At 33.8% G+C, this 144,179-nt stretch overlaps 2 protein-coding genes, 1 long non-coding RNA gene and 1 other non-coding gene across 5 annotated transcripts; 2 read left to right on the top strand and 2 right to left on the bottom strand.

The window, feature by feature from the left end:
- Nucleotides 1-69,682: 69,682 nt before the first annotated feature.
- LOC113186531 (uncharacterized) lies at nucleotides 69,683-83,157 on the bottom strand. Its single transcript, XR_003301301.2, has 4 exons — nucleotides 83,030-83,157; nucleotides 71,692-71,836; nucleotides 71,418-71,582; nucleotides 69,683-69,745 (listed from the first exon to the last, which is right to left on the bottom strand). It is a non-coding gene; the product is annotated as an uncharacterized LOC113186531 (long non-coding RNA).
- LOC113186538 (small nucleolar RNA SNORD43) lies at nucleotides 76,917-76,977 on the top strand. The gene has a single exon (XR_003301304.1). It is a non-coding gene; the product is annotated as a small nucleolar RNA SNORD43 (small nucleolar RNA).
- A 3-nt stretch (nucleotides 83,158-83,160) lies between the features above and the next one.
- Chmp2b (charged multivesicular body protein 2B) lies at nucleotides 83,161-113,916 on the top strand. The gene is made up of 6 exons (XM_026394003.2): nucleotides 83,161-83,435; nucleotides 99,368-99,459; nucleotides 103,602-103,796; nucleotides 108,414-108,516; nucleotides 112,029-112,135; nucleotides 112,328-113,916. The coding sequence occupies exons 1-6, from the start codon at nucleotides 83,402-83,404 to the stop codon at nucleotides 112,436-112,438; spliced, it is 642 nt and encodes a 213-aa protein (XP_026249788.1). The 5' UTR covers nucleotides 83,161-83,401; the 3' UTR covers nucleotides 112,439-113,916.
- Nucleotides 113,917-117,533: 3,617 nt separating this feature from the next.
- Pou1f1 (POU class 1 homeobox 1) lies at nucleotides 117,534-133,552 on the bottom strand. 2 transcript variants are annotated; one of them, XM_026394000.2, is made up of 6 exons: nucleotides 133,411-133,552; nucleotides 130,119-130,268; nucleotides 121,861-122,085; nucleotides 119,432-119,596; nucleotides 118,599-118,659; nucleotides 117,534-117,744 (listed from the first exon to the last, which is right to left on the bottom strand). In XM_026394000.2, exons 1-6 carry the CDS (start codon nucleotides 133,550-133,552, stop codon nucleotides 117,534-117,536), a joined length of 954 nt encoding a protein of 317 aa, XP_026249785.1. The 2 variants fall into 2 exon arrangements, with proteins under 2 accessions (XP_026249785.1, XP_026249787.1); XM_026394002.2 differs by having other exon boundaries at nucleotides 130,119-130,190.
- Between the last annotated feature and the right edge of the window lie 10,627 nt (nucleotides 133,553-144,179).

Genomic DNA, 144,179 nt, shown 5'->3' with positions numbered 1-144,179 from the left:
ATTTCTGTTTCTTTGGTATTGTGTTTTCCCATAATTTCAAACAAATGATCATATGAAATATAACCTTTAGTTGAACTTCTTTCCTCTAGTATAATGGTTTCAATGATTCATCCATATTGTTTCATGTATCAATAGCTTGTTCTTGGCTGCTGAGAATAGAATATTGTATTGATGTACCACAATATATTTATCCATTTACCTTTGATGTACTTTCAGTTATTTCTAGGTTTGGGTGATTGTGAGTAAAGCATCTATACAGGTCTTTGTGGTGACAAATGTTTTCATTTCTTTGAGATACATAGGAAATTAGTAAAAAGTTTTCCTCAAATATATTTGTGTTTATCTTCTGAACAAACTTCGGAAGAATTTTGTTTTCTCTACAGTACAGATAAGAAAAATGAGGCCTGGAGAGAAGAAGTGACTTATTTGGGACTGCATATTCAGTAAATTATAAAATCAGGATTTGAACCAACATTTTAGTTCATGCTTAGAAAACATGGTTTTATTTATCATCTGTTATATACCAGTCATCGCTTTAGGCAAAACTGACAAAATATCTGCCCTCAGTGATATTGCACAGAGTTCTTGGACCCAGTATAGAGTTAGGTGTCAAATTCCTTGGCTAAAACGATGTCATCTTAGAGAAATACACAGATTTAAAATCTGGCACTGAACTGTTAGGAGCCTGGCTGGGAGCAGCATTTGGGAGTCAGACTGCCTGTTTCTAAATCCAGGGTCTGCTGCTTGACAACAGCAGTTTATAAAACTCAGGTTATAAAATGGTCAGGTTATAAAATCCCAATAGGTCATAGTTTCTTCATTTATAAAATAGGGATGGTGTGGTGATGTGTGTGCGTGCGAGCGCGTGCACGCAGTACTTAGGTTAACATGATGTGGCATTTAGAGCAGTGTCTGGCACATAATAAGAACACAATAAATGTTAGTTATTACCATTATCAGGGACATATTGTCAATTTCCATCCAAATCCCAAATTGGCCTCTTGTCTGAAATTCTTTCAGTTCAGTAGGATCTGTGTCTGTGGATGTGTTTATTTATTTTCTTCTTTTTTTCCAGCAGAGTTTGAGAAGACATGTCTTTATATTCAGAAGCCAAAGTTTACCTGAAGGCAATGTCGTTTGGATTTTTTTTTTTTATCTTTAGAATTTGAAGATTCAGCTTCATAATGTAGAATACTTAATATATACTGATACATAATACTATAGTCTTTAAAATGCTCTATGCCCATATAAAATGCTCTATGCCCATATAAAATTAATGTTTTCCCGTTGCATCATTCCATTTCTTTACTTCTAGTTCACAAAATAAGAAACTAAGGCATGAGGAATTAAAACATATCTATAGAAAGATCAATATCATAGACATTTAGAATTCAATATTGCAAAAATATTTGTCTCTTTTTTATTTTCCAAACCACACTAACTTTACATTTATGTGTGTATATATACATTTTAAATAACTACCTCTGCATTTGACTAATTTTATCTTTAATCTTAGAATTTTGAACACTTAATGACTCTCAGGATACTACAAAAAGAACTACACTGTATTTTCTTAGTCTTCCTCTAGCTTGACAAGTGATTCATATAGCAATCATGAAAGGAGGGGAAAAATTTAAAAAACCTCTAAATTCATTCAAAAAAGATAAAAATTAAAGAACAACATCCACAAGTTATAAATTCTATATTCTCCTATCACTTTGCCATATAATTCTAGAAATTTATTTGTTTATTTAAAACCATGTAGGATAGTTTATCCAGAATATTAATTTAGTGTAAAATAAACCCATTTTTCTCAGAGCACACACAGACACACAAATCCTAATATATTTCAAATAATTCAGTAAGCCACCTGTATGCAACCACCACAAATGTGAATTATGCATGTGAAATTGGCTCAAATTCCTTTCTGTGAATTTCCCATCTTTCAGATTCACCTTATGCTTGAGTCCATAGGGTCCTGAAGAAAATCCATCTTGGAGTGAAATTTAGAAGAGCAGAACACACCAGGCAGAGCCAAGTGATGAAAGCTGTCAGTAGATGTACCATGGGATAAAATTGGCAGATTCTGCTAAGCTCTGGTCACAGGTGGATCATCATTTTGATGGTTCTATCTGAAATACTCCTAAGCATTTTTTCCCACTTTGTAGCAGTCTGGTTCAACTGAGTCTGACAGATGGACATTCAATTTATAGACATGTGGAGTCCTTGCAACTAAAGACTAATATGAATGTGACTGCTAATCTTCTTGGGAACAGAGATATAATGTCAATAAGTTGTGATATAAGGACAACTGTTGCTGGGTTTCCTCTTCCTGCCTCCAGACATGCAGTATTCAAACCAAAATATAGGCACAGCCCCTGTGGACAATCCCACTATGTCAGTTCAACTTAAATATAGAAGGAAGAACCAACCAGATGAGTTGTGTAAATGCTGGGTTTACTTAATTGCATTTTAAATCATTTTCTGTAACAAACCCACTGTGACTTAGCTCTGCAGGTTCAGTGTCACTGAGATATATTTGTGGCCCTGACTCTATTCTCCAGGAATCAACTAAAAGGGTTTGGTGCTCATTAAAAAATAATTTAATGCTGTCTCAGATATATGTGCATTTTCTATTCAGAATTCAAGAAAACTGGGGATGTTCATTCATGATTATCATCAAATGCTGTAGTTTTTCTCCTTTCCCATTGCCCCTTCTCCCCATAAATTATATTTTCCCTTTATATATGTGGGAATGCAAGACCCAAAAATCTGATTAGAGAGATATAATGATATCTAGGGTAATGAATCACCTTTCATAAAAATTCATTATTTTAACAAAATGTGGCTTTATTTTTCAGGTTGACAATCTATGTAAATAATGTGTAAAAACTAGGTTTCTCATGGTTTCTCTTATCACTTGCACATCTATACATGAATCTTCAAGAGAAAAACAACTCTGTATTCAGCTTTTTCTACAGGGATGGCAGTTGGCTATCCTGCAATCGTGTGCACAATGCTTGGAATAATTTTTTTTTCACATTTCCCAAGGGTTTGAGTTTCTTTTTAAATTCAAGTTTCCATTAAAAAGTCATCTTATCAGAGGACAGTTTTTTGTTTCACCCTCCTATCTCACTTTTGAGGCCTACCTTTTACTTTAATGGTCTTCAAAACACATAACTCTTGACATTATATTTATTTGTGGATTTTGTGGGTCCCCTACTGAAAGATAAACTACACCAAAGAGGGTATTTTATCAGTTGTCCTGCATTCCTTGTTGTAAGCTTGTGCCTAAAACAGTGCATAGTGTGTCGTGCTTGCTCATTGGCAATTTGTTGAACTAATAAAGATGAATTGGCTCCAGGGAAAACATGAAATCTGACATCCTGCCAGAGTTACTTGTACATTAACTTTCTCCTGCGACTTCTTTTTTCTTACCTCTTGTTACCATATTTTCAATAAAAACGAGGAGAGTTTAACTCTTGCCTTTGCTTTAGATTTTCCCTTTAATAACTATACCTTTATCTGGGAAAAGATAAATTAAAGACAGAAATGGATATGTATTTATTGCTGGATATTGCAATGAGGATTTTCTCATAATCCACACTCCTTGGCCCTAGAATCCACCCTGAGAAATCTCTGAGCAGGTTCCATCTCTCTGATTATCAGTCATATTTCTCCTAGTTTTTAGGCTTGGACGCTTTTGCAGAGAGTGGAATGGAGAGAGTGGATGGTAAAAGAGAGCTCCTTTTAAACTGTTTTTATCTAGATTACTTCCTTTTTCATGACTGCAGAAACCCTCAGATTTTTCTGCACTTCTGGCTTCATTCTATCTAGTGTTTGGAGATATTTCTTATATATTTAATGTAAATTTACATTCATGCTGTACTTTCTGTACTTTTATTTTCTAACTCTATCCCTAGTTCTTTGACATTTTCTGATTTTTAATTGTTGACTCCACATTAAAAATGGATCTGCTTGGGAGTGCAAGTGTCAAGTTCCTGCCTTAGATCTCATAGGAGAAACTAAATAACTTTTCTAGCAACTGACTACCTGCTTCTTAACAAAACTGGGAACACCTGTACATGCTTTATGAATATCCTAAAGTATGCTATAAGGCAAAAGTGAATGTTTTGGGAATTATATTTTTCTTTTCCTTTCCTGTCTTTCTTTTTTTTTCTTTTTAAATACTTTATCAACCTAGTTTTTTTCAGTCCTCAAATAACTCTGCCATTATCTCTTTTACCATTAAGTGAAATTTTTCTTTTTGCTGAACTATGTTTACCTAAATTTCATGTTATTAACTTAATGTGCTGTGGGAAAATTCACCTAATAGATCTTACTGCATTATCTACCTCTTTCTTATTAAGCCACAGACTTTATAAGCCTAGAACTCTTTTTCTTACTCAAGACATTAGTCAAATTCATGTCTTTTAGGTGAATTTAGACTATGCAGCTTAATCAATCAAAGATATATTCTCTTGCATTGATAGCACTTAAATATAAAGTGAGGAGGGAACAGAGAAGCATTAATTTTATTCACTAACTCTTTCACAGGTGAATGCTTATGAAATCAAAGAGATCTCTAATCAAAGCAAAGAAATATTTTACTTCTGAAAGAAGCACAATTACATTTGAGTAACCAGAAGGCAACAAAATCTGCTCCAAAAATGCAAGTAAGATGGGAAGCTAACAAAAAGAAACCCATGATGAAAAGGAATCTGGGACCAGGAGTAGGCAAAATGGAAAAGAAATGATGTCAATGAATAAACAGAAATGCATGTGGACCTGGCCTTTTCTGCATAGGAAAACCTGACCTTTCCTGCAGGTAGGATGCTAGGATCCCGCTAGATATCAATAAAAATGTTCATTGTTCATTCCATCTCTTGCCAACCTTGCTTCCAAAAAAGAATTAGAGTGCTTAGTAATTTTATAAAAATAGAGAAAATCAGAATAAAAGGGGAGGGGAGGGAAAAACAAAAAACTAAATCAGGGGGTGAGGTCAGGACATGAAATGCATGAATAGAGCTACTGAATTTGATCTAGATGGACCACAATGTGGCCTCTAAAAGCTCTGTAGAAGCCAAAGAAAAGTGGGAAACACAATAAATTATGTGACTCAGTTGTCTACAATATAAAAATCAGTATTTTCCTGGTATTGGGTGCTGAGAAAAATAGTTCCCATAAATAGAACTTTATGTAAAGTCAGATGCAAAAGTCTCTCAAAAATAGACTTATTAGTAAATAAAAGATACTTTACGGGACCATGTCATATGCTAATGATATAATGAATCATTAAAAGGAAATCTATAAACATCCTAAATAATTATCTTTCCTGGCTGACTGAACACAAGGAGCTGAATGTACTATATATTTTCTTCCCCATGAAGCCCTTGGTCATATTGAACAGTTCAACTTCAAAGAACACCCCTTTTAGATATTTCAGAAATGCATATATTGTATGCTGTTTGTTATTTCTCTCTCTTTCTCTCTCTCTCTCTTTCTCTCTCTCTCTCACACACCTCTCTCTCTCTCTCTCTCTCTCTCTCTCTCTCTCTCTCTCTCTCTCTCTATATATATATATATATATATATATATATATATATAGTTTGTTTGTTTGTTTGTTCTTTCATATGTGTGGTCCTGAGGATTGAACTCAGGGGTGTTCTAACACTAAGCTTCATTCCCAGACTCTTAAAAATTTTGAGACCGGGTTTTACTGAACTGCTGAGACTCGTCTTAAACTTGTGATCTTCTTGGCTCAGTCTCCTGAGTCACTGAAATTACAGCTGTGTACTGAGATACACCAGTATATTTTAACATACTGTTATACTTTGGGCAAGTTTAGCAGTTTTTTTTTTTTTTTAATGTCAAGTGTACTAATGTGAAGACATTTCTCAACAGATATAGTTTTGTATAGTAATTAACTTAAACTTGTGAAATAAATGGGATTTTTAAAAAGAGACATAATTATATACTAAGGACAGATTCTGAACTGACTTCACTGATGAGTTACATTGAACCCCATTCATAATTATAAATTTATTAGACTAATGTGAGTTTACCTTTGAATACCAATCCTGCTTCACAGAGTTTGTAAATATTGTCATTCATGGATAACTAGGTCAGCTTGCCATTCCTTCTCTTGAAAAATGGTTCTCTTCTCTCCTTTTCTATTGAATGTGAGTATGTGTTCCCAGAGGATGGAGAATCTAGTGTATTTACTTGGTGTGCATTGGGATGTTACCAGGGTCCTGTCATTTTGACGTTGAATAGAGATCAGTCTTCAATTCTGCTCCATTGTGGAGGAGTCTGCTTCTCACTTTTGAGCTTCCCTTCCGATGGGTTTGGCCATCACGCTGTGGTTTTCCTGCCCACCTGGTGCCCGGCTCCCAGCCTTTATGCCTCCCTGTCAAGGCAGTACTTTGGTCCTCTTCCATTCTGGGAACTGACTGTCCCAGCAATTCTCCAGTAACCCTGTTCAGACTTTCCTCATACTTTAATCTTGCAAGAGGTTCTCAACTTGAGAAACTTAGTTCATAGGAAGAAGCTTAGTGAATTCTTAGTGAATTCACCAAGAAGACAATTCTCTCTCCCTCAGAACCCAAGCAACTCTCTACCTATGGTACTTTCCTTTTCTATCTGTTTGAAGTGCTCATCTGACAGCTATGAGATAAAATCACAGTGGCTGTCTGTTCCTGGGGCTGAACAGACATCACATAGACTTTGATACTTGACATTGACTCAGTGTATTTTTTTTTTTTTTAGTTTCGAGAAGAAAATGCTTAAAAACACACAGAGGGAAGAAATGTTCTCTGTGGAATCGTCTCAGGGCAGTGGATTTATGCCCATCTGCCTGAAGAAATAATTCGCATCAGCATCAGTATACTCAGGAAAAAAAAAATCACACTTCTGAGAAACTATTTTATCCCAAATGGCCCTGAGAACAAATTTCATGATCTCAGAAGCTTTCCTTTCCATCAGTCTAGTTATGAGATTTTGTTAAGAAGAATGCAGTCTTTGAACGTATTTACTTCATTAAAAAACCCGGAAAAGGATGACTATAAAACCTTCTCGAATATATAGAGAAGCATTGTTCTATTTTTACTATTATCATTAATCACATATATTGGCCATCCACACTGCACAGAACATTCTATTCTTAAAATCTGTCAGTGAGGGGGAAAATTAAATCACTCTCTCCTGTTATTTCAATTCTGAGTGAAGTTTTCACAAGGAATGTTACTCTTTGAGAGCCAGTCAGACACATGTTCCCCTCACATCTGTACTAATTAGATTTCTGAGAGCAGAGTAATTCCATGGATGGAGCTCTCCTCTCTTGACTGGGATAATTAATTGCAGCTCCCTGAAGTGTCTGGCACCCCAATGAGTAGCTCACATCCTCGAAAGAGCTGGGTCATGTAATCAGGGGAAGGTCTGCAAAACTATTCAGATAAATATAGTAACACCATCCCATCACCAAGCTGAAATCTACCCAGAAAGATAATTCAACCCTTATTTTCTTTAGAAAAGAACATCCAAGATTGGGAGATCAGGTAAAATAAAGAGGTAAAAGATAGACTTCTTCAAAAAGGAACTGCAATAAAAAATAACTAACACATATGGTGCTTTTCTTTGTAATTGCTTTTTCAATACTAACTTGATCTTTAAAAATTCCCAGTGGGTTGGTGCATCATTATTATCCCCATTTTACAAATGAGGAGAATGAGGCAGAGAGAGGTTAAGTAAATTGTCTATTAAATCACCCAAGGATACCACACTGGCAAATCTGGTTTTGAGGGACTGTAATTATAGCTCAGTAGTAGAGTATAGAGTGCTTTCCTGGCATGGGCAAGACCCAGAGTTCAATACTCATCACACACACACACACACACACACACACACACACACACACACAATAGATTTGGAGTTGGCTGATCTATAATCTGTACTCCAGATTATTATACTATAATTCTTACTCTGAAACTAAAAGTCAGAAATAAGCCTAATAGATATAAGCAGCCCCTGATTCCAAACAAATTCTGTTTCTAATGTGTTTTGATGTCTATAGTTAGGTAGTATCAGTGATTAATAGCAATGACACTTAAGTTTACTGAATACTTACTATGGTTTGAGCATTTTGCATGCATCATTTATAATCTAACAATAATTCCTCAAAGTACTTAGATAAGCTACATACACATACATAAAGCACTTTGGATAAGTTCACTCACCTGCTTAAGGTTCATTGTCAGTAAGTAGCATCATCTATATTTAAAGCAAAGTCTCTTTGGGATCAAGTATGGTATGTGTATACTCGAAGCTAGAACCTCTCTCACATAAGACTATTTTTGTAAAATAAAACTAGAAGTCCATAGCCCATATAAGTCTTAATAGAAGGCCTCCAATACATGTTTATTAAACATATGTGGTGATAAACATGATGTAACAAGAAAGAAGAGAAAAATAGGATGAAGATTCTAGCTTAAGTCACATTAACCTTTAGTCAGCATGGACCAATGAATGAATAAATACAAACTGACCCACCACTCTAATTTCAGCTAATGCCATATTTCTTTAAGAATAACTTCCAGATGCTAGCCTGGGTGTCCATTTTGTTATTTCTGGCAAAGAAAGCTCTTTTACATTTGCCAGCCTAAGAGAGCAGAATCTGTTAATCAGTGCCAGCCATAATTTGTTCTTCCAACATAAAAGCTCAGGCCTTTTCCTTGGAATGCTTTGTTATAATCATCTTTTTCTCTATTTCTGTCTACAGGGACACATATTTCTATTTATACAATGAACAGTGTCAGAGTTTAGTGTTATTCTGTTAACTTTGTGAATTAATTATTATCAGTAAATGCTATCTCTTTGGGAACACAGTCCTTTTAAGGTAGTGGCTCTCAAACTTTGATAGATAGCTAGAGCTTTAATGAAGAGAGACCAACTTATTGAAATAAAATAGGGCCTGAGATTTTGTATATTTATCATGTTACCAAGTGGTTCTGATACCAAGAAATTCCCCTGCCTGAATCCTGAAACATATTCACCAAAATCCATTTCCATATACAATGTATATGTATATGTGTATATGTATATATATATATATATATACACATATATGTGTATTGTGTGTATGTGTGTACATATATACATATATGTATATATGTGTGTGTGTATATATATACACACACAGATATACATATATATATATATATATATATCTGAAGAGATCTACCCCACTCAATTGATTCTCAAATACCATTTAGCTGACAAAGTCTTCTTAAACTTTGGATGATAGGGTTGACAGGCTTGAAAATGGTCTCAATGATTCCCTTTTAGAATTTATGCCTTGTATAATTCCTTCACGTCAAGTATAGACTAGGCATATAAAGTCATTTCTAATGAATACAAAATGGGAGAAATGAAGAAACATTGTTTTTGAAACGAAGCTATGAAAAGAGGGTGGTTTCCATCTTGGTAACTCTTCTTTTCCACTCCCTTCATGGATTACTCACTCTAGACACACACAGCTACAATGTTACAAGAAAGGTTCAAAAAGCATCTACTCTGTGAGGGACCAAGAACAACAAAACAAGTTGTTTGTAAGACTTAAGTGAGGATAAAAATTCCACTGGATTCCATAACCAAGAATGAGGGCTAATGGGCTCAATGATGTGTACTCACCTTTTGTTCTCATTTCAAGAAAGGAGATGTACAAAAGAACAAACCATAAAATAAAATGGCTACCCACAAAACAAAGTGTTGGAAGAAAAAAAGATAAAACTTTTGTGAGCAGAAAAACATGTTATATGCATCTGCTGAGACCTCTTTTGGCTTGCTTTAAAATATATATTGCCAACTTCCTGATTTTATATGAGGGGATTCATTATTTAAGGGCCAAGGACAGAGAATAAGAATAGTGGAACACTGTCTTCTAAGAAGTTATGGAAGTTTTGGCATTCATGTGCCTTGGAACAAAAGAACATTATTAAAACCATGACCACACAGAGCTATAGAATAAAAATAAAGTATAGCATATTAAGAATTATTTTAATTGAGTCACACATTTACCAGAACAAGAAATTCCAATATTGTAATGATATTGCACAGAACCCAGTCTGGTTATTTCTAGGAAAAATACTCTAAAATTTTTCATGTGTAAGTAACTTTTTAATCAAGTAATCTCTAAATCCAAAACAACTTTGTAATTTTTAGACAAACATATGTTGAATAATTTAATTTTACTTTGTTACAGGTTTATTTCTAAAATTTTGTTTCCTAGCTTTCTGTATTTAACAATTGAGCAAACTTTTCTTTTTTAGTCAAAGTTACAGGAAGCCATCTGTGAAATACAGGAGGATCTTCTCTCCACAGAGAGAGATAGGTCTGGCATTAGGAACTTTCCCTGACTCTACCAGTATAATAGATTGCCCAATGCATGTTACCTATCCCGCCCCTCTGCTAGGAAGGTTCCTCATAGTAGCTCTGGAGATGGGCGTAATCCATTAGGAACTAAACAAACTACCTTTAACCTTTTTTGGAGAAGAACATTCTATAGAATCTCTTTGATGTTTCCCAGTATAAATAAAGGAGGCTTGAGCTCCATTTTGTCTAGAAGCTCCATCTGTCTCATCAGCTTGCCATTCTGCCCCCTCTTCCTGCCCCCTGCACCCCTAACTTTTGAAACTACTTTCTGTGTTCTGTGGTTTTTGGTCGTTTTATTTCTCTTAGCTTTTATTTCTCAGCCAGCCCATTCCACCGAGGCGAACTCCTTTCCCACTGTCCCATGTGTGGGACGTGGGCAGGACAAATTTGCATTATTATTTCTTCTATATGGAAAAATCTAAAGTTTATTAAATATAAAATTCCCCATTTCCTGGTTGACTTGCATGTGTTTTCTTGAGAGCAGAACAGAGTAAAATTTCCTCCCAGGTCCTTCCTATTTCCAAATATCAAGATATCTCAAGAATTCATTTAACCTGATGCCATTAATTTATCAAGCTTGTCATTGACTTTTTAGAGTCAAAGAATAACTTTAAGAAGGCAAATCAAATGCTTCTGCAATATGTTTAACTTATTTAATCTTCAAGAGCCCTCTGTGGCTCCTGCAATCTCAGCACTTTGGTCTCCAAGTTCACACTCTTTTCTACTCTTGCAGATTAGTTTTAAATATAGGCCAATGAAGGGATGCTGTTCACACTACTTCATGATCTACTTTTTTTTCCTTTTTAAAATATGCATCTCATATATTTCTGTCATTAACTATACATCTTTTTATTACCTAAATGTCTTATTTATTAATCTATTTCTTACTAATGAATATCAATCATTTACAATTTTTCCAGTAAACATTCTCATGTATATGTGTGTGTGTGTGTGTGTGTGTGTGTGTGTGTGTTTGCATTTCAAGTTTATTTTTTTGGTAAGTTTCTTGATGTAGAATTGGCAGACTAAAGGCAGGAACACAGCTAATGCACTGATGTTTGCCAGCAACCTTCCAGGACCTTTTTTAACAGTTCACACATGCTGGCAATGTAGAAGAAAGTCTTTTTCCTCATGCACACACAATGGCACTTTGCAGTTGTTTGTTTTAAATAATTTTGTCTGATTTATTAGTAGGAAATGTAATCCAATAGCTAGTTTTTAGTATCTTTTAGATTATTGGTGATACTAAAGACAAAAGCTTCATTTTCAGTAACTTCATAATAACCCATCTAGGAATGCACCAACATTTCATAATCATCCCCCAGTTTCTACTGTAAATTCATTCTAAATAATTCCTTTAATGATTCAGCAAATGTTTGTATGTAACTAAAATTTACATTTCTATTAATCCTTAGGGTGGATTCCTATAAGAGAAATTAGAAGAAAGAATATTGCTAAGTCACTTTTCAGAAAGGTGTTCCTGATTTATCAGCAATAGATACTCTCACTTGTGGATTAAATTGTGTCTCCAAAAAGTTGAAGTCCTAGCCCCTGGGACCTGTGAATGTGATCTTATTTGGTAAAGGGGTTTTTGAAAAATGCTACTAAATTAAAATTCTAACACATTATGACATATGTCTTTAAAAGAAGAGAAGAGACAGACATTGAGGGAAGATGGGCACTCAAAGATGGAGACAGAAAATGAGCTGTGCTTCCACAAGCCAAGGAAAATCTGAGGCATCCTGAAACTGGAAGAGGCAGAGAGAGATTTTCCTTCTGATCTTCAGAGGAAGCATGTTCCATTTAAACATTGGCTTTGGATTTCTAGCCTCTACAACTGTGAGACAATAAATTTGTTGTTTTAAGCCACCTAGTTTGTGATACTTTGTTATGGCAGCCCAGGAAAATAATATAATATTATTTCAAAAGTATCTTCAAATTTAAAATATAAGACCCATATCAACCTGTTCTGTTTTTAAAAATATCTCCTTACTTAAACTGTCAGGATGCTACTTAAGTGTCATGAATTTCACTGAAATTAAGATTTTTGGTAAGTATTCATATTTGTTTCCTCTTCTTTGAGTTATCTCAGTGCTTTTTGTTTTACCTTTTGTCATTTGTTGTAGTGTAATTCTTAGTATTCTTTTTTAATCAACATATTAAGAATGCCACTCACTTGCTCTTGATCACATTGATTATACTGTCTATAGTGTTTGCTGTGCTATACAATTCACTGCCTGAATGCATATCATAACAGGAATTATTTTATAATGTTTATAAAATATTTTATTTAATAAAAATAGATTGCCAAATATGCAACAAAAAGTTATTTCCTAGTTTCCCTTTTTTGCTATTTTAACTTAAGATTCTCTTGAGAATGTATCTAAATTATATATCAAAAGTCTGAAAAAAGAGAATATGAAAAGACTGCATATGTAATTTTATTCTTATGAAAGGCAAGTTATAGAGAGAGGATGTTTTTCTTTATCATAAACAATCACATCTATAGAAAAAATATTTATTACTCTCAACCAAGTAATGTGGGAGCAAAATTCCACTAAATTCAGGAGAATGCAAAGTTGTATAATTGAAAATCCAGTCAAGATAAACTAATATTTAGTTTCAAAAAACAAAAAGATATAAAAGAGGGAGGGAGAGAAGGAAGGGAGGAAAGAAGGGAGAGGGAGGAATGGAGAGAAAGAACAAAAGCACTGGAAAACACTGATGAAACAAAAGCAATCAGAATATTTTTCTATAACTCAATAACGGCATCTTGTGATGGAGAAATGCAGCTGAAGGTGAAGCAGATGAGACCTATAGGAATTATAGTGCTGTCAAAATCCCCTATCCATGATAAAAGCAAGAGGCCATGATGATAATCATGGTGGGAACCTCTGAGATAAGGATTTATCTCCAAGAATAGCTATAAAAAGCTGACAAGTACAATTTAATTATGACAGAGTAGGTCTTGAATGACCATAAATCTACTACTAGAGTCTGTATAAAAATTAAGATGCAGGAGTATATGTTTTAATTTATAGGTTTCTTCTTTGGACTGCTTATAAATCAAAAGAATAGCAAAAATTTCAAGGACAAAACACACATGCTGCTCATTTTCTAAGGCCTCCTTGGATGGGTCACTTTTTTTCTTCGATTCCACAAAAATCAGCAAGTCAGAATCCCGATGCTTCCTTTTTCTATTCCTTATGATGCTCACATGCGTAAAACCTAACAAATACACTAAGGGCAGTGGTATGTTATGGACTACCAAGATTTAATTGCAAAATCTGTGAATTGGAAATCAAGTAGTATATTTTAGTTCTAGTTCATAAATACAACCCAGTACATAAAATATTAAGTAAACAATATATGAGATTGTTTGCTTGGTTACAGATAGCTATATAGATATACACTCTTTGATACATTACAAAATTTGTTTATTTCATCTTCAAATTACAAAAAGTAGGCTTCATTGTGTCCCCTTTTTAACTAATGGATAATTAATTTTTTTGAAGTAAGAAAAATAGTAGGATTATGAACAATTTGTTTTCGATCATGTCAAAGAAAAATGTTAATCTATAAATACAAATATGGCAATTATCCTTCTTATGTTACATTTGAGTTACATTGCTTAAATGTGCATGTTATCGTGTTTTGATTTAGGTGAATACTGAGAAAATAAAAGCCCCTTCCTAATTCTTAAAAAAATTCATCATGTTTTATCCTAATTATCTTCATGATAAGACGAAATGACTGTGTGACAACACACATAAAATTTGCTTGTGCAGAAACTTTCAGAGAGCCTACATCACAAGAACAAGGCTGAAGCTTTGAGATATGCTGAAGACTCAAATCCAGGATCTGCCAGTTCACAAGAAATCCAGGATTTGATCTTCCTTCCTGATCTACCTCACCACACTGCACTGACATAATGTGATTCTTTATTTTTTACCACAGTGATAATTAAATTCAAGACAATCCTGGGAGCAAGACTTCACATCTCAGTTTTCTCCACCAGGGGACATTTGGCAATTTCTAGAGACATATGTACAACATTGAATGTGTGTGTGTGGGGGGGGGGGGACACTACTTACATGTAGTGACTAGAGGCCAGCAATGATGTCAAACCTAAGTACATAGGCCACCTGTGACACACAATTACCTAGCTCAGCATATCCAGGGTCCTGAGGTCTAAGGACAAATTAAGGAAAGGGAATTAGAGTATTTTTAAGACTTCTTATGTTTCAGTTAGGCATGGTGGTGCATGCCTTTAATCCCAGAGGCTCAGGAGGCTAACGTAGGAGGATCACAAGTTCAAAGCCAGCCTCAACAACTCTTTTAGTCAGCTTTTTTTTTTTTGCTGATGTGACTAAAAGATATGACCAGAAAAATTTTAGTGGAGGAAAAGTTTATTAGACAGCTCATAGTTTCAGAGGTCTCAGTCCGTGGACAGCAGGTTCCATTCCTCAGGGTTCAAGATAAGGTAGGACATCATGGTGGAAGAATGTGGCAGAGGAAAGCAGCTAACATGATGGTCAGTAGGCAGAGAGAGAAACTTTCTCGCCAGATACAAAATATATACCCCAAAGGCACATCCCCAGTGACCCTCCTCCTCCAGCCACCCTACCCACCTTCAATTACCACTCAGTTATTCCCATCAGGAATTCATTCACTGATTGGGTTAAGGCTCTCATAACCCTATCATCTCACCTTCAAACCTTCTTGCATTATCTCATACATGAGTTTTTTGGGGAAACCTCACATCCAAACTGTGACAGCAATTTAGAAAGACCCTAAGCAATATAATTAATTAATTAATTAACATTAATTAGTTAGTTAATAATAAATAAAATAAAGGGCTGGGTGTGCCTTGGTTGTAAAGTACCTCTGGGTTCAATTCCTGTTACTACTACTACTACTACTAATAATAATAATAATAATAATAGTACTACTAATAATAATGACTTCCTATGTTTCCTTGTTGTTTTTGTTTATTTTGTTTTTTTTTTTTAATTTTAACAAAGGGAGGAGAAAGTTCTGTTTCTCTGCATAATGAAGATTAGAAAATGGATTCTCTTCCTATAGCCTGAAGGATACAGCCAGGTGCAATGCTGAAGTCAGAAGAAGCAAAGCTGGATGACATGCCAGAGTCCTGGTATCTTTCAATCCCATCTCTGCTTTCTCTGTCCCCAGTTCCAACCCAACTTTTCTCAAATATAAATCAGAACTGATTGTGGATTCCATGACCCAGTCATGGTAGTAATGTCCACATAAATGGACATTGGTATTTGCCTAAATACAAAATTGTATTCAAAACATCACTCTTCATTACAACCTATTCCTAAGGAACAGAGATGGTACTGAGAGACACTTGTCCCTTGCTAGCACTATCTAGCATGAACCTGTCTGCTTAGGTAGTTTTCTCTGAGAGGAGAGCTCTCCAGCTGATTGGCCAGGGAGTCAGCTATTCTCATTCCACTGCCTACACCTGCATTGTCAGGCAGGAAGTTATTAAAGAAGTTAACTTGTGTGAGTTATGCTCTGCCAAGCTGGTTCAGATCCTCAGAGTGAAAAACCACATTTTTGTGACTTGTAACAATAAATGGTTTTGGTTCCTGCCCTGCCATTTCTGGGGTATACACTGATCCAAGAAGGGTGGTGTCTGAAGGCTGCATCCACCCGCCCCCCACTTCTTTCTCTTCTTCTGACTTGATTTGAGGTCTGCACAGGTCGCATCATTTTTATCTTTCCTGAGGAATGTATGTATCTATGCAGAAGGTGAAATAGGTTTAAGCAATATTTGCCTTTCTATCCTTGAGGATATATCCCAGGTTCATCACACAAATTAAATGACCTCATCTCAGGGCTTTGAATACTGTGATTCCAGGCTTTTTTGCTAAGGCAAACAACAAAACCCTTTTAAACAGTTATGTTAGGGCAAATTTGCCAGTCTAGATGGACATAATTAATAAAGGCCACAGCAATCTGCTCAAAGGTAAAGGATCTGGACTTATGCTGAAAGTGGCTTCTTTCCCTAAACAAGAGAAAAGCAATTACTTTCTGATGGGACTCCTTTTTGATAGAATGCTCCCACAGTTAAAGTCCCTATTGTAACTCAGCCCCTTTAAAATGAAAAGCCACAAGTTGATTATTTTTTCTTCCATTTCCCAGACAAAGTTATTATTATGTTTTTAAATCTTAGTTTCCCCTTCTGGTAATCGAAAATGAGGAACTAGTCCCAAAGCTATAGCAAGGCACCAGCAAGGGTGAAAAAGTGGATTCTAACAGTCTCTGGCTCGCACTGCCTTAGCAAAATCTGCATAAGGATATTTTCTGTCTTTTGTCCCACTGTACCCCTTCCCTCTTAATAAAAGCTGTTTGTGCCCTTGGGTTCCTTGCAGATGAAGATTTGAGACAGAAAAAGTGTCCTCAGTCTTCCTCAGGGCCAGCTTGAAAAAGCCTGTTTTCTTCCACCAACCTCAGTCTCCTGAGCTTTGGTTGAGCCTGGAGTAGCAGAAATTCTTATAAGATTATCTCACTGGATTTTGTTAATTTTGTGATACAAAGAGAATCTTTTCAATAGTGGGTTAAAACAATGTAACATTGCATTGCTGGTCCTGCAGATTCATACCCCAGGGCAAATAGCACCCTAATAGCACTCCAGGGAGGGCTGGCACACTAGCCTACCAACCCACCAGGCCCTCTCCTTTCCTCCTCCTTCCCTCCCCCCCTCCCTCCCATCCTTCTTCAGTTCCTTCTTTCCTTCCTAAAGGATAGTGCTAAAATACTACATCATTCCAGGGCATTTGCTCTCCTGAAATCACTTAGTTTTACCATTCCTTCAAACAAATTAAATGAAAATCCTCTTAATATTTCCAGATTAATTAGGCTTATGTATAATTAGAATAAAAGCACCTATTATCTGCCAGAATAAGGAGTTTAATTTTTTTCTTGTCTACTTTCCAGCATTTTCCTATCCCAATATGAAAAAAAGAAAAAAATGACAGGAGAAGATGTAATTTTACTTCAGCTAATCACTTTTCCATGTTGCTTTTTTTCTTATAATCATCCTCAATTTTATTTTTTTCCAACCATTATAGCTGTTAAGTTGACATTATAAGCTAAATTCTCACATCTTCAATAAAATGCACTACACTTGGAAATTTTGGTGAAGCAGAAACCTTCAAATTCAAGTTCATTCATAGCAGGAAAACTTGTATATGCTATAACTCCCACTTCTTTTAAAAAGTGTTTTTTATAATCTTGTTCATTAAGTTAATAAGTCTGGTGTTTTTATTCAGCAGATATAAAGGGAATGCTAATGTGAAAACTCAAAGTGGTTTCTGAGGCCAGGCAAATTTTACAGTTCACAAAGCTATTTCAAACATCTTTGACAAATGGAAATTTTATATGAAAAAAGCGTCGCTTTTCCCTTTCTCAATCCTTATCCGTGAAGATTTACTACCTGTGGAAATTAAACTATATAGCAAATATGCTTAAGAACTGGAAACCCTTAGTGGCCCTGAGTGATGCTATTCTTAAATTGATAATGTCAGTAGCAACCATGGATACAGTGCCTTGTCTCAGTTTTCTTTTGCATAAAAAGATAGAACTTGGTATGGTTTTAAAACATAGCAATTAAAGATGGAACAGCATCCCTTCTTTTGGCTTCTGTATAAACTTAAAAACTATAAGACAATCTGCATATAGGTACATAGATTTTTCACATAATACTCATCCCTAAATGTCTTCTACAGCATCCCTTCTCTCAGCAAAATTCATTTTAACTTTTGTATCTGGATTGTAAATATCCTTTCCTTTTATCTGTTGATTCTTTTTCCAATGATTAAATATAATATTACATAAAACTCCCAAAATAGTTAATATTAAATCATGACAGTTTAGAATGAAGTGAACAAGGTCAATTCCATTTGAAATTGAAGGTCACTCCTGGTTCTTTTAAGTAGGCTTTCCTTCTTTTTCTCTTAGGTTTATCCTTCTGTGCTACTTCCTGGATTCCTGGGGAAGAAGTCTCAAGCTATTCAACCTCTTTACATTGAAAAGACTTTTGAGAACTGCTTACCCTATATACTCTCATAGGGAAAGAATAAAACTCTATTATAAACTTACCCCCAAAGAATTTATTTCAATGTTTTATTGGTTTATTTACCTAATAATTATTTAATTTTCAAGGGATGCATTTAGGATACCTTATTTTGTGAAACAAGTTCCTATGTAAACTTTGAAAATTACTTAAGATTCTTATCTTAGTTCTCTTTATAGTATGTTTTAGGTGACACAAATTTGTAAAGATAAGGGGAAAAGAAATGAAATACATATTTGCCTTAACAGTATATATACGATTAACTCATAATTTAATCACAATGTATATAAACCTTACATTTTAATTATTATATGGTCAAAAATATGCAGATACCCCTGTATTGTTAATCAGACAACAATTCACAATAAACTGAACTGATGAGGAAAAAGCTAAGTTGCTAAGTTCGCTATAAACTACACATACACACACACACACTCACACACACACACACACACACACACACACACGGCTATAAAGAATTAAAAATCATAGTGAACTAAAGATCACAGGGAAAAACAAACAAATAACAACAAAAAAAAAAACCTGTCCTTTCTGAAAACAGATACTTCCAATGACTGTAAGTGACTGCAGTTGAAGAAGAAGCCAGACCTTGTAATTCAGCAACCCTACCTTGAACACTACTAATTCCTCTCAGTTGACCTGATCGTCCTTAACTACCCTTTAAGTATGCCATCCCTAGTGGTAAAAACAAATCTGACCTTCCATGGAATTTCTTTTCTTTGGCCCATATGAATCAAGTAAAAGAAAGACTCAAAAGAATAGTTTGAGACTCAAATATCTGAAGTACTTACCCTAGTCCAACCCACTTCTACCTACCTGTCTAAACCATTTTGTTTATGACAGGTTTGGCTCCTCTGGATCCAAATTGTCCTATGGCTCATTTCTTTAATGCCTTACTCTTCCTATATAAAAATGTAAATTATCTGAGAATACTAATTAATACTTTTACACTTCCCAGGTGATAGATACATGATAGAAAAAGTAGGATTTATAAGAACTTTACTTTTTTGAAGAAGATTTCAGTGCTATAATAAAAAATAAAAAATTGTAGAATTTTATAAATAAGGATAGTATCATAGAAAGATACATTGGTGAAGGAAATTTTTCCTTCCTTAAATTAGCTTATATAGACTCAAAATTAGTTTATACTTATTTATTTTCTTGGTTACAATATCAAATATCAATATCAATAGATATCGGATATTATTTTAAAATATCTTAAGGCAGTTATACGGCTTAAAGGAAAATTGTCACAATTAAAATATATATATTTTACATATATTTATATATGTTAAATATATAAATATTACATATATATATATATATATATATATATATATATGTTGTAGGTGGACAGAATATCTTTATTTGTTTATTTTTATGTGGTGCTGAGGATCTAAGCCAGTGCTTCAGTGCCCTATCATTGAGCCACAACCTCAGCCGCCTCACACTTAAGCTTATTTAGCAAATTATACCATAAAATCCAATTTAGTATTAATATCTTAAGACAACAAAATTTTATGTGCTATTTCAATGAAAAAAATCCTATAACTATTAGAGTTCTTGTAAAGATTAAAATGAGATTTTGTACAGTGACTATACTTATAAGCAATACACCATGAAAGTCATTATTTTTATTATTTCATTCAAGGGTTCAGTGTTATGCCAAACATATCACTAATCTGTTTTTTGTTTGTTTGTTTTGTTTTTGTTGTTGTTTTTGTGATTATTCTTTATTAAGAAAAAAAAGGTCTTCCCTGTTGGAGTCCTTTCCTTTTTCTTTTTCTGCCATTTTTAATTAGACTTTTTAAGACACTTGTGAGTTACATGGAGTTATAAAAAATAACACAGAGATAATTATACAATTAACTGGATACTATTTATACAGTTCCCTTACATGTTAACATCTTGAAATACTATAGTACAAAATTATAACCAGATTATTGATTTGATACCATATGCCAATCTTACTCAGATCTCCCCAGTTTTATTTTACTACCTGTGTGTGTGCATGTAGTTCTATACAATTTTATCACATCTGTAGATCTTATTCTCTACCACTTTCAAGATGTGGAATAGTTCAATGGCCACAGGAATTTCTCTTATGGCCACATTATAGCCACATCCACCTGCTGCCTGTTTCTCTGTATTCCCTTCTCCAGGTCTTAACGTCTGGTAACAATCTGTTTGCCATTTCTAAAATTTTGCCTTTTCAAGAATTATTATATAAATGAAACCAAACAATGTAATGTCTTGAAATTTGACATTTGAACACAATATTATTTCAAGTTTTTGTGTCAGCACTTTTTTATGACTGAAAAACTTTTTATGATATGAATATCTTCTAGTTTATTTAACCATTCACTCAATAAAGAAAATCTGATAGCTTCCAATTTGAGGTTATTATGAATAAAGTTGTCATGAAGGTTTGCATACAGCATTAGTGTGAATGTAAGTTTTCATCTTTCTGGGATAAATGCCTAAGAGTTTGTGGTCTTCATTTTTTGGTAATTGCATCTTTAATGTTATGAAAAAAAAGGGCCAACCTCTTTTGCAGACTTTACATTCTATTTACATTCTACTTTACATTCTCATATGTGATGGAAATATTTGTTTGACATCCCCACTAGCGTTTGGTATTGACATTTTAATTTTACTTCTGCATGCGCATGCACACATACACACACACAGAGCCATAAACACATTTTTTCATGTATATGTTTATAATATATATGTACCAATATTACATTGCATTTCTTTTAATTATTCTAATAGTTATGCAGTGATATGTAGTTGTGGTTTTTTAGTTTCCATTTGTTTGATGGTTAATGATGTTAACAAAATTTTTGTGTGTTTGTTGGTCATCAGTATATCCCATTCAGTGAAATGTCATTCCTGGATGTTGATAGTTTCCAAATGGTTTGTTTATGTTTTTGCTGCTAAGTTTTGAGAGGTTTTTACATATTTCACATACTTGTCCTTTTTTAAATATATGACTTACAATTTATTTCGGTCTATTCTTTGATCATCCTCTTAATAGTGTCTTTTGCAGAGCAAGAGTTTTAGGTTTTCATGTACTTACTAATCTTTTCTTTTATGGCTCATGTTTGGATATCAAGAATTCATTTTATTGCTTCATTTTATAGACAAGCTTCAGTTTCCAAAGTTCTTTGTGTACTTTTTCCTAAAAAAATTATAGTTTTCAATTTTATTATGAAGTTCATGGTCCATTTTGTTTTAATGTTACTATAAAGTGTGAATTTCAGATTGAGGTTCATTTCTTTGCCTATACATGTTCAATTACTCTAATGATGAGAAAGCTATCCTTCTTTCATTGAATTGTTTTGAATATTTAACAAAAATCAATTTTGCATATTTTTGAGTATCTATGTCTAGTCCCTCTATTTTCATTATATATTTATGTGTTTATGCCTCCCAGAATGCTGCACAATCTTGATTCCTGTATCTTTGTAATAATTTCATATCAGATATAATGATTTCTACATTATGTTTCCTTTTCAAGATTGTTTTAGTTATTCCATGTTGTCCCCATTCTTATACATATAAATTTTAGAATAAGCATGACTATATCTACAAAAATATTTGTGGGATTATTATAGGAATTATATTGAACATATCAAATAATTTGGAGATAATATATACATTTCTTTTTGTATAAACCACCCAATTCATGAACATGGTATATCTCTTCATTTATTTAGGTGCTCTTTGATTTCTTTAATTGTATTTTGCAGTTTTTAATACATTTTCTATGACAAAATTGCATTATAATTTTCATATGTAAGAAAAGTGTCCCCTCCCAGAACAACTACAAATGACACCATGTTTTTATTTTCAGTTTCCAGGTAAACAATGTTTAGAGACATGTATGTTGATCATATATTTTTCAACTTTGCTGAACACAATTGGTAGTTTTTCTAAATCTCTTGAGTTTGTTTGTTTTTTTTAAGTAGACAACTATGCATCTTTATAAAGGAGAGAAGGTACGAAGATTATAGATTAATTTTATTACTTATGAGATTAAATTAAAAATTCATCAATTTTATTCGTTCTGCTAAAACAGAAGAAATACTGCCTTATTGCTGTGGTTAGACATTCCAATATTATATTAATTGAGTGGCAAGAATGGACATCTTTCCTTTGTTCTCTCTCTCAGGATAGAGCATTTATTTTTTTTTATTAATCCATTTTAAAATACCCACAGGGGGATAAATATAAGATTTCTGTGTTGTTATTTACTTTTCTAAATTAGGCATCTAAAAATAAAAGTGGCCTCCAAAACTGTAAGTACATTCTGCTACTGCAAATGGAAAAAAATAATCTAGAGCTGACCTATGATCAGGAATTAGAATAAGTATCAAAGAACAGTGTGAAAGTAAATTATAAAGATTAATTTTATTGATTATGAGAGAAGATAAAATGCATCTAAATTTATTAATGATACTCTGAGTTTGAATTTAAAGCTATTTGATAAATCATGATGCTCATAGATTTGGTAACTAAATGGTAGCTACTAAATCAAAAAGCATTTCATATATAAATGCTTAAATTGTAGAATGATATAAATGTTTACCTGCACATGCAATTTACATTATCATTCTAAAGTTGTAAACATTTAACTGAAAACTTTATCATTTTAATTGTGAATTTAAAAATGTAAATGTCTACAATTCTAGAATATTAAAGCAAATTATATATGTGTATATTATTATAGAAGTATAAGCTAATGGAAAATGTATATCTGTTTATATACATTATGCTATAATTATAAATATTTATATAATGCATCCTTTTATATAAGAATGTCAAAGATCAAGAGGTTTTTTTCTATTTGCCTTATATGAAACTATAAAAAGTACTCAAATATAGCTCTGCCAATTACTGCCTAGAAGGTGTAGGAAAAGGAGGATGATATGTAATACAATAATACAGATTTCAGTAGATACACGTCATGTCAAAATTTACTAAAAATATGTAAACAAATATTCTCAGAAACTCTAAAAATGGAACGGGTTAGATATCTCTGACATTTACAGCCATCCATGTCTGAAAACTGAATTTTAATGGGGATAAGTGAAATGATTTACTCTGCTCATTTTCAAACATATGTAATAGTTTAAAATGTGAATTTTACTTTTTGCTTTAAAGAAATGTATTTTTAGTGTAGCCAAACATACACACACACACACATACACACACACACACACACAAAATGAGACTGTCATGGCTTCCTAGTTTCTCACTTGAATTAGGCAAAAGTGGACTTGATAGGTAACCTGTCTCCAAATAATATGGTTACAATTCATAGAAGTGATAAAGTCGTCCCTTGCTCAAAGAGTGAGATAATATTTTAAAATCAGCTATTAACTCAAGGAACCTGGAAAAACTTGATAACTGCTCAGAAGAATCTTTGAGCAAGTTAGTTTCAGTTTTCTGATAACTTCAACACAAAAATAAGAGACTGCTACTGCCATCTGTTGGCCAAACGAAACACCATACACTCTGGACATCAGATGGCCTTGCTCCTGGGCATAGTCTTTCAAGGGCGAAGGACTCTTGCTAACCCAAACTGAGCAAGTTCTGAATGAATCTCATATTCTATTAGAATGTCAAAAGGACATTGTTCAAATAGATCTCTCCCTTTCCCATTGCATTCAGACTTCCTCGTGGTTTCTGTTTAAGAAAAGGGTTTGTTTTTATCCTGATAAGAATGAAATGATCTGCAAAAACAGTGTAGCTCAAAATGAAAATTATTGTGGCTTACTGTGTTTGTGTGTGTGCAGGTGATGTATATGGGGTGTGGGTGGGTGTGAGTGTGTGTGCACGGGCGCACACTCACGCATTTGTGAAAGAAAGAGAGTTCATGAGACAGAGCAAAATAAATCAAGACAGATTAATGATGAAAAGGAGGGAGAATAAGAAGGTGTAATCTGCCAGATATTACAGGTATAAGGCAAAAGAGAAAACACATTTTCCAAAGTTTTCTGAAGAGAGCATTATCTTAAGAAAAGCTAGGAACCCAGACTTCTTGTCCTTGTATTCTTCACCTGTAGATCCCAAATCAGCTGTACCAATATCATCTGCTGCTTGTTACAAATTCAGAAGTTCAGGTTGGATGCCAGAGTCCGAATCTGATTCAGAAATTGATTTTTCTGAATATTAACCTGCATCTTAGAAAGATCGTCAGATGACTTTTAATACATAGCAAAATTTAAGAAAAGATATTCTAGCTCTTTACCATTAATGAATTAAAACAGGTTTTCTGACATGATTACCTATTATATTTAATGACTCTAAAACATACATTTTTCATTTATATTTTGGAATGTGAATTATAATCTGCAGTAGTGATCAGCATCTTTCATTTTAGTGATATGTAGCACAATAATACATCTTAAAATTGATGAAATATTTGATTATGTGAAATATAGTAAACATCATTCTGTTAAGTAGAGAAGTAATCTAGTGGGAAGAAATTTGGAACAGGTAATAATAAAAATAGATAATATTTCCTAAGTATTTACTGCATTGTACTTATTAAGCTAACTAAATACATCGTTATACTTAAGACACTTTATATTCAGCCCTGCTTTATAGGTAGAAATTAATACTTTAGTTAAATAAGCTTCCCATGTTATCACATGGATTTTAAATGTTAGATGCAGAATTTTTCCTGATGCCAGAGGTCAAACTCTTAATCATAAACCATTGCCTTTGATATTGCAGAAGAAATATCAGGAAAAGCCAGCAACAGGAAAGACTGAAGTGGAAGTTTGTGGGGGCCAAAGGTGTGATCTGTTCATGTATACTGCCTAAGAATTTGTGATTCTTCGGGCTAGAAATGTGAGAAAAGAACATATCAGAGATAAGATAATATACAAATCTGTCAAAATAGACAGAATTTTCAAAAAATATTAGGAACAGGAGGAAAAATAGGCTGAACTGGGAGCTAGGAGCTGAGCACCTGAGAGGTCCTGGTGCTGAAGAAACCCCAGCCATCTGCTCACTGACCTTTCAGAGTCACCAAGGCCCAATTCCTGCAGGTGTTGGAAAACACATGGGTGGATAGCATGGGAAGAGAAGTGGTAATTCTTCAGTGTCCTATCTGCATCTGATAGGGTTTCGTTTTGTACTTATCCATTTTCTTTTAATCTCACAGCAAGAAACCAATGCTCTCTAAAGTGACACAACCTGGATTTTACCTCCCACCTTTGAGCCAGTTGTCAGAGACTGCAAGCTTTAAAAACTGGGGTGGTTGATGAAGAGAGTATAGTTGCTCCATCTAGAGACAGTAAAGGAAAATGGTGCTGATAATGAGTGTTATCTATCATCAACTAAAAATTTGCTATTTCTCAGGAACTGAAACGGTCCTTCATGTACAGCAACCGCCACAATGCTCCACCCATTTTAAAGATGAGGAAATGGATGCTTAAAGCACTTAAAATCTCAGTAAACTAAAGGGCTGAAAATTCTCAGTATGCATTTATATGATGTACTAGTAGGAGAGATGAACAAGCAGGTGTTAATGAATTTGCTTCACAGAAAGCAAAAAGTTAAACACAAAGTTGTATGGTTTGCACAGATCCATCTGGTTTGTGGTTCTCTACAGTACTGGGATTTATGTCCTCTCCCATAGTACTGGGATTGAATCCAGGGTGCTCTACTAGTGAGCTACACCCCAGCCATTCTTATTTTTTAATTTATTATTGTTGTTGTTGTTGTTGTTATTTTGACAGTGTCTTGCTAAGTCAAGGAGGCTGGCTTCAACCTTGTATCCTCCTGCCTCAGCTTCCCAAACAGCAGGGTTTCCCCATGTGAGCCAAGGCACACAGTGTTTCTACCGTGGTGATAATTAATGAGGCTGCCTTACATATAAGATTATATTGACTTGGACAGTACAATATAGAGCCAACCTCCATATAGTGAACTGACAGACTGTGATAATTCATAGATGATCAGAAGTAGGCCTCATTCTTTTAATGAGTTTGGGCCATTCAGAAATAATGAGCTCTACTCAATTTTCTTTGTGTGTACCTCATTCAAACAACTGGCTTCTGGATATATAAATCAGAGAAATAAAGAAGTATTTGCATGATTTAGTATAAACCATGTACAAATGTGATTTCTAATGAATCACAACATCCTACAGCTATATTCTTAGAGCAGGGGCTGTCTTTGCTAACACTAGTTTAGAAATAAGCATATTTATTATACTATATAAATATTACTTATGACGATGTTAATAATATCTTCCCATTAAAGGTCGCACTCACTGTTGTGTAAGCCTCCTCCTGCTGATAAATTGCCCACAGGTTAAATGGAGTTGATATAAATACTACAGGTTGCCAGCTGAGAAGAATACAATAAGTGCAATTTTAAAATAATTATGGCAAAAAGCCATGTCTTATTGGCACTAAGTGTTTTAAAGACTTTTATAGTACAATAGAAACACACCTTAGAGACTTGTTTCACAAAACATATTTTCTTTTACAATTGAAAAATTTGTTAAATATACAGTCCATCATCTTAATTGGTATGGAAGCATGACTGAGTCCTGAGAAGAATCAATTCCCTCAGGTGCGCTTAGAAGATCTGATCAACCAAAAAATGTGTTTTCATGCTGGGTAGATAAGGAGATATTTTTCTTCCAGTGAGTTTATCTCTATGATTTTAGAAACCCTTCTCATATTTTTATAATATTTCCCCCCATGTTATTACAATACACAGTGAAAGAATGTCAAGATGGTCAAGTACCATCTAATGGGTACATCAGTTTAAAATATTTTTAAAATAAAAAAATAAAGAATACTGTCAGTTATTAAAGATGAAAATAAGGAGGATAAAAAGAGATGACCAACTAATGTGATCTTCTTCATCCTTATTTCTAATATGTTGCTTGTAGAATTTGATTCTAAAATTACAAATCAGAGTCTTGGAACTTATGACTTTAAATTTATTTTGGTGAGGCATATTGTGCAGTCAAACTTCTGTCAGTACTAATAATTTGAAATGTTTTCCTGTTTTTGTCTCAGTGGTATAAATTTTTGCTTTACTTCTCAAAGGAAAGTTCTCATTTAATCATGATCTCCATCTCTCTTTTTTTTTTTTTTTTTGGCTTGAAGAATGAAAGAAAAGTGTTGGGTATATAGCTCAGAGATAGAGTGTCCGCCTAGCATGTATGAGGCTCTGATTTTGATCCCAGCACTAGCAGTCAGCAGGTAAAGGGAGGGAAGGAATCTTAGACCAGTAGAAAAGTCGCAGAAAAAAAAAAAAAAGTACATGACTTTCTGAAACTTTTAGATTGCATAATATAAAATATGGTAGCTGCATACCATTTCTGCCTTGAAATTCATCATTAATTTTCTATTCAAAGATCATTAATTTGGGGTCATGTAACTTTTTCCTTTCCTTTTTTGGATTATGTTAATGAATAGGATAATCCCCCAAAACCAATTATTAACTGCAGCATAGCTTTTTCTTATTAAAGGGACATAATAAAAGCAACCAGTTATTTAGGCCTCCTATGTGCTAGGCATGTCATAAAATGTCTCAACAAAGCTTCAAATTATTATCATCCTTGTGCAAATGAAAAAATAAAATATCCAGAGAAATAAAATAGTATGTTGAAGATCACCATTGGGTTAATATCTGAATTCTTTTTCTCTATGTCATGCAAAACTTGTACAATTTTCATTGTACCAATGTAGTAGTAATTAAATTTCGAATCTACTACATGAAAACACCATCATTATCTGTGTTGCTCTAGACCCTCCAAAGGATTTAGTATGACAATTATTTACTACAAAAGAAAAAGTGAAATCTCCTTAAGGTAAAAGATATCAAAACAGGAGAACTAATAGGCAGATAGTAGCTGTAGAGATGTTATACGTCCAACCACTTGTAAGTTTGTAGTAAAATGCGATTATGTCTTAAAGAAATTACATATTTAATTTTCAATTCTTCCTAATTAAAAAAGAATTCATTCACTCCCTTAGGGCCAAACACAAACTCATAAATACCAATTGATAGACTTTAATTTATTAAGGAACCATACTTAGTTGATGTTTATGTGTTATCCCTCAGCTTATTCTATTTTTTATCTATTATTTTTGAAAAAAATTGACATTATAATGCTTTAAAAATTATGCCTTATTTTACTTTATATTATGTATTTTTTAGTTTTATTTATAAAACTAAATTTGTAATTGACACATAATATCTGTGCATATTTATAGAGTATTTTTTTAACTTTTTTTTTCATTTTTAGTTGTACATGGACACAATGCCTTTATTTTATTTATGTGGTGCTGAGTTCAAACCTAGTTCCCCATACACGTGAGGCAAGCACTCTACCCTTGAGCCACAACCTCAGTCCTGTAGAGTATAATTTGATACATTTATCTATTGTATGGTGTTTTGACCAGGGTAATTACCCTCTCTTCTTCAAAGTTTAAAACTTAAGAATCTTTAATTCCACCTCTATATGGGTACATTTTTTACTTCATTTTTTTTATACTTATACATTTTTCTACTCAAAACAATAATAAAATCTAATGATATGTTTACAGCATAAAAATGAAAAAGAGAGGTCAAGTAATTATCTTCTATATACAAATTCCCTCTACATAGGAATGTTGAGAAGAATAGGGAAAATGACTTTCCACAATGTGTTGCTCACTTGATTTCTTGTGTCAATTAAAAGCATCAGAGATAATTGCTCCTCTCTCCTCTCTTTGCCCTGAGCTATAATGAGAGGAGAGGGGAGAAAAAGTTAACTGTACAAGTAAATATTTTTTCCTACTTTTGAATTGGGCAAAATTCAACATTTTTAACATATGGTAGAAATCCTGTTTATTTTAGTCCTAAGACCGTGAGATATTTTTCTAGCACATGGTGGACAGAGACCTTTATTTATGCATTTAGGTCATGTTTTTTATTTATGCCTTCGTAATTTTAAAAATACCAGATCAAATTGTAAGCCAATCCATAAAGCCTTCTGCATAACTGTGTGGGAGTCAAACCACAAATATTATCTATATTTACGTTGGGCTGGCCCACCCTTTGGCTGTCTCCATAGCCTGGTTTACTGGGACTGACACTCCTGGGTAGCAGTGGCGCCACATCCATTTGGCATAGCTGTCTACACGGGATCTTTCCTTCTGTTGTCTTTCTTTGGCACGAAGTAGTAAATGAAGTCATGCAAATATGTGTCTAGTCATTGGGCTGCCTGGGACTGTGATGATGGAGTTTGCTAATCTGGCAGTGTGTCCTATGGTTCATGAACTATCTATCTTAATACAGGCTTCTGGTTAGTTTGGTAAGTATGTTTCAAGCTTCATATACCTACAAACAATATATACAGAGGCTATACATGAAGTAGTATACTGGAATAAAGACAAATCCTGTCAATATTCTATATGGTTGGAAAATTCTTATGGCATTACCCAAATAGTCCTTTAGCTGGGGTTTCAAGCCAAAATGATTACTTGAAGTATTAGAGTATACACTCTATGGTCACATATACACTACTGTTAATTTCCAGATATACCCATGACCGGCTTGTAACAGAACACAACACTTTCATTTGTCTACAGATTTGAGATCTGAAAAAAGATTCAGATGTGTTCAAAGAAATTATCTGTCAATCATAAAAACTCAACATAAGCCTTTCCTATATACCCAAAAGTTTTAAAAGGAGAGAGGGAGAGGGAGGGAGGGAAAGAGAGAGAGAGAGATTGCTTATAATATAATTGGGAGGAGAAGAAAAGGTGAGTTAGCTAAACATGAAAGGATTTTGGACAACATAGAAATTACTTAGGCTTCATAGTCAGAAAAGGTTTTGTACAGCAGCTAGATTTGACAGGACATTGAAACCTGACCAGAAATAACACAAGTGGTGAAATCGAAGGATCACTAACATCATCACAAAAATTTGGTGAATATTTATAATAAATACAACAAAATGGAATTTACAAAATGGGGTTAACAAAATGATTGAAGACATACTCCTTTTAGTCAGGATTTTATAGTCTAGTCAAAAGCATAAATCAATAGAAAAATAAATAGCAATTCATGCCAACAAATTATAGTGCTAAATAAGTGGTTTTGACATTGCTACACAAAGTTAAAAGGGTGGAACTAGGTGAATAGGAAAGAATGTATAAATGGGGTGGAATTTAACATGGACTTCAATAAGCTGGTCTTGGATATGTGAAAAACACACCCAAACAATAAATGACAAATGTGCCAATTAATTAAACAAAAACCCAGGAATTTATGTTGAGTTATGGTGGAAATAAGGACAAAGTGTGTGAATCATAGGGGTATAAATCTGGAAGGGACTAGAATATCATCTATTTCAAAAGTAGCAATTGCTTTCCAAACTTGGAAGACTACAAGAGCACTTCACAGTGAAAGAAAAGTGCATTATTAGGTACATTTTGCCTGCATTGTGTAAAATTATTGTTAAGTTTAGGAGTCACTACGATACAAGGAATCACACCAAAAATATGTTGAGAAGGCAAGGTACGTATTAAAATATGTACTCAAGTGATTTAATATTACAGTGTATTAGTACACTAGTTTTCTGATTCAATTAGAAGATACTGGAGCTAGCACATCCATAAGGAAGCCAGTAGAACAATGAAAGAACTGGCCATTTTTAGAATTAAGCAAGTTCAAATATGCTTGTTAATGGGGAAAATGTTGATATCAATTTCAGGTACACTGATTTTGCCCTCACAGTGGGGCAGAAGAGTAGTGTAAAGGTAGACATATAGGACTGGCATCTTCCAGGGACCCACAGGTAAAGCTAAAGTGTTAACCCATTCAAGATACCTTCAGCTCCATCATTGAACAGGGTCATCGGGTTCAGATCTTCATTCTGAGTCATAATAGAAGCATAAAAAGAACTTAGGGTTATCATAAGATTGAAAAAAAAATAAGTCTTTTTATTTATAAAAACTGACAATTTTTATACATTATTTTTTCTTCCTACATGCTCAAAAGCACTTCAGGTCCATTCTAAGTGACAAAAATTCCCCTCAAAGATGAAATTGACTCATTCTGTTAGTATATTACTGCTGCTGGTCTCAGGCTGTCACAACAATGCTGTTGCTCTGTTAAGTGGAGGCAGGAGTAGAATCATTTACATGTATATGTGCCTGCTTTGCAAAAGAAGAAGAAGAAGAAGAAGGAGGAGGAGGAGGAGGAGGAGGAGGAGGAGGAGGCGGCTTAAAATTCTGTTTCTCCCCCATCTACCTACTGCCTTCCAAAAACTAGAGGGAAAAAAAATACTAATACTATGGGTTCCATCAATATCTAATATCTCTTTCCAGATGGATACAAAAAGAAAAAAAATGATGTGATAGTTGGCAAAAGATGAACATAAAGGCAATAAGTGGAGAGATCAATAAACAATATGGCCACATCCATTCCTCAGAATACTTTTATTGCACCATATTGAATTAATAGAAATGCCTTTGGTACAAATGCAAAATTATTTATGAAACAATAGAAAATCTGTTCTTAAGTAGAAAAAAAAGCATTACACATGATTTCAGTGAAAAAAAGAACCAGATGTTACACATACTTAAACACACACACACACAATCCCATATGCAGTTATCCATGAAATATTCAACACAAAAAAAATTTTAGGGCTTTCCTGGCTGGATTTCTTTCCTCCCTCTCACCTTCATGCTAATCTTCCACATGTCAGTGTTGCTTTGGAATCAGGGTGTGTTACTAAAGTCAAGAGCCAAGAGCCAACTGAATATTGGTTCCAGTTGAATTTTGTATATAGCATGCTCAGGCACATCCTCTGCCTTAAAAGGAAAAGAGTGTAGTTGCTACAGGTCAGACCATTAGCTATCTGTGGAACCTAAAATGGGTTGACCTCTGCAATAAAATTAAGAACTAAGCAATGGATGAGCAAGAAATAGGGTTATTTTAATAGTCCAGATTCCTATATTGAAGGTAAAAAGATGTGAAATTACCAATTAAATTCCCAGCACTAAAAGAAAACAACATTGTCTCAGATATAAAATCAAACCCTTACATTTTAATTCTGGTATTCTAATTGAAATTATCTTTGTACATTAAAGTTTAAAAAAAGAGTATTGAATGAAAAGCAACTGACTATACCAACCACATATTCATCCACTTCTTTTTTTTTTTTTTCTTTTCAACTGCTCTCACGAGCCCAGGTACCTCTTGGGTTTAGTATTTTTGTTAGCTCGTATTTTAAGTGATTTTTTTTCTTTTGCATAATCATATCTGGAATATTCTGAACTCCATAGCCATTTTTAAGAAATACTCAGGTAGTTCATTTTTCAAAGATATAAACCCTTTGTATATATTAGCTTATTTCTTTATAAATTTAATAGAATTAGGAATATCTACCCTATAGGTGACGCTTACTTTGACATTTTGATTTATAATTAAACAAAAATAATTTCTGTATCGAAACAGAAATCTATGTTAAAGGATTTCATTTTCCTTTATTTCCTATTAAACATAGTGCCAGGTGTGTCCTCCACTGCTTCATTTTCTACATGAAGTGATGTTGAAGTGACTCTCCAGGGAATTCCAGGTCCCCAAGGTGCCATAGGATCAAAGTGCTCTGAAGGCTGATGGCGGTGGGTTTTGCCCTAGACTTATTGTTGAGTCCTTCGGACAAGACTGGATGGCTAGAGGATGGGGATAATTGGATGTATCAGTCATGAATTTTTTGTTTATATGAAAACATCGATTGTCAGTGTTGCCTGAATACTTTATAAAACATGGATAACATTATTTTCATATCCAAGACATACAAGTCAGTTTATTTGGGTATTTGGGATTTATTAATTAACAAGGAAAGATTCTCTGACCTCCAGAAAGTACTTACACTAAAAGATAACACAGGTTTAGAACAATCAAACATACACAAAGATTTATTTACATATATAAATAGATCTAACTACAGAAGAAGATATATCTAATCAAAGCATAGTATGGGTGGTTTCTATATGAACTCTATGAAGGCAAACAGAAGACACCTCATCTGAGAATAAGAGTTGTGGCTCTGTATATTTATTCTGCTTTCCATAATAAGGAAAATGCATGATATGAAAATAAAACATTCTCAGGTTACATGTGGGAGATATACCTGCAGCTGTCCCTTAACTCTTACAAAACATTTCAATTCAAAAAATAATTTTTATGTGAACAAAAGAAATGGATTCCTCACAAGATGATTAATAAAAGTAAAAGAAGATAGAGAGGGGTGAAGAAATTACAAATGAGAGCATGAGATTCTCCTTGAATAGAGGAGATATATAAACTATTACCATCCTCGGGACTGAACAGAAAGTCCCCTATAGATGGCACTGTACCTAGGATGTGCCAAATCATCAGATAGTCATCACTGGAGATCTCAAATTTCTCTCCTTCTCAATAATAAAAGTTCACCTATTTGGAACAAATATAAGCAGAACTTTTTCTTTCAGGATTATCTTTACTTCCCAAAAGAAATCTGTAACAAGGACATTGATAAAAGAAATAATTAAAAACTGTCTTGAGACGGAAATTATCCATCATAATGAATAGTAAACATTATGAACTTTTAATACTGTAAGCATTCTCTGCTTTTTCTCTTTTCCTCTTCTCCCACTGTTTCTTTCAATAATTTTCTTCCATATTTATTCATACAGTTCTTCTTTAAAAAAGACAGAAGAAGGGATTTCTATAACTTTTAAAATCTATGCACATTTTAAATAACACTGTATAGTATTTGGTATGAAAAACTGGGGACAAAACATGAGTGTGTGTGCCTGACAAATAGAGATAAAGGCAAGAATTGGCACTGAAATATCTCAGGGGAAGGCTGGTTGCTAGGGTTTGGCTGCTGTTGGCCATTGTGCAAGGGTACATGATGCCCAGAGTTGCAATGTATGGTGCTTCCCAGTCTACACCTAGGCTTTACATTGGAAGCTTCAGAAATGATATGTAACAGCAAAACAGACACACATCAGGGTGGTAAATCTAACAAAAAAAAAAAAAAAAAAAAAAAAAAAAAAAACACTTGCATATCTACTTAGGAAGGAAGATACACTAATCAGCATATCCTGGGAAATCCTTGGATATAGGAGCCCAAGTCACCATTTCTGAGAGGGTGTACAGCTCCCACCTAAGGGAGCTGGTAAGAGCAAATTAAGGTGAACTTCTGGGAGACCTAAGGAATTAACTGGGAAATGAGAGTGTGGATTAAGGCCTGGGGAAATAGCTCAGTTGGTAGGGTGCTTGCCTAGCATGCACAAAGCTCTGGGTTCAATCTCCAGCACCACCAAAAAAAAAAAAAAAAAAAAGTGTGGATTAAGATATAACCCAAATCAGAAGCTGGGAGTAGTGACAAGTACAGCTAGGATTTTGACTATAGACACTTTGGTGCCAAAAACATCTTCAGATCAAGGACACTATAGAAGCTCTGAAATATTTGGAGGCCCAAATGCCAGCCCTGTGTACTAGAATCTCAGATCAAATTTGCCACATATATGAGTAGTAGCTCAGGATTAAGCCTGAAGAGGTATTGTGATCTGGTTAGTTCAGTCATAAAGAACTCAGAGAGCAACACATTTGCCAGCTTCCTTCTGTCTGCCTGGCACTGTGTCAAGTACTCTGCCTATATTTTTTTCTAATATTCATGATCCCTCTTTTGTTATGCATTAGGAATTCTATTATATTGATGAAGGAGTTAAATACAAAAGAATATCTGGCTTAAATGCTTAAATCCAGACTGATCTAGGTATGAAGGCTGAAGTGAATCCCTGTATAAGGTTCTGATGTAGCTGAGAAAAGCACTCAGTTGGTAGAGTGCTTGCCTAGCATGTACAACACTTCAACCCACTTGCTGGGAGCATTATCAATCTGTAGTCTTATAGTTACTTGCCATATGGAGTGGTCATGAGAATATGAATACCTATTCAAGTTTATATGGTGAAAGCCTGTTTTATGTCAGGAAATGTCAGCAAATAGTCTGAACTAGTCAAATACTGTCTACTCTTAGGATTCCATATGCCCAAATGAATTGTCTAAATCAATTAGTATGACAGTCCTATGTCCAATGTCCAACCTAGACTGTGAGACCTGAGAATTTAGCTGAGGACATTTGAGAAAGTATTCTTTTTAAAAAAGTTACAACCATTCCCTTTGTTATGCAAGCACAAAGGAACTTTGTCCTGTTATAACATTGACACTGAGGGTGACAGAGTAAAGTACTTTACATGACTGAGCATCTGATTCTGCTGGTTAATGACATATTCCTTTGTTAATAAAGAAATATAAATTGGTATATTCTGTGATTTATAGTTGAATGTTTCCAAACTGATATGTCATCCAGAAACTGAATTGAAGTATCTGTCCCAGAGGATAATTTTAACAAATTAGAGCAGTCTTTGAAGATACAGAGCCAGAAAACACTATGTGGGTTTAGGATGGGGCAAGAAAGGATAAAAAGATCAACTCCAAATTATAACAAGTTTGAGGAGTAAAATTGAGAAGATGGAAAGATAATGATCAATGAAACATGGGAAACAAATATCCACTTCTAAAAGTCAAACAAAACAAAAATGTACTACTTTTAGGAGTTCGAATGCTGGTAGTTGACTAGGAATCTGTATGCCCAAGTGAATTTTCTAAACCAATTATGACAATCTCATGTCCAATACTCAACCTGGACTACAAAACATGAGAATGCAGAGTCACATGATGAAAAGACAAGTCAGCAATTTCCCTTCCAGGGATAAAATTTACATTTTCCAGAATTCCAGAAGCATATTTGTATTCACCATTCAATTTGTCCTTGCTGGTTTTAAAGATACAGGTTGCTGAGCATCCACCCAGAGGAGCATTACCTGGGTGGCTTCCATTGCAGTGAACCCAGCTCTTGCTTTGAACATCACTTAACTGCTCAGATATTTCTACCGTTGGCACCAGTTTTCAGAGAAACTAACACTAAAAAGGTAGAGGCACTGTTAGGCGGGAGAATGTATAGAGTATTCTTAGATTTACATACCAATTTTTAAAATGAGCATATTACAGCCATCAGCTCTTATGATTAATTATTAACAATCATTATTTTTTTCCTTCTGTCAATTTTTAAAATATTGAATTGAATTCTCAAACATAAGAGCAAATGGATTTCTTTAAATAATTAAAATAAAATACCAATATTATAAGGCATATGTGCATCTAAAACATCAAAATATTTTTTAAAGGGATTGAGTTTAAAGTAGAAATGTCAAGAATGTTGGTAAACACTAACATCAACTGTAGTTGCAATTAAGTATTTTTTATATTTTGGAGACATTAAACACTGTTATTTTACAAAAAGCACAGTCCTGTGTAGAAACAATATAAAATTAAAACAATAGCTCATTGTTCAGGTTCCATACTAAGGACGCCAGACATAATTGAGCTACATTAACTCACATGAAATAGGACCCAGTGGTGACATCCTGATTACCATTCTCAATTAACACTGCTACATTTTTTAATGCCTATGTTTAATGTCAAAGCATTAAGTGGCTTCCAAGATAAGAAATCTATTAGTGTTTCAAAAATATGTTCAAACCAGAGAGACTAGAAACGGAATGAAACCATATGTCATTTGCACTAAGGTGATAATTTCAGCAATATGAATTAATCAAGTTTCTCAAGGGATGGCTATAATTTAAAAAACTCAAGTGTTGAACACTGGGTAGAATCAGCTTAAGATATAAGACAACAAATCTGAGAAGAGTTGAGGGGTAGTGCACAGGAGGGAGAGAATATTTCCATAATCCTAACTATTTCAAGTCAGGTGTTGACCTTTGCATTTGTTCTTATTTAATGCGGGTGAGTCACTTAGGCCTGGCAAAAGCACACCTTCAATATATGGTTCTTAAAGGAATGGTTAAAAAGAGAGAAAAATCAGAAAAAAACAAAACTCAAAGTTTAGAATCATAGTGAAATAGTGCAGCTTAGATCTGAGTTCTAGTCCTGATTTTGCTGCAAGGTTTTCGTGTAAATGTGAGCAAATTATCTGATGTTCTGTTATTACATCTATCCATTTAGATTATGGAGTTTCTAAAATTCCTCCCAAATCCTTGTCACTGAAACTGTGGCTTAAAAATAATTAGGCCATAAAACGTCCCAGAAATTAAGACAAAGAAAAAGAAATATGGAAAATGGCCAAAAATTAGTAACGGTAGATGACTTGAAAGATTGTGTTTGTTTTTAAAATTGGAACCATCTGAATAAAATTAGGTGGAAATAATCCCTTAGGGTCTGAATATATTTAAACAGAAACATCCAATCTAAAAACCAAATAATACATTCTTGAAGAAAATAAAAATAAAAATTTCCAAATGGAAGAGATTAATATTTAGAAATTGTTTATTCATACATTAGTCAACAAACAAGTATTAAAATTTTTCTTTATGTCAAGTACCTGATTCAGCACAAAGGGTTGAATGATAAATAAGAGAAATTCTTTTCCCTATTCTACAGCAGTGAGTTCATCATATAGTCTAGAAATGTAATTGTAAGCACTAAAAAAAAAAAAAATGACACAAAGAAGAAATTCAGACTACATATAATATGGTTCCTGGATTAAATTTTTATATGTTTTAATTTAAAAGACAAAAATGAATTATATTTTCAACATTCCTCATTCGAAAAATTAAATTAAATGACTTATTAACTTGAAATAATAGCAAATTAAACTAGTAAAATAGGCATTATTGGATGATGTCTTGTCATTTGAAAAAGGCAAAATGCATAAGCTCTCTAAAATAACATCTTTACTTCAGATGTTTAATAGGTATATATTGAGACTCTTTTTTCTCCTCAAGCAAAAAATTTTTGAAGACAGATTATTGGATAAAGTGACTAAACTTTTTTTTTTTTTAACACAAGACTAAATTGCTTTGCCAAAGGGATCTACCAATTTAAAGTGTATTATGTAAATATTTTACTCATTCTTATAAAGAGCATATTAAAGGGATAGATTTTATGTTATTAAAATTTATTATTTAAAAGTTGTGTTTCTCTTTTTTCTAGTGAAGGTCAAGGTATTTCTATATGTTTACTAATTGAATTGATCTTCTTTGATGTGAGGTGTTTATAATGACATTCTACCATTTATTAGGGGCTTGCTGGACTATAATCTTCTAAAATTTAGCCTATATAGAATTTGTATAGCTTCCTTATGATTTGAATTTTATATATTTAGAAATTGATTTATAAAATACATGATTTTCACTTCATGACACTTATAATATTTTGATTATGAAGCACATTATTTTACTTTTATTAATATTAATTTAATTGTACAAATTCATGAAGTATACTTCAATAATATGAACCATGTATATAGTATGTGATGGTTAAATCAAAGTAGCTGATATTTCCATCTGAAACATTATTTTAGAAGCTTTTTATTAACACATAATAATTTCACACATTTATAGGGTACAGTGTGATATTTCAATATATTTACTGATCAAATCAGACCAATTAACATCTCCATCTCCTTATCTTTACTGTGCCTTTACAGTCTTCAAGCCCTTACTCCAATTACTCATAAAACATGCAATAGATATTTTAACTGCTTCAGATCTCTGGAAATTATTACTTCTGTGGTTTAGAACTCATTGTCCAACCTCTCTCTATTCCCCACCTCTTCCCAGCCTCTGTTAATCTCTGTTAACAATCTGATCAGCTTTTTAAAACATCCTCTTGAGAGAGAACTTTCAGTATTTGTCTTTCTGTGTCTGGCTTATTTCACTTAATATAATGTCCTCCAGTTCCATACATTTTTGCTGCAAATGATACCATATCATTCTTTTTGTGGCTGAATAGTAATCCTATATATATATATATATATATATATATATATATATATATATATATATATATATATATATATCATATTTTCCTCAGCCATTCATCTGCTGATGGGCTTCTATAATTGATTCTATACCTTAACTATCAATGAACATGGACATTCAGGTATCTCTTTAATATGCTGATATTATTTCTTTTGGATACAGACACAGAAGAGAGGTAGTTGGATCTTATATGGAAAATCTGTTTTTAGCTTTTATTCTTTTAAATATTTGATGATGGACCTTTATTTTTTATTTATTTATATGTGGTGCTGAGAATTGAACCTAGTACCTCACACATGACAGGCAGACGCTCTACACTGAACTACAAATCCAGCCCTGTTTTGAGCTTTTTGAGGAAACTCCACATTGTTCTCAATAGTGGCTGCACTAATTTACATGCCTATCAAAAGTGTATATGAGTTCCTTTTCCTCTACATCCTCACCAGCATTTCTTACTTTTTGTCTTTTTGATGCTAGCCATTCTGAGTGAGTGAGTGAGCTGATATCTCACTGTGGTTTTGTTTTGCATTTACCTGAAGGCTAATGAAGTTGAACATTTTTTTCATCTTGTTGACCATGTGAATTTCTTCTTTTGAGAAATGTCTATTCATATCCATGCCATTTTTAAATTGCATTATTTTTTTCTTTATTGACCTTTTAATTTCCTTGTATATTCTGGATACAAATAATTTTTCAAATGCATAGTTTGCAAAATCTTTTCTCCCATTCTGTAAATAGATTGTCCCTTTGATCTTGATGATTATTTTCTTTGCAGTGCTGAAACTTCTTACCTTGCTATAATTAAATTTGTCTATTTTGGCTTTTTCTGTTTCATTTGCTTTGAGGATCTTATAAAATAATTGCTGTCAGAACAATATTTTGAAGTTTTTCTTCAATGTTTTCTTCTAGTGGTTTCATAGTGTCAGATTTTACATTTAGGTTTTTGTTCCAGTTTGAGTTTACTTTTATATAGAATGAAAAATAGGGGTCAAATTTCCATCTTCTATATGTGAATATCTAGTTTTCCAAGCACCATTTATTACTGAAGATTGTTTTTTCTCCAGTGTTTTGTTTTTGTTTTTATTTTACTTATTCCTTTGTGAAGAATCAATTGTCTGAAAATGAATGGGGTTATTTATGGGCACTCTCTTTTATTACATAGGTCTCTGTATCTGTTTTTATACCAATATCATACTGTATTATTTACCATATCTTTTTAGTATATTTTAAGTCAGTATGATGCGTACATCTTTATTGTTTTGCTCAAGATTATTTTGCTTCAGTATTTGTGGTCTTTTAATTCTTCTGTAAATTTTAAGATTTTTTCTGGTTTTATGAAAATTACCATTGGTATTTTGATGGGAATTTCATTGGATCTACAAATCACTTCAGGTAGTATAGACATTTTAACAATATTTATTCTTCTAATCCATGAACATGGAGTTATTTCCATTTGCATGTATGTATGTGCATCTGTGTGTGTGTATGCACAAACATGAATGCAAGTACATTACCTCATTTCTTTTATCAGGGTTTTGTAATTTTGATTGGAGAGGTCTTTCACTTCCTTGGATTTCTTGGTTTCTGTTTTTGATGTTGGTTTATATTGCTTTCAGGATTTCTTACTTAGCAGTAACATTATCGATGTATACAAATACTGCTGATGTTTGTATTTTGGTTTTATATCCTACAGCTTTACTGAACTCATTTATTAGTTCTCATAGTTTTTCAGTGGAGCACTTAAGTTGTTCTTGTGTCTTTCCATGGATTATTTTCCTTTCTCTTTTTGTTCAAATTTCAAGCATTTAACTCCTCTTACATGTTGTTTTTAAGACATATTTTTTTTATTTGTTATGTGGTGTTCCTCCAAGATCAGAGAGCAAAATTTTACTGTTATGATGTACCAAGAGAATTTTAACTAAATTGTAATTTTTAATTCCACTTGTTTATTCATTGTCTCTTCATTTTAAATTTTTTAATACAAATGTCATTTTTAAAGAATACACATTGTCATTTTCCAAAAACGTAAAATAATCTTCAGTACTTTCTGTAATATTGGAGCACATAAATTTGCTTTCTTGGAGCCTAAAAATTCATGAAATAGTTTAAGCAATCATTGATTAACAGTTTATATAACAGTCCTGTATGGTAGTGACAATCAGGAGACCAGATTACAAAAGCAAACAACAGGAACCCAGTCTTCTTTGTGCCTGAGGTCCCTTTTGACTATGGGGAACTCTTCCTAGAAGTGTTGCATATTTAAAGAGAACTTGTTATGGTTTGGATCTAGAATGTACTCCAAAAGCTCCTGTGTTGAAGGTTTAGTCCCCAGTGTAGCAATGGTTGGGTTTTGATAATGATCTTATCATGAGGGTTTTGATCTCAGGAGTAGATTAATCCATTGATAGCTGAGTGGCCTATTGGAAGGTGATGAAACTTGAGGGGGATGGGGACAGGACACATGGTTGGAGAAGATAGGTCATTGTGAAGCCAGATTTAAAGTTAGGTAGTCAGTGTAGTTAGGTAAATCGGGTCTACTATCCAGTAAGATCCAAAATGGAGGCCTCGTTTAGAATGAATTCCGGGAAAAGTTAAACAACTCTTGGAATGTTAATGAAGTCCTTGGAATGTTAATGAAGTCAGGAAAAAGCCCTAGGCCCAAAGCCCATCCCAAAGAAGTGTTAATGAACAGCCCCCAGCAAACTTGAAGATGCTGATTCAGAAGTGCCCTGATTATTTCTTTGGCCCACCTGTGTCCCACCCCTCGGGCCTTCCCACCTATATTCCATCACTGAAAGAACTATAAAAATGGCAAACAACCACACTTCCAAGGATTTCATCTCTTAGGTCCCCTTCTTCCTCCGGGAGAAGTCTTTTCTGCTGTCCTTTAATAAACTTCTAATTTCTACTCTGACCTTGCCTCTGCGTGCTTCTCTGGTGTTATTCTTCAACATTGGGGAAGCAAGGACTCATCACTGGTCCACAGCGGTAACAACTGGGGGCAAGGTTTTGGGCCCCTGGCCCCTTCTTCTTTCTCTATCTCTTCTTGCTGGCTGCCAGGACATCCTTCCACGATGATATTTGGCCTAGCTCAGGCCCATAGCAATGGAGCCAGCAAAAATGGAATAAAAATATTTGAAACTGTGAGCACCAAAGAAAGCTTTCCTCTTCCAAGTTATTTGTGTCACGTATTTTGGTCACAACCACAAAAAGCTGACAAACAAAGTCCTCTTTTGTTTCAATAATGCACTTACAATTTTAAATATATTCCAGTTTCTCTCAGAGGAGGAAACTCAGAAGAGAAATGATGAAGACAAAGGCAAATGTTTGTGAAGTTAGATAGCAAGGTATTGTAATATTACTAGGCATAATTTTTAGAAAGTGTCTTTTCTTTTTCTGAAAATAAACCACATAATCCTTTCACAAGCATATACATTTTTGAAATTATAAAATGAAAAAAAATGTTCAAGAACCGAAGCTACTCACATCTACTATACTTAATTTCTAGTTTTTGTTAAAATTAATGCTCCTTATTGTAGAAAATTTGAAAAATATGATAATATTGATAGGAAAGAATTATAACCCAACAATTCCAAATGAACTGTGTATTCCAAAATAATAATTTATTTTTTTTCATTGTACATGATTGGTGTTTAATTTATCAGATCAGTGAATATTTTTTAAATTTACTTTTCAATGTCTTACATGTTTACAATTGCTATCGTTTATTGTCAACAAACATACCAAGCTTCATACCAAATGCTACATGTAACATCTCATTTAATACAACAACCTTATTTGCAAGAATCACTTAGTGCCCTATTGGTAAATGTAAAAAGATTACTTTTAAAAATCTACATTGCCTATAAAATATCACAGAATAGCAACTGTTTAAGGATCCATGAACCTTGCCTGCAGAGGGCATGCTTCTGACCCCTACACAATTCTACTCCTTGGATAGGGATACAAATCACAATCATTTTACTGGGCATAATCTTTTAAAAACACTATTGGTTGTAAATCATTTCTTAAATGAACAAATGTTTAATTTCCTGGTATTATACTGTAAAGGTAAAATTTCTAAGCTGATTCTAAGCTGCAAAAGCCTGAGTTAAAGTGTAAAAGACTGGGCATTGTAAAGTTTCTAAATTACAAGGCCTGGGCTAAAAAGTAAAAGACTAGGTATTGTTAAAATTCCTCTGCTACCCCCGGAACCTGTAATCCCTGTAGCTGTTAGGACAATACCTGAACTGCCCAGTAAATATTTCTCCTGGTCCCCTGGTTGTTTAATAGCTAAGGGCTCCAAGTAGCTCGGCACATAGGCATCCAGGCCCCAAAACCAATCAGTTTAAATGTGTACCCTGCTTAGGAGTGACCAATCACCCCTGCCCAGACTGTTCCCGCCAATGAATGTACTAATCATGTCTCAGAGTTGTTGTTCAATTTTCCCGCGTCTCATGATGATTTGTTCTGATGTATGCAAAGCCCGCCTCGCCCCCCCCTCCAAAAAGTGTACTTAAGCTCTGCTTGACCTCTGCTCTGGGCTCTGGGCTGCTCTATCTTCCTGAGTGAGCCTGGAACCTCAGCATGCTGAATTAATAAATCCCCTTTTGCCAATTGCATGGAGCCAGCCTCTTGTGTGGTCTCTTCCTCTGATGCTTCACCGGACCCTTATAATACAATTATAAAAATTTGATTTCTCTGGAGTTAGTAGCATTTATTAAAGCATTCCATTTGGGGGGATAGTGCTAGCATTTTGCTATTTTAATATTGTGATATTGAGAAAATAGTGTGACTCCATTTTTGAGAAATCAGCTTCTACCTCAAGGCCTATCCTAAGGAAGGGGGCATAACCCTTGTCCCAGGAAAAACCCACAGAGCACTCCTAAGCATATACCCACCCTGCTGAGTTGTTTGTCTATAAGTAACAGGAGAGATCTGCAGGTGTCCCTGACTCAGCCAGGCTAGGTGATGACCCACAGCAACCACCAATCAGCATGAGACAGGGAAAATACCTAGGATGGCAGATGACCCCTCAGTAGTTTATGGTGGTTGATGACATGTTGGGAAACCATGTAGTTCAACACGTACACTCCTCATGGCTTAAACCAATCAGTTCAAAGGAATCCTCCTCTTGTACTAGCCAATCACCCCTACCCAACTTGTTCCCTCCAGTGAATGTGCTAATCAATGTTAAGAGTTGTTGTTTGATTTTCCCTCGGTATGGAATGATTTGCTGTGTGATGTTGTGAGTCACAGAGTATCCCCCCAAAACCTATAAAATCTCATTGAACAAAGGACCAAGACTCACTCCCTGGGACCACTGCAGGAATGGTTGTTGAGTCCAGGCTGGAGCTTGCAATAAAGACTCTTGTATGATTGCATCGGATTCGGCTCCTGGAGATCTATTGAGGTCCCACGAATCTAGCATTACAATATTTATTATAATAAATAATCTTTAATCTACATTTGGATTGCTACTTTAGAGTTGATTGCTGTAAGTGAAAGTATTAGGTCAATAATATGATGATTTTTAAGGTTTCTGATTCAGATTAAGTAATTTATGCTCTCCTTAAGATTGTTTGATGATTGCAACTACATCATACAAGCAGCCTTCAATCTTTTTGGTCTCAGACCCCTTTACAATCTTAAAACTTTTTGAGGATCTCATAGAGTTTTTGTTTATGTAAATTAGCACTATCTATACTTACCATATTAGAAATTAAAACTAAAAATACATGTAAACACATAAGTACACATTTTATTAACTGTCAGAGTGATACTTAGTGATACATTATACTTAGGGAAGCCAGAAAACTTTACAGTGAATCTGTGAAAGAACAAAGTTTAAAATGTCATGATGTTATTAGGCAAACACTTTAACCACATAGTAGCCCTGTAAAATTCTTGGGGTTCCCCAGTCATCCATGAGTCATTTGTGGAGAACCACTTAGTATTTAATAGTATTTACCACACTTAGTATTTAATATCTCATCTTAAAATATTTCTATTTTGATGAACAAAAATCTTATGCTGTTCATGTTTTAACTTGCATTTATTTGGATCATAGTGATCTGAATTTCACCTTTTAATTTTTTTCTTCTTTTTAAAATTAAATAATTTTTTAGTTAAAATTTTTTTTTTGTTGTACTGAAGACTAAACCTAGGATCTTGCATGTGCTAGGTAAGTATCTGCCCCTGAGCTACACCCTGCAGCCCTGTTACAATTATTTTACATTTATTTATTTATTTATTTATTTATTTAGAAACAGAGTCTTACAAGGTTGCCCAGGTCAGCCTTGAATTTGTGATCTTCCTGACTCAGCTTCCTAAGTAGCTTGGATTACAGGTATTTGCCAGTAGGCCCAATTTTTTATTTATATTTTTAATCAATAAATAAAAGCCATTAAAATTATCAATATTAACAGGGTATAATATAATGTTTCAATACATGTATCCATTACCTAATGTTTAAATCAAGTGACTCTACCCTTTTGAGATCTTTCCCACTCCTGTCAATTTACTTATCTTTCATTTTTCCTCATTGTCTGATTTAAAATCATTTTTAGGTTTGTACCTGAAATGCAGACCATAATGCAACTTGCTTTTTATTTTCTTTCCAGCAGTCTGAAGCAATTCTGGATTGCTATTACTGACTGCTTTGGCAGAATGTAAGCTCACAAGCCTATGGAGTGAGTCCCCTTGACATCATTGCCCGAGGGCAGATTTGTGTACCCTATAGATATTCCCAGAGAAGGAGATTCCTGTCAAGAAGTTCTGATAATCTTTTTAACTTCTGAGTATTTGTGATGCACACTCTCCTGAAAGTAAGCAACCCTCATACCTTCCTCCTGACTCTGTCCTCAAATGTCCAAATAAGGAGAGAAGTCACAGGCAAAGATATAGGGCCACACAGCCGCACAGCCAGACATCCTTCTACTCATTGTTAGAGTGCCACCCAAAGTTGTTCCTTTTAACTCTTACTTTTATCCAGTTAGGTCTGCAAACACTTGTCAAAATGTCTGGTATTCTACAACACTATCCCTTTTGCTATTTAATAAAATCCTCTTGGTTCCAAAAATAGTTTCTAAATGAAGCCTACATTAATATTTCTAACCATCATCTGGCTACATTTTCCACTCAAACATAAAATTTGAAGGCATTCTTAACAGGATACTGTAGGAGTTATGTTACAACTTAAGTTATATTGTTTTGTTTATTATTAGTCATAGTTCCTTTCAGCATACATAATTTTCTGTTTAAAAGAGCAATTGGATTTTTCCACAATAAAGTTGAGTATGTCTGAAAAAAAAAAAAGATCCCTTGCAGCATTGATTTACTGAAATTATGTTCTGTCAAAATATTTTATAATGACAGCATAAAATATTGCCCTGAGGAAAACTATAGCTAAAAGTTGACTGGGAAATAATATCTTGGTGCTATGCCACATTAGAATAATTTTTTATTTCCTGCAGATAATATTTTATGGCTATACTTTTGAAAGAGAACCTATATTTGCCGGCAAAGAGAATATTTAAATGAGAAAGTTAAGGATTCATGATGCATTACTAAATTATGAATTTGACTGCCACCTCCATACATTTCTATCCATAAAAGCCCCTTTTCCACTTTGGACTAAATGAAGTGGTTAATAGTTTGGGCAAGTATCTAGCTTCTGAAAATAGCCTGCAGATAAAGGATGACATTAGTGATAAATATAATATACAACTGACAATTACATACAGTGCTGGTGCATACAGTACCACAGGATAATTAGCAGGCACCCCTGGCAACTCTGCGTGTCCTCCCCTCCATCTGTTGCTTCACTTTGAGTTTGAGGCAACTAGAATATTGAGCATTTGGAAAAATTTTAGTACTGTGAAGTTTCGTTTATATACACATAATGTACTACAGGCAATAGATAAAATTAATGACTCAAGTACCAAAGACCTTTTCTAGCCTTGGTTAGGCTAAATACTCAGATATTTGAAAGAAATTTCCAATCTCCATCTGATATCTGGCAGCTCTTCAGCTTTATAGATATTTAAATCAAATCTTAGCCTTGTGGGATCAATAACACATAAAAGATGACACAGAGCTACTAAAAATAACCCATTCTAGGGAAATTATCTCATGGGTTTGAAAAAAGAAGTTTGTCTCTTTCTGGAATATGAGATCAAGTATTCAATAATATTCACAGAAAAAGAACTCAGCAAGTAAGAATAGTTTCTAGAATCATCATTAGAATATGGATGATGGAAGCAGACTTACTATGTTAAGTTCTATATTCTGCTATTTATTAGTCATGTAAATTTAGCCACTTTTCTTTAATTCTCTTTCTCTCCCTCTGTCTCATTTTTTGCATCTGTAACTTGAACATCATTCTAGTATCTCTGGGGTTGTTGTGAGGATTAAATGCATTAATATTCCTAAATATTAATGACAGTGTCTGTCACAGAGTAAATTATATAAGTGTTTTTAAGTAAATAAAAAAGGAATATGCACACAAGGACCCTGGGTTCAATCACCAGCACTATATATATGTTTATCTTATCTTTGAGCATTTTAGCCCTGAAAAGATGACCATAGATGTGTTTGTGCTAGTTAATCATAAAATCCTTATTACCACCATATTGCTTCAAAACTAATTTTATTAAATGTTAATAAGGCCATGATATAATAAATTCAGTTTACATCTATCAACATTTTATCATAAATAAATATAATGTTTCTGTTGAAAGACAGAATATTTATTTTAACACTGAGTATTGGTGTTTGGAAACATTCCAAATGAGACATGGCAATATAATAACAAATTGTGCTTATTAGTCAGTGTACCAAAAATATTTTTTTAAAGCTGCAGAAAATGTTGTGTTGCATGCGAATATTTTTAATTGAACAGAAGTCCAGACCTAAAGCCCTGGAGGTATAGATTAGATAATTAGTCACAGTACTCTTTGCTGATCCCAGTAGAAATTAGCTAAATCTAAACTACTAATGACAGACAGACCGTAGAACATAAGAACAAATATTCACTATTTGCTGATTTATTCCTTTTTATGTGTGCTTTAAAATCCACATATACAGGGAATGATATAGATTTTTTCCTAAATCTTGATCTGAAAAATTTAATTTTAGGATGGAATTTTTTTTAACATAGCTATAATTGGCAGTAAAACAGTGCAATGTTGACAAAAAAAAAGTTCTTAATTCTAATTTTTGAGATAAGCTCTAAAATGAAGGCAAACAATGGAAGAAACTATCTTTTGTTTCCTGTTGTAAAAGTACTAATACCATTAATATCTTTTTAAAATCAAATAATTTTTCTAAAATTCTGAAGCCAGAAATCACCCCAATCAATTTATATTGTGTCTGAATAATTTATAATAAATATAAATAAAACAGAAATAAAAATTATAATTGTTCACAAAACATAGATTTTTTATTTACATACCTGACACATCCTATTGATTCTGATAATTGACTACTGTGACTTGAATGTATCTTCAAAAAGAATGTGTTGGAAAGTTGATCACCAATATAACAAGGTGGGAGATGGGCCCTGATGAGAGATGATTAGGCCACAAGGGCAGAGTGAATAGTTTTTTATAAAAGGGGAGTTGTGCCCAACTTAATTTCTCTTTCTTGTGTACATTGTGTTGTCTTGTGCCTTTCTACCTTCCACCATGGGATGATGCAGAAAAAAGGCTAACACCTTGTGCTAATTCCTTGGTCTTTGAATTCCCAGCCTGTCAAATAATAAGAAATAAATTTCTAGTGTTTACAAATTACTGTCTGTGGAATTCCATTGTAGCAACACAAAACAGACTAAGACACTGACTTATGCAGATATTTAAATATCTACATTAAGACTTCAGTAAATGTCTCAGAAAGTAGATTTGGGCAAATTAAGCTTGATAATAATTTATTCTAATGGTTCCTCTATCAGTTAGCTTTTTCTGCCACTAACAACTCCAAAATTTAGCAGCTTACAACAACAGCCATTCGTCATTGTTCAGGTGAGCTAAATGATTCTGCCAATTTGGGTCATCCTTTGTTGATCTCACCTGGCTTCCTGCATGTATCTGCAGTTCCCTGGTACAATGGGTGGGTGCTGGTCATCTGAAATAGTCTAACACTATCTCATGTCTAGCTGTTGGTCAGCTGACACCTGGAGGAATGGGGGAAAGAAGGGAAACTGGACTGTTATCTCTCTCTCTCTCTCTCTCTCTCTCTCTCACACATACACACACACACACACGCACACACACACACACACACACACACACACACACACACACACACAAAAGATCTCTTTATGCTTGAGCTGAGAAACAGTACATCGTTTCCACCAAATTCTGTTAGCCAAATCGAGCTACAAGGCCAGCCCAAATTAAAAAATGGAGGTACAGACTCCACCCCTTTATGGGAGTAACAGTGAAGAATTATGGTCATTTCTATAGTCTACCATAGTTGCTCTGGGTAATTTAAGGATGTATTTTTAAAAAGTTTAGATCTAATCTCAATGCAGTGTATACATGTACCTTGTCATTGACTGACATTTATTTATGAATTTATTTGTACCTCTTAGACTTTGTCTAGATGATATTAACTAGCAGATCGAAGCATGAAAATAACAGCCAATCTGCTTGGTTTGGGACATATTTTAATCATGGTTTGACTGAATTCTTTGATTGTTGATTCACAAGATTTTCAGACTGAAATTTCTTGACATCTATCCTTCCTTGACTTTAAGTTAGTTGAATAAGAGTAACCATTGTAATAGCAATGAAATTGTGTTCATTTAAAAGTACTTACTCAAAGTACTTACTCTATAGAACTCCGGTTGAATTGGCTGCTTAAAATCCAGCATAATAGAGCACCATAAAGTTACTATTTCAGCTTTATGTCGGGGTCCTTTGGTAAAAAGTATATATGTAATGATATAGAGGAATATAGTGACTTTTATGGAAATGTAAAGATAAAATTTTTATTTATTCTTCTGTTCAAAGTGCCAGAATCCTGGCTGAAGTTGCAGTGGAGGCCACCTGATTCCTGTGCCACTTGGTAAAAAGTCTCTCAACTTGGATCTTTTATAAGAGTGGCAGAAAAAAAGATGAGAAGCATTTACAGAGTATACAGTTAATGTGAGTATAGATTACATGCATATATTAACACATATCTGTCTTTACAATACAACTAATAGGATGTTTGACCCCCAGCTGTTACCCAAACTTTCTGTTCTCCAAAATAACTCAATAATTACACCACTTTCCGTTTTTTTACTGCTAAGGTTTGGATATAAAGTGTCCCCCAAAACCTCCAGTTAATGAAGGAATTTCAGAGGTAAATTATTAGATTATGAGAGCCTTAATCTAATTAGTCCATCCTAGTTTGAATGGACTGGTAATTAACTGTAGGCAGGTGAGCTGTGGTTGGAGGAAGTGGGTCACTGGGTGAGTGCCCTTGAAGTGTGCATCTTCCCATGGCCCCTTCTCCCCATTCAGTTTCTTGATAATAAGCATAGCACCTTACCTCTCCTGAGCCATTCCCCCAAGATGTGCTGCTTCACCTTGGTTCCAGAATAAAGGAGTAGGTTATCTGTGAACTCAGACCTCTGAAACCATGAGCCCCAAATAAACATTTCCTACTCTAAAGGTATTTTGGTCACAATGATGAAAAAGCAAAACTAAAACAATTACTTAAACCTGAAACCTAGAAATTGTTCTTCACATCTCCTCTTACTTATTCCCTGGATATAATAAGTAACCAAGTCATACAGAATCTAATTCCCTAATATCTCTGAAGTCTGAGTTCACCTCATCTTTCCTCAGTTTACCCATTAGAAGATACCTCCAGGATGGCAATGTATCCTGAAATATCTCCCTAAAATCTGACTCATTTCCTCTAATCCAGTGCCTCTGCCACTGCTAGAATGAATTCCCTAAAACAATACTATTTATTCCATTTATTTACCTAGGATTAAACAGTGACTCTTTATGGCCTTCAGGATAAAATCCAAACCCAAATAAGCCTGCAAAAGGATTTTACATTATAAATCCTGTATTCAACTAGTCAGCTATTACTTCAAGACCTGAACAAAATAATGAGGCCACATTTCAAAACAAGGTGATGCACTATCTTGGTAGGGTTACTAAGATAGTGGCAAAACCAGATTTGCCACTTTCAATCTACCACCCACTTCTCAGCTGAGATTATAGAGATATTTTTGGAATGTTTTAGCATACAATCTCCCTCCACAGCCAGACACACATCATATACTCACACTAGAAAAAGAAAGTTGGTTTGTTCCTCTTGGTCTAGGCTGAGTATCAGGCTGTTCAAGGAAAATTCTTGGCTTTTGGTATATATGAGGTAGAGAAACTGGTACCAGAAGTAAATCTTTAAAAGTCCAGGAATAGGCTGAATGATAGAGGTAAGAGGCAGAAAAAATATAGATGTTGCTTTATGCCTTGTGGGTAAGATGGGTACTATGTTCAGCATGCAACCCTTTTAAATCTTAATATAGATGAGTGCCTGGTTGGTTGTAGTGACCCCAGTTGGTTTTGGGCCTCGATGCCCAGGGATCTAATTGAGGAATGGTAAGTGGAATGGATCATTTGAAGACAATATTGCCCACCTCAGAGGCACCGCAATAGGAGAAACCCAGCAAAGCATACACCTGAGGAACCCAAGAAAGAATCCAACACCAAGTGTAAATATTAGCAAAATGACACTCACAGGGCGCTGACACTGGATTACACCCATGCTGTCAATTAGCTCCTGCCCATCTCTTATATCGCCACTGCTTCAGTTACCAAACTCAAAGGGAGCAGAGACATCCCTGAGATACATGGGCAGAACAAAAAGATGATTCTTACCCTGGATGAACTCTCCTTACCCCTGACAAAGAAGCGAGACTTGTGGAACATTTTAAAATGGAAATTCAAAGCAGGTTGAGATCAGGAAAATATGTCCTCACAAATATTTTAAACACAAACTTTCTTTCCTTGAAAATGAATTAAAAGTTTTTTTGGAGATGTACTTATAGGCAATTGTTTTAGTCATGCTTTTCACTGCTATGACTAAAAGACCTGATAAGAATAATTTTAGAGGAGGAAACATTTTTTTGGGGGGGGGCTCACAGTTTCAGAAATCTCAGTCCATAGACAGCCAGCTCCATTTGAGGTGAGCCAGAAGAATGTGGCAAGGGGAAGCAGCTCATGTGATGATCAGAAAGCAGAGAGACTCTACTTGCCAGATACAAAATATATACCCCAAAAGCACATCTCCAGTGACCAACCTTCTCTGCCATACCCTATATGCCTTCAGTAACCACTCAGTTAATACCATCAGGGAATTAATCATAGCACAACCATTTCACCTTTAAGCCTTCTTGCATTGTCTCATACATGAGCTTTTGAGGTACACCTCACACCCCAACCACAACAGCAATATTCTGAAATTTATAAAAATCTGAAGATGTACATTTGCCATATTTGGTTCTTCCCAGAATTATAGAACTAACCTCCTCTTTATCTCAGATACTCTATATATTTCAACAGATAATCTGAAATGCTCTGCTGCTTCTTTCAGAAAGGAAAATAAAACATCAACCCCTCTGAGAAGCTTCTTCATTGAAAACAAATAAATGTTTACAAAACACAATGAACTAAAGGAACTTAAGAACCAGGGGAAATATGCACTTATAACCCCCTCTGGCAACATTTTAATTATAATGCAGTCTGTCTTCCCCAGGCAATGAGTCCAATCTACTATAATATGAACAACAATCTATTTACTACAACACATTAAGAAATCCAAATATCTGGAACAGGTCATATCTCATTTGCTATTGCTGATTAAAACAAATAATGAACTAAGATGGCTTTCTATCTTTCCTTATTTTTTTTATCATCACTGCTCTTGTGTCCAAGATTGTTCTTGGAATAGATCTAATACTTTAATACTTAAGAAGATATGATTTTCTAATTTGCTTTAATCATACAAAACAGTCTGAGAGCTGTTGCTTTGAGTATTTTCATAATGATGACTCAGGAAACCTTGAATATTGGTACTTAATATATTTTGTTGAATCAAGGAAATCATGTCTACACAAGTCATAATAATATGCCAAAATATGACTTCTTAAGTTATAGAAAAGTGAAATCCTCTCTACTTACCATCTTTGATAATTCTGCATGAATTACCTCAAGCCTCTATTTTTTTGTGTGAATTATAAAAACAGTATGGAGTGTGCCACTTAGACATACTGAGTATAATAACTGAGTCCAAAGTTAGAGGACAGATTGTCTTTGCTCCACTTTCACTTTACACCATAGTTTTAAGCTCTTCTTTTGTGAACATAAAGAAAAATTTTCATACTTCTTTTGGTATACCCTTAGTTTCACTTTTCATACAAGGCAAAATCTTGAAAAGACAGATTATCTATGCATAGAGGAAATGATTTTCCCTGAAGGGCATTTTCTTTTTCTTTATCCAGGATATTTTTTAAGGTCTCAAGAGATGAGACTGGCTGTTCAACTAAGTTCAGGAACACATTTCCATTCAACCCGTTATCTATCATTGTAAACACAAACCTGCAGTGTTACTCTGGTGATAATCTATCATCTAACAAGGGTGAGGATCTCTTCAAATGACAGGAGCAAGGAGAAGTTGTGGATTTGGCTTACAAGGAGATTTATTAATTGAATTTCACACATAAAACATATTCAGTTCAATATTTCCTTACTCGAGTTATATATACAGTCATACCCCCCACAATTTTGGAAACTGAGATAGCTACACTGGAAAAGCAATCTGATATTTAAAAAGGAGAATGAATAGACTGTACATCTAGTCTCACAACTGATTTCTAAAATGTTATTTTATTGCAAAACAAGCACTATTTTTCTACACATAAATAGAAACTAGAAGGGATGTCCTACTGAAGGACTCTCTCTCCTAAATGTCCTTATTCTTCCTTCATTATTCTATCTATTTTCCCAGGATAGCAACATTAATTTGACATGGCTGAATTATGCTACCTACTGTTTCCTGTATAGCACTTTCAGTGCCTCAGGCTGGGTTTTCTGCTTTGGGGATAGGGGCCAGAAAGAAATTTCTGACTCCACTGTAGTATGGGAAGCAATTAAGCTACAAGTTGCTTCGCTGTAAGCAGTTAACCTCACAAGCCTAATAAATTATTTGATTATATGGAGGACTAACAACTTTGATCCCTTTTAGTAAATATATATGAAATTCTAATACTTTGCTGTTATTTTTATTGTTTAATTATTTTAAAATCTGCCCTCTTTTTTTCCGTGCTTTGGAATGTACAAGGAGCTAAGAGGATAAATGCCTACGTTCTCTCACTGCCAAATTATACAGTTCTATTGTCTTTGAGGCTACTATTGTCAGTGTTTCAGTTGGAGGCTGCACAACTTGTTCCTATAATGGAGAGAAAGCAGCATTTTAAATTTTTTGTTCCCTCTACTCAATTAAAAACAAACAAACAGACATAAATTCCTTCATGGATACTAATGAATCCAAAATAGTCTGTAATTAATTTCAAATTCACTACTAGTTTCAAAAATTAGCTAACACTGCAAATCACGTTGACCATGATCAGGCCCTTAATAACCAGGCCTATTGTGTGAAATGTGCAAAATCAGCAGAAACACAAATTAAAACCTCTCTGATTTAAACACTTCTGCTAGCACAGAATATGAACAAAGCAAGATGAAAGCTGGATTTTTAAAAAGCTGTAAACAACTATGTCTCATATAATTTCAGTTAATAAATCATTTTAAAGTACACTTTCTTCTTTGAACATTCATTGTTGGGAGGTCAAACCATCAGAGGTATGTGAAAGCAAAATCCCTCCTTATTTTCCCCTAACATCTAAATAATAATGCATAATTAGTCTTGGTAGGCAATATAATGTTATTATGATGATAAGCCTAAAAAGACCCTGACTCTTTATTTTGGAAATTAATTTGAAAAAAATGAAAATTAAAGAAGTTTGAATTTAACAAAAGAAGGGGAAATAATCCATTGTTAAAGTAGAATATGTCCCTAATGCTCTTTGTAATCTGAGGAGACCTTAATATCTTGGCTTCTAAAGAAGTGCTCTGACAACTACATCACAAATTTATTTTTATTCTCATTTTCCTAATACGTTATATCCACTATTGACAAAAATAATATTGATTTATAGTGATAATTTCATATTTGTGCCTTTGCTGTTATTTATTTGTTCTTAAAGCAAAACAACTTCAATCTATGATTTTTGAGAAAAGTCCAAATGGCAAAAATAGTGTGCAAGATTGTAGTGCAACCCCACGAATCATGGTCCCTGGATTTAAATATCAGAAGTCAATCTTACAAATGTGTCCATTATTTGTCAACTAGGAGAAATTGCTAAATCTATTCAATACTTGATTTTAACAGTTAAGTGGAAGATAACTACCTATTTTAGAGGGATACAAGTTGCAGAGGCAATCTGCAGGACTGAGTCAACAAATATAGGAAAGATCTTGTACTTCTTCTGAAATTGCTTTGGTGATAAGTTTTCCCTCATTCTCTAGGCCTCCAGTAGCCCTGTATCTCATGGCCAATCCTTTTGTTCTTTACAAGTTGCAATCAATATTTGCTGCTTTCTGTCCTCTAACTCATGAGAGAATAACTTTCTTTCATTGAAACTCTTTCGTGAATGCCTTTTTAATGAAAAATGGATGCAACACTTGATTCTATCCTTTGACAAATCTCATTCTAAATTCTTAATGACTTCCCCAACAAAGGAAAAGCAGATGTTCCCCCGAAAACTCCAGATGCTGTGCAATGTATGACACCACACACAATCTTATATAAACTAAAGATTCATTTTCCCCCTCCTGTATTTTTTCTATAGGACATTATTCTGCTTATGAATGTTATACATACAGTCAATTATCCAAGCTAATGGAGATGAGCTATGGGAGAGATAATTAAGAACAGTAGATAATCTATGCTGCTATTAGTGCAGGTGTAAACCAAGAGTCTGGCCTGAGACATCATTGTAGGGGGTGTGTGGTGGGAAGAAGGAGGTTTGTAGTCCCAAGATATTTAGAGTGGCAGCATATTGCCACTAAGGAAAGATGGGGGAAGTAAGCCTGGTGACAAAGAAAACATTAAGACATATGAACACTCATTAACATAGATGTTGTGGATAATCTGGAATTCACTGTCATGTTCACATGAGTGCATGGACAATAATAGAAATTAACTGAAAGCAATATGTTTGATTTATACCACCAGCAGTTTTTTTTTATTTTGTTTGTTATGTTTTATGTGATAGCCCTTGCCATCAGCCCCAGAAGTCAATCTTACAGATGTGCCCTTGAGATTAGTAAAGGAAGTGGCATAACTTATATTGGATTGAAATGTATTGTAACACTGAACATATCCAACCCAATTGTGCTGAATCTATGTCATTGAACTTACATTCCATCAATTATAGGTTGTCACTGTTATTCTATACATGAGGGTCATGAAATATATGCTAAAACTATGACCAATTGATTTTTAATCAATTTAGTGATCAGCATTGTTTTAATCATGACAACTGTTTAAATGTACAAAATATCTGAGTATCTCTTTATAAATTCTGTAGTTATTAAATAAAGGATTATCATATTATTTCCTGTACTAAGTAAATGTACATACTGGTAAGACTACGTATGTTTGTGCAGGAAAGCACAGATTTTTTTTTTGTTGGTTGTAAAGATATTGTAAACATTTTAGTATCCCACATATAAAATATAATCAAAATCATCAGCCAAAGAAAATAAATACTAAAATATACATGAGAAGATGGCAAGAATAGTCCAGAAGTCCTTTTTAATTGTGACTCAAAAATGATAGTAATGGAAATTTCTTAGCAACCTAAGAAAGTCCATCATTTTTACCAACAATTGCTTCAAAGCAGGAAAAGAGCAGCAGATGTGGACTTCTCAATTTATAACCCTCTTCCCCATAGCTTTGTGATACACTATCCTTTGGGCAGTAAGACTCCAGGGTCTCAACTAGTGTGCTTTTCAATTACTGATACTATCCCTGATAGATAGGAAGTGATAAAACAACATAAGAAATCATTTTTCATAATTCTTCAGAGTCCAATCTAGCCTCAAACTCACTTCCCTTGCACCCCATTCAGGCTGTGGAAGCTGAGTTTTTGTGGATTCTATTGCCTCAAGTGGAATCACTTCTCATATTTTTCAGTAGATGAGCCTCTGGAGTATTTCTTTTTTACTCACAAAATCTAGTAAAACAGAGTATAGCCTCTAAGCATTCCCACCGAGGAGACATAAATATCAAACAAAATAATATTAAAACAATCTTGCTATCCAATATTTCAAATAATATTGGTTTCTTTTAATAAACATCCCAACATTTTTCCCAGATGTTTGAAGACATTTGAAATATTCAGAGATTCAGTACATAAATCCAGTTGATTTGTATACAAAGAATCATGAAAATTATGAAATGTCTTTGCAAAACAGAAAGGTAAATGTCCAAGGAAACTAGACAACTTGTAATGAAATAATCTCCTCTTTCAAAGAAGAGGATCAACAATACACCAAATTATTAAAAATTAATATAACCAATCAATTTTAATTGGCTTCACTTTTGAGGTCAATAGGTATTAGCTTTGATTTTTATAAAATATTTCCATGTTAATGACTCTAAGATCTATTGTCTCAGAGATTTTCCCTAGGCATACAAAGCTAAGGTTGAAAGCAGTTAAGGGTGCTTAAATTCCTTTACAAGCCTATTATAAGCCAATATTCAATCAAAACGATTATTGCTAGCCATTAAAAAATCCACTAAGTATCAAGGGTAATAACTCTTGCATGTTATTACTGGGAATTCCTACAAAGCAAAAGGCTTTTGTGCTGCTGTTTGCAAAGACTGCTTAATTTATTTGACGTCCTTGGGAAAAAAAAAAAATCTGCTGTTCAACCAGAAAAAAAAAAAAAAAAAAGAGTAGTTTTGTCCCCATTATCTCTGAAAAAGAAGTGTCAGGAAGCTTCAGGCTAGAATTAACATGAGATAGGCTATTACAGTTGTAAGAGCATTTAGCAGCCTTCCCCACTGACTTCAGGGTGATAATGTATACGGCCCCAGTGTAATCTGTCTCCTCTGCTGCTCTCTCTTTGACTCTCTCCTCCTTTCCTTCTTTACTAATATACATGCCTTATTGTAAATCATGATAAGTAAACAGCAGTATTTTTCTACTAAAGTGACACCTTTGGTAGGATTTTACCTTCGGCAAAGTCACATAAAGAATCACTGTGTATATGTAACCATTTTTTAAAAGCCAAAAACAGCATTCAAGTATAGGAATATCCCAGGACTCATGCTTTATAAACTGAATTATCTGGGCTCTTTTACATTAGAAGTCTTCTCACATACTGTTAATTTGCACAGATAAAGTATGGAAATATAATTAAAATTGTGGTGTTATGGTTTATACAAAATTTTGGCTGTCTTAATAAAAGATAAAAATTATGTCCTGAAGATTCAGAATATTCATAATTACTGATATTAAGTATAATCCAAAACATATTTAAACCAAGGCAACTCTTTTCTTGAAATTTAGAAGATATATTGTACCAGAAGTAATGTTTGAATGTTTTTAGTTTCTGAATTTCTCCAGGTGTTTCAATGTTAATTTCCCTTAAATTGATGTTAACCCCCTTGAAATTAGAAATGCACAGCAGAAGAAAAAAAACTACATGTGCAAATTACTCAACATTTAAAACTTTTAAGCATCGTGAAATTCAACAAATAATATTAGGGTATAAAAAGTTAGTTTTTTATGGGAATTCTTTTAAATTACATTTTTCCAACATTGGCACTATTGACATGAAGGGCTCTATAGTTCTTTGCTTTGAGGGTCTGTCCCATGATTTATAGGACTTTTAGCAATGCTGTTGGTTAAGTCATTAGCTTTCACTGTCCCTATCACATCCCACATAAACATCCTGAGTTGTGGTGACAAAAATGTTTTCTAGAAGATGTGGGTGTGGGCGGAGAGATCACTCTCACTAAGAACCATTTCTTTAAGCTACAGACTTAATCTATATTTGACAATATTATAAATACTTCATTAACATTTGTAAAAGGAACTATCATGGAACACTCAGTTGTAAAATTCGATTTGTTTCAAAAAGTAACAAATATACTATTTGTGTTACCTTAGAGTTGGACTTCTCATTTATTTCTTGTATACATTCTGAGAAATTGACAATTATGAGAAAGACATGAAAAACTTATGGGTCAAATATCATAAAAATTCCTAAATATCAATGTCTTTGTCTGCTTGGGCTGTATAACACAATACCATAGACTGGGTGTCTTAATCAACAGAAATCTATTTTCTCACATTTGGGGGGCTAGAAATTCAAGATCAGGATGTGTGTTATTAAGCTTTCATCACTGTGACCTGACAAGAACAACTTGGAGAGGAAAAGTTTACTTTGGTTCACAGTTTCAGAGGTTTAATCCATGGTCAGCCTACCATTGCTCTGGGCCTACAGTGAGACAGAACATCATGGCAGAAGAGCATGGCAGAGGAAAAGCCACTCAGCCATGGCAGTGATGAAGCAGAGGGAGAATGGAGAAGGAGCCACAGAAATAATGGATCTTTCCAGGGCACATCCCCTGTGACCCACCTCCCCAGCCATGTTCTACCCGCCTATAGTTACCAACCAGTTAGTCCATTTAAACTAGAATGGATGATTAGATTACATCTCTCATGATCTCATGATTTCACCTCTGAATATTCCTGCATTAATAGGAACTTTTGGGTCTTGCTTCCTGCCCAGAGCAATGGAATATATTGAACATGGACTGATCCTCTGAAACTATGAGCCAAAATAAACTTTTCTTCCTCTGAGTAGATCTTGTCAGACTTAAATCCACTGTGAACAGTTGAAAAATGAGCTGGAGAGGCAGACAGAAGGGCGTTAAAATGAACTTACATCTTATCAAGAGTAAAGAGACTTTGAGAAAGAAATGATAAAGAAGAAATAACAAAGGAAAGGGACTTTTTGGAATCAATGATACTTAGGGATGTAAATTGTTATATACAATGTAGAAGAAACTTCCGTTTTAATATCATCGAGGATCCCATAGACTGCCATTATTTTTTTTTAATTGTTGATGGACCTTTATTTTATTAATTTATGTGTATGTGGTGCTGAGAATCAAACCCAGTGCCTCACACATGCCTCACACAAGTGCTCTTCCACTGAGCCACAACCCCAGCCCTGAGCCACAACCCCAGCCCTTGGCTGCCATTCTTGGATGGACTTAAAAACCTTTATAAGTAATCAAATTTATTATAATTTTTAAAAATTAGAGTTTATTAAAACTGTTCTATTTTTCTGTGTATTTCTCAGTGGAATTTATTCTCTGAACTTTCCAGATAAAATAATCAATTTGTTTCTAGAAAAATAAAAAGTAGGAGCTTTGGGGAGACACCTTATATTCAAACTGTAACAAGGTGTTAACCTGGCAGGGTTCCAGTGAGTGCTATTTTCCTGACTTGCAAACAATGCCCATCTTCCGGGTTCACTGACCTCTTCTTTGTGAGAAAGAAGATTTTCTGGTGTGTCATAATGATATCCACCTCATTATAAGGGCCTGGTGACCTCATCTACTGTCTGTAAAAGTTCCTCTCACAATGGGAGCTAGGATTTCATCACATGAATTTTGGTGGAAGCAGAGGGACATACAAACATTCAGTCCCTAATAACCACTTAATTTCTAGCTTAGAAATCTCATGTTGGTTAAGTAAAATTTCTGGAACTATAAGAGAAATAACTGTCAGTTTCTTTTTAGTATGTCATTCATATCTTCATTGTGTGTTCGAATTAGATAAGCATTATGAACACTTCTTGATATGTTTATTGGCACAGTTAATTTTAAATTATGCTGGGTCTTAAAATTATCTGTTTGGGTTTTTCATATGTAAATATAATAAAGAGGAAAAATTAAAGGTACAAATTTATTTATTTAAAAACATAAAGGATTCATAAACTATGTAAAATATAATTTTTATGATTTACCGTAAAACTAATTGATGATATTTTAGTTGGGGTTCCTTTGGGGCTTGAGGAAGGGATAGGCCTATGGGGGATCTAGAGGTTAGGTCTGAGGAGTCCCTCACAGTAAGAAGTGACTGACAGCAATTCAGAGAGGTCTTTTCATAATAAAATTTTATACACTTTGAAATTCATCAAATTGAGTGCTTAGGGTCTGTGAACTTTTCTTTATATATTTTACACTATAAGAAAAATGTTTGAAACCTTGTTCTCACACAGAGAACAAGTTTCTGCTTTTGTAGTGTAAAAGAGAATCTTGATCTTCACGCAAGTCAAAGTCTGAAGAGTCAGACCTGCAAACAGATTGCACAACACAATGTGATTAGAGGTGAAAGATGTATATGAGCAGAATTCTTTACAAAAACAGACAAGGAAGTAATGAACTGTGCCTGGGAAAAGGAGGGAATATTTTATGATAAGTAGCATTTGAACTGGGTCAGGAAGGGTGGCAAATGTTCGTATTACTCTATATTGGTCATCATAAAGTAAATTAGCTTTGAAGGAAATAGAACTTACCTGATTGCAATATATATTCATTTTAAGGTAGTTCTGTATTTATTGGTTGAAAAAAAAATGTGAACCAGATACAACTATATAATAAAGGCCTTCTTTTTATACAGTTTTATACAGAACTTTATCTAACATATTATTAATAGACCTGGATATGTGTTTATACTCCAACTTCAGGTGCTTCCCTCATTGATATGTTTTTTTTTTCAATTTTCTTTAAAGTAAGTGACAATAAGGCAGAGGGCAAGAAGAATGCAGAAGAGATAAAATAATAAAATGTCATATAAATGCCATGGACATCATTATTCAAATTACTACTATGTAAATTCTTAAACATGGTCTTAGTAATAAAGTGATATGAAACCATGAAAAATTTTTTTCTGAAAAATGACTGCCAATTATCAATAACTAACTATGAACACAAAAACTAACCCTTGAGGGAAAGACTAATGGTGAGGTGCGTATAGAGCTAAGATTTAAACTTGAGGAAACTCAGGCCTCTATAACCAGGATAGCAGCTGTATCACCATTAACCAGAACTAGGGGACAAAGGGGCAACCCTGTGGACTAGTAGAGAGCTTCAGAGCATGGTGAAAAAAAGGAACAATTTTAAGGAAAAAAAAGATAGGTGTGGGAGTGTGTGTTTGTGTGTGTGTGTGTGTGTGTGTGTGTGTGTGTGTGTGTTTATGTGTGTTATTTGTGGAATCATATTCTTGAGAATCGATTTTCTATCAAAAAGTACTCACTAGGGGTAAAATCTCAAATTGGTCAAAACCCCTATTTACCAGGCATAATTTTTATTGGGGAATATTTCTTTCCTCCTCTTTAGCAAAATTCTTTCAAGATGGACCACTCGCCCAGGCATACTACCATATAACTGTAATCCTAGCAACTGGGGAGGTAGAGGCCGGAGGATTGCAAGTCCCAGGCCAGCCTGGGCAACTTAACAAGACCCTATCTCAAAATAAAAATTAAAAAGGGCTAAGGATGTGGCTCAGTGGTAGAGTGCCCCTGGGTTCAATCCCCAGTACTACAAGAAATAAAGAGAGGAAAACAAATAAAAAATAAAAACAAAGATGGAACACTCAATTCTCAGGAGTGCCCCTGAAAACCTCAACTCTGAAATTTTAGTATTCTCTCAACTACCTATATTCCCTCTTTCACAGTTTCTGACTGCATGAGAGTTTCTCTTTGACCTCAACTAGAAATTCAGTAATGAACTCTACCCTGTTTAGCAGCTCTGTGCTGACTTCACAGTAATGGTATTTTCACACTTTCCTCCTGAATTCTCTTCCTTTCTCATCTTTCTACTACACCCTCATAACAATTGCTATTTATGGATCAATACAAGCCCTGTCTTCAATCTTTTATTATCAGTGTCTCACATACTGGGGAAGATGAATCACATTACAATGTCCCTCTGTGTTCACACAAAGTTATGGCCTCTCCTTTGAAGTGTACCCTTGATATTATAATTAGCTTCTTTTCTGATTGTTTAAAACATTGGTTCCAAATCTTTACTATACTCTTCAAATCCTTAACCATATACCACAATATTATCAAAGATGCACGTTAATCAAAAATCGCATTGCCTCTCTAACAGGCTCAGTTTCCTATATACACTGCCACACATCTTTCCTCCTTTTCACTGTCTCTGAGACGAGATTTCTCTTATTTTCAGAAAGTAAACCTTTCACCCATGAGCTGGAAATTCAATTCTCTTTCTTTCTCTGTGATCTCACACCAATAATTATCATTTCTATCTTTTTCTTTTTAAAACTCTATTTTACTAATCTAATTAAAATAATTCAAATCTTCTGCAACCTGTAAACAACTGCCCTCCCCATCCTAAGGACAACAGCACCAAACATCACCTGAGCATTACCACCTGCTCCAGGGACTGATTCAGCTCCCTTCCTTTCTTTTTATATCTGTGGTCACAGTTCTTAAAATAATACATCATATTTACTTTTTTTCATATCCTGAATTTCAATTACTCCTGTCAGGGGCATATAGTAGAAACCTGGCTTGAGCAATTACAGAAGATATAGAAAGTGATGTGTCCTTAGACAGGTGACATAAGTTTGTCTAAGTCTGAATTTCCTACTCTTTAAAATGTAGACACCGGGGCTGGGGATGTGGCTCAAGCAGTACCGCGCTCGCCTGGCATGCGTGCGACCCAGGTTCGATTCTCAGCACCACATACAAACAAAGATGTTGTTTCTGCCAAGAACTAAAAAATAAATATTAAAAAATTATCTCTCTCTTTAATAAAATGTAGATACCTATTGTGCAAGCTCAGTAGTGGAATTAAATGACATAATATTACAAAATACCTGATGCAATTCCTGACATAGTATAAATATTAACTACCATTTACATAGTGTAAATATTATCTAAATATTATCTACCTTTATTCTTAGTATCACATTTCTGTTCTTATTTTTTTCCTTTTGTTTTTCTTCACACTGCTATAATCCCCCTTCTGCTCACAACTTTGCCCCCCATAGTATAGAATCACTCTTGCTAAAGTTACCAATGACCTTCTAATTGTCAAATCCTATAAACTACATATAAAATTTTTGCCTGATTTTATATTAATATTTGATGCTGTTAAATTTGCTTTTTAAAACATCCAGTTCTTCTAGATCTTCTATTTATTCCTTAATTCTCTCCTTTGTTGACTCCTTGTTCTTAGTGAGCTCTTAAGTGCTGAGTCTCATCATGGCTCCATCCTGGATGTCTTTACTTTCTTGCATGTCCCTTAAGACAGTTAATGACTCTAGCTCCGCATCTTCCCTAAGCTCTAAACTATTTTCAATTGTGTACTAGAGAGCTTCACATAGGTGTCCCATATACTTATGAAGCAAAATGTGTCTTCAGTGGAACTCGTTTGTATTTGCCCCAAATTATATTCCTCCTACAAACTTTATCTTAATTGTCTCAATATACTGTTCTTCAGTTCTAATACTGTTCTCGATCTAACTGTTCTAACAGTTCTACTATTCTTCAATCTAAATGTTCTTCAGTCTATCATAACTCTGTTGAAATATTCAATTCATGGGCTGAGGTTATAGCTCAGTTGGTAGCTTGCTTGCCTCTCATGCACAAGGCCCTGGGTTCAATCACCACCACCACCACCACACATACACACACAAAAAAATTTAAAAATTAAAAAAAAATAAAAAGAAATATTCAATTAATCCTTTATCTGGTGCACTTTCAATTCATCTTGCACAAAAGTATCTTCTCAAAAATCAAAACTTGGCACCACAACATGGGTATACTTAAAGCTATTGAACCATATGTACACTTACAAAGATAAATTGCATATTCTCATACTTTATCAACATAAAATAAGTAAGTAAATATTACAACAACCGCCTCATCACTGCAAACCAAATCTTACAAATCTGGTTCCAGCTTATCCTCACTGCTAATGTGATTCTGTTTCCCTAACCCTCACACTTTTGTTGAATATTCCATGTCACTTTATCACTACTCTGCATGTTATTCCTTTGTCCAAAGTACATTATTTTCAGTTGGATGAACCATTTCCTGATCTAGTCCTAATCTCTCCTGTCAAGTCTTCTTAGAACCCTCCCACACAGAGCCAATGAATTCCCTATAGATGTTCAATAATAGCATTTCACATACACCTTTACTACACTGCTTATCATCTTATAATTATTTATTTCTACTTTTCTCCCCAGACTATGAGTACTTTAAGCACACATTAACTTTTTAGTAGAATTCTTAGAACAAGTTTTTTTGTATTACAAGATACACAAATGGAAACATCAGTGAGCTTGAATAGAAAGATAAGTGGCAAATAGCATAAAATCCCTATTACAGTACTTAATTTAATCTAAGATACCTTCAATTCTCAGAAGGATTATTATTGCCTACTGAAAAGGGAAAGGGAATTAAGTTATGACATAATACTTTCCTAAAATTTACATTAAAAATATTTATGCTTACTGGAAAAAAAACCCTTAAATTTGGTTGTACCAAAGTTTTTAAAGTATTATTTTATGAACGCATATTAGATAAATTTAAGCAGACTTTATCACTTGTGCAGATTATATGACTTTCGTAAGCATCTATTTTAATGTTTATGGAATTCTTACAACATATTCCCATTTTAGAATTTTAATCTTTTGAATCACTAATCAATGACTGTATTTCTACCCATTATTTTCCTCTGTATTTCTATGTGCTGCTGATACACAGTTATTTCTTATGACTTCCTTATTTTCTTCTATATTTTATTTCTTCTAACAAACTTTAATTTCAGATTTCTTTTATTTATTCACAGGAAAGTTGCAAAGAATTTACAAGCATTTTCTATCCACCCTTTACCCAATTTTAGTTTTGGACTCTGAGTATAAAACTATGTCTCTTTTATAGACTTTGAAACTTTATCCTCCATCAATCTTACCAGTCTGTATCAAGAGTTCATTTTCTTTCAACAACACAGATGCATGCCCTTCCTTCATGATTGAAAATTATGAGTTTGCATTTGTCCACTTACACTGAGAGTAACAACAACAACTACACTTGGGGGTTAGCTTACTTTTAAACAGTTGATGCATGTCCACTAACAAAAAAAAAAAAAAAAAAGTGAAATATTGACCCTTAAGAAGAGATCCTCATTGTATATTTCAGATAACAGCTAGTTCAGCAGCTCAGTCATTATCTATTTATATTTACGGATATGTACATGTATGCATGCATGTGTGCACACTCATTTGCATGCACACAACAAACAGAGTAGCATCTTGGGGCACATACTCTTCAGAAGCATTTTGATGTTAAAAATTCAACACAAGACATATTTTGGGCCATGGCAGTATTGTCATTCTTCATTCATGTTCATGATCTTTATCTTTTCAGTGTGTTTAATTTTGACAGGAAAATTATGAAGTCTGTCAAACAGCCCCAAGTTTAGGATCTTATCTTATTTGGATAAACTTATATTTGTTGTTTTCTTCAATATAATCACTTGTTGCCAAAGGAAGAAATGCTACCCTTCAATTAGCTGGAACATTCTGACAAATGGTTGTCAAATCTTTAAAGATAAACCTGTTCTATAATTAAATTAGTCACTCCAGCTTCTCCTTTCATTGGAAGTTCATTAACTTAATCTTAGACATATTAATATGCTTGCTTATAGTTTCATCTCTTGGTATAAGATAGCCAATCTAATAACACATATTCTAGTAATTTGAATATTTTATATGTGTAGATTTCATTAAAACTTTGGTTATTCTTTGCAAGAAATTGTGAAATTGTATTCATTTCTCCCTCCTGTGGTAAGTATTTGCTTCATTAATATCAAATTCTTGCCCCACTTCTCGGTTTTCATGGCATTCTGAGTACAGAATAACTTATTGTTGCAAGACTGAATCACTGAGTAATCTCTTTGATGACATTTTTAGCAATGCACATAATTCAAATTAAGTGACTATAAGAAGAGACATGATAAAGTTCACATTAAGATTTAGGCAGATGTGATTGTAAGTTATCATCAGCTATAAAAATGTCTTTTAAAATGTTGCTTATAAACTAGAAATTATCATTGATTCCGTTGATTCCTAGAGAATTAAACACAACTGCCATTCTAACACTTCTCTATTTTTTGACTCACCATTCCACCCATTTACTTCTTTCTCAATGGGGAACTTTAGTTCCTATATTGCTTAGAAAACTAATGTATTACAGGTTAGTTATTAAGCATCCACCTGTATATTTTTTCACAAAGATCATCCATTGTGAGTGGATTATTTCACCTTGCTTACATCTCTGAGGCAAATATATTCCTTTTTCTTTCCAAGGATAAAATTCCTTTTTGTTGTTGTTGTTGTTGTTTTGGGTTTTGGCCTGAAAAATTTGTGTACACAGATAAGCACCCTAGGTGGCTATGATGTAGGTAAGCTTCAGATCAGTTTGATAAATAATGGTGTTCCCATCTTTCATCACTGTGTTTCCACTGAAAGCTTTCTTGTTGCTATAAATATACCTATGGGAAATATACATTTCCTGTTCTATTTTTTTCACTCCTTTAGGGTAATAAATATTAATAGAACAATATTTGCCTCTTAGATGTTGCACTCAAAAATTGCTCTACACTGTTCCAAACTAAGGACAGGATGAAACCTCACATTCATAGTATTTGTTGCCTTGACTACAAGATAAACTAATGAATCTTAATCCTTTGAGGGTGAGGAGATGTGAAGAAGGACAAAAAAGAAAAGCAATGAGTGGTAAAAGTTAAGGTGTTCCAGGGTACCCTTCAAATCGGCTAGGGCCTGGACGCGAGGAAATGCTAGACAAAATCTAACCATATTTCTTATCTCTCTTTATAAGCCATGCATGTTGGGACCCAGTAGATAAAAGAGAATTCCCAGGTCTATATATACTACCAGAAGTCATGAGGCATGATGGAGAGGTTATACTTCAAGGGTCTTGGAAACAATCCACTTCCCTTCATTTCAATCTCAGATTCTGAAGTGCAGTGTATACTTCCTTCCTCCATTTCCTTTCTCAGCCTCACTTGCTCTTTAGCTCAATGTGTTTTGACCCTGTGCCCCTACATAAATGAAACTGCATTTCTGAATGTCACAAATGATAATCACAAGATACAATGGCCTTTTTTTCTACTTCATCCCCTGTGCATGATTTTAACAGGTTTGACTACCCATCCTTGAAATTCTCTTTCCTTCTGACTTTCCTAACACTAAATAAGCTTAAGCTGCTTGTTTTTGTTGTTTTTAAGAAATTCAAATTTCACAAAAGGTAGATGCTAAGGGAGGTTGGTAAAAGAAAGTGGTTATGTTGGTAGTGAAATCCTCCCCAAAAGTTATTCAAAGGAAGAAATTTTCAAAACACATAATGTTCCAACACTGTGTTTCCAAACTCTGATTTTCTTCATGAAGGGTAAGAGGTTAAGACAAAAAAATGTTTGACTGGCAATATATGGTAGAGAATGCTCTTTCAAGCATAAAGTGAAGAAAGTGAGTTTGTTATCTTTTGCCTATAAGAGAAAGGATTGCTACCCCTTAGTAATATGCCTTTGGAACTCACCAATGTGGGGTGATTTCTTGATTCATAGTAATTTTCTCCTTATCTGGGAGTGGCATATTAATAAGGAAAAGTGGGTACTTAATGGCCATATCGACTCTGAACTTTCTACTCTAAACCTGAATACCCAAAAAGTAGATATCTTACCTAAGTTGGGCATATAGATTTGGTATCCTTGGAGTTTTAAATTTAAAACGAAGAGATACAAAGGTTTTGTTACCCATTTTACCAGTGTAATGTTAATAAAAGTCAATACCAGGAGATAAAGAGGGGTTACGAGAGTTCCTTTTAGTTGCCACATTCTTTCCTTCATACATCTCTTATTAAAGATATCACTCCACATATTAAGTATTGCATAAACTTACCACAAAACCCCACAATTAGCTGATCCTTTAAGAGGTGTCAAAAGAGTTGGGCAGGCATGGTGGAGCATTCCTATAATCGCAGCTACTGGGAGGTTGAGGCAGGAGGATTGCATGTTTGAGACAAGCCTGGGCAATTTAGGCAGATCCTATCTGGGAAAAAAAAAAGTGCAAAGGCTGAAGATGCAGCTCAGTGGTAGAGTTCCCCTGGGTTCAATCACCAGCACTGAAGTGTGGGGAGGGAGATACCAAAAGACACTGTAGTGTTAGAACCTATTTTTCTCCTTTGTTGTTCCTCACAAATTGAGGAATGTAGATAAAACAAAATCACCTGAAAATTGAGGTAAGTAAATAGTCTAAGAAAACGTCTTATTTTTTTTTTCAGGTTAAATGTGAGTCTCATAGTTTCATTAGAGTGTCAACCCATTTGTTTTATTACCTCTTGACCATTTGTTTCCTTATTGTATTGGCTTTGAAAACATTTATATGTTCAGAGTTACTTTTTATTGTGTATTGTTTACAACACACCTGTGACTTAGCAAAGTATGATTATTCATACAGTACAGATGGTGAGACTAAGGTATAATGCCATCTAAAAGCTAAATAGCAGAGTTGGAACCAGAATTTATGGTTCCCCAAACCTCATGTAGAGCAGTATTTTCTGATATCCCTACCCTGTCTTTAACATTCATGAACAAAAGACTGTATAATTGCAATCTCACACCAAAATACAAAGGTAGGATTTTAGAATGGGTTTGGGTCTTTCTCTTTAGTGGAAATATATAGTGTTTTAAAATAAAAGTAATGTTTACAACCCAGTACTCAGAGATCAAATCTTGTAAAGATGTTTCAGGTTTCCAAGCCTGGCCTCAGACATAATGTCATTCATTTGTTTGTCATATATTTTGTTTAAAATCTGAAATTTTCTTTCTCTAAAGGGAGTGTCACAGATTTTTTTTTTTTTTTTTAGTACCAGGGATTGAAGGGGGTAGGAGCACTTAACCAATGATCTACATTCCTAGCCCATTTATTAATTAATTTATTTTTAATTTTTTTGCTTTTGTTTTGAGACAGGGTCTTGCTAAATTGCTTAGTCTGGCTTTGAACTTGTGATTCTCTTATCTCAGCCTCCTCAATCTCTGAAATTACAGGCATAAGCCACCATGCCCAACCAGAAACATAATTTTAGCTGATTTGAGAATGTATTGTCCTCTGTGTTATATGTAAGTTTAATCCCTTACTTGGTTGAATTCTGGTTTAGGGCATGTTTATTGAAACAAACAACAATCTCTAGAAGAAGAAAACGTTTTCCTGAAAATAGTATGGAGCTAAGCATTTACCCTATGTATCAGGTTTGAAAATCTGTCAGCTTAGTCATGTAGTTAGAATCACATATTGTGCCAAGAAACACATGAAAATTTAAATCAAATTTATTCTAAGATTGGTAAAGAAAAGTAGAACAGAAAGAGAAAAATCATTTGGACTGATACATTCTTATTCCACATTTATTAAACAGCTATACATCACTATTGACAAAAAGTTTTCCCCCTTAAAACATAAGTACAGAAAAAAAATGTTGTAATCCAGTGTGAATTTATCCATTCCCCTTCTTCCAGCACCAATTTTGGAGTAACTGGATAAATTGAACACACAGGATTATATCACAATTGACATTCCAAATGCAAAAGTAAAAATAAATCTTTGCTCAATTTATTATCAACAGAATATGTAAAATAAAGATATCCTAAAAGGGTTTCAAAGTTTAGTTTAACATCGCATCCTTTAGATTTTTTTTTCTGTCAGTTAATGAAGCGCAAGGACTAACCTAATTCATGTGATCCCCATCTGTCATTGCCGCAGTAGTGATGAAGCCAAAAATGAAATTCCATTCTTCATTCAATTCCTGTGGCTGGATATTAGTCAGGTAATCAAGCACAACTCCCAGGCTCTTGTGTTTTCAGATGAAGAAACTAAGGTCAAGTGACTTGCCCTGGGTCACACAGCAAGACATCATGAGAGAAAGGAACAGAACTAGTAACCTTGGACTTTCTCAGATGTTACCAAGACCACTGAACCATACCATCTTCCCAGGTAATTACCTCTTTGATATTGAGTGGGTCACATTTTTATTTTCTTTTGATTTTTCTTTTCAAGCACAATCCTTATTCTTTATTTCTTCTTTATCTTCTTCTTTTAAGCAGGCATGCAGAAATGCTCTCTCCACTTAGTGTTTCTGGTAATTATCTTCAAGGAAACCAGAATACAAATTTAAAGTACTCATTAACATGCTGATTAGAAATTTCTCTCAAAGACTCAAAAGGCAGGAAGGGACCCCCAGAGATCATCTGATCCAGCTCCTGACTTCAGGCATGTTTCACCTAAACAGTTTCAGGCAGATGGAAAACTATATTTATGACCCCCCAGGAGAGACTCTTCAACCTCCCTTGGTAACACAACCCTGGGCTTAGATCTGCTTTTCTACATAATGGATTAGGTGCACAATGTAGAAAAACAATACGTACTTCCTTGTAATGTCAGGTATTATTAAAATGATTGAGATTAATCATATTATGTGTTGTATTTATATAATTTCTTATCTGGCCAACATTTTGTTCTATGTTGGAAAAGTCTTGCTAGTTATTAATCTTTCTTTTGACATAAAACCTGTTGTAATTTATTTTTCACTTAAAAACCATATTCTGGAGGATACCAGAATTTTAAGTGAGTTCAAGTGTCTGCCATTTTATATATGCTTCTTTTTGGCAATGCAGGATGTGTCCAATATAAATATTATTACCTTCTCTTAATCCCTATCCTGATACCCCAACCAGGATACCCTCAGATGATATTTGAGGGAACTGTGGGAATTAAGAACAGTTTCTCCTGGCTTAGAAGTGAAAAGATGATCTGGGCAAATGTATACACTATGACTTGCTCTTGGGACTTGCCTTTTAATTTCCTTAGAATATTGTGCATATGAATTCAAATATCTGATATTCATAGTTGAAATCCCACTTCTGTTTAATTCTCTTTAGGGACTGATCCCATATTTGCCCAGTTATGTTTCAGACATAAAATAATAATTTTTGTCTTCATTAAAATCAGAATATATTTATAAAAATATCCATTGCTGCTCTTTTAAATCTCCACATTGAATGGTAGAAAATACGTGCTGGTAAAACAATCCTTAGTTCAAATGTGCCCAGTAGAATAAGAAGTAGTCTTCTGGAAGGACTGGCTTCTGATATGAAACTAGCTTTAATGAGCTACATGAATTAAACTTTGGGCACTGAAGGTGGAGGGAACATCCTGTCATTTCTTCATATGCTAAAATGATGTCAGAATTTATAAAAGCCCACGCATTTTTGAGAGACTGCCACATAGATCTCATCTTCTCTTCCTCATTTCCTATATATTTATTAAGAAAGGTCTGCTGGTATAGTAACATACCTATAATCTCAGCTACTCAGGAGGCTGAGGCAGGATGATCTCAAGTTTGAGGTCAGTTTCCTCAGGAGTTTAGTGAACCCCTGTCTCAAAATAAAAAATAAAAAGGTCTAGGGGTACATTTCAGTGACAGAGTGCCCTGCCCTTGGGTTCAATTTCTAGTACTGCAAAAAAAAAAAAAAAAAAGTTGTAGTCCAATACAAGCATTAGCTTGAGAGGTTGAAAGCCAGGTTACCTGAGATCCTATTTGTAAACTTTCTACTGACCAACTCTGAGGTTAGCTAATTCTTTTTTATAGGTTCTATCTTATTTATTTATAAAATGAAGAACTTATAAGAGAGGACCTCTGGAATCCCTTTAATGTCCAAAACTGTAAAAAAATGAGTAAATGAATGACTGACTATAATTATTGAGAATTTTAGTCTAGTTCTGCATATTTTATTTTTCTTATAATAAAAATTGTGTGATATTGCTCAAATATACATTTTAAATGTATTTTAATTAAAAGCTAAATGTTACTTGGATTTTTTTTTTTACTTAAGATAACACTAATCATAGGATCTTTGTAAATTAGATCTCTGTGAAGAATAAAAGAAAAAAGTAATGAGTTATTTAAGCATTTGCAATATGTTGATTTTTAAATATTATGAACTCAGCTCACATCCAAAATTAAAAGTCAATTAAATAAAAGTTTTATTAAATACAAATGCACTGGATCCATAAGAATTTGAAATAAAGCATCAAACTAAGTCTGTTCCAATGAAAAATTTCATGTTAGGATTTATCCAAATGTGTTTTAATCTCCTTCCTAGAAATCTTCTAGGATGGAACTGAGAATACTTTGAGTTCCTCTGCCAAATGTAAGCCAGTTAGATTAATCTTTTGAACACATTTAACCAGGGTGCATAGAGTAGCAAAGAATAGCATATTTACATCAGAGGGTCAGAGGTGCCCTTCATAACTACACTGGAATGTGTTAGGTAACACCAGGAAAGTCATCTAGAACAGAAACAACATAAAGAATGTTTTTCAAAGAAAATGAATTTATACTTTATTTAAAAACTTAGTATTGTCTATGGTAGATGGAATGATGTCCTTCAAATATGTCCACATCCTAATCTCCAGACCTTGTGAATATACATCTCGTGGCAAGGGGAAAGAAAGGTTACAAATTAAATAAAGTTTGTTAATAATATGACAGTAAAATAAGGAGCTTCTCTTGGAATATCTCAGTAGGCCCAATGTCATCACACAAGAGTCCTTAAATGTGGAAGAAGGGGAGAAGAGTCAGAGTCAGAGAGAGAGTGATCTGAAGATGTTATGTTGCCAGTTTTAAGATGGAGGAAGGGGCAAGGAGTCAAATAATGTTTGCAGCCCCTGGATGTTAGAGAAGGCAAGAAACAGATCAGCCCCCAAACTTACAAAAGAAACACAGCTTTCATGAAAGCTTGACAGTCACTTGGTGAAACCCATTTTGTGCTTCTGGCCACCATAACTGTAAAATAGCATACTTTGGGTTCTTTAATTCACTAAGTTTATGGTAATTTAGTATAGCAGTCATAAAAATTAATAGAATATCTTTTTGAGAGGAAACCAGGAGAATATATTCAAGAGATACCCTTATTTATCAATATCCTGTTTCACATAAACTCAAAATTGTACTTGAGACTCTCCACATCTCCAAATGCAGCAGCTATTGTCAAAAATGATATTTTAACTCAAAATTCTGTTCTGACATGACAATTCAACTTGTTATTCTAGACTACAGATTAAGTCTTATTAATGTTAGTTAATTTGCTTGTATCCTCATCCAAAATAGAGCCTTCTTAATTTGATAGAAATCCTTTCTGAATACTTCTTTAGAGCTCTTTTTATCATGCATAGAATATAGAATAGTCTATAACTAAAATTGATTATTATACACAAGCACCTTATGTTTTTTGGGTTTTTTTGTTTTTTACTTTTTCACAAATACCTTTTAAAGGTTGGTCTTAGTAGAGAGGAACCCACAGTGGGCATAAATGCATACTATCAACAAGGTTCCAATGAATTGAGTGCTCAAGTTTTTGTTTCTAAGCACTGAACTTAAAACTTTAAAACATAAAAATAGTATTCAAATTTTAACTTTTAGTACTTGTTCTGAAAATAATGCTGTGTACCCTAAAATTGTAATTATAACAAATAAAGTAGAAGTAAGGATAAGCAATTTTCATATTAAACTATGAAAATATGATAGAGTATGTGCCCAGAACTAAACATCACAAATGTTCAGATATTACTTATCATTACCATTGTGTCTATCAGTAAATTCAGGTTTCTGAGCTTTATTTTATTTTAATCAGGCTTACACATTTAGGATATACTTCTATTTCTTTTTATCAAAAATATCTAAAATTATTTTCAAACTGTTCCAATATTTTATCTGATATTAGGAGTCTGAGTTGTGAAGTATTTCCTTACATATAAAAGAAACAAAATTAAGAGAAGACATTTTAAAAATGATATATTTCTAAATAAAATATACTTACTTATAGAGCAATCATTTGAAAGTTTTCCAAACAAAACGTGCACCCACAAATTCAACTAATTTCATAATTGTGTTAGTGACTCCAAGTTATATATCCATATATCACATGTTGTCATTTAATTCCTGATTTTCCTCCAGTAACTTTACTAGATTTTTAGCCTCTTTGGAAAGAGTTCAAGGCTTGTTTATTTTAGATTCCTCAGATTGTCTAACTAGCACCACACATTTCATGCATTGGGTTTAATCTAAGGATTTGTTACATGACTGAATAGAACAATGAAAAGAAGGCTTAAGTGTGGCTTGAAATGGTCACATTATTAAAGGTCACATTATTTGTATAGAAAATGTAATGCCTTTGCTTTAGGAAATTATTCATACTCGCTAATTTGCCAAGATCTAACATTCTGAGCCCTTTCTAATTCCTACTCATTTAAAATATAAAATGTGATAGCTATTACAATTTTATTTTATTGAAGAATCAAACCCATTACCCCCATATTTAGGTTCATTTCTATTTTGTATTATAGTAGTTCTGCACTCTAGAGTCCTTATTGAATTGAAGAGCAAATATATACATATGCTGTGTTGTGCCAGGGGGCACAAATTCTGTTTTGATTTAGTCATGTGCAACTTGTATTAACACTGAGAGGAATTCAGGGCAAAGTTTAGTTTATGTTTTCAAGAAGGATCATATTGCTACATATAGCAAATAACACATGAAGTCTTTTAGACTATAAAACCAATGATGTGCAGCCATACACATTTAGGATACTCATTTAGCTTTTCATTGACTAAGTGTCTCAATAGTCTGACTCATTCTTTATGGCAAATATTTTTAAAAGCAAAATGTGAAAAAGAGAGAAAAGAAATAAATTTCTAGGATTGTTAAAGCATGTATATAGATATGGGGAAAAAATCCAAATGTTAAGACTCACATACTGAAACATGGAGATGTTACACATATTATTTGGCTCAAAATGTATAAAAATTATAGAAGTTCTTATGATTATCTCATTTGAGCGTTGTCCTTAGGTCAGGTAGAATAGTGCTGTCTACTTGCTCTGAATTTGGAGAAGCTGACAGAATGGTGCCTGTGTGGAGGTGCTGAGCTGCTGAGAAGGGATGGGGGCAGGAAAGGAAGGTACACAGGGCTAGCTTTTAGTTAGCCTTTCCCTGAAACTATTCCTCTGTGAGTAAGTACTAGATATAGCAACCCTAGACAGGACCATACTCTTGACTGGCTTGTCCCCTCAACACATGTCACCTGCCTAGACATTGATTGTCACAATGACCTTGACAAAGAGCCTACTTTTTTGGCTATTAAGTATGAACGACTTAGGGAGTCTGTCCTGAAGATTATAAACTTATTGTTGGGCGAACATCAATGTACTGATTGTCATGTTCTGATCCTGCAAAAATAAATAAACATTAAAAGGAAGAAAGGAAAGTAGGAGAGAGGGAAAGAAGGAATGAAAAGGTGGGACTGTTTTTATGTACTTTGGCTCTAGCTTCTCACCAACTATATAACTTAAAGAAACTTTCATTTTGCTCTTGATCCTTATTTCTTATTGTGATCTGAATGTTTTTCTTACACTAAATTTGCATGTTAAAATGTAATTTGTAATATTTGTGGAAGCCCTGGTGACCTATTCATCTCCCAAAAGCTGTACCCTTGTGGATAGGATTAGTGCCCTTACAAAAGCAGCCTGAGAGCTTGTTTGCTGCTCCAGACCTGTGAGAGCAAATGGAAGGTGCCATCCATGAGGAACAGGCCTTCATGGACACTGAGGGCCCCCTGAACTTAAACTTCACAGAATTATAACAATAAATATGTTTTTTTCTAAATTGCTCAGTCTAAGTATTTTCCACTATAGTCTGAATGGACTAAGACACTTTTAGAAAGGAAAGACTACGACTTCTTCCATGCTTCTATAAAAAATATCTAAATGCTAGATAAGTTGATGTGTCAATCTTAATTTTTGTTTTTGAATAATGACAATTTATACTGTAGCATCATTGAATATATTAGGGGGAAAATGGTATAAGGTAGTTAGTAAAATAGTAAAACAGTTTTCAGTATGTTCAAATTTGAGCCTTAAGTGAAACTGGAAACAAAACAAACAAAAAAAGCATTGTACACAAAATTAAATCCTTATCTAGAGCTATAACAGAACTATTTATTGACTTTGAAAACAGCTCTCTAGACCTGTGCTGTTCATGGAGATATATAATATTGATAATGTTAGCTTTTCTTCAGATATGTGAGACTTGAAATCATGTCAAGTTAATATGAATGTACTGAGTTACGTTTGTCCTTTTGTAATTAAAAATCTTGAACCATAGGTAAATTTAAAATGCTATTGCATTGAGTTGCTACTAAATGTATTTATATTACAGTAGGAAAATTACTAAAGGGTCTATAAGGGCTCTATCCATGAGGTTTAAAGCTGGAATTCAGGAGAAAGGTCACAAACTGACCTGCCATGAAGCTTTTAAATAATAAATGCCAAAGTTAGACACATAATCCTAGAACAAGTAAACTTTTACAAAAATAATAGGTTCAAGGACAATAAAAACAGGAATTTTTTTAAGTTCATGAGAAGAAATAGGCTAATTTGGAGAGAGATATCTAAAAGAATGCAGATAACTAGGATCAGAATCAGAAAGATGATTCTTTCTCTACTAGAGAAGTGACTTTCAGAAAGAAGAGATTACTCTTGAGAAAATATAAAAGGTAAGAATGTGGGAATAATAATGGGGACAACTAATACCTTTTTAGTTTTTATTATGTGCTATGGTCTGAATTTCTCCTCCAAAGTTCAGATGTTGAAACTTCGCTATCAATGTGATAATATTAAAAGGTGGGTACGGCTGGGCACAGTGGCAGAATCCCAGCTACTGGGCAATCTGAGGCAGTTGGACTGTAATTTACAGGCCAGTGTGGGCAATTTAGGGAGACCTTATCTAAAAATAAAACAAAACTAAACAAAGCACAAAGGGGTGGGGATTTGGCTTACTAGGCAAGCATTCCTGGGTTCAATTCCCAGTGAGGGGGGAGGGTTAGGAGGTGATTAAGTCAGGAGGGCAGAGTCTATGTGCATGGGATTAGTGCCTTGTAAGAGAGGTTTGAGAGAGCTGCTTCTCTGCCCCACCTTCTGTCCCTAAAGGCATGTGAAGACACAGCATTCTTCCCTTCTTAAGGACACAGCAAGAAGCGGCCAGCTTGGAGGCAAAGAACAACTCTTAAATATGTTAGTACTTTGATCTTAGACTTCCCACTTTCTACAACTATGAGACTAAAATATCTATTGCTATTGAATTACTTAGTCTGTAGAATTTTGTAGTAGTAGCAGAGATGGACTGAGATGTGTCTAATACTGCTCCTGAGTGTTTTATATGAATTCATTTATTTGCTGGGCATGGTGGCACATGTTTGTAATCCCAGCTATATGGGAGGCTGAGGCAGAAAAATCTCAAGTTTGAGACTAATTTAAGCAACATGGCAAGACCCTGTCTCAAAAAAAAAAAAAAAAAAAAGTTGGAGGGCTGGGTATACAGTTCAGTGGTAGAGCAACCCTGGGTTCAGTCCACAGGACCACATGTTATTAACTCATTTAGTCCTTGCAATAGCTATATGAAGGTACTATATGAAGCTGTCTGAACATGTTTTCCTTATCACAAATGTGTTCAAATGAATGTGGAGGGTTTCAGTGACATACTCCAGATCTAACAGCTACAAAGCTGCAGAACCTGTTGTAGACCCAGCAGTCTCTGTCCACAATCAGCATTCACCATGTTGCAGCCTGCCTTCCAGAGCCAGAAGAGCAGAAGATTACATCCAAAAAGAATGAGAAATGGCAAGTATCTGGTTTTCAAAGAGGGGGAAACTATGTGATGGAGAACCCTAGGAAACAAATTTAAGTAGGGGATTGAATTATGTTTTAATGCATGGGAAAAAGTCTTGAGCATGTGGATGAATCATGTTTCTCCAAGAAAGAATTAATGCCAAACTCAACTAATTTTTAACTTTATGGCTGCTGTAACTCATAAAACATGAATATAGCATTGTCATTTTACACCTTTATATCAGCACATTGTTTCTGTATTATTAAAGATTATAAAAATCTTCAAAATGGTCTTAAAGGTGAAGGTTTTAATTACAAAATATTATTTTATATGAATGGATTCATAGACAGCTACTGTGCCTCAAAGGTGTTCATAAGTGAATCAGTACGAAGATGAATGGGTGTTTCTAGATGATGCAAGAAAAACTCTGTAGTTGGAATAAAATTATCCATTAATCAAGTATAAGATGGGTAGGACTGAATAGGAATTTTGTTTAAAAAAGTGCTAAAGGTTTTTACTAGAGTAAAAGTTTGATGTGAGTCAAAGAAACTATTGTCAAAACTGCTAATGCAATTGGTGTGCTATCAGAAACACAGTGTATAGAACAAGAGATGTAATAGATCACATTATCCTGACGTCACATCTAAACAACATGTTTTATCTGGCTGACACTATAATGAAGGAATATAATCAGAAGGGCAAAATCTAGATAGTGAAAATCTGGACATCTAATGAACATATAACATAAGTTTATCCAATAAGATAGGTGGGTGTGTGAACATGAGTGTTTCAGATATAAGTATTGAGACTATGTTGATCTTTTTTGCCAAACAATAACATGATGTCATTCTAAGCAGAACACTCTGCCTGTTATGTTTAAAAAGAACAGAGGTGGTAAGGATGGAAGCAGAAAAACATGAGGGGTAAAGTTGCAGAACAGAGATGAAGGCTGAGTTGGGGTGATTTGAAATGGTGGGTTGCTATATCATTTGGTTCCACCATATTTTTATAGGTAAAGCCAAGATTTAGTAGTATTATCATAGGGTTTCAAACACCACAAGCCAAGGTATTTCGCCTAAGTTATATTTTATTTACTATATAATTTCATATTTTTTTAAAGAGAGAGAGAGAGAATTTTTTTAATATTTTTTAGTTTTTGGTGGACACAACATCTTTTTATTTTATTTTTATGTGGTGCTGAGGATCGAACCCAGCGCCCCGCGCATGCCAGGCAAGCACGCTACCACTTGAGCCACATCCCCAGCCCCATAATTTCAGATTTTAAAGGTATCTTATTAATATTCTAATCAAGGATTTGATTCTTTAAAGAAATCCTGTCTACAATAACATAGTCCTTGAACACTTCAGTGACAAGAAACTCACTACCTTATACAGCATTCATTTCATTTTTGAATAGCTCATTTTCAGAAGTCTTTTCTTATACTGAGTCAAAGCCTGCCTCTTTGTGATGGACAATTGAGAAAAGATAAAAAATGTTAGGGAGGAAGGTAAAAGCCAAGGGGAGAAGATGGTATTTGTTTCTTTACTGGTATATCCCCAACATACAGAATAGTATGTTTCATTAGGTATGTAAAAAATACTTCTCACTGAGCAATTTAGAAAATGAGTATCAGGTCATAAAGATATGACCACAGGACATTAGTTCATTAATTCTTAATGAGATAAAAATTATAATGTTTTCTCTATCCTCTATACATGTCTTGCTGATTCAGCAAATTTATACATGACAATGGGGACTTTAAATAAATGAAGAACAGTATTGTATTCTGGTTTACAACTTCTTGGGTACCAAATTTCAGCTCTATTTAAATGTATCTTGCCCTTCATATAAGGGATGATATACAAAATATGTACGGGTACAGACTGGGCACCAATTAATCAGAATGGATGCCAGCCAGTCTGTTCCAATCTATGGGAGAATCAAGCTATTCAAGTGCTGAGTTTAAATAGTACATATTTCTGTTTTATCTTTATTGTAATGAACAAGCCCTGCCTTTAGCTCCTGCTGTGCACTTTTGGAGGGTCTTCCATATGGTTGCTGCTAAGTATTTTGGCATTTTCCCAACTGTTACAATTGGGTCAGTGGGGGGGATTGTGTAGGAGTAATAAAGCAAGGGTGACTACAGCAGGGAGAAGTACGATTTCTACACACATAACAGCTTATTGCTTCTCATGCCTTCAAGCACGGCTCTGTGCTGTTCATTACAACGGGATGCCACGGCAATCTGCCTTTTTACTATAGAGCTTACTCCAGGAAAGGCCAGGCAATGGGTGTAGACCATCACGTCAGGTACATTTTCCCCTAATTTTTCCTTACTCTCTCTTCCAAGAACACCTAAATAACTTGAGGAGGAACAAGACAATTATACTTCACATATTACATCATTTTATGAAAGTCTTCTTGAGCATATTTGTGACTAGTACCAGAAAGTGATTATCATTGGCCATGAGGGCTCTGATATTTTACAAAGAGAAAAGAAATGAGAAGGCAACTGATGCTCCCAAATGGTTAACAATTCTTGAGACACGATTCATAAATCCCAAAATGAGTGATAATATTAATATTGTGATTGGAGTAAATTCCAAACAAGAAGTCATATATACTTAAAACAATAACAACAACAACAACACTGCTATGGTTACTATTATTTCAGCGCTGGGGATTGAACCCCAGACCTTGCACATGATAAACAAGCTCTCTACCAGTCAGCAATACCCCAAGCTAGAGCTATTATTTTTATCCTGTGGAAGACAGTATTGCTAAGCAGTAAATTGGGAGGAAAATAAGTTCAAAGCAAAATTAAGATTCCAAACAGTGAAATAATACATTAAAAAGAGATATGAAATACAAGATTGTATATTCCATATTTATACTTATACATGCAAGTATTCTTTAAGTATTTTATTATACTTTTCCTTTAAATGATATGGAGATTTTATTTTTATACCAAAGACCAATATACAGCTGTACAGCATTCTCATAGGTCCACCTAAGAGTCATGAATTTCTCCTGAATAATTACAAGAAATAAAGATAAAGAGATGTAGATATTTAAACCCGTATAGAAATATCTGTGTATTTTTATGTAGGCTTCCAGGCAAAAGCATTAAACAGAAAGTGGTGCATAAAGAAACTTGCTTCTCATGCCTTCCTTCCCCGCGCCATTCCCCAATCCTGGACACCATCGGAGACCCACACCAGGTCACCGGAGACTGGGGTCAAGGGCGACATGTGAAAGCTTTGGGTCCCCCAGTAGGAAGAGATCCCTGAGCGAGATACTGCAGGAAAGGGCGTGAACTCGAAAGGCAACCGCGGAGCGCTGAACTCAGCATTCCCACCAGCCCTCTTACTTTTTTCTTTCTTTCTTTTTTTGTAAGAAAAAAAAATTAATACTGGCAGCAACAGGACAGTTACAAATCAAGAGTGGGCCCAAGCGGTTCCGGGACGACCAGCACTTTCCCTAGGACCCTGGAGACCCCCTACTCCAGCCTCCCCGAAGCAGGACGGAAAGCGCTAAACAAGGCTTCCTTCTGTCCGCAGTCAGCAGGGACACCCGCTGGAGCCCCAGCCGCGCCCGCCAGCTCCCGACGCCGTACCGGGCCAGCGTGGTATCCCCCAGCCACGACCCCGCAGCGCCCAGGAACTGGCAGCCGTTGAAGTGAGGGCAGAGGCAGCGGCTTCAGAGGCGCAGTGCGCAGGCGTGCGTGCAGATTGCGCAGGCGCCGCCTAGAAGTGACTTCTCCAAAAAGTGTCTTAGTTCCCGGTCACCTGAGCTCCCCGCGACGCGGCTGCGGTAGCTTGGCGGATACACGCCCTCCACGGGTCCTGTGTGGCGACCCGGCCCTTGTCCTTTTGCTCGGTCGCTCCGCCACCCCGAGCCCTCCAAAGGCCCGTCCTTTCCCTTCTTGCCTTTCCTAGTCTCGGGCCGGACCGGGCCGAGCCGGGCCGCCCGGGCGCGGTCCCCAACCATGGCGTCCCTCTTCAAGAAGAAAACTGTGGATGGTAAGTTCCAGGATGGGCTTACAGGGCCCAGCTGTGTGTTTTCCCGGCGTCTTTTAGGGTTTCCGGCTGCATTTCTGGCTGCTTTCCCTGGGGGCGGGGCTGGGTCAATATCTGCCCCACAGGTGACCGCCCTGGCTGCGTCACTTTTCTGCTTCCCCATCACCTCTGGCTCTACCTACTTCAGGCTCACCTGGACAGTCTGACTTCTGTCTCCAACACTTCCCCCACTGTTATTTACTATTTTTAGTTTTTCTGTAGCAGGGTTTTGAGCATTTTGAGGCGCAGGGTACTGCTCGCCTTTGAGTGTCATTAGACTTGGGGTGATTTGATGAATTTCTTGTTGGTGTCTTCTGCTTGTTTTTTTTTTTTTTTTTTCCCTTCAATTTAGGATAGTACTACATAAGGCATTCTAACCATAAATCTGTGTGCTTGGATGTGGAGAGGATTAGCCTACTCCAGTTACAAAATGAACTTGGGTCTGGACCAACGGTTGTCCCTTTTAAGAACATCCCTGAGTAGACATGTGAAACAAATGTTACTTAATTGACTCCAGGAGAAACATAAAAGAAATACCAGGGAAGTGCCTGGGTTTAGTTTTCATAATGGATTTTTCTCCCTGGTGATTTTGCTAACTAAAGTAAGGGATGTATTATATAGTATTTTTATAGAAGTTTACATTACAAAGACTCTTCTTACTTTGTTTCATATGTTTAGCTCAATGTCATCATAAGAAAAAATGAATGTACTGAAGTGTACAAGTTTTGAGTTCATATGCAATGACTGTAATGTATATTTATACAACACTGATTAATTAGTCTTGATATTTTCATTGACAGTTGATAGGTATTAAATTCATTCAAGTTATTTAAAAATTGTTTCCCATTAAATGTTGAGACTAAGTTGTTGTTGGTTCAACCAGAGAATCACTTCTTTGTAAGGGTCTAACCCTGCCACAAAAGGAGCAGTGGCAGCTAGACAGTGATTGGTACAACCACAGTGCTCTGTCCTGACTTGGAGGTAACTCCTTCTTTCCTTTGTGTTGACTGTTCCAATGCCAGCTAAATTGTTTTGGGGAAGATAACAAAGACATCATCTTTACCCTGCTGCTCTGTCCTTCATTTCAACACATAATGCCATTTTATCCCTAATCTCTCATAAATCATAATGCACTTTTGCTTATTATGTGATTGAAAAATATTTTTTTCAGATCATTGACTTTTTACTAATTGAAAAGTACCATTTACAATACCTGGAATAGCTACTAACTTGGTATATGATGTAGTACAACTATGTGAAATAGCTTTTTTGTGTGTATTTTTCTTGAAAATGCTTTTTAATCCTTTATTTTTTTTTTCAGTCCTTCGGTGTCAGTACTCAGTTATTGTGTAGTATTTCCAGGGCTGAAGGAGGGTAGGGTTTTTATTTTCTTATTGTTTGAGTTTTGTATATTGAGAATTTTTCTTGATTAGTGTTATGTAGTGAGAATGCTAAACAGAGGAAAAAACATTTTTTTCCTATTTGATGTTACAAAATGAATTCATTTTTAAGTTATAGAGTTCATACATCTTAGTTTTAGTTGCTTAATATCTGCAAAATATTTTTAAAAACAGATATCTTAGGTCTGTGCTTTCTGGTGCTTTTGGCAGTCTAGTGACTATTATACTTGAAGTACAGAGGAGAGGAAAAAAGGACAATGAAGATGTGCAGTGAGGGTGTTTTACTATGTATTCATTTGCAGTTAGTAAATCCTTCTAAGGAATGTTTTTGCTGAATAGACTTATTTTCTGGGGGAAATAGTCTTAAGGACTTTTGCTAGGAACCATACCACTAAATACCTTTGTGTAAAATTCCTGAATGTAATTTGTTCATCATATATGTTTACTACAACTACCAAGCTACATACTTTATGTTTTCTTAAATTATTAATCAAATCATTTACTCACATCTCAATTATACATTATATTTTCATTACTTTAATGCAGAGCTTTACTGATGCTTTTACTCCTTGTTTTATTAAAGGGAAGTTTTTTTGTTTGTTTAAAAGATGACAGCACTCTTAGCAGTAATGAGGCTATATATTATGAAATTTAATGTATTTTTATGCATGCCTCTAGATTCTCAGGCATGTTGATTATTGATCATAAGATCTTTTACTATATGCTGACTTTTTGTCTGTTCTAGCAGTAATGAAATTCTGATATATAAGGGAAATAGGTAACTGCTTGTGGATCTGGGGAATAATTGAATCTTTTGGTCTCTTCCGATTGGCTGGGAGAGTTATATACTATATCATTAAAGACGACTGTGCATGCAAATTAAAAAGAGAGACAACATTATAGCACTTATTACTATTCAGAGTTATGTTTAATTCATTTTTGACACAAAGATGAACAAGTGTCCTCAGTGTATACTTTCTTCTAGAAATTAATGAGAGGTGTATCTCAATGCCATTTAAGAGGAAAATTCTTTCCAATTTGAAATTACAATCAAGTATTTGACATTTTTTTAGTGACTTGTAAAATATATACACACACATGTAGGGTTATTTTGTGTATCTACAATGTGCCCCGCCCCCCAGTGGACTAATAGTGACCTATTTATTGAAGCTAACTACGAACCTGTAAATCAGGATTCCATAAGGACTTGTCATAAATGCACAAACATCCATGCCTTTTATTTTTAAAATTTTTTGACATATATTTGAATCAGATGGGATTCAATTTCAATTTCTCATTTTTCTGAGTGTACAGGTTGCAGAATTACATTGGTCATGCAGTCACATATATACCCACAGCGATAATAATGCCTATTTTATTCTCTTTTCCCTATCTAGAGGTAATTTTCTTCTCATGCTTTTCCTCCCTACCCCATTTTGAGTCACCTCCCTTATATCAGAGAAGACATTCGGCATTTGTTTTTTAGGGATTGGCTAACTTCACTTAGCATAATCTGCTCTAATGCCATCCATTTGCCTGCAAATGCCATGATCTTATTATTTTTTAGTGCTGAGTAATATTCCATTGTGTATAAATGCCACATTTTTTTATCCATCCATCCATTAAAGGACATCTAGGTTGGCTCCACAGTCTAGCTATTGTGAATTGTGCTGCTATAAACATTGATGTGGCTGTGTCCCTGTAGTATGCTGTTTTTAGGTCCTTTGAGTAAAGTTCGAGAAGAGGAATAGCTGGGTCAAATGGTGGTTCCATTCCCAGTTTTCCAAGGAATCTCCATACTGTTTTCCAAATTGGCTGCACCAATTTGCAGTCCCACCAGTAATGTATGAGTGTACCTTTTTCCCTGCATCCTTGCCAGCTCTTGTTGTTTGACTTCATAATGGCTGCCATTCTTACTGGAGTGAGATGGTATCTTAGAGCAGTTTTAATTTGCATTTCTCTGATTGCTAGAGATGGTGAGCATTTTTTTGTGTATTTGTTGATTGATTGTATATCCTCTTCTGAGAAGTATCTGTTCAGGTCCTTGGCCCATTTGTTGATTGGGCCATTTGTTTTTTTGTTGTTTAACTTTTTGAGTTCTTTTTATATCCAAGAGATTAGAGCTCTATCTGATGCAACTATGCCTTTTAAAAGGGACATTTCCTGGGGCTGAAGGTGTAGCTTGGGGTAGAGCATTAGAAAGGCCATGGATTGGATCCTCAGCACTGTTTAAAAAAAAAAAAAAAACAGTGAATTTCTTCAATCACTTTATAATTTTTATCTGGTATGTTCAATAAAGACAAACTTGAGGTCCTATTCTAAGACAGTACTATGCTAACAATTTTGCATACATTATCTTATTTAATTCTCATAAAGCCTATAAATACCACTATTATCCTCATTATATAGATGAGGAATTAAGAGGAAAGGAACTACCTTGCCCCAAATTATAAAGACACAAAGTAGAAGAGCTAGGACCTCTTCATTTACCTAGATTATCAGTGACTTCTAGGTCATCAATTCCAGTGACCACTTATTTTAATGATAATCTCTTGGGCCTGTGTTTTATATTTGATCCTGATAATAATTTCTTCTTGGAAAGTCTCCCTTTTGGCTTCCATGGCTAAAACATTTTCCTAATTTGCCTCTGACCACTACTTTTTCTTTTTCCAGTTTTTCTTTTTTATTTGTTAAACCTGAGCATTAAATATTAGTGGGTTTTGTTGTTGCTGTTTCATCTTGGGCTCTCACTGTTTAACAGTGCATGCTATCTTTGCATGATGCACTGTCCACTCATGTCTTAGTTATAAATTAAGTGCTAATGTATTCCAAAAGTGTATTTCTAGGTACAAATACCTAGAATTTTTATTTCTCGGAGCAGTATGTCCAACAATTTGCTGAATATCTGCAAATAGATGTATCAAAGCATCTCTAGTTAGAGATCCGAAGCAGAACTTTTCATCTTATTTAAATTGATTCCTTCCCAAGGTGGAATGGTGGCATATGCCTATAATCCCAAGTGATTTGGGAGGTGGAGGCAAGAGGATTGTAAGTTTGAGGCCAACTTCAGCAATTTAGTAAGAACCTGTCTCAAAAATTAAAAAAACTGGAGATGTAGTTTAGTGGAATGCTCCCCTGGGTCTAATCCCCAATGGTGGGGAAAATCACTTTCTTCCCAGGGTTTTCTTCTTCCAGTGTGAGCAGTATTTGATTTTTGCCCTCTACTTTCAGCTAATTACCCAGTTGCTAACTACCAAATCCTGCTGTTTCTTTTCCTCTTGAGTATTTGATACTTGTAAATGTGTGGGTCTGCAACTCTTTGCTCTAGTTCAGATCCTACTTATCTTGCAATTTACTATATCACCTTTCTTCTTTTCTTTACTGAAGCTTCATAACCCTTAAATTCTTTACCTACAAAATTGGTTGTGTAATCAGCAGTCCTGAAACCTAAATCTGACTGTGCTACTCCTCAAAAATACTATTTAATGTCTGGCACCAATAAATCAAGTGTGAACTCTTTGATTATGGATGCATGGCTCTCCTTGATCTAGTCGTTGCCTTTCTTTCTAGCCATGGCTCTGGCCACTTTTTTCTCCAGCAGTAATGCTATTATCAGTATACTGTATATCATACTCTTTCTTATTCTGACATATTTTTTGCTTATAATGCCCATATTCCTAGATTTTTTCCCCCTTCCTCTACCCAGCTGAACCATCTGAGGCAAAAACCTTCTCCAGAATGTATTCTATAATGTTACTTCAGATTGTGTTAGATAAGGTACTCCTTTTGGTTAGTAAATACTATTATTTTAATGGTGTGGTCTATTCTCTAAATTGTAAATTACTGTAGAGATATTTTAAAATCTGCTGAAGACTCTCTAAAACCAACGTGGAATACAGGGAAGTCCTAAAATAAGCATAATGCACATTCAGGAATGCTGAAAAATCTACTTTGGTTCTAGTGAATGCAAATGAGACAAGAGATGCTAAACAATGGGAACATGAGAAGTGTTTTCCATATTTAGAGCTTACTATTCTATACATTCACATTATTGGCATCCTCTCTGAGCCTTGGTGCAGGTTTAGAGATACTTTGAGAAATGTTACACACAGTAGAGGAGCAAAACTGTTGGGGTTTGGTCTCACTGGAGTGATATCAGTATAGGCTAGCTGTCCAAGAACAGTCTGTGTTTTGACTAAATTGGAACGAATGTCCTGTCAAGAAGTCAGTTGTGGTGCCACATTGATGATGAGAGTAAATAAATCTACCAGCCATACACACTGAATTACCATAAGAAACATGTCCTCCTTCTTCCAGAATAAAAGCATTCTTACGGTGGCATCTACAGTATCTTCCCTAGAATGCCATATGTCCCCTTAGTGCTTATTATTCTGAATGTTTAAAAACTCTTATTTTACTTTCTATTTGCTCCTTCATTCTTGGCACACCGAAGAAAAATAATTGAATGTAGGACTGAGGAGCACAGTATACTCTTTAGAGCATTTTTCTTAGTAAAAGTTCTCTATACTATTAGCACAGATATTCCTGTAGAAAAATTTTTTTCCTCAGTATTTCTCCATTCCTTTCATGACTCCTAAGACCAAATTAGACTCAGCGGTTTTCTGGTACATGCCCATCTCAGAACTTTTCTTCAACTCTTGAAAACACTAAAATTGTAATAATAATAATGATAATAAATTTGTGTGACTGAATTTCTCTCAGGGTTTGAATGACTTTTGAGAGATTCATTGGTCAGACAAAATCAAATAGAATGTTGTTTTCTTTTCCTATTATGCTTCCAAAGGCTTTAGTCTCCCATTTTCTCTTTAGTATTCCACTTCTTTCTTCTAGGCACGTTCTGCCTTTTTGCACCTTTAACCTATTTTATCTGAACTAACACTCAGGGTTTTTCTTCTGTCCATAGTTCTAACTGGAGTTTGTCTAATGTTAATACCAGTACCACAATACTCACTATTCCCACTGATGCCAGCTGTTACAGAGTTTATAGGTAAAGTCTAAAGTAGAAACTTCCCAGAAAGCAGGATATAGGAATATTTTAAGTGCTGTTTTATCCATGTGTTGGCTAGAATCAGGATAACTGATAGGCAATAAAATTGTAAAGATAAAATGATTTTTCACAAAGAAATACATTTAAAAGTAGAAAATATGACTTATTAGGTTTTTTTTTTAGTCCATTGTGTCCTTATAGTAAATCACATTACAGAATTCAGTAGAACAAATGCTATCTACTAAACCAGGTTGAATCCCCATGAATACTGTGATCTCCCTGATGTGCCTCAGCACTCCTGAGACAGCAATCCTGAACTGTCCTGCAAACTTGAGACAGGCCTCTTCCCTTGTCCCCAAAGAAAGGTACTTCAACCTGTATGACTTTCAAGTTAATGAATGTTCCTATTATAGTTAATAATTGCTTTTTATTTTAATTCTCAAATGTGCAAATTTTATGTGAATGAGCAAGGTACAGGGAAGTAAGCCAAAATTCAAGTTGGGGTTTGGCTTATTTTGTTTTGGTTAAATCTTTTGACCTTAAACAAGTAAACCCAATTGACTTAGAATTGAAGAAGGCAGAAAGAGTTTTCAGTGTATCTTTTAAAGTCCCAAACTTAAGTCTTTGATGTTGTCACATCTATTTCATTGATAAAAAAGAGCCTGAAAATCTTGAAGTACACATTGATCCCTGAGCTGGCCTGGGTGAACTTTCCCTAAGTGGTGTTCTTGGCATAGGCCAGAAAAGTGTGGTGGGTGGGGCTGTTTCCAGGACCTTATTAATCTCGCTGAGTGAACGGTAATGGAGAGAACATGCTGTAACAGACCTATACACCTTAAGCATTTTCACATTTGAAAGTTTTCTATTATCACATATTCTGAAGTATTTCTCAATAGCCCCACAAGGTGGATGAAGTGTTAAAGTTTTTTAAAAAGTTCAGGCTTTTTTTTTTTTTTTTGCATAAAGAAAGAAGCAGAGTGTGGACAGGAACCATATATTCTATCTATCTCCTAGGTATCAATAGTACCTGTACATATTTCTGTGATTGTCTTGATGGAGATCATATTATCGGACCTAAGTTCAGCTGCTCACTGCTTGAAAGCCAATACTTAGGACATGAGAGATGATGAGAATGAATCAGTTTCGTTCAGGGATGGCCTGATAAGATAGAGAGACTATGGTCCATCAATGCTCCATTTTGGGGAACTCAGGTAAGTGAAAGGGGTTTTATAGGGAGAAGTGAAGGGAACTAAAACAGTGAACAGGAAGGCTGCATGCTGAACAGAATCTTCATCATCCAAGACATGTCTTCTTTTTTCTCTGGCCTAACTTGAACAACACAATTGATCTTGATTCCTGGGACTAGTTACTGTGTTTTCCTTAAACAGATATGTTGCCTCACCACAATTTATGTGCTTTGTGTTAGTCTATACATAGGATTGAAAAACAAGGAGAGGCATTATGCACACATTGAGATGTTATCTGAAGGTCATCAGATATATTGGGTTCTGTACATGGAAATGAAAGTTAACATCTTAGAGATTAGCTGGTTAGTTAAGTGATCCATGTTTCTGTTGTAGAAAGACATCTTTTCATAGTTCAGGTTTTACTGCTGTTAAATTATGAGTCATCTTTCTTGATAATCAGTAGATTTTATTTTTCTCTTTAAAGGAATATGTTAAATGTGCTTTTTAGACCAGTCCTTTTACATTTCATTGTAACTGTACTCTCTTAGAATATGAAGTATAATATATTGAGATAGTATTTAACATCAAGTAAAAAATGGGAGTACTGACAAACATCTAAATAAATATGTTATCAAACCACTCTTAGAATCTTTGAAATAAAAGAGTTTATTGGACCTTACACATCCTGAAACAAGTTGCCACCACATCCAGCATCAATTATAGAGAACAGGTGGCAGAATGTCTACTGGACCTCTAACGAAGATTAATTTTATAATGAAAATTTGGGGAATTAGCAGATGTTTTTATATTGACTTGCAATAAGAGAGTTGGAATAATGTGAGTTGGGGAAAGCTTTGGAATAAGAAGACAGATAAGAAATAATTGTTGCTTTTGGGTTGGTTGTGATGGTAAATAGAATGTGGTGATGTTTAGGGAATAATGATGGAATTTTCAATATAAGGTTTCTAACATACATTCAGGATTGTGAAGTAGGTTTTTGTTATTTTGTTGTTGATTAACTTCCCCCATCTCTCCTCATCTCCATCCTCTGGCCCTTGTAATTAAATTTAGGGGATCTCTTCTTATATGTATTTCTTGCTTTTGAAGAATTTGTAGCCTTGTGATGATATGAAACCTAAAAAGAAATAAATCTAGTGGAAAAGAAATCTGGCTTTAAAAAACATTAAATATGTCTCTACTTTTTTCATTTTATCCATTCTGAATTATCTAGAAGCCAAATCATTAAATGTATGTTTAACATAGTGGCTGCTTAAGAAAAATTGAAGAGCAATTTATTTGTTTTAGTCTATTCCTATTGTTTCCCTATGAAAAGATGTTTTACTCTCATTTTCTACTTACCATAATATGTTTTAAAGTGTTATAATCATAACACTATGTAACATTAGATGCTCTGAGTTTATAGCTTGGAACTGTTTAAATATTAATTGGTCTATTAACAAGTGTGAGACTGTGGAATATACAGTAGTTAATTTTCTTTATTTTTCCTTTTATGATATATAGTGATAGTTAATGTACATGTAGTTATATAAAACTAAGAAAATTAAAATCAAACTGTTATTAAATTTCATGTTTGTTTTTGTCATAACACTTTCTTTTTTTCAATAAAGATGGCTATACCAATCTAAACCCTTGATGGTTGGAAAACTAGGTGTCCAATAATATATTTTAATTCTGACACTAATTATCCAGAGTTAGAGTAGACCTTGTAGAGCAAGGACTCAGTCTAACAGGACTGCCCCATCCCAGATGCCACTTGCAACTCCTAGGTTGCCTGCCACTCATGCTTCTTTCTGACCAGGTGTTCCCACAGCTTACTCTCCAGGGTTGATAATTTGATAGGACTGCTCTCAGAACTCAGGAAAGTGCTTTATTTACAAATACTGGTTTATTGTAAAGAATATCACTCAGCAACAGTCATATGGAAGATATATAGAACTAAAGGAGAAATGCAGAGCTTCCGTGCCCACTCTGGGTGTGCCACCTTCCCATCACATAAATGTGTTCACTGCTGTTAGGAAGCTCTGAATCTCTTTGGCATTTTATATCCAAGTCTCTGAAATCCTTCCACCCTTAAGGTACAGGGAGGGAAAGGGGCTGAAAATCAAATGTTTGATGTTTCTGGTGTCTAGCCCCATCTTTATCCCACTTCCTCCTCCAATCCACACATACAATAGCATACTCATATGTGGTAGAAAGGAGCTTATTCTGAAAGATAAAAAGGATTTGTTATCATTTAGAATATCCCAAGGGTTTTAGGCCCTTTGTGTCAGGAACCCATAATAAAAACCAAATTTATACTTTTGATTTTACTAATCTAGTGATTAAACAATGTGTATTGATAGAATTTTAAATCTTAGCAATCAATGCTTTATCAGCTGTGTACACCTATGTCAATTATCTGACCACAGTTAACTTGTCAGTATAGTGACTTTGCTTTCCTGGGTAGTATTGTTGTGGCTGAAGACCATAATCACTAACACTGCACTGTCACTTTCTCTTTCCAGGTGAGTTTGGGAGACTTTGGTAACACAAAGTGGTTGTACTTCATATTTGTAATTTTAGTTTTAAATTTAGAGCACATTTTCTATCAAAATAGTGGGTAAAGTGGTAAATGTCTTCATACCAACCTGTTGGCAATGGCAAGGTAGGAAGCTTGGTCCAGAAACAGTGAATTAGGTGTGTTTGAGTTGAGGATGAAGAGGCTGATAATTGCTTTGAAAGGGGAACAGTTTTTCTTCATTGTTTGTTTGTCGATCATAGATGTTTGAGGAAAGAGATTTTGATTTATGGGCTAAATTATGTTCTCCACTTTCAAATGTATGATGAAGGTCTGATTTCAAGTGTGGCTGTATTTGGAAATAGGACCTTTAAAGAGGTAACTAAAAGTAAGTGAGGTCATAAGGGTGGGGTCTGGATTGAACTTGACTGGTCTGATGAGAAGAGGAATAGACATCAGAAAAGGCACACACAGAAAAAAGACCATGTTTGGACACAGCAAGTAGGTGATCATCTATAAGGCAAGGACAATGGCCCAGGAGAAAGCAAAACTAATGGCACTTGATTTTGTACTTCAGTTCTCCAAAACTGTGAGAAATATCTTTTGTTTAAGCCTCTAGTTTGTGATATTTTGTTCTGATAGTGCTGGGGTCAAAAGACAAAACCACAACAAACTTAAAGATCTTAATTGGCTTTAGCTGTGATTCTAGATTGGGGTTTCTAGATTATGATTCTAGATTGGGATTCTAGATTTCAGTCTGTGGAATTTTATGAATAGAATTTCATAGATTGGTCATTTCAGAGTTACTTTCCTAGTTAGGCAGGGACAGAGAGATAAATAATAATCTGATAATAAATAATTAACATCAGTTACTTCAGATACCTTTTTGAAGTTTAAACTTAGAGAACTTCATTGAAACTAACTTTGGAAGTCTGGCTTTTGTCTCCTGATTTCTTAGAAAGTCAGCTAACACTTTACATTTAATGACATGAAACATGTAGTAAGAGTAAGTCTGTTTTGATTTTTAGTGGTCTTTTGTGACCTAGTACAGGAACTTCATCGAAAGCAATATCCTCCTGTAATTTTTATTTAACTCTAGTAACTAATACATTCTGTTATTTTTACATTAGAATCCAAACCAATGCTCCATGAAACAGTAATATCTAGGAAATATTAATAGATATTTCTTAAAAGGGATTCTTGGTTTAGTAAATTTGACAAATAATCTATAGTATATTTTCCTCTTAAAGACTTGCAATGTGTATTTACATATTAAACATACAGTATCTTGAAGCAAACAAATTTTTTTTTCAATTTCAACATTTCCCAAATATTTGTCTACATAACATCTTCCCTCTCTCTTTTAAATAAGAAGTGTTTTCCATCAAGTCCTAGTCATTTTAGGAGAAGAAAGTTAGTAGCAGGAGAAAAAGCCCCCACTTTCTACATCTTCACTGTAGAGATACTATTGAAAAAAAAAATCCAGGAATTATACCAAAATATGGCACTAAAGAATGCTGATTATTTTAAATTAAAAGAACTTAATAGCAAACACTGGAAGAAGCTGTCTTCTTGTCTACTTATAGTCTGAACCCCCAAGGAAGAAAACAGCTACCTCCGGATCTCTTCCCTGAGCTGCCATTAATTAAACTCACATCATAGGAAAAGAAACCAGAGATTGTTGACATACTTAGTCACATACCATCATCCTCTGTTGCATTCATTTACATATTATGAGGTGTTCTGCATGCCAACTACACTTTTTCCCAGTCCGTGTATTTCCCTAGAAGTCATTTATTCGTCCCTTGACATTCCCTGTCCTCCACTTCCACAAAGAGGTATATAAATTTCTATATAGTGGGTAATAATAATTCAGATAGTTTCGAGCTGGTAGGTAACCATACTCCTGTAAATCCCCTCCTCCATGAATTTTGTGTGTGTATGTGTGTTAAAAAAAAAGTATGCTTTTTCTCCTGTTTGATTTTTGTCAGTTTATTCCAGTGACTCTTCAGAGAGTGGAGATTTCCCTTCACACACATGTGTTTCTATATGTAATCCCTGCACATGTGTTTCTATATGCAACCAACATCAAGAATGGGACCCAGTAAATCTTGAGCAGTAGAGGCCCACCCTATAATCTAATGGAGAAATAGGGTCAACAAAAGAGAGAAAATAGATTTCTTATAGATAAGATATAAGAGTTTTGACATCTTATTTTAAATTTTATTCCAAAAGCCCTTGTAGTTGACTGGTTTATATCAACAATTTAACCATAATAACTATTAATGTAACTACTAGTTACATATTATACTAAAAAAAGGATGAGTGCTGGCTTATTTTAGTTGTGTTAAAGGTAAAATTCATATAACATTAACTATTTTAAACTGGGAAGTTCAGTGACTTTCAGTACATTCACAGTGGTGTGTTGACTACAATATATAGATCCAAGACATTGCTATTACCTCACAGTAAACACATTAAGTAGTGACTCAAATTTCTCCCTTCTTCCCACTCCCAGACAACTACCAACCTGCTTGACTTTATGGATTTATCTACTCTGGCTATGTGGTTTAAGTGGAATCATAGGTTGTGATCTTTTTTATCTGGCCTCTTTTACTTACCATAATGTTTCTGAGGTGCATCCATATTGTAGTACATTTCATTACTTCATTTCTTTTGACAGTTGAATAATATTCTGTTGAATGTATATAATACAGTTTGTTTATTTGTTCAGCTCTTCATGGACCTTTGGATTGTTTCCACCTTTATATATGAATAGTGCTGTAAACATTCATGAAGAAGTGTTTGAGTTTCTCTGTCAATTTTTAAAATTTATTTTAGCTGATACATATGAATATAAATATTATACAAATTAATGGAGTAACATGTAATATTTTGGTACATGTACACATTAGATCAGGGAAAACATGTCTGTCTTCTTATGATTTCTTCATGGTGAACACTTTCAAAATCCTTTCTTAAAAGAGATTTTTGAAATGTATAGTATATTGTTTCCTGTAGTTAATTACCCTATTACGTACTAGTGTATCATAACTTCTTGCTTCTAACCTTAACTTAGTGCCCACTGATCAGCTTTTCCCCCATCTCTTCTTTCCTCCTTTACTCCCCAGCCTCTGATAATCACCACACTACCCTCAACTTTAATGAGAACAACTTTTCTAGATTCTACATACAGGTGAGATCATGTAGGACTCGTCTTTTTAATACTGGCTTATTTCACTAAGTGTAATAATTTCTGTTTCCATCCATACTGATGCAAATGACAGGCTTTCATTATTTTGTGGCTGAATATTATTTCATTGTGTTTGTGCCATATTTTCTTTATTCATTGATCAGTTGATGACACTTAGGTTGTTTTCATTTCTTGGCTGTTGTATGTTATTTACTTTTTGTGTGAGTACTCCAAGAACATGGTAATATAGATGTCCCTTTCACATAGTGATTTTATTTCTTTTGGATGTATACCTAGTAGTGAGACTGCTGGATCATGTGGGTCAGCTTTTATTTTTTAATGGAACCTCCATACTGTTTTCCATAATGGCTGTACTAATTTACATCCCCACTGAGGGTGTGTGAGTTTCCTTTTTCTTCACATCCTCATAGACACTTATCTTTAGTCATTTTAATAGTAATCATTTTCATTAGGGTGAGGTAATATTTCATTATGATTTAAATTTACATTTTCCTGATAATTAATGATGTTGAGCATTTTTTTCATATACCATGTTCTTTTGAGAAGTGTCTATTAGGTCTGTTGTGCATTTTTAAATCATGTTATTTTTATTCTTTTGCTTTTTTGCTCTTGAGTTCTTTGGAGTTCTTGTGTGTTCAGGATATAAATCTCTTGTCAGATATATAATTTGGAAATATTTTTCCAGTTCTATAGGCAGTCTTCATTCTGTTACTTGTTTCTCTGTGCATAAGCATTTTGGTTTGATATAATCCCATTTGTCTATATTTGCTTTTGTTTTCTGTGCTTTTAAGGTCTCCTGTTTAAATTCTTTTGGGTAAATATGTAGGAGTGGAATTTCTCTATTATAGGTTATTCTTAGTTTTAATCTTTAAGGATAACCACACTCTTATCCACAGCAGCCAGATCTTTTTACATTCTTACCACGAGCACACAAGGGGTCCAGCCAATATATCTTTATGGACAGTTTGTTCTCCTTTTTTTTTTTTTTATTATAACCATTCGAGTGGATGTGAAGTGGCTCCTCATTTCCCTAATGACAAATGATGTTTTAGATTTTTTTTATGTGTTTGTTGACTCTTTGTATTTTCTTTGCGAAAATGTCTATTCAAGCCCTTGTCCCTTTTATATTTGGGTTGTCTTTTGTTCTTGAGTCATACAAATTGTTTATATATCCCAAGTACCAGATTCTTATCAAATATGTGTTTTTCACTCATTTTCTCTCAATCTATAGGTCATCTTTTCACTTGATAATGTACTTTTTGAGGCACAATACATTCATTTTTATTTAGTCCAATTTATAAGTTTTTTTCTTTCATTAAAAGCTTATGCTTTTAATGTCGTATTTGAGAACTCATTGCCAATTCTACGAAGACATGAAAATTTACATCAGTGTAGTCTAAGAATTTTATGACTTTAGCTCTGATATTTGGGTTGTTGATCTTTTTTGAGTTAATTTTTGTACATGGTGTGGGGTGTTCTTTACCATGTGGATGACCAGTTATGTCATTTTAAGAGACTGTTCTTTTGTTGTTTTTGTTATTTTTAATCTATCTCTATTGAAAAGATGCTCCAGTGAAGTGGATAATATCACTGGTTCAAGAGACAGAATGCTTTGAGTCCAAATGTGATGTCATCACTTTTACCACCTATGGGATGTTGGCAAGTTATTTAACTTTCCTAACACTCAATTTGTTATATGTAAAATAGTGCAAAAATCAACTCTATAACATTTTGAACATCAGATTTGTAATATGAGTGAAACCCTTAATAAGATTCCCAACAATAAGAAATCAATGTTGGCAAAATTAACAGTGGCATTGTGTTCCTTTTAAGATATTGCTGTTATATAACCCAAATATAGCACATCAATCCTAGGTTATATGTCAATTTTACCAAAAGTGGAAATAAAGAATTCAAATGTATTGAGGTAAGTTAAAAAGAGATTATGATTGAGTGGACACATAACAGTATATCAGGGCATTTTGTGAATTATTTACTCCTTAAAACAATCCCTATTTTATTAACAAAATGAAAGTTTTAGAGTGTTAGCTAAATTTGTTAGCTAAAGATATAATTAATTGTATAATAAAGTGATAGAGGTGTGATGCAAATCCACATCTGCCTCATTAAAAGGTTTCATTATGTTGTGACTTACTGTAGGAAAAAAAAAGGCAATAAAATATGAGACATGCCTTTCTTTCTGAAATTCCTATAGCACTGGAGTAGGAGAGATGGTTTGTGTGTGTGTGATATGTATCTACCATATAAAATCATGTACTAATTAAAAAAGGGAATAGTTCATTTTGATGTAATATGTACTTGTGGTTAAACCTCAGACTATCATATTTCCATTTATCTTCTGTCAATTCTTTATAATCAGTATTTATAATCCATGGTTTACTATTTCAGTAATTTTTAGTGTATTAAATTGAAGGAAAAAATTTTTAACATCTAGTAAAGCAAGGCTTTTTTTTTTTCCTATTACAATTTCTTAGTCCAGTATTTTAACGAAGTAAATTGTATAATGATAAATTTGCTTTGTGTGTGTGTGTGTGTGTGCTTCTCATAGATGTAATAAAGGAACAGAATCGTGAGTTACGAGGTACACAGAGGGCTATAATCAGAGATCGAGCAGCTTTAGAGAAGCAGGAAAAACAGCTGGTAAGTAGAACATTAAATTTCAGTTTAACTTTTCAAACAAATTTGGAAATTGGTTTCAGAATCATTAGCTAACCAGGAAAAAAGCACATGGCAGGTGGTAAGTGATTTACTTCACTTAGAAATGACATTTAATGCTTTCCTGCATTTTCTGCTTACGTTCATTATGTTCTGCTTTCATCACAATTCTGTGTATTCTTCTGAATATAGAATCAGATTATTCCTCAGTTTGTGAAAATCAAAAAATGCTTCTCAAATAGAATTACCTTCTTTTTAGTTAACTGCAAATATAAAATTGTCACAAAAAAACAAGAGAGTTATAGAAAAGTTAAATTAATTCAGAGGTGTCTTATATTATTTTAAAGATCACTGTGTTTGTGGCAGTGAATAACATTTTTTATAAGTTACATTTATATTATTGATGTTTCTAAATGTATATTGCTTCAGATGTTTTTCTATAAAGCAGTTTTTATTGAGAGTATAATTGACATGCAATAAACTGTACATATTTAAAAGGTACAGTTTGATATGTTTTGATATAAGTATTAACACCTGAAAACATTACTGCAGTTTATGTAATGAACAGAGCCATTGTCCTCAAAAGTTTTCTTATACCTTTTGAAATACCTTTTGCACATCCCTCCCTCTTTTTCCTCAGTGAGGCAAATACTGATTTGTCACTGTAGATTAATTTATTTTTCTAAAAATTTATAAAAATGGAATCCTATCTGAACTCTTATGGCTATTTTCAGCATAATCGTTTTGAGGGATTAATATTGTTACATGTATCAGAATTAATTATTTGTTATTCATGAGTGTTAATCCATTATGTGGATATTTTTCAGTTTGTTTATCCATTTGTTGGCCTATGGACATTTGAGGTTTTCCCGGGTTTTAGGTTGTTTTGAATAAAGTTGCTATATACAGTCAAATGAAGTTTTGTGTAAATATTTATTTTCATGGGGGGTTTTTTAAGAATGAGTTTTTATTGGGTCATATGATAAATATATGTTTAACTATTTTGCAAAGTACCTCTAATATTTTCTCTTTCCATTAACAGTGTAGGAGAATCACAATTTTCTGGTAGGAACACATTTCCTAATTCACAAATGATGCTCAGTATCTTTTTATGTACTTTTTTGTCATATATTTATCTTCTTTGTGAAAGCTCCTGTTCAAGTACTTTATTTTACCCATGTTTTTTCATCTAGGTGTTTTCTTATTATTCAGTTGTGGTAGTTCTGTATATATTGTGGATATAAATGCTTTATTCAATGCATATTTTGGAAATAAGTTTCTGGTCTTTTACTTCATTTTCCTGTATGTTTGGGGGGAACCAAAGTATTTTATTATTATTTTCTTCTTTGACTAGTGCTTCTAGTGTCTTATGAAATCTTTGCCTAACACAAAGGCACTAATACTTTCTCTCATGTGTCCCTTAGAATTATCATAGTTTTAGTTTTTACATTTAAAACTGGGAACCATATTGAATTAAACTTCACCTTGGTGTCAAATAAGGTTCAAAGTTTTTTGTTTTTGTTTTTTTGCATGTGAAACTTGAGTTGTTCCAACATGATTTGTTCCTGAAATCTTTCCCTTATCATTTTTATTGAAAATCATGTCCAAGCATGTAGGGGCATCTCAGGGCTCTATGCTGTTTCATTGAACTATCTGACTATATGTAAGTCAATACCACACTGTTTTTACTAATATTTTTGATGGTAAGTTTTCAAGTTTAACAATGTTAATCATTCGACTTTGTATTTCTTTTTTATATAATTGTTTAGGCTATTTTAGGTGCTTATATTTCCACATGAACTTTAGAGTAAACCTAAATATGGAAATATAAAACAATTAGATTTTGATTGGAATTACATTAAATACGTAAACCCTTGGGAAGAATTAACATTTTACCAATAATAAGTCTTCCAATCCATGAATATTTTATGTCTGCATTTATTTAAATCTTTAGTTTTTCTCAGCAGTGGTTTGTACTGTTAAGTATAGGTCTTGTACTTCATTTTTCATATTTATCCCTAAATATCTCAGTGTTTGCTAAATTTTAATTTTTTATCATTTTTAAGAACAAATTTAATTTCTGACATTTTTCACTAGTATATATACAGACACATTAAATTGTTGTGTGTTCGTTTTGAATCCCATAGCCTTCCTGAGCTCATTTATTCTTGTAGCCCTTTTGTAGATTTCATGAGATTTCTTTTTATTTCCAGTGGTATTTTTAAAAAATTTATTTATTTTAATTAGGCATATACAACAGCAGAATGCTGTTGATTGTACACAGAATGCTGATTCATTGTACATAGTTGCAGCACAATTTTTCATTTCTGTTTGTACACGATGTAGCATCACATCATATGTGCAGTCATACATGTACCTATGATAATAATGTATATCACATTTCACCATCTTTCCTGCCCCCATAGCCCTCACCTCTTCTTCGTCCCCTTTGCCCAATCAAAGTTCCTCCATTTTTCCTATGCCCTCCCCCATTATGGATCAGCATCCACTTATCAGAGAGAACATTCGGCCTTTGGAATTTGGGGATTGGCTTACTTCACTTAGCATGATATTCTCCAGTTCTGTCTACTTACCTGTAAATGCCATAATTTTATTCTCCACTTTCTTTATCCATTTATTTATTGAAGGGTATCTAGGTTGCTTCCACAGTTTACCTATTGTGAATTTAGCTGTTATAAGCATTGATGTGGTTGCATTACTCTAGTATGCTGATTTTAAGTCCTTTGGGTATAGTTTAGCTCATGGTTTATCATTTTGGTTAATCTTGTAAAAAAGAAAAATAATTTTTGCTTTCACTGATTTTTCTGTACTGATTTTTTCTTTCCTAGCTTATAATTTCTTTCCTATTTATGTATTTCCTTTTTTTGTTACTTTGAATTCATGTTTTTCAAATATAAGCTATAATGCTATAAATTTCCTGAGAACTATTTTAATTGTACACAGTGTACAATTTGAAACTGATGAATCATGTTTTTGGAATTTTCCTTTAATACTTTCAGATCACAGTTCATCATGGATAACCAAAACAAAGGAAAGTGAAACCACAGCTAAGGGAGGAATACTGTGATCAAGACATCTGTAATGCTCCTGTGGATAAGGGGGGACTACTATAATTTTAACAATTATAGCTATGTACTTGAGAGAGGAGATAATGATATCTCTTACGATATTTGTGTTTGTTTCTTCTTTAAATCCTGTTAGTTTTGCTTCCTGTATTTTCAAGCACTGTTAATTAGGTGCATATGCATTTATGATTGCCTTGAGATCTGTATTTTTTTCCTTTATTAAAATGAAATGCTTTTTTAAAATTTCTGATAATATTCCTTGTTCTCAAGTGTATTTGTTTTGTATTAATTATAGTCATCCAGATTGGCAAACTTGTGTAAATATTTATATAATTTTTATTTTTCCACTTTTTTTTTTTTTTTTAAAAGAGAGTGAGAGAGGAGAGAGAGAGAGAGAGAATTTTTTTAGTATTTATTTTTTAGTTTTCGGCGGACACGACATCTTTGTATGTGGTGCTGAGGATCGAACCCGGGCCGCACACATGCCAGGCGAGTGCGCTACCGCTTGAGCCACATCCCCAGCCCCTTATTTTTCCACTTTTTAATCCAAATTTGCTTTTATATTTAAAGTTGGTTTCTTGAGGTAGCATGTAATTGGATTAACTTATCTATCTAATCTGACACTTGCCCTTTTAATGTATAAGATGGACTATTTTTGATGTATAAGATGGACTGTTTCATTTAGTGCAGTTATCTATATTATTACTATATTATTATCTTTAAATCAGTCACCACAATATCTGCCTACCTACTTTTAGACATTTTTAAAACATTTTTTTCTGTGTTCTATGTATCTCCTGTTTTGTAGACTTGCTTTGTATTCATAGATGGAGGCTCTAGTTCTCCCCTTCCCATGTGAACATATAGATATGGAATAAATAGCCCTCTCAAATTACTTTTCCTCTCTATGACCTTTATGACAACCTCTTCCTTTTAGGGAAAAATAATCTATAACTTATTATAGCTCTTTTCTTCTGAAATGAATCATTCAGAACTACCCCTTGATGATTTTATTTCCCTCCTCTTACTTTTCCCTTTTAGGAATTAGAAATTAAGAAAATGGCAAAGATTGGTAATAAAGAAGCTTGCAGGGTTTTAGCCAAACAGCTTGTACATCTACGGAAACAGAAAACAAGAACTTTTGCTGTAAGTTCAAAGGTCACTTCTATGTCCACACAAACGAAAGTGATGAATTCCCAGATGAAGATGGCCGGAGCAATGTCTACCACAGCAAAGGTCAGTGGGAGGCTTTGTGTCCAAATTCTATCAAAGATATGTAAATGTTAATATTCAAATCAGATTTCCAAGCACCTTCTGGGATGTGTGTGTGTGTGTGTGTGTGTGGTACAGAATTCTAGGCCTTAGTAATTACTCTGTATTCTTTGTTGGTATGTTTTAATATAAAATAAAGACATTTCCGCTTTCCCAAGATCACATGTAGTTTCTAAGTTTATAATATTTCCTTAAAGCGGTGTTAACTTTTTTTCACAATTGTCAGATCTTGAGGCTGGGGTTGTAGCTCAGTGGTAGAGTTCTTGCCTCCCATGTGTGAGGCACTGGTTTTGATCCTCAGCACCACATAAAAATAAATAAGTAAATAAAGAAATTGTGTCCATCTACAACTTAGAAAAAAATTAAATTATCAGATCATTGGGATTCTCATTTCATTAAGTTATCATTTTTTACTACTTTCTAGTAATAATTTCTTCTTGATTCACTTTTATGAATGTATTAGATGGATATATGGATAGTGTCAAAAGGATTTATCAAATAATGTTTTTTCAGGAGTTTTATATTTTAACTATATATATGTAATATAGCATATATATTAACACACACATATGGCTTTTGTTGTAGAGTTTAAAATCTTAGTATATAATCATTTAATAAGTAATGTCCTTGATATGTATCAAACACTGTGAATAATCAAAAATGGTTTTACAAAAAGACTTTGCTTTTGCAGACTTTGCAGTTCCGCTTGGGGAAGCATAAGGTATATCTGATAGGAAACTTGCTGCCATACATTAGTCTGTATGAAGCTTTGTTGAACTGCACAGATCTTTGAGTAGGATGGTCCAAAGGACTTTGTGAAATACCTAGTCTTAAAGGAATTATGAGGTGTTAGATGTAGGTAAGGGGGCGTATGAATATAAAGAGCCAAAGGGAAAAAATCCAGAGAAAATTATGAGGTATATATTATGAAAATGATATGTGTAGTGGAATCTCTTTATTAACAGTAGTTATAGTCTGTGAATTCGGGAATAATGAAATAGCAAATATTGCACTATTGCTCTTATGGGGAACATTGTGGACAGCTTCATGTGAGGCTTTTGTTCACAACATTTGCATTGACTAATCTATACCCAGCCTTATTTTATGTGTGTTTCTGTTTAAAGACACCATATTTAATATATATTGTCAATTTATTAATACATAGTGACAATAGCACTATGCCTCATGCATAAATGAAGCTTATGTACCTTATGTTTTCTCTGTAAGGCACACTGTACCTTCTTTCACTTAGGAACATTAGACAGCACTTTAGTACTATGCTTAGGGACTTTTTTAAAGTGCAAAATCACCAATAATAAGCAAAAAAAATGAGAAAAATGTATTACTAAAGAGATTGCCACAGGTATACTGATTTACAGTATGACAGCTGAGACAAGAAGGTAGTACATTGCCTGTTGGGTGACTCAGTTTAATTTGTCTCTCTGCCCATGTCACCATATTAAAGCTTTGTAAATATTGATGTGAAGTTACAAATAAATTTTAGCAACTAGAAAAATTTATACATATGTATTCCACAAATAACAAAAATCAATTGTGATTTCTGCTTAGACTACGAGAAACATGTCAACAGAATGCATCTATTTTATGAGGTATAAAAAGTGTAGTAGTAACACATTCTGTAAAAAATAGAGAAAGTTTCAGCATAAGTTTTGTTTCTCAGTTAACTTACTCTTGATGGATTTTAGTCATTTTACAATCAAAAGTTTGTAGTTAAGGGCAAAACTTCAGAACTTTTGTTTCTTTTTGGCCTTACAGATTGACAGTTAATATCTGTTTGATTTTGGGGAAAGATCATTTTGGAGATCACTTAGGTAGGCAGTAGTGTTAGGGGGGAGCAATTACTCATTTTTTAATTTTCTGTAACTAATAGACTAGGAAAACATATTTAATATAGTTTTTCCATGTAGAGATGTCTCAGTTGGAATTCTCACTTAAATATCTTAGAAATGTGTTAACTTACCAAATATTGTTTAGGTTCTCTATGTGGCCACTACACTAGATAGTGGGCATGAAATGGAAAGTAAAACCTGGCAAGGGCTTAACCTTCGTAGAGCTTAATGTCTATATAAGCGGTAGCACATTTAAGAGGTAGAAGGAAAGCTCTGCTTAGTTCAAATCTCATTTCACTTAGTTACTGTGTGATCTTGGGGATATTATTTAGCTTTTCTGTGCCTTGATTCTCTGTGACGTAGCAAAAATATCATTTAATTTTAATATTATTGTATGTAAAATGCTTAGAACAGTGTCTGGCTTACTTATGCAGGCATTAGCTACTCTATCACCATCCTCCTCATTAATGTTATTAGCATTATTTACCACAATAATGTAAGTTGCAATTAAAATAATATAATTTAAACCAACAAATGTAAAATTTTGTCTGTAGTGCTGGGTTTTAACAAGACTGTTCTAATCTTGGGTGTCAGTGGCTGTTCCTTTATGAAAGTAGCTTCTAACTGCAGTGTGAAGTGTTGATTGTGAAGCAGGTGGAGAGGAGCACTCCAGGTGAGGGAAAAGTAAAGGTCTTGTGGCAGAAGAGAGCATAGTAGTTAAGGAAATAAAAGATCAGTGTATGCCTGTAAGACAATGGTAGCAAATCAGACCTCTTGTTAAATAGATTGCAGCTGATGATGGGTCTCTTTGGTAAGTTATGGAATTTGACTTTTAACACTAAGAGCAATGAAAAGGTTTTGGAGAGTTAGGTGTAGGAGGCAGTGGGGCACTGGAGGAGTCGAGTGCAGTGGCATGTTGATGAAAGATTACATTGGCACAGCATGAGTAGAGATTGTGTGAGAAAAGACTGTTTTTTTCTTTATATATTTGATACCAGTATATTGTCAGTGTATAATAATCTTTTAATATACCAGATTAACTATGAATAAAATACATATATATTCATGCATATATAGTGCATCATATATAAATTGTGACTATGCAAGAAAGTAATCTCTCTCTCTTTCTCTCTCTCTCTCTCTCTCTTTTTTTTTTTTTTGGTACCTAGGATTGAATCCTGAACCCATAGGGGCTTAACCACTGAGCCACATCCCCGGTCATTTTTATATTTTATTTAGAGACAGGGTCTTGCTGAGTGCTTACCTCTCAATCTCTCTGCCTTAGCCTCCCAAGCCACTGGGATTACAGACCTGCACCACCATGCCCAAGAATAACCTCTTTTAATGAAATGAAGTTATTAAGTATATACAAGATTTTTTTTACATATTTTTGCAAAACAATTTTTCATAATTATTTATGGTTTAAAGTGTATTAATAGCCTAAGTAGCTATGCTAGTATAACCTCTAATCCTTTTACACATTGAAAATTTTAAGAAAAATTATAATTAAACTTCAAAATTCTTTTAAATTTAAATATGACCTACTTGCCACATGTTTTTCACTGCTGTGACTAAAGGATCTAACCAGAACAACTTTAGAGGAGAAAAAGTTTATTTGGGGGCTCACAGTTTAAGAGGTCTTAGCCCATAGAAAGCTGGCTCCATTCCTCTGGGCTTGAGGTGAGGCTGAACATCATGGTGGGAGAGGGTGGCAGACGGAAGCAGCTCATGCCATGGTTATCAGGAAGCAGAAAAAGTGAGTCTCCATTCTCCAGATACAAAATATATATGCCATAGCCACCCCCCAATTCCCACCTTTCCAGTGATACCCTACTCCTTCAGTTATCACTCAGTTAACCCCTACCAAGGGATTAATTCATTGATTGGATTAAGACTCTCACAACCCAATCACTTTTTCTCTGAAGCTTCTTGCATTGTCTCACATGTGAGCTTTTGTGGATGAGGACACCACATCTAAACCACAACACCATGTAACAGGTCAATTTAGTTTTCCCTTTAGAATAGAAATAAGTTTTATATTGATAATTTTTTTGCTATATAATTTTTGCCTGCTATTCAGATGAAGTAGTTTGCACTGGTCTTTATTATGTAGATGTTAAACATGTGGTTTTTAAATGACTATTTCGTTTTTTTCTAGAATAATTAACACTGTGTTTTAGAATGTCAGAGTATGTATTTTTTAAAAGCCTATGTATATGTGATTGTGTGATGTGCTTCCCCTAGATTTATTTCATGGTAAAAATTTTCTTTTTTGGTACTGTGGATTAAAACTAGAGGTGCTGGGCTGGGGATGTGGCTCAAGCGGTAGCGCGCTCACCTGGCATGCGTGTGGCCCGGGTTCGATCCTCAGCACCACATACTAAAGATGTTGTGTCCGCCGAAAACTAAAAAATAAATATTAAGAAATTCTCTCTCTATCTCTCTTAAAAAAGAAAACAAAACAAAACAAAAAACTAGAGGTGCTTTACCACTGAGCTACAACCCCAACTGTTTTTTGTTGTTGTTGTTGTTGTTGTTTTGAGACAGGGTCTCACCAAATTGCTTAGGGCCTCACTTCACTAAATTGCTGAGGCTGGCCTTGAACTTGTGATCCTTCAGCCTCAGTCTTCCAAGTCACTGGGATTACAGACATGTATCACAGTGGCCTGGCACTCGATGGTAAAAATTTCATAATTGTGTAGCTAACATTAATCTTTTTATATATTTACAGACAATGCAGGCAGTTAACAAGAAAATGGATCCACAAAAGACATTACAAACAATGCAGAATTTCCAGAAGGAAAACATGAAAATGGAAATGACTGAAGAAATGAGTAAGTTTCAGAAGTTATGATGAAATGTACAATTTTCTCATCTTTGAATTAGCCCGGTGCATTTGCTAGCAGTCTCATATTCTCATACATGAAGGCACAAATGAGGAAACAAGGAATGATAGAGCAACTATATAAATGTTTATTTTTATAACTTCAATATACATTTATATTGGCAGTGTTCAAGGCACAAAACTCTTACTGTATAACTGAGGGATAAATATAAGATGTCAGACCATATTTCTATTATATATTGGCTTTAACAGTCTTACTTTATTGATTATCGTACCCAAAAAATTGTGAATAAAATAAGTGTTGGGTAAGTTAGGTAGTTTCAGAATTATATAAATTCTGTCATACTATAAAAGAGATATATGTATTAGAGGTAGAATTAATGGAACCGTTTTTTTTCTTTTCTTTCACAGAATGTCATTTATATTTAGTTTTCTTCTTTGTAAGTGTATATGTGTGTATATATGTGTTTTTTTTTATCTTCTTAAGAGTATTGACTAAGCTTTATGAGGCAATTGGTTTATAGTACCAAATTCTTCACAGAAAGACCACACCAATTTTATTTTGTCAAAAATGGATGAGTAACTCCTTACAACTCCCTGGTCAATATTGAATCATTATTCATATGTCAAAAATGTGCACCACTGTTTTGGAAAAATACTTCTTGGTGATTTTACAACTATGTAGGGATATGCTGGTTTGGCTCTGCATATCTGCCAGCATTTTAGTTTGACAGCATTTGATGTATAAATCAGTATCTATTTAAATTGCTAGGGTTTTCATATTCATTGTTGCTGTAGGATTTTTTTCCAGAGCATCAAATTTTTTCAAGGGTATAATGATACTGTATGTGTGTCTTTGATAGGTCCAGACCTTTTTTTATTTTGTACTTCATGCCTTTACTTTGAAAATGTAATTTTTTTTTCAAGGCTCTTGAAATATTTTAGTAATTGTCTAATGACTGAGAGAATTATCATTTATATAATGATCATAGTATCTAACAAATTTGCATGTGATTTCCAGTGATGACACAGGTCTGAGCAACTCTTAGAGGAATTAACTTTTCCATTAAGCTATAATGAAAAGAATCAAGCCCTTATTTATCTATCGTATCTATCACAGTTGTTTCCATTAGTATTTTAGTACTTTGAAAATCAGTACAAAGTAAAGCAGTAATTTATGGTTGTTTTTTCAGTAGATTAGTAAATAAAGTACATTAACAAAATTTTCACCAAGGATACATTGAAAGTGGAAATGAATATATCTTTTTTGAATGAGAATTTATTGCTCTGTTGTTCCAAAAGTTGTCCACATTCAAGTTTTACAAACAAGGTCTTTGGGAAATCTTCATTATATCTTTGATTAGTTTTGTCATGCCTTTTCTGAAAGGATTCTTCTCTGTTAATCCCTGGTTATACTTCTGTGTTTGTTCTCATGTATCCCTTTTTTCATTATTTCTCAAACATTTCTTTATTCAGGCCCTTAAAACTCAGACCTGGGCTTCCCATCCCCTATTACTTCCCACCATCCAGGTAGCACAGAAGTTTACCTCTAGTGTAGGCTTGACAGATTCTTTCAATGACTTCCTTTTTATCACAAAGTAACACCCTCAAAATAATAAATCATAAATCAAAACCAATTTTCCAGTGAAGTTCTTTTATTTTGCCAGTGACAATATTGAACTCTAGAGAAGTAAAATACCTTTTCCCAAAATTTGAATGGATACTGAAAGGAACAACTGGTACTAATTCATGTCTTAAAAATGTTCACTCTGTTTCTTCAGAGATGATAGTCTATGATTTTTTTTCTTATCCATTAGCTTTTGAGCCTTATCCAATTTTATACTGTTGAATTAACACACACAAAAAAATCAGCTTTTCAAATCATGTTCATACAGGCCAGAAATCATAACCAGTATCAAACTTTATTATTGATGTCAAGGATATAAGCAGCTGAGAGTAATATAGGCCAAGCAGGGAGAAGATTTGGAATCATAAATGATTCTCTGTATCTATTTTTCCTATCTCAGACTGATCTCTGATCAGTAATCATATAGAATAATAGATAATACAGCAGATAAAATTGCTTATCATCCTGTGTTGAAGAGGAGCATTTAGATTATGAAATAACTCCAACATGTTAATTCCCCAGATGTTTAATGGTCATATGGCATTTTCCAGGATCCATGGATCATAAGCCCACAGGTTGTAGGTTTGTTGCTATTACTATCCTAGAGGACATTCTGCTATGAGCATTGTTTCAGTAGACGAGGATTGTTTCAGTAGAAGATATTTTGTCTTTTACCAAGAGCCACTTATTAAGGTGGTTTCAAGGAGATCAGCCTACACTACCTGTCTTTCCTCTATTCAGGGGAGGTACTATTAGAGGCCCACCACTTTAATATTTTTCATCTTGCCCTTTTCTATTCATGTACCTTGAATCCCAATCAAACTGAAAAGTTTACTCTTCTTTGTATGTGTTCTGACTGCTTCACATGTCTGCATCTCTTTTTGGTCAAACCTTAGGCATGCTTCTAAGATGGTCATTCACGTATTCCTTTTAGCTGAATGTATATAGTTTCCCTCTGAAACTATATAAGCATCTATTTCTCCATGTACTATAATGTATTTTGTTTCCTACTCAAGCATAAACTACCTAAGATCTTTATTTTTCTCCAGTTTTCCATTGTATTTGTACTACATGCCAGTGTCAAAGATAAATGAGACATAATCCCAGGACTTTAAACATTCCTTCCCCTCAACTCAGCATGCTGCCCTCTATGTAGAAGGCTTTTGATAAATATTTTAGGCAGGGAAGGGAAAAAAAATCAAGGATTACAGCAGTAATAATTTTGAAATGTTAAATTGGACATTATTCTTTGGACAAATTCAGTAAACTATTGAACCTTTGACCCTATTAGAATATTCTGCCTGTATCTTGAGAGTATACTTAAAAAATAGAAAAATATGATATAGGTATAAAAGAGTAATTATTACCCACATACTAGCAGGTTATTTGATTCTTGTATATTTTTTCCTGGTTAGGTTTAACAGCTAGCAGCTCACAATTTTTGGATCATATTTAAAGACCTTAAGCCTTGTGAATCTCACTGGGTTTTGTTTAAAGATATAATTGTTTTTATTATTTTTTTTCTTTTTTGCCATGCTAGGGCCTTCATGTATTAGGCAAGCAATCTACCACTATGCTATGTCACCAGCCCTAAAGATAAGATTTTTTAAAAAATCAGAGTAGAACTATTTCATTATAGGATAATTTTTCTAGATATGAACATTATTCTAAATTTAGTGGTTTAGAAATGTGTTAATCAGTATACTTCACTGACATTTCAAAATGACTTTTGTCTTTCATTGGTTGACCTAAATTTGCCTTCTGTAATGTAAAAAATATGTACACATAGTTGGACTATCTTCTAAAAATGTGAAAATGTCCTGAAATCTGTTTGAAAGTAACAGCTTTGTTTTATTCCCCCTCCCTCCACCAAGTCAACGACACACTTGATGACATCTTTGATGGCTCTGATGAGGAAGAAGAAAGCCAGGATATTGTGAATCAAGTTCTTGATGAAATTGGAATTGAAATCTCTGGAAAGGTATGAACATCTTTTTTTTTTAGATGAAAATAGTTTTGGCCACTTTTGTTCATTGTTTTAGGTTGTCCATTAGTGTTAACATGTTTTTATATTTGCTTCAAAAGTAAATTACTTTGCAGCTTATCCTTTATGTTCTTACCCAAGTGTTTGCAAATGAAAAATTTTTTTTCTCTTTTTGTTTCTTTATTATAGATGGCCAAAGCTCCATCAGCTGCCCGAAGTTTACCATCTGCCTCTACTTCAAAGGCTACAATCTCCGATGAAGAGATTGAACGGCAACTCAAAGCCTTAGGAGTAGATTAATCAAAAAGTCATGATATTTTTGTGTACTGATTTAGTATAAAGCAAGCACAGTGCAGATTCTTTTTACAAAAACACATTTATTTTGCAAAAATGAAAACCATGAGTGAACAGTTGTTTCCTAACCCATGGCCATTTTGAGTCTTGCCAAAGAATAACAATGATGCAAAAATGGAAACAGTTTGAATTTTAATTAGAACTATTTAGGAGTGATGATGTGTAAAACTGGATTTCTTTTCTGCATGGCATAGAGAAATTATAACTATTACTTAGTGTCTGTTTGTGTTCTAAATCTTTTTACACTGAATACAAAATTCTTGTTAAATGCCACTAGGCACCAACTTAAGAAAGAGACTTGTAAAAATATTAAATGTATATCGTTAATTCTGTATCTGTTGCTTGTCCTTTGTAAATGATTATGTGTTATGACCATAGGCAGTTCATCTGCCAAATTATTTTTAAATGATCAAAAAGAACAGTGCTGTTTCAACATCTGTCTTAAAACTGCCATGAGGTTTTCTTTTTTTTTTCCTTTGGGAGAACATTCTAGTTGGTAAGTTTATTACCTTTCAAAATGTGCTTGGGACCTGCCTTAAACAGCACAAACATATTGTGCTCATCTTTAAATTATTTTACCTGGCAGAAAAGAATTTCATTTTAAACTAAAAATTGAGGCCTCTTGTAACAGTTTTCCAGGCTCTCTTCTAAACCTTATGAAAGTGAATTAAATATAATAGAAACAAAGACACTGAATTCATAATGCTTCATAGTAATCCATAGTATATTTTGGTCTTTCTTCCAAGAACTGAGATTTCCTCTATGTAACTTAATTTCTGTTTAATTTAAATTGAATTAATGTATATTCTAATGTATACTCTAAATTGAAGGCATTATTCTTAATGAAGTACAACTGTACAACTACTATGACTATACTTGACCTAAACTTTTAAAATAAAATCTTAACTTTTTTTGGGTGGGTTGGTGGTAAATAAACAACTTTGTCAGAAATGATTGCCTATGTGTGTATTACTATGTTAGCATTCTCTGAGGTGTAATTGCTATGGTATTTTATGTATACAGAGAATAAGAGAACAATAGTTAGAATTTTCAATTTAGTTAGTTTTGAAAATAATGTTACAATATATGGATTCTGACACATCCTACCACAAAAACTCTGGAGTTGTTTATGTATAACTTGGTGGATTTGGGGTGGTGGACATTTGGCCTGATGTTGGCAAAGTCACATTTTAGGACTAGTATACATGTAATGTGTGGATTGTGGAAGGAACAGAAAACCAAGCCATCTAAGTTTAGAATCCATCAATCATACTGTGTTTACTAAGAACATATTCACAATTTCCCTGAAGAGAGATGAGTCAAAATAATTTACTGGATTATGGAATGTTGACCCAGAACATGTTTTGTTTCTTGAATGTACATAATAATGCCATTTAACTTTAATTTCTTGTTTACATGTGGGGGCTTTTGGTTTTTTTAAACTATTTTGTTAAAAAAAACTGAATAAAGATTTATTACTGTTATCCTTTTTTTAAAAAAATCTCTTTTACTCTGTTTTTGGCTTCTGCTAAAATTAGAATTCTTATGATGTTTGGTAATTTTCAAAAGAGTGCTTTTTATTATTTTCTTGGAAGGAAAGTGGAAAACTCTGCTACATAACATTTTCACAACAAAACAAATTGTCTTTTTAAGAATTAGCATTTGGTACAGGATTGATGTTTGTGAATGGAGTAAGCCTAAGAAGTGGTGGTTTCATGTTAAATTATTCTGATAATCTCTTACTGGAGTTTCCAAGGACTAAATTTTAAGTTTTATATTTAAGCTCATAATTCTTGCAATTGCTTTCATTTCTGTTAAATGTGGATACCACAGAATTTTGGACTCAAAACAGAGTATACTCATTCTGACTTGGCTACATATATAAAATGCTTTGAGTGGCATATTTACGATCACTATAAATTTGTAATGTTACTCTATCTTTTACGAAATATTGGAAGTTCCTTTTGGACCTTTGAGGAGCACGATGTTTTTTATAGATTGAGCTTAATGAATGTTGATTATTTATTTATTTTTTAAACCCTGTTCTCTGTAACTTGGTAATAGGATTTTTTTTTTTAACATTTATATTCAAGCTGCAAGGGGTTGCCAATAGAGAGGGCAGAATAATAACAGCAAAATCTCTGGTACCAAATGGGAGGCAGTGCAATGTCACATTTTTGTTACCAGATGTAAATGTCATGGATGGAGGAGATTTGAGAGTACCAGAGAACTGGAATGTGGGGGTATGAAAATGTCAGTACACGTGATGATAACACCTGGTATTAGGAAACAAAATGACCATCTGTCAGGATGATTGTGTTACACAGACTGTACTTTATACTCTTAAGATGAGTGCTTGGTTATGGCAGGAGCTAGTGGAAAGGGCCTCAGGATTTTGACACTATAGAATGGGAGTAGGAAGCCAGCCATCTATGAGCTTTGTGTTATTTGACCCACACTGTGATTTTATATTTTGTTACTCCCATTTGAATGCCAATAGGAGCCTGTATTCCCCCTTTGGCCAAAAGTACATTCCCTACATCCACTTGCCCCACTTCTAGCCTGATGCTTGTGGACCTAATTTAAATATATTCCACTATTTTAGATACTTCTATGTCAAAACAAGATTTGTCCCAGTATGAAAAGGAGTGACTTTCTTCTTTGATGCTGCTACTCTGCACAGAAAAGTTTCTCAGCTGCAGAAAAAGATCAGCTTTCTTATATCTTCTCTATCAGCCATTCTTCTAACCCTAGTTCCTTGAGTCAATTGAATTGAGTTCCTGTCATGTATAACTAAAAACAACACATAAAAAAATTTTTAAAAAAGCAAACCTAAGTATTGTGAAGTCTGATTTCAGACTCCCCAAAATACCTTCCATGGTCCCTCAAGGACTTGAAATGCACACACCTTCCCATCCCCCAATGCTAAAAACATTTCTTTGAGTAGATAAATCCTTTCCAAAAAATGGAAAGTTACATGAATCAGTTTGTCAACCATCTCTAAGTAAAGCTTAATGTATCAGCATAATTAACAGACCTTTCTATTTTAATGGATGAATGCACTGAATTCCTAAAGACATACCAAGTATTCCTTCAAGATAATTGCTTTTTTTTTTTTTTTTTTTTTTGCAGGGGGAGTGGTAAAAATTAGTTCACAGTGCTGGTTTTACCTTAATTTGAAAAGTATGATCTTATGGATGAATTTATGATTAGAAAGTGGGTGTGGGTGGATGTGTATAAAATCTTGTTTATATTATATAAAGTAAGTCATGTTAAATATTACCAGCAGATCTATAATTAAAATGCAAAAACTGATCTAGTTTCATATTGCATTATATTGTTTCTATTTTAAGTTTTCAAAGTACATATATGTAATTTTGCATGTATGTATGTGTTCATATATACATATGATGATTCTTTTGAAAACTATAGAATCTCTTCCTCTATGTGGTTTTTACATAGGTGACAGTAAAATACTGAGTTACCTATAAAGAAAACACCTTTAGGGCTGAATAATTTGGAATTTACTCTTGAATAAAAGTATAAAATCTAACACTTATTAGGTGCTAAATGTGTGCTTCAGCTTGGTTGGATCATAAGTTACCAGCAGATCTATAATTAAAATGCAAAAACTTCTTGGTAACATATCTATGTTTATTAGTAAGATTAAGGTTGTGGATTATTTGTGCACATACATATATGAGCTATAAAAGGATCTTATTCTAAGTGATTAATAATATAAAAATAGGAGGCTGTACAGAATAATTTATTAAGTAAGCATTCTATGTCAACAATTTCCAGATTGTTATATAAAATAAGTTAGGTAACATTGCCAGCAGACATTCAAAATGCCCCAAAAATGGACTATTCTAGATTTATATTATAGTACAGTTTGCTTCTACTTGCAAGTTCAAAGAAGTTTATTTTTAAAAGTTAAAAAAATGTCTTCTTTGAGATACTGAAATTGAAAAGCTCAAATATCAATCTTTGTTATTAATAATAAATCAGATTCTAACCAATTGACTGTCTTTTTTATAGGATCCCTGATGATGTTCAGGATTGTGAGATCTCAAAAATAGATTTAGTTTTTAAATTAGACAGCACCCTTCATGTTTGTAGCCATTGTTAACAAACATTACATGCTATTATGAGCAAACACCTTCCAAGCACTCGAGAAATAACAGCAAACAAGCCAGATACCTTCACTGCCCTGTTGCAGCTTACAGACTAATGGTTTGGGGCTCAATTATGTATAGCTTTAAAATGTGTATATATATATATATATATATATATATATATATACACACACACACACACACACACACACACACACACACACACACACATAAACAGAAAAAAAAAATTGGCAGTGCTGGGGATCAAACCCAGAGCCAGTTATGCTAGGCAAGTGTTCTACCACTGAGCAACACTCCTAGCCCATGTATTTTCTGTAGCTGAACATCAAAAAGCCAATGTTTGGGGAAAATCAAAAGGTTTTACATTGTGTTTCTATACATCTCTTTTGAAGGACTTATGTGGGCTCTGTGCCATAAATATTAGATTCAAAGGCATCAGTTCTGATTGAATTTATTCCTACATGGAGTAATAAAATTCATCTCTGCTGATCAGCAGAACCAATTCATTAATCAATGTTAATGAATCTTCTAACTGTCTCTTCCCTGATCATATTCCTTACATATATTACCAATTAAAAATTACAAAGCTAATAACCTGTCTTAATAAAAGTTTCAAACTAAAACAAAAAAACAAACTGATGTCTATATATGTGTGCAGTCTCATTATTTTTTTCTATTAGTATCTTTTGTTTACAATGTACATTGTAGCTTCTGAGAATAATTATTTTAAAGAAAATAATATAATTTAAATTGTTGAATTAATTTTTTAAAAAACACAGAACTGCATAAGTTATTGATGTAAAATAAATTTGAAGTCAACCACGTACCTAATTTCTATTTTTGTTGAGAAAGAGAACAGAATGAAAAATAGTAAGGAAAAAATGGCTGTCACACAATAGGAACTCTTATCTGCACTCAAGATGCTCCTTAGAAACAGAAAATAGACTTTGATTCAGACTTGTCTTTACCCTCTTTTCTCTCTGCCTTCGGTTGCAAAACCAAACTCTTACTACTTCTTTCTCAAGATTCAGTTCTTCAGCCATCCGCATGATCTCCTGAGAGGAAGGCTTATTCTGTTCTCCAAAGTGTCTCTCCAGAGCATCTTTAGCAGCAATACTGGGATGGAGCAGTAGGGGTGAGAGTGAGATTATGTAGATTTTAGTGAATTTTTTGGAAGAACAAAATCAAGTTGAATTTCTTACATATTGATATGAAAAAAGAACTCTAAGGTTAAACACTTGTAAATACAAAATACATTTTGTTAACATTTAGTTGTTTATTGTATTCCAGAGAGCATTACTGATGCCACAGGAAAAAATAAATGAGGGTCCCAGCCTTTCTATGTTTATTCCATTTATTGCCACAGGAGGGCACCAAAATCTTGAAAAAGGAAATGAACAATAGGCATTTGTAAACATCCCCCTCCTTCTCCAAATTGTTTGGGTTATTTTTAATAAACAAAATATCTTGTGAACAACTAACCAATGGAAGCAAAACCTGTCTTCTATCATTTTCTATATGTGTGCCTCACATAAATTACAAAAAACAAGAAAACTTTTGGGGTTGAAATGCAAGATGTCATATTCAATGTTAAAGACGGAAATACACTGAAATGGCTAGTTTTGTTATTTTTAGTCAGATAGAAACTGTCCTATCAGAGCAAGTACATTTTCTACAAAAGTTCTCTTAGAACTTTCTTACAAGTGATTATTTGGTTTTTGTTTTTATCCAAAATTTCTGAAACTAAAATGTTTTTGAATCAAACTATATATTTTTCATGAACTGTTAAAAATTACCAGCTCTCTATTGCTCACTATTAAGTTTTTAAATTGTTTTATAATCTATCTTTTTTTCTTCAGTCAACTTTATTCATTTTACATGTATGTTATGTTGTGTCTACATTATATTAAAATGATGATTCCATTTGTAAAATATCTTTTTTTCCCTATAATAATATTGCAAAGGAATACCTTATAGTTGTTCTCCGTTTCCTTTTCCTTTCATTTGCTCCCACTTTTTCATTGTACAAAGCTATAATGTGGAAGAGAGAGATAATTACAAAGTCAATTTAAAAGAAAATAACTATCATATTTGGATTTCTTATTTTCTTCATGAAGCAATGAAAAATAAAATTACTTTGCATTTTTGTCTTCAATTTTTGCAGTCTTTGCCATTTTATTTTACGTTCCATTTTTTAAAAAAGTTGAAACAAATAGTAACTTTCCAAATATAATTTTTTTGCAAATCATATCCCCACCTTACTTTTGTTCAAACATTGCTATAAGTATATTCAAATCTTGCTCTATATCCAGCATTGACATTAGTACGTGTAAAAAATGTTAAATTACTCATTGAGAAATTCCTTATGTTATTTATTTGGAAGACTGGTGTGTACAAATGCTCTGCATATGCCAATTTTAGGTTGTAAAGGTATTCATGTACTGTTAAGTCAGTGGAGCACAGAGGTAAAACATCTGGGTGTGTTCAGATATTTTACCACTTCGTTCTGATGTCACATTATATAAAAGTTTTCCTTATATAGCTTATTCTGTCTTCAATAAATTGACTTATACTTTCTTTGCACTGTTCTTCCCCTTCTTCTTTTCTTCTTTTCCTCCTTCCTTCCTTTACTCCTCCCTTCCTTCCTGTCTCTTTTTGTGATGTAACAAGATGTTTACTTTTCATCTCAAAGAGAAAAGGGGAGGAAAACCTCAAGCCTCTTGCTTTAGCATTAATCCTCCCACTTGCAGTAAATACTTTAGATTAAAACTCAGCACGGTCTTCAGGGATTTAGCTTTAGTACCTCCTACTTGCTCAGCTTCCTCCAGCCATTTTGATAATATTGCTTTTAGTTTGCATGCATTTTTAAAACTGAGTTGTAGGTTTTCAAATCTGCAGATGGTTGTCTGACTGAATTCAGAGCCATGCACAGCTGCCAGGGCTTCCCCAACGTTTGTTTGGGTGTATCCTGTGAAAGGGCAATAAAGATCATTAGCTTCAGCTTTTTAAAAAGCATCACTTTTGGTTCATTATCACAAATATTTGTGCATCTTTCTTTGCCAACTATTACTTTTTAAAAATAATATATTTTTGACAATTTAGAATTATTTAGTAAGGATCAGTATAGGATTGTCCAGTATTTCAAAAAATATTCCTTGTTAATTAATGAATTGCTTTTTTTCTAAAAGTCAAAAAATTTTATATGAGGCTGGGCTGGGGCTATCACTCAGTGGTAGAGTGCCTGCCTGGCATGTGTGAGGCACTGGGTTTGATCCTCAGCACCGCATAAAAATAAATAGATAAAGATATTGTGTCCATCTACGACTAAAAAAAAATTTTTTAAAATTCATATGGGAACATCTACCATTTGTAATATTTAGTCAAGTTGGATGGATGTATTATAAATAATTTATAAGAAAAATATTCTTATCTTTTATCATGATTATTAAATATCAGATGATATATGATAAAAACCATTAATATATCAAGTATAATGCATAAAATATGTCATAGATATTTTAACTCCAAATATGAGTGAAGTACCAAATAAAACTAAGAAATATGTATACTTTCCCTAAAAATATGTCTATAGTGAGGTTATGATCATACATTGTATGCATACGTCCAAGCACATTTATTATATTGTTTGGTAATGCTTCTGTCTCCAAGCAAAAGATCCTTATTGACTGTCCCAAACATTTCTAGAATACAAGCTAAAATAAACCATCAACATGTAATTTGAAACATTCACGGCAATACAAACAGAAGACTGAAAATAAATGTCATAAAGATTTCTACTGCTGTGTTTATTACAATAGTAACTACATATTATTTTCAGGGCCTAAAGCTATATACCTATACCTATAAAGTGACTACATATGATGCCATCAATAAGTATCATTATAAAATTCTCTGATTCATTTCACAAGTTCATCGGTTCAAACTGTCATTTCATTCTACTTTTTAAAATAAACTACTTCATGAATTTTAATGACAATTAATTGTTATAGCTGTTATGTTAAAAACACTTTTCAATAGAAAATGAACAATAGCTCTGAATAGACTGTCACCAGAAAACAAAATACAAATGAGCATTAAATATGTAAAAGAATACGCCTCACTCAAAGGAGAAATTTGAAATGAAACTAAAATGAGAGGGATTGGGGATGTAGCTCAGTGGTAGAGAGCTTGCCTAGCATGTACAACTCCTCCCCCACCCCCACCCCACCGCCAGCATTGTAAAAACAGAAGGGTGGGGACAAATACCGTGAGATGTCATTTTTACTTATTTGTTTTGAAAGATAAGATTAATAACATATTTTTCAACCATTATTGACTTTATATTCTTGTCACTGTTCTAGATGCTGAGGATACACTATTAAAGACAATAAGAAATAAGAAAAACAAAACAAAACAAAACACTTAACACCTATTTTCTTATATTGTGAGGGTGGCAAAATAGACTATTGGTGGTAGTAAAATTTGGTGTAATTTCTGTGGAGACTAGTTCAACAAAGATCTATTACAAGTAAAATTTTTAATCAGCATTTAAAATTTTTAATCATACATTTTTCTTATGTATATATTTATATAGGTATAAAATGCATATTTAAAGTTAGAACTTTGGGCATTGTTAAAGTTAGGCATTGTTTTTGACATCAGATGATAAGAAACCTAAATTATACCAGAAGAAGTTTTGTAGAATACATTGTAGTATATTTTATAAAATGGAAGTCAACAGATCCATACAAGGAAAAAAGCTCTAAAAAACTCAAAACTCTTCCAAATAACTCTGCATCAAAGAATATGTTCTAATTTATATATGCACAAGATATCTGGAAAAATACAGGAGAAACTAACAACATTGGTAAACAGAAATTTTTAATCATGTGAATGTATGGTCTATTCAAAAGTTCACATAAAATATAGATTAAAAGGGCACTCCCAAACTAATCTTGAGGTAGATAAGTTTTAAAACAGTACCTTTACTTAAAAAACAAACAACAACAACAAAAAAATCCAAACAAACAAATTAAAGAAAAACACGTTTTTTTGGCTATTAAGGATTTACATGGAAATAATGTTTTTTGTAGATTTTCATAGTTTGACTAATTGAAATCTGCAGTAGAGATGTACAATGAGAATTGTCTTAGACTTTTGAACAGAGCATTAGAAATTTCACAGTGACAGAGTAGGATTGTCATATTAACAGTCCTTGTTCTTAACACATACCTAACTTAATTCTCCTCACTTTAAATTCATTGGCAAACTTTTCAAGCTCTCGAATTTCTGGAGAATCCATGTCTATTGGTTCTTCAACCAGTTTGCTCTTCCGCCTGAGTTCTTGCTTGAATTCAGCGACTGTGGTGTCCTCTGCCAAGAGAGGCTGGTGGAGGGCAGGAAACCCATGACCCAGGGTGTGATCAGGAAACTTGTAAAGGCAAGGAGTTAAACTACCTGTGAGCAAACAGAGGAAAGCACAGGCCATTGGTTATTACCCCTTGTTTTTACACAAGCCAGGGTCTTGCCTGTTAGAACCCCTTATTCTTGCCTGGCCAGTCTCAATTCCTCAAGGTTACCTTACATCCAGTCTCCCAAAGTAGGAGTCACAGTAACTCAGTAGAAATGAAATTATTTATCTTCACCTTCTCCAGAACAGCAAAAACAGAAATAATGTCAAAGGCAAGTAGCAAGAGACTGCAAATAATTAAAATAGAAATATTTTACAATTCTCTCAGAAGTTTAAGATTGTCAATATTTTTTGCCCTTCTCTCTCTTACCTATTCCTGAGAATCTGAGTTTGTATCTCTGTTCTCGTAATTAATTGGACAAATAATCTTTAGTGCTGGGTAAAATTGAAGCACCAATCATTTTGAACTAGCTGCTGTGCCACAAGTTTTCTTGTGACTGGGAAATTGATTTTACAATATTAATAAGTTGCACTTTTTAAAGAATTAGTAAATGTTTAATTTCAATTGGGAAATAATCATATTTTTAAAAATACAAAAACAGGTAAAAGAAATTATGAGAATTTAAAAATACATTAATATGTTTAAGTAGATTTTAGGAATGAACAGTCCAACAAAGGGTGATTTTACAAGTTCTATTAAAAAGTTGTCAACAAACTTTCTGGAAAATATGTAATAGAATGGAATAACTTCTTGGTGATTATTTAAGGAAAATCAAAAACAAATGGCAAGGGAGATACAATTATAGATATTAAAGGTAATCACTCATAAATGATGAACTATTGATTAGTTTGTTAAATGATAACAAAAATGATACACTGTTCTGATATTTTAGAAAATGCTGTCCAACTCCATTCCTCATTAGGAAAAAAGGAATCTATCTCCATATAGGAGCATAGGTGACAGTATGGCATATAAGATGAGTTCCAACATACTTTTTAAAATCTTTCTTCATTGGTACATTACTGTTTTATAAAGATTTCATTTCTGTTTATTTTAAATGACATGTATAACCAAGACATTTTGGTACAGAAATATTGAGTAACTTGTGAGTACAAATACTTAAAAACAAATTATTATAAAATATGTGCAATAATTGTTCTTGAAAACAGTGGAAATATATATCAAGGCTTCATGCTCCTTACAAAATCCATAAACCCATAAACATATTCACAAATCAGACATGAGTAATAATGTAAAAAATAAATCTTTGATTAATATATCAGTATGTAATGAATAAAATTATTACTAAGCAAAGTGTTGACTTATTTATATGAGAACATGTAATTATAAAGTGCAGCCTTATCCAGTAGAATATATCATTTCCTAATGAAAATTAAAGATACAAATGAGAGATTAAATAAAATGATATTAAATAAAATTGGTTGCTTCATATGTATGAAAAATATTTGGAAGACACTAGTTTTGTCTTGAAAAATGTGTGTATTTACAAACCAAAATTATCCAGTTAAATTGTTGTGTATCTTCTACATAAGCATACCATAAGGTCTGAATGTGTTAGCAATTTTGATTACTATTTTCAATTTGTCTTTCAGATCAGAATCATTTACTACTACAAATCCTCTATGCAACACTTTGGGCTTATTTCTCATGGTAATGTTCCTCATGCTTACACAAACGAATGAGTTAGAATACGTATTTTCCCCCCAAATTTAAAATCTAGGAAATTTAAGAAGAAATTAAATAATTTTCTTCAAGTGCCACAATGAACTATTCAATAGTAAATAGAACAGAATTCCACTAAGCACTCAAATAAACTACATCAAGACAATTACCTAGTTTATTTTCCAAACTGTATGCACTCAGGTAAGTTAAATGACTTTCCTTTAAAGGTTTTTCCTGCATTTAAACACATTTGGCTACATTAAGCAAAAGCTTTCTGACAAAATATTAATTAATTAAAAAAGTGTATTATCCCTATTTCCAGGAATATTCAAAAGTAGTTTATACATTATAAATACTGCAAAGAAGTGGACACTTAGAAAATAAATTTTAACAAAGTTCATGAAATGTGTATAAGAAATACTATGCTTCAGTTTGGCATCCCAAGAATAAAGACATGATGTGCAATACATTTTTATTCTATGTTATATAAAAGTTTCCACAATTATTATCAGTCTAACAGTTTTCTTAGAACTAACCTTACACAATTCAGCATAGCAGTTGCAAGTACAACCAAAGTGCCATTTATAGCATGTGTTTTTCTAGTTAAGGGAAGTGGGGAGTAATTGGTACGGTATATGAGGCAAGAAATTTTTCAAATCTTTTTTGAGTCTGGATTACTGAGGAAGAAAAGCAGAAAGAAAGTAAAAGATCTGCTATTCTTATACAGAAAATCTCTCACAAACATTTTTGGAAACATTGATAAAGCAACATTGTGTCTTTAGATAAAGGATCTAAAGAGAGTGTGCACTAGACAAGCACACATTTAAATAGCTCGGACCCATTCTCATCCTCTCCACAGCCTAAATATGTCTTCACAGTGAAGATTAAGCCACCACAGCCCTTCTGAATTGTTCTATATGTAATTTTGTATGGCAGAGGTGAAGGATAGAGGTAACTCTTAAAGCAGGCAGTGGAGGACAGAGGTAGGGCTTGCCTTGCAAGGTACTGATTCTGTACCATGGCATGGGGCAAATTGTTCTTCTGCAACATGTGACTAGCTGACAACTTCTCAGGTTATGGCCTTGGTGCCTTAAAAGAAGAAAGGTGGGGGTGGAGAGGGAAGCAACTACTTAGCCATAGAAATGCATGAAAATATGTATTGGAATATTTCTATTTATTCCATCTTTTTCCCCATGCATAAAAATTGAAAGCAAACCATAAATCCCAATTCTGATCTTTTCACCTTTATTGCACTGGTGAATGCAACTGTTTGCAACAGGGTCCACTGCCAGTTTTTGTAAATTAAGTTTAATTGAAACATAGCCATGCCCATGTAGCTTGGGACTGCTCTCCTGCGACAATGACAAAATCAAGCACTTGCAACAGAGTCTAGAGAGCATAAGATATTTACTGTCTGGCTCCTGACAGGAAAAGGTCACCAATTTGTAGTCTAAAAGGGAAAATACTTCACGTTACTGCTACTGAAAGACCTTTTCTGATTGGTTGAGAGGCAAATGACGTTGGAACTATTCCTTCCCTCAGAGTGGATAATTCTGAACAACCATAGGAACACTTTAGGGTAAAACAAAATGAAAGAGGAGTGGAGAGATGGAAGGAGGTGAGAGGGAGAGAGGAAAGAACAGACTGGACAAAAGAAATTTAAAAAGCAATTTTCTTTTTTTTTTTTTTAATGAAGAGATGGACTTGAAAGTAGACTTTGTTCCTCATCTCATTGGTTGAAGTAATTTTGGGTGCTCCTTGTATTAATTCAGGTTGGGAGGAGGACATTTTCATTCATAATTATCCTTTCCCTTATTATCCACTTCTCATCAAAAGAGGATGGATATTCATCCTTTTGGTTAATTCCCGAACATATTTCTTTCTTCCTTCTTAAAATTAAACTTTAAAACAAGAACTATCATACCAGTTCTTGGTTCTCCATTGCATCTTATATCCAAGCTAGAGTTAATATTCAGTGCCAGGAGGCTGATTTGCTTCAATTCCTAGGAAGGAGTGACATCCCAATGAGCTAAATCTCAAAACTCTGCTTTAGAAGCTGGAGAACACAAGCAATCTCAGATACCCAAGAATCAGTGTTAAGGATTTTTGTTAATATTTCGTTCTGTGCTAATCTAGAAAAGATTGGAGTAGCATTTATATTTCTGTTTCCTGTTATTTGCACTGTAGATTGTTGAATTGTCTAAATTGTTAGAAGTGAAGGAACAGAAGAAGGTATTTTAGCAACAAGAATATATGAAGAGATCAAAACAGAAAGCAGGTTGAGTCGGGTACAAATTTTGCTGCTAGATTTATAGATATGGAAAGATTGAAGCTCAGAGGTGCTATGTGACTTGAACAAGGTTAGTAATTAGTTAATGGTGTGGCTTTTGCTCCCAATTAGTCATTCTGTTTATGCCTGTGCCTGAACGAGGAGGTACAATGGATTCATCTGATGATTAAAATCCCCCATACTAAACTAACAAAGTATTAGCTGTAGCTCTTCCCTTCCTGTGAGCTAATTCAATAAAATGCTCAAATGAAAGCATCAGAGTATAGGTAATAAAATAAATAAATTAAAATAGTAATTTCACATCCTTTGAAATATAATTCTTTCTGGAGCTTCATTTTCATGCAGAGCATGTGACACAATCTGTCTTTGTTGTTGATAAAATGCATCTGTGGATTGGGAGAAAGTAGCTGATTCACACCTTCTAATGCTTCAGAAAATTCAAATAACAACCAGATTTCTATTATGTATTTTATATCTTTTTTTCTTATTTATGAATTCCTGTATTTTATGACTCAATTTGTGCTGCTTCTCTGAGAATGAAGGCATGAAAATATAGATTCTTTAAGGTTTAATCTGCCATGAAGAAAATGCTAATGGTGGGTATAATGTCAAAATACAGACTTTCTGACAAATTATAAAGCATATCACATTTTAATGATATCTCTCTCAGAAATATTCAAATACAACTGTATGCTTGCCATAGCGAGTTTTTCATTCAGTGAAAAAAATAATTTTAAGGTCGCAATTATACCTGCAAATTAATAATTTTGCTCTTGTTGCCCCTAAGCCAGGTTTTGAATCTGGTTAAAAGGTTTTCTCAGGGGACTTTTCCTTTTTAATTGTGATGAAGAAGGGATTAGTTAAAGAGAGTGTGTTAACTGTCTGCTTGAGTGAACTTGTACTCACAAAACCTGAACTGCCTGTGGACTTTTATTGTGAACCCAATCTGTTGGCTCCAGTCCCAGGAACAGTATGGATGTTAGGTTTCTGAGGCCAGCTGCAAACCCATTGGGCCAGCAGTGGCCCTCTTGGATGTGGTAGAAGGGAAGAGTTATCATTAAGGATCTGAAGGTATTATGGCAAGAGACTATTGGCTACTGGTCTGTGGCCGATTTTTCATTTGTGCTGTCTTCTAACAAGGGGCAGGGATTGCTTCTGTGCTGGAATAAGAGAGAAACAAAAGGTAAACCCATGGTTTGTAGAAATCATCGTCAATGAACTTTCCTCCAAGAGACAGCAGCACCTAACTATGTGCTTGTCATTTCCCATCTACATAATCAAAATATTGTAAGACAAAAGAAAGCGGTCCACCTGCAACTGCAGTAGCTCAATGCACAGATTTGACCATTTTATAATGGGAAGTAGTTCATCCCTGAGGAGGGTTGTTCTTATCACCTATGAACACTGATTAACTTAGGACATGGGTCATAAGTGGTCAGTTCTTAAAGACAAAGAGTATCTTTGGCTTTCCCTATTTCTGAATTATTAGAAATCATATCAGGCTTCATTTTACCATTAAAATGAGGATGCTAGTTTATTTGAAATGTTATATGACAGAATGTAAAAAAAAAAACAAAAAACTAATCTTTTTCTGAAATACTTTAAAGTTTTAACTGTTTTTGAGTCTTAAACTGAGATGTTTCAAGAAATTCAAGAATAGAATTATTTCTTTTTATTTCAAAATTATAGCCATAAAATGATGTTTCTTCATTTCAAATTTTATCTAGATTATAATGAAACATAAAAGATATTTAAAAGTTAAATATATGATTCCTTCATCCAAAATTTCTCAGTATTATCTATCTCTCTCTCTCTCTCTCTCTCTCTCTCTCTCTCTCTCTCTCTCTCACACACACACACACAGAGTCTTTGTTTAATATAACTAATGAGAGTTCTTTTCGTGCTATAGAAATAAACATAGAAGATTAACAAATTTGTTTATAAAATAAACAACAAATAAAAATTTGTGCACAAATTGTGCCCTGTATTAATCAATTAAATTTTTTTATCTCCTCATGCCCTAAAATGAGTAATGAGTTTTTTCATGAGGAGATCTCTTATCCAGATTTTTTATCTTCCTTAAAAACTATGCTATGGTTCAGAAAAATACAAATCAAAACTACACTAAGATTTCTTCTCAGTCAGAATTAGAATTGCCAAGTTTAAAAGGAACAATAATAAATTCTGATGAGGATGTGGGGTAAAGTACACTCATACATTGCTGGTGGGATTGGAAATTAGTACAACCACTATAGAAAGTAGCGTGAAGACTCTTCAAAACCGAGGAATGGAACTACCATTTGAACCACCTATCCCATTCCTCAGTATTTATCCAAAAGATCTAAAATTGGCATACTACAGTGATTGCCGCAGTCTGGCTGGGCACAAAATAAGAGAGCCACCATACAGCCTTGTAGGTTCAAACAGCAACCTTTATTCACAGAACTCTCACCGGCCCTCTACACACACTTCCTGAACTCTCACCGGCCCTCTATACACACTTCCTGCACTTCCTGGGAACACACTGCCTCCACCGGGCTCCACCGCCAATTCTCGAAGAACCCCGTGATAACTCAATGGGAACTCTAAAGTAGCAGGCGCCCAAGGCAGCAGGATCCGCCCTAATCCCAGAGCCGTCCTAATCCCGGAGCAGGGTCACCTTTCAACCATTCCCTTTGGCAAAAATGTCAGGGGTCATTCTGACTAAACTGTGGCTCTCAACAAGTGATGCAGACACTTTAGTATTTATAGCAGCACAACTCATAATAGAAAAATTATTAAATAAACCCAGATGCCCATCAACAGATGAATGGATCAAGAAATTATGGTATACACACAATGGAGTTCTACTTAACCATAAAGAAGAATAAAATAATGACAGTTGTTGGTAAATGGATGGAACTGGGGAAAAAAAAAATCATGCTAAGTGAAATAAGCCAGATTCAATGATCAAGAGTCAAATGTTTTCTCTCATATTAGGAAGCTAGCAAAATAAGGGAAGGAAAGTGGTGAGGGAAGGGATCAGATATTATGAAGATATAAGGTAAATCAGTGGAGTAGAAGGAGAACCAGAGGGAGAGAGGGAGGAAAGAAGGGAAAAGGGTAAAAATATAAAATGAATTTAACAATAATGTGGTACATACAAATATAAATGTACCAAGAAGAATTTCACCTGTACATATTTGTAGAAAATTCCAATCAAAAATAAATAAATAAAGGAGTGAGAGGAAGATCCATAGAGGAAAGGAGACAGAATGGAGGAAGGAGGAGGGCAGGCAATGGGCACCGAATGAAGATTGAAATCAAATTGCTTGCACATATTATTTTGCCAAAATGAACCCAAATACTATGTATAATACTCAAATTTTAAAAATGCTATGTGTTCATATGAGCCTAAGTAAATCAGCAATTATGCTTGAAATGGTGATACTTTACTTATCCAGAGGAGATAAGTATGTAACTTAACTGATTTCATTCTCAGTTAAGACTCTCAAGCATCTCAGAAAGGGTGACCAAAGCCCCAAATAGCTATCAGGAAAGTCCTCGAAGATTACTGTCAGCTTTCAGACAGTATCTTATTAATCTTTATGGACCAAATAGTTCAAAAGAAATACTGTGGTGAGGGAGATGTTCAACAAATCTCTTATGTCTGATATGGCAGCCATAGCCACATGAGGTAACTGAGCACCCAAAATGTAGCTAGGGCACCTGAGGGAACTGGATTTTAAATTTTATTTTATTTCAATTAATTTACATTTAAATGTAAATGCTACTGTATAACTATTGAAGGCAAGCCCAAAATAGCCTCAGGTGTCAATTGGCAGTTTGATTTTTTTAATTTTCAAATTAAAAAATGCAAGGCAAACATAAGAGTTTAAAAGGACAACAGTTTATAGGTTGAATAGAGCAATCAGATATGACCTCCATGATCTCCAAGGACATCAAAGATCAGGAAACATCTCAATAAGTGGTGATTTTACCAGTAAATTTCAAGGCTAAGATATCAGAAGAATTTTATGTTATGTACTGGTCATTATTTCCAAAAGACCAGAGAATTCATCAGTTTCCCTCCATTCAATATCATATACAAAGATAATTTTTCTTACCTGCCATCACTCCATAGGTTGATGGCTGGTTTCCATAATGACAGGAAGGAACAGAATAATGAAGTCCTGTTGCTGTATTTCCCAACGTTGTCACAGAGAAATATGTGCAGGAACATTTAGGAGTTTGGATCAAAGACAAAATAGACGGGACTGGTAAGAAAATGTATGAGGATTCAAGACACATTCAGTTCATTTCAAAGATACACATTTATGCGATTCTTAAAGCTATATACCAATAATTTCTTTTCACTGGGGAGAAGTTTTTAGTGAGTAGGCAAAATTAGGGCTCAAACTTCACTTCTGGTAATGAGATCTTAAGTCATTGGAGTAAAATATAACTTTCATTAATTATCCTGTGATCTGTGCTATAGCTACAAGTACCCCACAAAGGGATGACGGGTCAGTGTAAATCCTGGCTTTTGGGGGAGTTTCCATCCAATATAGACATTACAACAACCAAGAATAGCCTCTTAACATTGTTGTGCTAGAAATTTTTCTCTGTAAGAATAAATAATGAAATTGACTCTTGAATAGTCTGTAGGTTTGCTTATTTTCCTAACAACTTCCTTTCAAGGAAGAGGAAATGACAGTATCCTGCCAGTGCATACGATTGTAACAATATCCCTGCTTTCAGGGTGTTCAGCAAAACCTGTGAAAAGGTATGATGGATTTGATGTATTTATGCAGGTTTTCTATGCACATATTTATTCAACCGTTTTTATGATAAAGTCAATTGGAAAATAAGTTCATTGTCAATTGAAGATATACATAAAGCTCTGTGTAAACATAATCTTATTTATATATATGCTTCATAGAATCAATGTGTATTTTAATGGAAATTTGAATTACTGAAATTTTATCAAGTTTTAAATATAAATCAAGTTGACAAAGAGCAAGGACTATCAAATATTAAACTGTCAATGTTTCTTTATATATTTTCTCACTTTTCCCTTATATTCTGGATAAGGTGGTAGAATTTCATAATCATAACATAAACCAATCTTATGAATAAATGAGATATCATATAGTATAGGACTAGGATCCTTTGAAAACAGAAGGCCCATACTCTTTCCCTTTGACTGTGGGCATAGTGGCACACACCTGTAAATCCCAGAAACTTGGGAGGCTGAGGCACAAGGATAGCCGATTTCACACCAACCTTAGCAACTTAAAGAGGCCTTAAGGGCTTAGCATTCCCTTGTCTAAAAAATAAAAATTAAATCTTGGGCTTTGGCTCAGTGGTTAAGCACACCGGGGTTCAATCCCTGGTACCAAATAGGAAAAAATAAATATTAAGATACGATCTAGTGATTAAAGACTTGAGGACTATTCATAAAGAAAAATATATTTTGTCTAAATATAGAACAATCTTTAATTTTTTTAAATGTCTGAAAGTCATTTTATAACTGACATCAAAAGAACTGAAGTTGTTTTGCAATATAAAGATGACAACAAAATCTTACTATGTATTCAAAAATCAAACAAATAAATATAAACACATTTAATACCCAAATTTTCTAATTAAAACCAGTTTTTCCAATTCATAGACAATTAGATACATATAACTTCACAAAAAAGTATTAATCAATTTAAAACAGCCTAAGGTTTTTTAACCATTTTTGCTGGAATGAAACTTTTTTACTTTCAACTTTTAAATAATTTTTTATTCTGGTTTTATGAAGTTGGGTAAAGAATAAGCTCATTTACTAAATGCTCTGGTATTTGTTTCTTAAATAAATAGGCTTCTTACTCTTGAGAAGCCCATACTCCTTCCTTTTGACTGCATAATCATTGCTTTCCTAAAAAAAAAAAAGAAAAAAGAAAAAAGAAAAAAAATCTCTGCTTGTGCCTAAAATCAAACAAATAAGTAGGGTTTTGAGCTTAAAATTAGATCTCTTTGCTAGATCACTACCTCAATTCTAAAGTTCATTTTCATGCTGACTAATACTTCTTCATACAGCAGTAGTTAAAAGAAGCAATATATTGTTCTTATACCCAATCTGTAAAATGATTTATTATTTAAAATATATGATTAACTATATGGCAATTTTATATTGATTTATAGTATATGTAAAAAAGTATATATAACTATATATGTAATATTATATGTATATAACAATATATATATATATAATAATATAACAAATGATTATATGAAACACTTGGTTCTATTTTTAAAAAATATGTTTGAGGATACTTCCAATATTGTCTTTTTAGTTTAATTATAGGAACCTTTTTAGATGAAAAAAAACCCTATATTGAGTGATTTTATAAAAGTCCAAGTATCCAATCTCTAGATTTTTAAAAATTCTTCTAAATTTTTTGTTTCAAAACTCTCTAATTATAGTGAAAGTTAAACCTTCCATCTTTAAAAACAGAACATATATTTATCAACTCAAATTTTGATTCTATATGTACAAAATTTTATTTTATTTTTAAATGTGAGGCAAATTACATCTAGAACAAAAATATTGAATAGTGCATTACTACTTAATGGAAGAGATATACTCTATTCAAACCTTTATCCATTAATAAATTAACTTTGAAGCAGTTTGTTACCATATAATTAAGGAATTAATGCAGTAAGAAAGCATACATATTTGGCTGATTGTGGGGAGACTAAATATTTAAATTCCCAAGTTTAATTTCTATTTAAAACAGATGAGAAAATCATAAGAGCTTGTTTATATAGTCTCTGTGGAGCTCAGTCTTGAGAAATTTAACTAAGTTAATGTACTATAAATGTTATATTACTTCTAGTGATTTTATATTATGTTTAAGACATGTTTATTAAAACATTTAATTACTTTATTCCTTAAAATCTACTGTTGTTGGCATTGGAAATTATTCAATTGTATTTATTATCAAGTTTATGACTTTTAAACAGTTCCACCTGTGATTTGAAAACCAACTAAATCTTTAATAAAAAGAAGTAGTACCTAGTAAATATTAAACTATTTTAGAATACTCACTTCATTTTTTTGTTATACATAAATGTTTTCACTCAAATATTTTTCAGATTAAAAAAAATCCTGCCCACTGCTTTCATATGTCTAAAAGAGATTTTCTTTATTGTAATAAAATCAATAATAATCTAGATGATTTCCTTAATATTTCATTTAAAAGTCTGTAGGCATTTTGTTTTTTTAAATATGTTTAATATTTAACAAATCAAATGAAATTGAAGGGAAAATATAAAAGAAGCAAAGAGATTATTCAGTAGCAAGAGTCAAAGCATTCATTCTGCAAATTTTAGGCCTCGCCATATGGAAACTGTCAAAGGAGTCAGTACCTGTAGACATCACATTGGTGGCATGGTTGGAGACTGGTAGGCACTCGGCAGCACTGTGATGCATTATCAGAGGCAGAGTTGCAGAAGCGTCAGAATTCAGAGGTATAAAGGTATCAGCCGGAGTAAAAGATTGGCAACTCATTCCCACAAGAGAGTAGAAAAATAAGAACTGCTGCTCCCCAAATGAAAGTTTTACTATATTACTGTATCAAAGGACTGATTCAATTCTCCCTACCTGCATATATACATCAAGAAGTCTCTGAGGCACCAGGAGGGCGCGTGCTAGCATTTATACTGCAAGGAAATCCCTTTATACATGTTAATAGTCTTTTCCCAGGAGTATTGCTTTATCAACCTGAACTGTCTTCCTTTTTTACCCAAACATATCCATGCCCAAGAAGGAAGCTGGTTCTGGGGGATAGCTTGAGGGGAAGGGAGAAATCTGAAACTCTGACAACTTTACTAATCTGGATATTTTGGAGAGGACTCAAGAACTTTGAAAAAGTGTCTCTCAAAGAAATCATGTTACAATTAATTGAAAAATAGTAGGTGTATTTTGGCGACTAGCAAACGTAATTACAAATTTATACATTTTTCCCCCTCTTTGGCTAAATTATCATTAAACCTGAAAAATAACACGAAAGAGAAATACATACTATGTAATGTTAAGAATTTGAATATTTAAGTGTTATTGGAGAACAATTACTGAGAAAAGCAGATGCAACTAAATATGAGAATGAATATGTTGGCTGTTACTGATTTAAACACAACAATGCACATTTTTTTTTGAGAGAGAGAGAGAAAGAGAGAGAGAAAAAGAGAGAGAGAATTTTTTAATATTTATTTTTTTTAGTTTTCGGTGGACACAACATCTTTATTTTTTTATTTTTATGTGGTGCTGAGGATTGAACCCAGAGCCCTGTGCATGCCAGGCCAACTCGCTACCGCTTGAACCACATCCCCAGTCCAACCATGCACATTTTTTAAAAACTGTGACAAGTAATTAAATTGATACTATACTTAAGTGGAAAATGGAAAAAAAGGAATAAAATGTAGTAATGTACAGAGAAGACAAACATGAGTGTCCACATCTTTCCCTTGATTTCAATTTACTCATCAACCACTAACATTTACTAAGTTTTAACTAGAATGCTGACAGTATTCAAGGATTCTTTCTATAGCTATGTCAAGCAAATCTCACAGCACTTCTGTGGGTTATGTATCATATCATCCTCATTAAGCCAGACTGTGCCAGAGTCTGAAGTCTGGGCCAGAGCCTGGAGTGAACATGGTAGCATTGAATGCAGACTTTTCACACCGAATATATTGACATTATATGGGAATGAAAAAAATACAAATACCAAAACCAGTTGATTCAAAGATAAATATAAGCGTCAAAATTTTTAATGATCATGATTTCTATCTATAACTGAGTAAATGCAATATTATTTAGAGTATATATGCTAGGATAAAATAGTAAGAGTTATCTGATAGACATTAGACATTACTGATGTGAAGGTCATGCTTCATTAGACTCTGAAGTTTTTTATTATGGAATATTTCAAGATAAGTTAGAATTGGTTGCTTTAGGTTAAGTTTAACATTAATATTGAAAAGAATACATCTTCTAAAAACTAGAAAAATTAGTTAGTAACCAATTGATAGTTTGTAGGAAAATTTGTTAAAGATTGCCTAAATCATTAGATATTGACTAAAAATACTATTCTAAAAAGATATATTTTTCCATTCTGTATTAATCTGCTCTTTTATAATAATTATAATAATTCCTATTAATCTGCTCTAATGAGATGAAGATTTATATAGCCAAAAGCATTTATTACACTTTTGCAGAACTTTAATAATTTTCAGACTTAAGTATATAAAAACATGGTCTTCCAGTATGTTTATAAAATTAGTATGCTAAGAAACTAAATGCAAATAACTTTATTGAGAATAACTTAATGAAAAGATTAAGCTACATGATATTTATGGTGATCACAATTTGAAAATCACCCTTAATAATTTTACTAGTATTTTATAAACATCATGGGAATATTTTTGTAAATTATATCAATAAAGTAATAATGGAATACCATCAAATCTGACTAGCAAATAATAAAAAATTTCCTAGTAATTTAACACAATAATTAAAGTATGAAATTGCAATATTAGACAGTATTGCTTTAATAAAGTAATTTAAAAAGTTTAAGATAGGCATTTTGGCAACCACCTATAATCCCAGCTACTCTGAAGGCTGAAGCTAGAGGATCACAAATTCAAGTCCAGCCAGGGCAACCTGGCTGACCTTGCCTCAAAGAGCTGGGGTTGTGGCTCAGGGATAGTGGGCTTAGCATCTAGCATGTGCAAGGTCCTGGGTTTAATTTCTAGTACTGAAAAAAAAATTAAACACCTGTCTATGAAATGCAAACTTCAATGATAGAGTTAAAATGCTCTCAAACTAAGAAACAGATATTTCCATTATAATCTTCCCAATATCATAAGATATTTATTTACCAATTTTATTACAAGTCTTGTAAGCAATTTTAATACTCATATAATATTGAATTGTATATAAGTAGCAATTAAAATTTTTTCACAAAAATTAGAATTGTATGCTTTTAAATGGGGGTACACAGTTAAATAAATTAAGATAAAACAAAAAACCTGAAAAAAATTTTTTTCACTTATTTTTGGTATTTGTGTTACTTTCTTCTTTTTACTTTTGTAAACAAGAATGTAATAAACATTTCCATCCAAAATATTTTAATGATGTATTTTTATGATATAACGTAGGATTTTTTTGCATGCTCCCTTTAAAGATTGATTTTGAGATGTAGGGGTAGACAGTGTGTTTTACAAACTTTTATCATTTTTAAAATAATTTGTTCTCTTATGATTTTGTTTTCAAATATTATGAACAAATTGGGCAAAACACATTGCATATTATCAGGGAACAAGGGAATTTTATAGAATCAGGCCACAGGAAAAGATTGAGGAGAAAATGGGAAGCCATTTGGCACAGATGTTCGCCTTTTCTATTTTCTTTTATTCTGTCTCTCAATTTTCTTACTCTCTGCAGAGTAGCCTAGGCTGATGTTTACTCCATAGCCACCTCACGCATCATCTTAAACTTTCAAGTAGGCAAAGGGATAATCTTGCAGCTTCTTTATCTACATTATAACAGAAATATTCTTTTTGGGTGTGGCTATTTGATGTATACAGAAGCACAAGCTTGGTTTCTATTGGTCCATGCTTAGGAATGAATGGGTTTGCCCTGAATGCACATAGGTATTTGTAGATAAAGGGATAGGTTATAGTTGGGGAGGACAGTTAAAATAGAAATGATGCTGTTATATGATCATATGCTAGCACCATTAGTAGAATTATGAATTATTTTACGCTCTTAATGTCAGTGGTAAAGACTAGGTAGTGATGCTTTATCAGTTTGATAGGACCATGGAATTTTATAGCTTTATTCTGATTTTTGGATTGCTAATATGCTATCCTTTCATTTTATTTATATTTATCAGATTGATAATTAGTTCCACATTTTGCCATTTTATTTAATGCCATTCACAGTTTTATTACCATTTGTATATTTTGAAATATACTAAAAAATAATATTAATTTTCATTGTTTTCAATTTATTATTAAAAATTTCTAATTTTTTATGTCTTTTAAAGTTGTGCTAGACCTTAACATCCACAATATTTTTTAAAATATTTTTTTAGCTGTCAATGCACCTCTATTTTATTTATATGTGGTGCTGAGAATAAAACCCAGTGCCTCACACATCCTAGGCAAGTGCTGTACCACTAAGTTACAACCCCACCCAACATCCACAATATTTTATGTAAAATACAAACATGTTGATCTTTTCATTCCTGTATTTTTTAATGATTTTTAATTTTAAAATTCTTCTTTATCCAAAGGCTTATTTACTTATTTTTCACTTTCATAATTTTGAGTCTTACAAAATTCCTCTTGACATTTTAGGCTAATATATTCATTATGTTTCTAGAGTTCCTTTATAAATGTTTAGATATTAATGGAAAATATAGCTAAATTAAAAATATTAGATAAAAATAAAGACTACTTCAAATTAAGTTAATAAAAGAATAAATACAAGGAAATTATTTGTAATGGTGTGTTTATTAACCTAATTCAATTACTGTAGCTCTTTTTAAACTAAGAAGATGATCATTTTTTTGAAATACACTTAGGTTTGAAAGAATAATCTCACTTTGAGAAATATATAAGCTCTAGAAAAATGCTATTATGTAATAATATCCAAATCTATTTATTTCTAGGTAGTAGAAATAAGGGTCTTTTTTCATATTTATGTTTTCTAATTTTTTTATTATTCAGAGCAGTATAACATGCTCAGCACATCAGCAGGTTCTGGAGCCCAACTGTCTCAGTTTATTACACCTTTATATCTATGGAATTATGAGCAAGTAATACCACATTTCTCTGTAATCTGGGTTGGTACAGAGCTATATTACCTAAGTGGCATGGGCATTATTTCTTGTGGAGCAATTATGAGGCAAACCAAATAACTTAATACTATGATATAATATACTCAATCAATGTTGGTAATTCTTTTGCTGCCAACTTGCATTCAAATCACTTTGAACTAATTCAAGCTATAGATATTTTAAATATTAAGAAATTGATAAAGAGGAAGGGATTAAGATGAAGAACTCCCATGTGAATAAGAAAGTGAAGATGAATCTAAATTAATTTATTCAGTTAGTCTAAGTAGCAATAAAATGTAGTATTCCCACAACTCATAACTTTTGAAAAGATGATGAATTTTACTCAAAGCAGTTTTTTAAAGAAAAGATTATACAGCCATATGGTTTGAAAAGGGATGTTGTCACACTGGAAGCACACATTATTCAGCACATATCATTCATGCATGCCATGTTTGGCTGTTTATTGATTGTGAACACAGCAATGAATGTTCACATTATGCAGTTCATCCTTGCATAGATTCTTTCATGCCCAGAAATTAAAGTTCTTTATTGCCCAAGGTAGACATTATGTCAAAGGCTTGCAACCTTGCTGAAGATGAATGCTCTCATAACGCTGTCCAAAGGGTAAGCTTGTAATTTTCGGAAAATAAACGTCAAGGTGAGACACTGACTTAGGAATGATGCTTACCCATAAGGACCATATCCCTGTTGTACTATAACTCATGGGTGGATTTATCATTTGCCTCACTCACTTAAATAGATTCAGTCTTTTTCAAACAGTATACTGCTGTGCTTGGGTTAATTAAATTGGAAAACCTCTTTGCTCTGAGTTTCATTACATAGCATTAATAGGTGATGCAAAGAGGTACATTTCAGAGTGTATAAATCTTTCAAAAGAGATATGTTTACTATTGAGATTGAATGAGAAGACTTTCATTCCTTAAACTCATGATGTAAAGGGGGAAATGATTAGCTCCTTACTGGGTGACACAAGGATATCATATGGTGTAACAAGAAATGAATGCAGAACACAGCAAATTAATTGATATTGTACTGAGTGAGCCTATCTTCTTTTTTCTTTCAGGTGTCTCTAAAGATGAAAGAAGGAGAATGTTGTCTTAGTTACTTCAATGAGATTATTTAATTATAATCATCTGGCTATGGCTTAGTACATGATACAAGATCATCTAATATAGGGATTTTAGAAGGGAACAAGGTAAACGGGTGCGAAGTGGGAGGAAGAAAGGTGTTTCATTTCCTCTGATGGAGATCAAAGGATACATCTGATTATTTGGGATTGCCCCAGTGTTTTGTTGTGTTTTTTGGGGGGGCCTGGGCTATGTTAAGAAAAATTCATCAATCTATCAGTATTGTTGAGGTGGAAGAGATATTCAGAAATTTTTGTATAATTCACAGAATTTGATTAAAAATTCATGAAAATGAAGGTTAAAAAGACTTATTACAAAGTCAAATCATGGTGAAGAATAAGAAGAGCATTTAAAAGATATATTCTTACCATGTTCTATGATTGGACTATCTATCCTAAAATAATAGTCTACACCATTTCTAGTTATCCTTCTGTGTGTGTGTGTGTGTGTGTGTATGTATGTATTTACTATCATGCTTAAATGTATAATTTATTCCCGTTCCTTCTTTCTGTTCTCATGTAGGAATATTGTGAGTAGATGAAGTATTTATAAGTTTCTATTCATACTGTTGAGTAAGAGATGTAATAATAAACTATCATAAATCACTATTATTTTGAATCACTAAGGAAAAGAGATGTAGGTAAATCTTACTCAACTTATAATTCAAATAGAAAAAAAGTTAATCATTTGATAGATGTGGGAGAAGTTAATGGCAGCATAATTGAATTATTGAAAAAAAAAATACCACAGGATACATTTTAAAATATTGCTGAGGACTGTGCCTGGTATGTATTTTCAATAACCAATTGTTAAAAAATAATTTTTTTTCCATAATAAGACATTTTTTCTGAATCCCAAACCAGATTCATTTAGTGTTTGTTTATTGAACATCTATTTGTTCCTCATTTTAGTAAACTGCCTTGAAATACATTATTCAGTCGAATGTTACTTAAATTAATGTAATTTTAGTGTTCTTCAAGTGATATGCTAATCTCTTTTGCATGTTTTCAAAACATTGTTAGATTACTAAAATGTAAATTTATCATTTTTGTTTCTTTGGTTACAAAGCAATATTCTTATTTTTTGTAACTGTTACAGAAAAATCCAAATATCCTGATTTATATTTAAAATGAAAATCTTAATCACTCTGTATCGGAGAATTAAACAAATTGAACAAATTTGTACAAAATTGAGCAAAGCGGTAGAAGTAAACTCAAATTAATTCTTTAAGTCTCCTACTGAGTAAGTAGAATGTATTTTATCTATGCAGGGGTAAATGGAGAGAGCAGATTGGGATAATTTGTAAGAAAATGCTTCCTAATGCCCCATCTAATAGCAATGAAATACATATATATATATATATATATATATATATATATATATATATATGTGTGTGTGTGTGTACAATAGGTATATGTGTGTGTGTATGAGATTAATTTCTGTCTAGATCTTGGAGTTCTGAATAAAACGAATATAATTATATTACTCTTGACAAAAGCCTGGACGTTTAATTAAGAAAAATTGAAGGATTGAATAAAAGGTAAATAAAACTAGAATTTCTCTCACTCAGACACCTGCCTGGTACTAGATGGATTCTGCAAATGAAAACCGCTCTGCTGTACATTGCAGGAATGAACCATCTCTGGGGCTCCAACTGTTTTTCCCACGGTTCTCAGAGAACATGTCGGGTGGAAACAGAGCGCCTTGACAGAATTTTTAAAAACTGGGCTAGCTGAATTCTGAATTTTAAATGATGATAAGTATTTAATCTCGGTAAGACAGTTAAGCTACCTGAAAGTTTTGTATAGAATACAATTAAATGCATAAAATAAATAAAGCCAGTGTTATTGAAATGCTTAGGATAATACAGATAGGTGAGCATTAAAAAGTGTGTTTTTATAGAGTAGGATGACGAAATACAAAATTGAATCTGATCAGGATCATCTAGTTACTTCACTCTCTGAAGTAAGATCATTTTAAAAGACATTATACGTTAGACTGTTTACGACAATTATTTTCTAATGAGTGACTGATTCAGTGATTCAGAAGTTGTACATAATGAATGATTAAAAATATTGATAATGTTTATAGAATATAAAAGCGTGACAATTATTTTGTAAAATGCATTCCCCCTTATTAAGCTCCTGTCTTTACTAACAGAACACAGTGAAATAACAGGTACCTTACTTTTCTTATGAGTCTTACTTTGACTCTACAGACGTTCAAGGGATTAAACGTGATTAATTTAAGTGATTAATTTATTAATTGGAGAGACTGAGGGAAAAACAGAAGAAGGAAGAGCAGAGGTGGCTAGGAGAAGGGGATTGGAGAGACTGCAGAGGACTGAGAATAGGCTGTGAGTTTAAAAGACCCTTAGAAAACTTAGTGACTCTGTTAGGTAGGACAGAAACAGGACTTATTATGCAAGAGGGAACATTGATCATATTTCACTTGTGATACACATAAAAGTTTAGGAAAGCACAAGGTAAAATAATATAAATAATTTTGTCTTTATTTTCTTAAATTATTTTTCCTAGTACCTATTTTATTTATACTTGATATCCATAATTTAGAGAGAAAAATTAAGGAGATAAGAATGATGAAGTAGGAGGAGTAGAATGAGTTCCTAGAATAGTCAATGACGCAAGTTTGTAAAGCCAACTACAGAATTCTAGTTTAAAAATGACTAGTAATGAGAACAAAAGTTCTTTAGGGTTCATGGGGACTTTGTAATATTTTAATTGCTTCTTTTGTATTGAAGAACAGAGGGCAAATCATAATAGTGTTGAGAAACGATGACCAAAAGGAGATTAACATGTAAGCACTCAGAAAATCCATTTCATTTTTATTCATACCTGAACTTTGGGCACATACTTTTGTTTAATGAATATTGATGCATTAGGCAGAAAAACATCATCTGTTCAAACAGAGTTGGTAGTTTAAGGTTTCATTTTTCTATCAAATATCTTGTAAGCCAAGTGATTTCATCAACATATTCAAATCAATGTCCAGCATCCATTAAAGGTCGCTTGTAAAACTTTGAAACATAAGACACAGTAGGCAAGATGTTAACCTAAAAACACTATAATGAAGTTTGTTTCAAATAAAGTTAATTGTTAACATTCTATATTTACAAAAATTATAAAATTCTACTAATAATTTCAAAATAATGTCTACAAGCCTATAGTGAGAATTTAGTTTTTGACGAAGTTATCTTTAAAAGCAGCAGGAAAAAAAAATTATTGAATAAAACACTGGAATACAAATACAGAGCACTATATAGTGGAATTGTATATGTCAGCTGAAACAAAAGATTTTAAAATCAAATGAAATGTACGAATAAGAAAGCAAAATACAAAGGAAACACTTGGACTTAAAAAAATGCTTCTAAATAGTCACAAAAGAATAAAATTTTCAATGTTCTAAGAAAAACAAGTTAGATTCTGTGGCTATGTCAATGTCAGGACATGTATTCTTCAAGTTAAGGAGCATTAGCAGAATAAAGTTGGGCATTTCATAATGATAAAAATGCCAGTTTGGATTTCTGGCTCCACAACAGGGCAGAGTAGGCATGACTGTACCTACTCCTTTCACTAAGTACCACTAATACAAACAAAATAAGACAATGAAATAGGGGGCCGCGGGAGACTATCTAAGAACCTGAGGACCTCAGGGAATATAGGGGAGTGAGTTCCTTCCTTGTTGGTTGAATGGTTTCCTGCTTATTCCCTGCAAGTTTCCTGCATGTTTTTGTTGTTTTGTTTCTTATATATCTAAGGCTTAGTGCTGGAGAAGCTGGTACCCCAGTTACAACAATGGGTGCAGGTAAAACAAGCTCCAAGAAAATTCTGCTTTAACCAAAGGACCAGGTAAAGGGCAGCCTAACAAGACAGAAAAGTTGTTTACAAGGACCACTGTCCCCACCCAGGGCATGTGTCAGAAGAGGCCTAGTGGGAGATAGGATTTTCACCTACTTTACCTCAGTAAGATGGCCCTCCATTTACCTTGGTGTCAGTGGAGGCCACATGGAAAGCGAAACTGAAGCACCCTTCCCACTCCCTGCCAAAGTATATCAGTGGAGCCCAGTAGGAGCCCAAACTTACTGTCATGGACCAGCAGTGAGGTGCTCTACTTGAGTGTCAAAAATGGCCAAATGGAAACCTGGACCTCTAAGCACACTTGACATCAATCAGGCAATGGCCCCCTTCCCTGTTAGCACAGTATCAGCAGAGGAAGACTATTAAAACAAACAAACAAACAAAAAAAAATTAAATAAGATTCAAAAAAATCTCATAATACAGTCCCCAAAATATTTAGGATAGGATTTTTAAAATTACTTATTATCATGAACCTGGAAAATTTCAACATGAATGAGAAAGGACAGTCCAGAGGTATCAACACCAACGTGACAAAGATGTTGGAATTTTCCTGATGATTGTAAAGCAACATAATAAAAACATTTACAAAAACACTAGAAACAAATGAAAAGTAGAAAGTATCAGCAAACAGAAGACACAATGAACCAAGTGAATATTTTAGAAATAAAAGATATTTCAGAAGAACTGAAATACAAAATCTCAGTGGACATATTCAGCAGAATTGAGAGGATAGAAGAAAGAATGGTGAACTTGAAGGCAGAGCAATACAATTATACAGTATAAGCAAAAGAAAGCAAACAAAAAAAAAGAGAATTAAACCTCACTAACTTGGAGACTATAACAAAAATTCTAACATTTTTGTCATTTGTGTGCCAAATGGGAGTTGAAAGATGGAGCTCAAAAAGTATTTTAAGAAATAGTGTTTGAAAAATTTTGAAACTGAGTAAAATGTATAAAGTATGGATATAAGAAAGGCCAACCAGGAAAGATCCCAAAGGACCTATACTGAGACATACCATTTGACCCAGCTATCCCTCTCCTCAGTCTATACCCAAAGGACTTAAAAACAGCATACTACAGGGACACGGCCACATCAATGTTTATAGCGGTGCAATTCACAATAAATAAATTGTGGAACTAACCTAGATGCCCTTCAGTAGATGAATGGATAAAAAAAAATGTGGCATGTATACATAATGGAATGTTACTCAGCAATAAAAGAGAATAAAATCATGGCATTTGCAGGTAAATGTATGGAGTTGGAG

The sequence above is a fragment of the Urocitellus parryii genome, chromosome 2 (genome assembly GCF_045843805.1).
Source record: "Urocitellus parryii isolate mUroPar1 chromosome 2, mUroPar1.hap1, whole genome shotgun sequence".
In the NCBI taxonomy this organism is placed as follows: Eukaryota; Metazoa; Chordata; class Mammalia; order Rodentia; family Sciuridae; genus Urocitellus; species Urocitellus parryii.
Note: the sequence above shows the minus strand (reverse complement) of the source record. Positions and strands in the feature narration are given on the sequence as shown.

What these genes read in the sequence shown, in the direction of transcription:
- Pou1f1 (XM_026394000.2), bottom strand. Translation starts at nt 133,552, where the DNA reads ATGAGTTGCCAATCTTTTACTCCGGCTGATACCTTTATACCTCTGAAT. An exon ending in AGTGAGGAGAATTAAGTTAG is followed by an intron (nt 119,597 to 121,860) that starts GTATGTGTTAAG and finishes GCCCTTTCACAG; the next exon opens with GATACACCCAAACAAACGTT. An exon ending in AAACGGAGAACAACTATAAG is followed by an intron (nt 117,745 to 118,598) that starts GTATTCCTTTGC and finishes GCTCCATCCCAG; the next exon opens with TATTGCTGCTAAAGATGCTC.
- Chmp2b (XM_026394003.2), top strand. Translation starts at nt 83,402, where the DNA reads ATGGCGTCCCTCTTCAAGAAGAAAACTGTGGATG. An exon ending in GGAAATGACTGAAGAAATGA is followed by an intron (nt 108,517 to 112,028) that starts GTAAGTTTCAGA and finishes CCCTCCACCAAG; the next exon opens with TCAACGACACACTTGATGAC. An exon ending in GAATTGAAATCTCTGGAAAG is followed by an intron (nt 112,136 to 112,327) that starts GTATGAACATCT and finishes TCTTTATTATAG; the next exon opens with ATGGCCAAAGCTCCATCAGC.